The 144,179-nt window shown below is 40.7% G+C and overlaps 1 protein-coding gene across 1 annotated transcript; it reads right to left on the bottom strand.

The window, feature by feature from the left end:
• Positions 1–97,202: 97,202 nt before the first annotated feature.
• DIRAS2 (DIRAS family GTPase 2) lies at positions 97,203–122,822 on the bottom strand. Its single transcript, XM_075276713.1, has 2 exons — positions 122,521–122,822; positions 97,203–99,038 (listed from the first exon to the last, which is right to left on the bottom strand). Exon 2 carries the CDS (start codon positions 98,998–99,000, stop codon positions 98,401–98,403), a length of 600 nt encoding a protein of 199 aa, XP_075132814.1. The 5' UTR covers positions 99,001–99,038; positions 122,521–122,822; the 3' UTR covers positions 97,203–98,400.
• Positions 122,823–144,179: the final 21,357 nt, after the last annotated feature.

Below are 144,179 nucleotides of genomic sequence, written 5' to 3'. Positions count from 1 at the left end.
GAGCAGCATCGGATCTGTGCAGGTAAGTGGACTATTCTGTTTCTAGTGGACTATACTATTCTGTTTCCTCTCTGCTGTGCCATATACTGGACTCTGCTACATCTGCATTACAAGCTCTGCTACATCTGAGATGTAGCAGAGCCGAGTATACGACACAGCAGGGAGGAAACAGAAGAGTAGTGAATGAATGAACGCAGCCAGCGCGCAGGAGGTTAAGCGGCCGGACGCCGGCAAAGTCGTCATGCCAGCTGCATCCATTCATTCCTATAGAAGCGTACTATTTGAAACGGCAATTTTGAATAGTACTCGCTCATCTCTAGTAGCTAACATTGTTAGTTTTTCCCACAATGCTTGGCCAGTAGCAAAGCATTGTTGGAAATAACCTCCGAACTCGATCCCGCCTAAAAAGATCGGGATCGGAATTCCGATCGTGATCGTGAAAATTACTCAATCACTGATTGGAATCAGATCTTTTCTGATCCCGATCGCTCAACCCTAGTGACAAGTATTCATCAATGTAATACACAATACACAATGAAAGTTACATATGCAGGTCCAAATTAAATGAAATACTGTAAAACTGTGATGTTTAAAGTGGAAAAAAATAAGTCATTTTTGGCCTAAAATATGGACCAATTTGAGCAAACCATTTGCAACTTCTTGAAAATTTGTTGTGCAATAGAATACAAGTGGCATAAAAAAATTACCTTCATAATACATTCCTCCCAAGTTTACACTATCTATTAGATAGTAATAGAAAATCTGCCCCATATAACAAAACATGCGGAGAGAAAAGTCCTGCAAGCATTCTCTCCGCATGTTTTGTGCGGAAACCGCTCGGAAACCAAACGGACCCCATTACAGTCTATGGGGTCTACAAGTTTTCCCAGTTAACTGCTTTTCTATGCATATAGGTTTCCGTTCAGGGAGTCCCCAAGCAGACTCTCTGAATGGAAACCCAAATGCAGATGTGAATCGGGCCATAGTTGTTATAGTTGTAAGTGTCATAAATATTGTTGATGTCAAAATACAAATATAATAAATAGTGATAACTCTGCACAGGGATAGTAAAGATAATGATGTCATAGCACAGGAGTAATGTCCAATATAAAAAAATTTGCAATAATCAGAGTGATAACCCAATGCAATGATTATGGTGCATTCATTGAGTGAAAAAAGCTGGTAAAAAGTGACATTTTTGGTACACTCCAAATTTGTACCATAAATAGAGCATTTTAGTCATTTTTCACAACTCATGTCACTTTCTTAAGTGGTAGTGATGTGGATGGGCAGCTACCCAACACATTTATAAATACTTACACCAGAAAATGATCAAAGTACTTGAAGTCTACTCCAGCTTATCTAACTGACACATGGATCATACTAGATGCACACTAGAAACCTCTGCTCCTTAATAATTGTGTCACATCTGATAGCACCAAATTCACATTATAACCGGTATATAACACACTAGTCTTAATGAATAAACCCCATTATGTATGTGATATCACAAAATAATAATAATAATAACACATTGCATTTGTAATATTACAAAGTAGGAATAACAGAGGCAGTGATGTCACAGACTCACAGTACATAGATAGCAAACACTGACAAGACATAGTAAAGGGTTTCCTGTTCCTTGTTTTTGCCCAGGGTATGTGAACAGACCTTTAGAAAATGCACAATGACCATGTATTTCATGACTGCACAATCCTATGAATGACCACTATGTAATAATACATTTCCCTTGCAGAACAATGTGCCGTCATCTGCATCTTCATCCGGTGGGTGATAACAGTTGATCACCTATAGGTCACCATTTAGAATAGGTTTCAGTTACGCTGGGTTCACACCTGCGTTTGGGGTCTCCGTTCTATGGTTTCCGTCTTCTGCATGCCAGAAGATGGAAACCATAGACCGGGTCCGGCCGTGCGCGGCGGTGAGCGTTTTTTTATCCGGACACAGAGTACTGCATGTCCGACTCTGTGTCCGGATTATAAAACCCGGTTTCGCGGCGGAGAGCCTAAAACGCTCACCGCCGCGCACGGCCGGACATCTCTCTCACCCATTCAAATGAATGGGTGAGAGAGACTCCTGCAGGTTTCCGTCTCCTGCCTGTGTTTTAGGCAGGAAACGGAAACCTAAGTACGGAGTGCCGGGCCGCAGATGTGAACGAGCCCTTAGATGGCTTCAACCTTATCTTAGCTTCATTGAATTACGTAAAATATTATGTCAGTAATTGACACAAAGTTTTATTTTTTTTTTAAAGAAATAATGCAAAAACTATGAAACAGTGTTTAGATATATATCTAACTTTTCTGTACCACTCTATTCCATTGAAATAAATATCTCTTTTCTGCACAAAACCCAGCAAAAAAACAGCCCTGAAAATGGAAGAGATTAAATATCACAGCCTGCTGCCTCAGTTTTCATCATCATGAAATTGCCCTGCAGTCTAGAGGATTATTTAAAAACAGCTCTCACAGTCAGTAACCTATGACTAGATTCTGTGTATTTATTATATCTTCCAGCTGTTTACCTAGGGGAATCCCACAAATATCATCTTGCCACTAAGAAAGACGCCTGTAAGTATAACACTAACTGAAGCTGACTAAATAGATGTAATATACACTAAGCAAGTATAACATGGAAGGAATCCGCTTCCAGCTCTCTAAACACAAGTATCATTCTCTTAGGGAGCGTTCACACTATCGTCGGTGTCCGACAGCTAGTATCCGCTGCTAATGTCCGTGCAAAATCAATGCAAAATGTCACGGACACAGCTGGTGTCCGATGCTAATGTCCGCACAAGATTTTGCACGGACATTAGCAGCGGACACTAGCTGTCGGACACCGACGGTAGTGTGAATGCTCCCTTACACGTAGAAGTAGATCTTATGTTTCTGAACAAATATTCTTTTATTAATATCCAAGAAGAATTAGATGATCTGTTCCCATATGTTTTATTTTATTATCATACTACGGTTTGCTGTAAATTTAGTTTTGATAATATGTAGTTTTCATACAAGACTGTGTTGTATGATATCATGACTCGGGAGGGAGGGGGGGGGGGGGAGGAAAATACTTCCGCTCTGCCTCACTTACCATACCAACTTCTTTTTCCCAACCCCCTTTAACTTGACGTATCAAGAAAGACCAGGACTACTTCTAGATTTTAAATTGGACTATTCAGGATGATTTATTAAATATCATATAAAAACATTAACCACATAAATATAATAGAATATAAACATCTGCTATATAACGGGCAGTATATAAATACATAAATTACAGTAAACCACCATTTATCAAACTTCAACCATTTTGAAAGTGCAATATGAATGTAGATAACATGGGCAAGAGGCACCGGCCCCAATCTACCCAGGCACAAAACCTAGGTAGACCTTTCTCAACTAGAATGACCTCAGGCCAATTCCCCAAAGGGACCTTAGCCCAACTAGGGGACTCCCCAGGCCTTCACACTCACCACCAGGATCCCCATAACACATACAGGGCCAGTTTTAGACAAAATGGGGCCCTGGGCAAAATTAAAAGTGGGGCCCCACTTGTACATACAACATAGTCACATTCTGTTAATTGGATGTGCTGCAGTACCTCTCAGTGGTACGTACAGGGGTGTTCTTAATGGCTTTTAAGTAGTTGTTTGTAAATTTGTAAGTTTTTTTTGCCTAGGCAAACTAGTTGCTTCTATACCTCACACTAAAAAATATTTATATACACACATACAGAGTTATCAAATAGGACCAATATACCAGGAATAAATACTGTCACATCACCCGCTGACCTCTATACCAGGACTAAATACTGTCCCGTCAGCCACTGACCGCTATACTAGGACTACATACTGTCACATCAGCCACTGACAGCTATACCAGGACTACATACTGTCACATCACCCGCTGACCACTATACCAGGACTAAATACTGTCACATCAGCCACTGACCGCTATACCAGGACTAAATACTGTCACGTCACCCATTGACTGCTATACCAGGACTAAATACTGTCACGTCAGCCAAAGACTTCTATACCAGAACTAAATACTGTCACGTCACCGGCTGACCGCTACACCAGGACTAAATACTGTCACGTCACCCGCTGACTGCTACACCAGGACTAAATACTGTCACGTCACCTGCTGAATGCTATGCCAGGACTAAATATTGTCACATCACCTGCTGACCGCTATACTTGGACTAAATACTGTCACATCACCCGCTGACCGGTATACCAGGACTAAATACTATACTGTAACATCACCTGCTGACCACTATTTTCAGCGCTGAAAAAAAAGCCTCCCATTGACTTCAATGGGTGCCGCTAGCTTTTTTTCCCACTAGCAGAATTTTCCGCTAGCGGCAGGGTCCATCTTGTGTATAGGGTTAAGTCCCGCCTCCTGGGCCCTCCTCACCCTCTCATTGGTGGGCAGAGGGCAGCCAGAGAAGGAAGGTGGGCAGGAAGCATCCTGAGAGTGCTGAGTGGAGCTTCTTCGATACATACCTTGAGCTCCTGCACTGGCTGCTATGTATTAGCCACTGCAGCTACACTCAATGTCCTTGTGACATATACTTTCCCTATATCAATAGGGAAAGTATTCCATCGCCAGGGGGCCCATGCAAGGGCTGGGGCCCTGGGCAAATGCCCAGTTTTCCCCCCCTAACACCGGCCACATATGAAATCCTACAAAATTACCAATAAGCCTTTCAGCCCCCACCAACCCCCCAGCTAACCCACAGGTCCACATCCCCAACATTAAAAACAGGTTGGGCACGAGGGCCACTTTACTCTGCTTAAAGGGGTATTCCCATCTACATAATTATTTTTTAATGTGTAGATAATTAAAAGTTAAACATTTTTGCAAATATAAGTAATTAAAAATTCTGCAGAGTTTTAAAAAATTTCTCTAACTTTCTTAGTGGTGACAGTCTGTTATCTAGATCGGTTGCCATGGATACGACCACCAATGCAGACAGTTTCTAAGGTCAGAAAATCCCCCATGATGTCCTTATTGTGGCCGGGATATCTTCTGATACATGTAGTGTCCCTGTCTGATAACCCGGCTACAATAAGAAAATCATAGCTGGTTCCTGACAAGTCCTAGACCATAGAAAGTTTCTGCATTGGTGATCGTATCCACTGGCAACTGATCAAGACAACAGACTGTCACCACTAAGAAAGTTAGAGGAAATCTTTAAAACTCTGCAGAATTTTTAATTACTTATATTTGCAAAAATGTTTAACTTTTAATTATCTACAAATATAGATATGATAATGTACATGGGAATACCCCTTTAACTTCCTTGCTGACCTCAGTATCGCCCCTGCACTAGTCTTTAATAACTCTGACCCCACCCCCATTTTTCCCCTCTTTAACTCTCTTCCATTAACCCTTTCGTTACCTAATCCTCCCCCCATCATTCAGGCCCTATCTCCAAGTGACTAGGGCCTTTTCTACAGTGGTTGCTCAACTAAATTCTCAAATAAGTACAATCAATGGAATAAAATATTAAACAGACAAAAATATAGGAGGGACATGTATATGCGTTCATATGTGTCTGAAAGTCTAAGGTGTTTCTGTTGGATCTGAACCAGGAATATGTGCATTTACTTCATGTGGTTATTAGTAGAATATTCAGCCATACAGCTGTATGTGGCTTTATGTCTTCTGGGACTAAATGTTATGTCATCAGGATCATTTGTAGTATTTGAATTTTCCAAAATTACCCTTAAATTGCAGTTTTAAATTGCAAACTTAAAAGAGTGAATAAGCCCCTATGACATTGAGTGAACGAGTCCTGAAAGGAAGCAAGAAATGAAGTAGCCATAGGTCACATTCTGTGAATTCCACTTCTATCAATAATCCATCCAATTTGAAGAGGATGGCAAACCAGCCAGGGCTTGGGAATCAGTTCACATACCACCTGTGAGTTTAAAGCAGTGCTACACCAAAAATAAGCTTACACCTATTTCAGATGCCCAAAGGAAGAACTTTTATATTATAGCTGCAAAATCCTTACCAACCATACCTTAACTGAACCAAACATAGCCCACTGTAGAACCTTGAAGTGATATAGGATTCTTTCACTAGAGTATTGAATAATGGCATATTGAGGCAAATGCTTACATCTTTTTTGTTCTATTTGATAAATTAATAAAAACACTTAGCATTGTACTAATGCCGCACAAGGTTCCCCTTACTGATATGCCATATATACTCGAGTATAAGCTGAGTGTTTCAGCACAGTTTTTATGCTGAAAAAGCCCCCCTCGGCTTATACGCAAGCCAGGGTCCATGGAGCACAGAAAACTGCAAGGACCGGCATAAATTAAACAAAGGGGGAGGTCCTTTAGTGCTACATTAATGATATAGGACACTCCCCCTTCTCTAGCACTGTAGCACTAAAGGACCTCCCCCTTTGTTTAATTTATGCAGGTGCTTGTAGGTCTCTGTGCTCTATGGAGAGAGATGAAAGCCCGGAAGGCTCCTGCTGCTGCCCTGCATCAAGGAGTACAGTAAAGTAAATACACAGGTACCTACTGGAGTTACTATTTAATGTCAGGCATTTGGGGTTATTAATTTAGTTTCAGTAACTCCATGTGCCTCACATTAATAGCAGTTAACTCCATCATATCCCTCATATTAACCCCTGTGTACCCCATATAAGGGTTACTAATATGTGAGACACATGAGGGTACTAATAAAGGACATTAATTATGAAGATACCTAATTATTACCCCCATGTGTCCCACATATCAATAACTCTTATGTGAGGCACACAGGGGTTTAATATGAGGGACATGATGGGGTTAACTGCTATTACTATTACATGGAGTTACTAAGCTGTAATGCACATGACCAGACTTTTTATCTGCAATGGTGGATTTCCCCGACTTGGCTTAAACTCGAATCAATAAGTTTTCCCAGTTTTTTGTAGTAAAATTAGGAGCCTCAGCTTATATTTGGGACAGCTTATACTCGAGTATATACGGTATGTGTTGCACCCACATCGGCCTACAGTGAGGTTTTTAAACTACTGCCAGGGGTCAGAAGTCTTGTTTTTCGGCCTCCCCTCTTCACACGCCCATCTTGATCACATGATTGGCCCTGTTCTACATCTCCTTGAAGGAGAGTGTGGTTGATCATGTGATCAAGAATTGGTAAATCAGGAAGAGAGGCTGAAACTGAACATTTCCAGGCTCCAGCCACTTCTATAAGTGGAACCTTGTGCTGCATTTAATTCGATGCTAGATATTTTGCTCCCTGGATAACGCCTTTTAAAGTTTTATAAGAAGGTTGTCAATTGTTATGGCAAAGTAGTGCACATGCCATAATTTTCCTGTCACTAAACATTATGCTATCCTACCTATAGAAGTATTTGGGATTGTTGCCCTGCTGTGTAATGTGCCCTTATATGTTTAATTCTTTCCATTATATTTTTAATGGCACACCCTGTAGTGCCTTCTAAGTGCTTCTTAAATACTCTACTGAACACTTGGAACGCCTTATAATTATTAGCTCATTCTAACCTTGTAAGAACAACAATGTCTTCTATAAACCCTCTATGAACAACAATATCAAAAGTAAATTCGCTTTTAGTAAGAGACTTTTTGTTAAAGTAATATTTAGCAACTCAATACTTGGAAATAAAGGCATTCAACCAAGTAATATTGTTAGTAAATGAACACTTTCCTAGCATATTCATTAATTCAGGCTTTACGCTTTTGACAGTGCATTCATTGCAGATTTTCTCAACTGCTGAAATATATGTAGGTTTCTCACTAGAAGATGTATTCTCAAGGTGTAACAATTTACTTTTTCTCAGTTTGAAGGAAGAAAAAAAAGTGACTATTTAATTTAAAAAATAAATATTATTATTATTATTATTATTATGAGTAGTTGTAACATCCTCGTCTGTCCGGGCTTTGGCACCATCCTCTGGCCGCATGCTGTGGCACAGGAGGTGTACCCAGCTGTGATTCCTTCCATTGGGTTATTCTTGTATTGTGTGAACACTCTCCTATTACCTGACCTCTGTAATTGATTTTCCACCCCACCCATCTCCTTCACCGTGGTTTCTCTCTACTCCTCTAATAGTTACTCTGCTCCTTTAATAGTTAATTTTAGCCTTAACTTTCATTCACATCTGCATTTGGTATTCCGTTCAGGGAGTCTGTATGAGGACCCACAGAACAGAATACCGAACACAACTGCAAGCACTGTGCAGTAAAAGAACACGGACCCCATAGACTATAATGTGGTCTGTGTGCTCGCCGCGCGCTGCCCGCACGAATCATGTGGACAGGAAAGTAGATTGTAAACTACTTTCGTGTCCGCATGATCCCTGCTGAGATCTGGTGGCAAGAACATGGATCCCATTATAGTCTCTGGGGTCCATGTGCTTTCACTGGCAAACCTCTTGCAGTTGCGTTCGGTATTCCGTTCAGGGAAGGGGGGGGTCCTAATGCGGACTCCCCGGACGGAATACCAACGCAGATGTGGATGAGGCTTTACTGTGTGATTGACATCCTATCTTCCTATCAAGTCTGGGGCGGGTTCTTCCTTTCTATTTATTGTTTGCTCACATTCACATTGGTGCTAGCTATTGCCTTGTGCGTGCTGGCTATTTTCTCTTGCTGTTTTATTACCTGTATTCTTATTCCTGATCTCTGGCTTTACCTTTTGACTGTTATCTTGGATTCCTATTTTGTACTGCGTTGTTTGACTGTTACTGAACCCTTGGCTAGTTGACCGGCCTTTGTTGTTGTTTTTCTTGTCTCAGTTCTGTCATCACGTATATCTAAGAAGGGCTTTGCCACCCAATTGTCCTCTGCCGCCTAGGGCAGTGAAGTAATTAGGCAGGGACAGGGAAGGGGGGTGTTCAGCTCACTGTCTTGTCATGCCCCCCCCCCCCCGGGTTTACCAGCAGCTTCTGGGGAATTGTTCCTCTAACAATTCCCTTACAGTAGTAGTAGTAGTATGGGAAGAATATGCAAATCTGTCTCCCAAGATGTAAACAGGGAGACAGTGCCTCTGTTTGCTGCCCTCTATAGCAAGCAACCCTGAACAACATGCCCGACTTCCCAGAAGCCTTTGCTGCATGATGAGAGGTTATAACCAAATCAGTTTCTCAGCTACGGACGGCACCGTTTCTGTCTCTTTGGACGTCATCAGCGCAGCATAGAGAGAACTGATTTGGTTTAAGTGAGAGGCTGTGAGACCAGATTGTGGGGATAACGTCACTCCTTAGGGAGAGACTTCTACTTCTACTACTACTACTACTACTACTACTACTACTACTACTAATATTAATAATAAAAGTAGTAGTTGAAGAAGAATACAAAGGCATGACTTTAAACTCCTAGGTCCCAAAGCAAAATGAGTAATAGATGTCACAGTTACCATGTGCCATTTATATTACTGTTGTCCTCTTCTTTGAAGCATCAGATTATATTAACTTTGCACCTTTAAGGCTATGTCCTGGTACGATATGCCCATGGGCCAATTTAATCTTTATAAAACCATTAGTGAGCCCATCTTATTCATAGTTCTTAAGACTTCTCATGTTCACGATTACAATGATAGTATCCATCTATCTATTTCATAGGCGCGCCCTCTTCCTTATTTCAACTGTTCAAACCTAAATGAATGACCTGGTCAAATCTGAAGGTAACTGAACTATTATCAGATGTAGAAATTTATGGAAGTTGACTTTACAAGTAAACTGGAGTTTGAATGAAAAAACAGCATAGCATGACCTACTGATAGACAAGCTTAGCCAAGCTTAGTGCCAGCATTCTGTTTGTACAGATGTCTCTTATGTAATCCAACATATTTATACTTCTGATGAAATGTGGAGCATAATTGGAAGTCTTCCAGGGTTCAAATCAAATATTGCTGGACATATCTAAATATGTTTTAATTGAAAATGATACACTTTATTAATAGGCCTATTCTCCACATTCATTCCAATAACAGCAAATGTCTCAGCAAAACAGCATTTAACAGCAAAATAACTAATATAGACAGTGTTAAGCTCTAGTCAGATTGTGTTTTTTACATCCATTTAGCACATCCATTGCAAAAGCAGATGCAAATGGATCTGTTTCTGTCCTTTTTTCAGAATGACACAAAAGTATGGTATCCTACGCTTTTGTGTCTATCAAAAAAATAATCAAACGGAAACAGATCAATTTTTTTTACATTGATTTAAATTAGGAACCAATCAAAAAACAATACAATGCTTAAAGGGGCTCTATCAATGGGAAAAGTCATTTTTAGTCCTTGCATAGACTTTAGAAAGGCTATTTCACATGTACCTTTTGTATGTAAATCGCCTCAGAGCTCGTTCACATCTGCGCCCGGTCTCCATTCATGCAGGTTTCCGTTTCCTGCATAAAACTGAGCAGGAGACAGAAACCTGCAGGACTCTTTCATACCTATTCATTTGAATGGGTTTGAAAGATGTCCGGCCGTGAGCTCCGGTGAGCGTTTTATGCTCTCCGCCGCAAAACCGTTTTTTTAAATCGGACATGCAGTACTCTGTGTCCGCTTTAAAAAAAAACTATTTTGCGGTGGCTGGACCCGGCATGCAGAAGATGGAAAGCTCGGAACGGAGTGTGAACCTAGCGTCAGTAGATTTTTAATAAGTCCGTTTTTATTCATATGCTAATGAGCTTCCACCGTGCATCGGAAGTGTCTGTGATCACAGTCTGCTCTATGTGTATGCACAGCAGAGAAGAGTCATCAGCACAGCAGCCTCTGCTGTACATACACATAGAGCAGACAGTGCACAGTGACATTTCCAGTGCAAGGTGGAAGCGCATTAGCATATGAATAAGAACGGACTTATTCAAAATCTACTGAGGTGATTTACATACAAAAGATATGTGTGAAATAGATTTTCTAAAGGCTATGCAAGGATATGCTTATCTAAAAGTGACTTTGCCCAATGATAGAGCCCCTTTAAGGTATCCTCTTCTTCACTTCTGTGACGCCTGCACACACAGCAGCTGCAGTTATTTTTTTTAAATTCTCATTTTTATTGAGGTTTTGTAAATTTTTTACAGAGATTTACAAAGGTTCACCATTGAAAAACAATATAAAGAAATCGTATCTTTGTCGATGATTATGGTTCAAAACATTAAGGGAAAACAAACATTGTTTCAAAGATAATAACCAGTAAACAAACACCCAGATGAGTGAAAAATAATGTAACAACAATGCAATTTGTGAGTGTTCCGATTTTGAAATGTGTCTCAACTGTCTATGGATAGAGAGCGTAATGTTGAAAAAAAACATGAAAAATAGGATGGGGGGGGGAAGGGGGTGGAAAGGGGGAGGATGGGTGGGTAATAAGGGAAGTGAAGAGTAAGAGGGTTAAGTATGAAAACTATGTGACTAGTTTCAGGAGTGCAATATAGGATCCAATTTATTGGTATAAGAGTTCTATGAGCAGTACTTCCACCACGGGTCCCAAATTTTACTATATTCATCATGAGTCCTATCTTTCCAACTAATAAGTTCTTCGAACCGTGCTACCTGGTACACTTTTTCTTTCCACATCATAATGGTCGGTGGCGTCGTCTGGAGCCAAAAAAGTGGTATGATAGATTTAGCTACTTCTAATAAATGCGTTATTAAGTTCTTCTTAGATGGTGTGAAATTTGTGGAGGGTTTAGAAAGCAGTACCTCTGCTGGGCCGACTTTAGGAGTCGTGCCTATGATCAATCTAACCTGCTCTAGAATTTCTTTCCAATATTTTTGAATGCCTTCACATTCCCACCAAATGTGCAACATGTTGCCAGAAGCTTTTTTGCATCTCCAACAAGTGTCATTGGGGGACAATCCTCTGTGGAAAGACCATGATGGTGTCCTGTACCAGCGAGATAGGACTTTAAAATGCAATTCTTGCAGCCTTGTGCAAGTGGAGAAACCATGTGAATGAGAGAGTGAGAGAGAGTTTAAGTTCAGATTCCCAGGAATGTAGGTAGGTGGGTTTAGAAGAATGATCAGATTGTGTAAGGTAAGTTTTGCAAGCAGAGATCTTTCTATTAGCTGTAGAGGCGGAGGTCAAGCACATCTCAAAACGATACAGCTGTCTCTGAAGATTTGCTTTTTGGGCCAAATCAGCCATTACATGTTTGAAATTAGCATAATCCAGAAAGTTTATGCTGGTCAGTGATAGCTTTTGTTGTAATTCCTCTTGAGATAGAGGGACATTTCCATGAGACAAGTCCTTAATCCTGAAATTGCTTAGCCTCTGCCACCAGTTTGGGGGATTTGTGGAGTCAAAGGAGTTTAGATATGGGGCGAGATTTGCTGGTAAGAGGGGGGAGATCTTTTTGATCAACTTATCCTTATAGAGATGCCAGGTCTCTGCTGGTCCCCTCAGTAAAGCATCATATTCAGGACGCCTGAACAACTTGGGGTTAGGTAGCCAAAGCTGTTTTAGCATATTAGGCCCATGGTTAGTTTCCTCTAGGAAAGTTAATGATTGGGATTTTATTGGTGAGGTGTATGATATCCAGCGAGATAGTTGGATAGCTCTGTAGTAGAGGAGTAAATCCGGAATAGCTAGACCTCCTTCTCTTTTTGATTTAGTGAGAAAGGAGTAGGAGATTCTGGGTGTCTTTTGTCTCCACAAGTATCGGGAGAACAGTCTCCGCAGAGAAGAGAAGAACTCTATTGGGACATATACAGGTAGCATTTGTAGTGTATATAAAATTCTTGGGACTATATACATTTGTAATAAATTTCTTCTTCCTAGCCAGGAGATCAAAGGTAGGTCGTACTCCAACAGTAGTTTTTGAATAGTTTTAAGTAAAGGAAGGTGATTGTGTCTGTATATTTCTTTAAGATCTGCAGGAAGATGTATTCCTAGGTATTTAATGGTTGTAGATTTCCATATAAAGGGAGAGTCTTTTGCTAATCTAGATGCTTCTATCTTGGGGAGGGACACATTTAATATTTCAGATTTTGAAATGTTTATTTTATAGTTTGATAATTGTCCGTATTTGTGTAAGGAGTTTAGCAGTTCAGGTAGGCCAATATCTGGGTTAGATATGCAAAATAATATATCGTCAGCGAATGCAACGGCTTGCAGGGAAGCTTTCCCTCTCTGAAATCCATGGATTTTAGTGTTTTGCCTTATAGCCTGAAGCAACGTCTCCAGAGTGATCACAAATAAGGATGGGGATAATGGACATCCCTGGCGGGTACCATTTGAAATATTAAAGTAGTCTGACAAGGACCCATTAATGCGTAGTCTGGCGTGTGGTTGTTCGTATAGGGTGAGGATTGCTCTAACAAAGGGCTTTGGGAAGCCAAAAGCCAAAAGGGAGGCTTCCATAAATTTCCAGGACACTCTATCGAATGCCTTTTCGGCATCGACACTCAGTAAGATTAATGGTAGTTTTTCTTTCTTTGCTATTGTCATGGCATGTAGCAATCTGGTTGTGTTATCCTTGCCTTCTCTATTCTTAACAAAACCTGACTGTTCGTCACAGATAATCTCTGGTAGAAACGGTTTCATTCTCATAGCCAAGAGCTTTGACCATATTTTTAAATCTAAGTTTAATAGGGATATGGGTCTATAACTGCTACAATCTTGAGGGTCTTTGCCCTCTTTTGCAAGGAGAACTATGTGAGCTTCCTGAGTCTGCCTCAGCATCTTATTTCCTTGAAGAAAGGAGTTGCATGTGTCTACTAAATATGGAAGAAGTTGTCGTGTGAATTTTTTATAATATAAAAGCGGTAACCCGTCAGGTCCAGGGGTTTTCCCTAAGGGAAAAGAATTGATCACTTGTAGCAATTCTTCTGAGGTTACTGGTGACAAGAGGGTGTCATGAGCTGTATCTGATAGCTTAGGGAGAGAGATAGAAGTGAGAAAGTCTGTCGTGAGTTGGTCTTTGTCTGTCTCTGATGGGTTGGTATTAGGAGAGTCTAAATTATATAAATTTGTGTAGAATGTGTGAAAGGCATCAGCTATATCTTTAGTGTCTCTCTGTGGCACACCAGATTGATTTTTGACTGCCGCTATATGTGATTTTGCCCTTTCCTTCTTTATCATTGCTGACATTAGGCGACCGCCTTTATTGCCATGTGCATAAAAGCGAAGTTTGGAGTATAATAGACTTTTGACCGTATTGTTATTCAATAGTTGTTTTAGTTTTTCATGCAATTTTAAGAGTTCAGGTTGCACATTCCTAAGAGTTTGTTGTTTGTGTATCCTTTCGAAGGAAGTAATCTGTGCTAGTACAGAATCTATTTCTTTACGTTTAGCTTTTTTGACCATCGAAGCCTTTGCTATTAAAACTCCTCGGATGTAGCTTTTATGAGATTCCCATAGAAGAGACGGGCTAATTTCGGGGGAGCTATTTAATTTGAAAAACAATGAGAGTTCCTCTGTGATCTGTTTTGTCGTGTCCTGATTGTCTAACAGGGACTCGTTGAGTCGCCATGTCCATTGCTTCGCAGGGAGGTCTGGGAAGGTAAATGTGGTAGTGACCGGAGCGTGATCTGAGATGCTTATGCATCCTATGGTTGATTTAGTGATCTGTGAGATCATGGAGGTGGAGCAAAAAATGTGGTCTAGTCTCTGGTATGAGTTGTGAGGTGTTGAAAGGAAGGAGTAATCTTTAGCCGTGGGGTTATAAACTCTCCACGAGTCTGATAAATGTAGGTCTTGAAAAGCCACTTGAAGGCGGCCTAAAGCTTTTTGGGAAATGGCTGATTTCCCTATTGATGTGTCAACTAAGGGGTTCATTGCCACATTGAGATCTCCACCAAGGATAATGTCCCCTTCAGAGAAATGTGCAAGGTCTTGAAGCATATCTATTAACCACGAAACCTGTTTATTGTTAGGTGCATATGCCGTGGCAAGAGTGATTTTCCTGGTTGCTAAATAGCCTTTGACGAACAAGAATCTACCATCTGGGTCAGAGTGCTGCCCACATAATGAGAAAGGACAAGAGTTTTTAATCGCTATTGCGACTCCTTTGGAGTTGGATGAGAGACTGTTGGAGTAGTACCATTGCGTATAAATTGATTTGGGGGTTTTTGGGAGTTTGTCTTGGGTGTAATGAGTCTCCTGAAGCATTAAGACATCAGATGCTAACCTTTTGCATAAGTTCATCACCCAGTGTCTTTTCTGCGGAGAATGTAAACCTTTTACATTGAATGTGGTAATTGTGAAATGTGCGGGATCACTAGGTGTTCCTTTTGCACTGGTCATTTTGGAACTTTGGATTGAAGTACCAGCAGAAACCTGTATCATAACAAAATTTTAAAGATATGTACACTACTAAAAGTTTGCCACCTAAATTCTCGACTGATTATATAACCCTAAAGCAGGGAGGGGGGGGGGGAGGGGTAATAGGTAGGATAGTGAGGGTTGGGGGGGGGGAAGGATAGAATTGGATTTGTTGCGATCCCAAGTGGGTCCCACACGCAGGCCACCCCTGGGACAATAAAAGTAACCAGGTGGTGTACTACCAGGAACACCACCGGGATCACTGTTGAATGAGACACAGGGAAAGGTGAACAAGTCGGGGTGAGAAGATTAGTTCCTGATCGGTAGCGTGCCTTCACTACCTCGCCTAATACGTTTATCAGAAGTGAAAAAGCTTAAAAGAAAGTTGTCAACATGAATATAACATGAGCAAAAGTACAACAGTATAACAGGCCAACAGAAATGAATTTTGCTGGAATCAAGCTCAAATACAAGGTTAAACATAACATGAGGGATGCCTCGATAAGTAATAGCTTAAGACATATACTTAATCTTGGAGAACTCCCAGTCAGCAACATATATTAAACAGGAGAGTTTCAAGATGTCTCCTGCCTCAATTTAGACAAAGCTTTGCGCATTCTTGGAGATTTGCATTTCCCCCCGCCAGCCCAGTTTGTAAGCGGTGGTAGCTCCGGAACCGGGTCAATATCAGCCGATGGAAGCCACGATTGGATCGGAATTGGGTCTAAATCAAGGTGTCTCCATATGGCAGGTAAGTCCTCTGGCGTGTGAATGGCCAGCCTTTTTCCTCCTAGCATGACAGCGAGACCAAAAGGGTATAGCCACGCATATTGAATATTGCGTATTCTCAGGATCTCTAACAGTGGTTTTAGAAGCCTGCGTTTTGCCAAAATGGAGGGCGCCACATCTTGGTATATAGAGATCTCGTTTTCTCCATAAGTGATTTTTTCTCTGGATCTAGCTGCTGCTAGTATCTCTGCAGTGTCCACATATGATAGTAAGCCACAAATTACATCTCTTGGAGGCTCATTTTGTTTAGGTTTGGCTCTCAGAGCCCTATGAATTCTCTCAATGACTACAGTCTGAGCGCGGTCTTGTCCCAGTAAATCAGCAAAGAGACTCGCGGCCATTTTGGATAAGTCCTCAGGTAACACAGATTCTGGAAGGCCTTTCAGCCTAATGTTTTTGTGCCTAGAACGGTTTTCCTGATCCTCTACTAACATTAAGGATCTATCTATCAGGGATTTGTGCCTGTAAAACTGATCCGTCACAATGTCTGCATGGGATCTAACTGCCATATACGATTCCTCTAAAGCTTGAACACGTTGTCCCACAGATTGTATCTCTGATTTAATTTCAGCAACTGCTTTAGCCAAAGCTTTTTGTAAGAAATTCTTAGACATGTGAACCATATCGTTGCTACTGCCCTCCGCTCCATTAGCAACATCATCCTCGGAGTCATCCATATACTCACTCTCCGTCCCGCGCTCCGGCGCCATCTTGAGAGCGCTCCCCGGAGGGGTGAGGGCTTTTTTCCAGAGAAAACGTTGCATATCTCCTTGTTTGTTCAGCCTGGGTGTGCTGGGGGTTTCCAGGGATCTGTCTCTGTTGTTTTTGCCCATGTCGGTTCGCTGGGGATAAGCTATGCGAGGCAGGTGAAGGCACAGTGTGTCGGAGCTCTAGTGAGAGACGTCCGGCGCCATTCGCGGTCAGGCTCCGCCCCCCAAGCAGCTGCAGTTGTGACGTCACGTCGACAGGTCAGCGCCCTGTTGATGTGACACCACCAGTCCAGGCACTTTGTATACATACAGAATAGCAGAAGAGACAATTGGCTCAGCACAGGAACCGAGGGGAGGATGCAGATAAGTAGAAAAACTTTTCATTTTTAACACTTCTGCTGCCTGAATACATTTTTTAAAATTCCAAACAAACCATTTGATATAAGAGGGGCATTATGTAGAAAACAGAGAAACAGAAAACAGTTCATCAGATTTCATACTTCCCACCCCGTACGGCCCCTGTACCTGACCGATCTATCAGAGTTAATGGAACCACGCTTACCCCTGAACAATGGGTCTGCTGCCTCGGGATAACTCTGAACTCTGACCTCTCCTTCAAATCGCACATACGAACCCTCCTGCCTCCTCCAACTGAAGAACATCCATCAAATCCGCTCCTTCCTCACCCCTGAAACCACAAAGATGCTAGTTCATGCCCTCATCTCCCGCTTAGACTACTGCAACACCCTTCTCCATGACCTCCCTGCAAATACTCTCGCCCCTCTTCCAGTCCACCTTAAACTGTGCTGCTCGCTTAATACACCCCTCCCCCCCATCTTCATCGGCTGCTCCCCTTTGCTAATCTCTTCACTGGTTACTCATTGCCCAGCGAATAGAGTTCAAAATACTAACGCTAACATACAAAGCCATCCACAACCTGTCCCCTCCATATATCTCTGACCTATTCTTCCACTACCTGCCCACACGTAACCTCAGATACTCCAATGACCTCTACTCTGCTCTGCTCCAATCCGCTCTTCACACAACCGTCTCCAAGATTTCTCCCATGCATCCCCCATACTCTGGAACTCCTTACCAAGACACATAAGACTGACCCCCACAATCACAGGATTCAAGAAGGCCCTGAAGACTCACCTGTTCAGGAAGGCCTACAACCTCTAGTAACGCTACTACCACCACATCACCATCTGAACAGCCTTTGCCCTCACCTTCTGTCTCTATCCCTCTTCCCTCATAGACTGTAAACCCTTGCCGGCAGGGCCCTCTATCCCACTGTGCCAGTCAGTCATTGTTATATTTGTCGGTATATTCGGTGTACTGTATGTAAACCCCCAAATGTAAAGCACCATGGAATTAATGGTGCTATATATATAAATAAATAATAATAATTATGCATAGAGGCATCAGGTACATTATATAAGGGGGCATTAAGGGGTACTAAACACTGGGTAATTGTGCAGCTCTAATTGAAAGTGGCACATGTGGGCATTATTAATTAAAGGACATTATTCATTTAAATCATACAAGGGGTATTATTAATTGAGGGGGCACACTGGGGTTTCACTAATTTAACGGTGCCCACAGGAGGTATTATAAATTAAGGGGGCATAAGGAATTATTATTACTCTAAAGATGCACGGGGGTATTATTAATTTGTAGCAGATTTCCATATTATATATTTTATAATTGGGGGTAGTAGGTGAGCATAATGTGGGTCAGGTGTTTGTAAAGTTTACAGCACAGACATCTTTGGCTCACATTTTCAAAGACAAGTCACAGCTGGTAGAAGTGGGGCCAATATGGGACATTAGACTAAATGGAGGGAACACTATGGGACATTATATTGTATGAGGTCGTTCTGGGACATTATACTGTGTGGAGGGCTGATAAGGGACATTATTGTGTATCTTTGGCGCGAAGGGGGATATTGCAAACTTTCCGAACAGTCCAGGGTCCATGGTATCCTTAATCTGCTGCTGCCTACTAACCAATCACATTTTAGAATATGGGTTTAACATCTGGCCAAGAAAGGTAAATTTGCCTATAACTGTCCTCTTTCTTACATCATCTGTTTCACATGATCAGTTTTTATGGCTTGTTAAGTGTCTTGCATCAGTGAACTACAACTCCCAGCAATGAAGAATAGTGTGATTAAAACATTCACATTTCAGTATTGCTTAGTGGCCTCAATTTGCCACTGCACTTATGGTGTGAAGGCATTTACAAGCAGATAGATAGCTTTTCAATTTCATGGTATTTTACTAATGACTACATATTAAGAAAATGTTAAGCCAAAATGAATCCATTGGGTTTTGTCTGTCTAAGCTATCGACCAGATCATCTTAGTTTTTTTAATTACAACAATCTTTACAACATCATTAGTGTTTCCCTGAAATTGCACTGCTCATTTCCCTCTGTTGGTACATCATGGAGAGTTTATAATGAGAAATCTAAGCAGATACTGGAAGACTCACAAGTCATTTTTATTACACTCTTGGAACAGCTTTATAGCTTAACCCTATTCCTACTGCAAATAAGTCTTATGTCTTGAATTTATTGTGTTTAGGAGAGCTAGTTTAGGTGAATAAAGCGATTTGTTACTTTTACAATCAATGTTGTACACCAATTTTTTGGCATTAAAATGAGCAATTTTTTTGCAAGCCTTATTAGCATAATAATTGTAACTTTTAGCATGTTTTTTTTTTTTTTTTTTTTTTTTAAAAAAAAGAACTATTTAATTTATTGGAATTTTGCCTGTGACTGGCATTAATTACATTTCTAATGTACATCAACTTATAGCTATTCTTGTGTATGGACAGTCTAACTATATATGACTTATTAATTCATTATTTATTCATTTGTTGCATCTTACTCAACGCTCCTGTGATTTAGACACGTATATAAAACATCAATCATATAAAAAAGCACTTCCACAAAAAGTTTATTCTCTCGCCATAAGGTCTTTGGCAAAAGGGACTCAGCCTAACGCCTGGATTTATGAGCTCTGACATAGACACATTTCTCATCCCCATCAGACTGACTTCAGATCTCTTCACTCCTAAGCCCTATACTTCAGTTTTATTACTTACCTGAGGCCCCAGAAGAGCTGCCGGGTGTCCTTCTCCTTTTGACTGCGGGCGCTGATGACATGTCACTGTGCCTGCGCTGGAGCAGAAGTCACACTGTGCAGTCAATAGGAAAATGTTTCTTTTTGTACCGGGTTAGCCAGTGGTTATGAAATATAAAAAAACAAAAAACTCCAGTTATACATAAATATGCAGCCTGCAGAAAGTGTTTTTAGCTATATCTGAAGAAGAAGCCAGGAAGCTTCGAAACATCATATTCTGTCATCATTATGAGTTAGCCATTAAAAAAGGTATCATCTACTGAAGACTTGCAAGTTTTTTGTTTTTTTATATTACTCTGCAGTCAGTGTAGGTCGCATTCCGCTGAAAGCAGCAATCGCTCACTAACTGGGAATCCTGTACCGGTGCCATAGGCTCCCCATCACGGTACTATTCCCTTTACTACAACTTACCTCATGTTCCTTTTCAGCAAGCCAGAGTGCCACTTTAATACATTTGCTTCTTTTGGCTGTGGCCTCATGTTGCAGAAACGCAGCTTTTTTTTTTTTTTTTTTTTTTAAAGCCAAAGCCAGGAATGGATTGAGCAGAAGGTAGAAGTATAAGAACTTCCTATATATTTCACATTCTCTTTATGGCCATTCTTGGCTTTGGCTCAAAAAACCACCACAAAATCTGCAAAAAAAAAATGCAGCGTTTCCGCAACGTGGAGCCTTAGACTTTGTCTGTTTTTCAAAACTGAACATTCTGTATTGGATTTGCAATTTCTGCATTAGTCAATTACATACAGTATTACAAAATGTGCTGCTCCATAGCTGTATGTGTGGTTTATTATTAAGCATTTCTACTTAAAGATGTGCCATAGAAATACCCCTACCATTAACCATACCATCATTTTGGAACAGATTGTGCACTAAAATGGTGTGCTGATGTTCTGATCTTTTTTATAGTACTAATAATATTTTTGTTTTCATTTTACAATAGCCATAAAACAGATAACTGTATTTAAGCGCAACATGGTGGCTCAGTGGTTAGCACTGAAGCCTTGCAGTGCTGGAGTCCTGGGTTCAAATCCTGCCAGGAACAACATCTGTAAGGAGTTTTTATGTTCTCCCCTTGTATGCATGGATTTCATCCCATACTCCAAAGACATACTGATAGGGGACTCACCAAATCTACCTTTTTTCCAGACCTGGAGTGTATACTTCGGTGAATGTAACTGGGGCAGTATACTGTATTTCAATTGGTTTTTACATAATAAAATAAAAAAAGTTGTAAACATATTTCAAATGTATTGTGAAGAAATGTAAACCAAAACTAAAAAATGTCATTACATCACTCTGCATAGCATAACATATTAATTATTATATATAGTTCTATATTCATCCACAATTCCCTCTGCAGTTCATGAAATAAAACTTATGTGATATATACTGAACTTTTAGTGAACTCCAGATTTTGTGTCATCTCATCATATGAAATATAATATAGTGTTCTATCAAGGCCTACATCCTACTGTATGGTCCCTAGAATAAGTCAATTTACAAAAAATACTATTTAAATGTTTAACATATTTACATATTGCACCAAAAAAATCATAAGGAAACACCAAGTATCAAGAGACTGATCCCCACAATCACAGGATTCAAGAAGGCCCTGAAGACTCACCTATTCAGGAAGGCCTACAACCTCCAATAACACTATCACCGCACCGCCGTCTATACAGTCTCCCCCTCTCCTTCTGTCTCTTCCCCCCTTCCCTCATAGATTGTAGGCCCTCGCGGGCAGGGCCCTCTACCCCACTGTGCCAGTCGGTCATTGTTAGTATTATATCTACCTGTATATTCTGTGTATTGTATGTAAACCCCCAAATGTAAAGCACCATGGAATTAATGGTGCTATATAAATAAATAATAATAATAATAATAATAATAATAATAATAATAATAATAATAATGGCTTTGACTTTGGTTACAACAAATAGAAACACATTACTACCGATGGCGGTTTGTTTTTTACTTACATCACAGAAGATATGAGCACATTATCTGTACTATATAATATGTTAATATTACATGTATTCATTGCATTGTTGGTATTTTCATGTTGTAAGGCGTCTTCCATTCTTGTTTCTCAGTTCTGGGCGAGCATTTGCACTTGGAAATTACAGTGATCAGGGAGGCATCGTGATTACAGGTTACAGCCATGGGAGGCGATTGCTTAGTAATTTCATTACTTCAGAGTTTTTAGTAATAAACTAATTAAGTCAATTATTGTGATTGTAAATGCCTGGGCTTCTTTATATTAGAAAGCAGTTATTTTACTTTATTATACACAGCTATAGACTGAGCTATAGACTCAAACACAAGGTTTAGAGGAATAGTATAGCTTTATGAATTTATTAGATTGCATTTTTTCATTTTTTTGTCACATTTGTAACACTGCAGCATTTTTTGGAGAGATTTGAATTAAATCATGACAATAAAAAAAGGAACAAAATCAGCATGTGTAAACATAACCTAAATATATTTAAAGATACATGAAAAAGTTTTAATTAAATTGAAGCAACAATTTTGTCTGGGTTATTTATCATCTGCCCCTTTTTTGGCCATATTTTTCGCAGGTGTCCCATTTTTTAGACTAGTATGACGTTGATGCCTATTTATGATGTAGGCGCGCCTCCTTGTTAAATGTTGTGCCCATGTTAGTTTAGATATGCCTTTATAAGCTATGTGAATTTTGTCCCTTTTTTTGTTCAAAAAGGCACAATTGCCCCTTTTTGCAAAAAAATTGTGCAATTGCATCTTTTTTTAATGCTTTCTGAGCTGACGGGCTCTTTGATGGTGCCCCTGTATTGGAGTACATTTCTGCCTTTCTAAAAAGTCGTAAATACAGCGTGAAAAGAATCTATGTTTAGGCCATGCCCCTTTCTTTGACAAAAAGCAATAGGGGTGAGGGCAGTATAACATCTGGAAAAAAATGGCTCAAAAGCTTCATAGATTAAGCACTGAGCAGAAAATGACCACAATTTATGGTGAAAAAGACACAAGTAGTTTAATAAATGTGCCCCATTGTATTAGAAAAGTATTGGTGATTTTTCTGAAATACGCATCTATGCTCTTGGCAACTTTGCTCTGTGACATTCAGCGGTCTGCCAGTTTGTGGTTGAGCTGCTGTGGTTCCTGAATGTTTACATTTTTGTATAATGCAACTATCAGTTGAAATAAAATAACTGGATGGGAAGAAATTTCACAATCTGACTTATTTCAACGATGGCATCCTATTATACTGGAAGTGCCAGATGTAATGCCGCAGGCACTGGTCCTGTGTCTGTGGCATTACAGTGCTATATATTGTGGAACTGAGCGTTAACTATACCCTCAGTGTGACATAATAGTACAGCCCAGATTGGGAATGGGTTAAAGAATACCAAAAATTATCGCTTTGTAGAAGATGCAACAGCTGCGTAGTATTGGAGGTGAAGGAGTGAAAATTTCAGAAACACATGGCACACTGTCGTTGTGTCTAGTCTGCCAGTTGAAAAGTGAAGAATTTGTATAAAGCCACCAAAAAGTATCCCTTTATGAGAGCAAAAGCCACAGTATCATGATGTTGGAGGAATGAATGAATTACGGAAGTGAATAATTTACTAAAAATCAGATGGTGGTAGGCAGTGATATGGAAAAGGTGGAATATCTTCTGAAATGGATAAAATCCTCTAATGAGGACAATACTTGGGAGCCAGAAGAAAATCTGAACCGATGCTCCACCATGTACAACTTCATGTGTGCTTCACCTTACAACCATGAAACAGGGTATATAGAGTGGAAGCAACAGCTTATCCAGATAAAATTGGGAGTGGGAAGTAATCCAATGAGGAGTAACTGAAACAGATGAATGGGCTCTACTTGTTATTAGAACTGGACATACACAAGGGGGTGATGTCAGTGCTAGCACCTGGTCTTGCAGCAAACATTGACCCATTGGGACATGAAAGCCTTGTATTGCTCCAGCATATCCAGGAAGAGGCCTACATGATGATATCAAGCTGAGACAGCTTTCCTAGAAAAATAATGTTTGTTAGGTACACTCTTTTTTTTTAGAGGCACAATTTAGATCGTGAGCCCCATATAGGGCTCACAATGTACATTTTTTGACTATCAGTATGTCTTTGGAGTATGGGAGGAAATCCATGCAAAGACAGTGAGAACATACAAACTCCTTGCAGATGTTGTCTTTGGCAGGATTCAAAGCCAGGACTCCAGCTCTGCAAGGCTCCAGTGCTAACCACTGTGCCACCGGGTTGCCCCGGTGGTTAGGTATACTCCATCAATCCTGAACACTTGCCATCCGTTGGCGAAACAATGACACTACACTGACTGCTTTGTCTGCAAAATGGCCAATTGGGAATTAAGATGCAGAGCCACCAATTTGCACATTTTGCAGTTTCTAGACACATATTCCTTTATGGATGACTTACATGGATATGGCGAAGGAGGAGAAGCAGACTGAGGAAATGATGATAACAACAACCATGTGGTAGGTGTGGATGTGGCCTGCCAACAAAGACGATTACATGAAAAAGAGATGGAATGGCCTTGATCACTTTGCCTGCCCATGCCACTGTCAGTTCTGTTTTTCCAAATGAGCTGTGAACACCATTCCTTGTAAGTAGGACAAGTCCTAATTCCTACATTTATGCCTTTATTGCCATGGCTTACTTAGGAATTCCTCTTCTTTTTCCATTGCTGGCATTTTCACCACGGACTATCCATGATGGGATACTAGTGCAGTGCCTCGGCATTCCATTGCAGCATCCGGATGAATGGGCCTAAGCAGCAGGGAGTTTCAAATCCACAGCAATATCAAGCAGGAAGCTTATTTTTTCTGTGTCCTGTTGCGATCTCTGTCTCCCATTGAATATAATGGGTAGCGGATTCTGGGAGGAGTCTGCTGCACATTTAGGGTGAAATTCCTCCCTGTGACCACAGCCTTACTGTTTCCAACCACATTCTTATTGTTAGTACTTGCAGTGGAGGATGGTATGACAGTACTATGAGTGTTTCCTTTTCCTCCTTTATCCTGTCCCTTGTCCTGTTTTTGAAATCATTTAACTACTCTTTTTATTTAATAGTGATTAATGATAATTCTGACAGTGACAATTTTTTTAGACACATATTTTTCAAGAAAACAAGGAAATAAATTATATGGCCAGTGAAAATTAGGAAAGAACATACTCTATTCAGTTTGCACCATTGAAGTGACTATGGTAGATTTTCCTGTATTTTATTTAACAAAATAACACTATTGAAAAAAATACTTCACAATAAGATGACAATTGCCACTTAAATGGTGACCTGAATAGTGAATATTAGAGTAGAACAGGCCACATAACATTGAGATAGGATTTTTGGAGTGACAATGGCAGCCTTTTTGTATTTTTTTTTTTTAATAAAAAAAAACAAAACACTTTCACAAAAATACTTAACAAGAAGATGAGATACTGTAGGAGAAATGACCAGCAAAAATTACAATAACACACTAAGATATAGTTAGACTAGATTTTTTGAGTGAAAATGGCAGTTTTTCTGTATTTTGCTATGAAAAAATCTAATGCAAAAAAAATAATAAAAATTTTGCTCTCAAAGGCTTGGCTTGTTAAAATAGATAGAGAAAGGGTTTCTTAGTATACCTCCAGTGAGTGACCTGAAGAGAAGATTTGAAAATAATTTGAAGAAAGCAATTTCATTGCATTTATATTTGGCTACTTTGGGAGAATACTACAAATAAAAGAGAATTCCCAGGGGTAGCAGATCACGTTTACATCCTATTGTGTTTACAAATATCCAACAAATATCAAATAAATATTTTACTTTGATCCCAAGATTTTGATAAGTTTAATACAAAGTTAACATTTTTCTTATCTAAGTTCAATAGTTACTTTGATGACGCTAAACAGAAGAAATGGGCTAGGGACAGGAAGGTCTATGCTTATTTAAGGCTGAGTTCACATGGGGTATTTTGGTCAGGATTTTGAGGCCGAATCTGCCTCAAAATCCTGACCAAAAAAACGGCTTCCATTGAAATCAGTTCTTTTTTCCGGGAGCTGATTGTTCCGGCTACCGGAAAAAAAGAAGCAATATGCTCATTCTTCAGTGGATTCGCCTCACCTGCAGACACTCCCTCCTCTCGACTAGGCCCATTCATTTGGGCCTAATCTGGAGTGCTGCGACTGGATGCTGGTTTGCACTGTATTTTGTAGTGGAACCTGAGGTGACGTCCGCGTCAAATTCCGGTCCAAAATACCCCATCTGAACCCGGCCTAACAAGCTACAACTGGCAGATGGATAATTCCAAGATAGGTGTTCAGTCAAAATGAAAGAATTAGAGATGCTGAAAGCCTTTTAGAGGACGTCAATGATCTATGGATAATTCTTCTAGGGAACCCAGGAAGCAGTACTCAAAAAGAGAACTTAGTGGTAAATATTCCATCTAAATGTTTGTCTGTATTAAACAAGGGTTTAGGCTTCGGTTCTAAATCAAAAGTTAATTGGTTTCTATTGGAAGTAGATTTACCTCAGATGTTTAGGAATATAGGGTTGAAAGCCTGGTTCATGGAACATGAGAGGACATCTGTTAATAAGCATACTGCATGAATATTGGCTACTGAACGATACTGGGTGACATACATGAGGAAGCACTGCAAAGACTCACCTGGATGGATACTGGCTCTTGTTCTTGTTTATATATTTGATGAATATATTTATTTATTTTTTATTACTTTATACATAATAATATTTTTATATTCATTTTTTTTTTTACTTTTTATCACTTTTGTTTTATCTGAATAAGGAGGATCGAGGTTGCATGTCCCTCATATAGCTGTTATGTACACATTTCTATGATATGGTAGTTTTGTACCCTGTAGTTTGGTACTATTGGGAAGCTGAATTTGCTCCTGTTCACACTGTGTGTTCAGAGTGTGGCTTGGTTCCTTTGCTTAGACTGAGACCCCCTCTGGGGGGGGGGGGAGGGGGGAAGGGAGCCTTGGCCATATACAAATACCTGGATTCTGTCAGTAATTCATTTATTAAGCAAAAAAAACTTGAGCACTCTGTTTTCAAGTGAGGTGAGATTTTGAAATATTAAACCACACACATGATTAATAGTGAAATGATTAATTTAATTCTGAATTTGTATGGGGTATGAATCATTATCACTTTGTAAGAAGTTATATCACGGTTATATAAAAATGAATGGATTTTTAGCACTTGTAAATTCTTGTGTGTATTATATATTTATATATTTGGATATGACTGGTAAGTATTGGGATGTCACAATATGGCTGATCAGTCAGCGCGCTCACTTAAGTTAGGCAACAATAGACCGCCAAATTACGCGTTTTTTTTCTCCTTTAAAAAGACGCTGGATTGCGTGCAGGGATCACTGCATGCCATTCAGCGATAAATACAAAGGTAATAACTTTTTTATATCATTTTTTGGGCTTATTATGCTATCTGGAAGATTGATGGATTTTTTAATGATGCTTTTAAAAAAAGGCTTTAAATAGCTAAGTTAGAAATTTGAAGAGTCTGAATTGGGTTTAAACAAACTATATCTAACTATGTACCAATTTTATTGTTTATACTGTATGTGAATTACATGATGATTAGAAGTAATTAGACCATGTAGAAAGATATGCATGTTCACATTTATAACTCTATGTTTTTATCTATATAGTCATTATGGCATTTTTTTGCATGTCTTTTAGATCTGATGAAGGGGTAGAGTTTTCAGTGTGGCTCTATACCCCGAAACGTGTCATCTATTCCTAATAAAATAATCAAAATTCTTGAATTGAGAATTACTGACTATTGTTGCCTAACCTGAGTGAGCTGACTGATCAGCCATATTGGGACATCCCAATACTTACCAGTTTAACCAGTCGACTTGGAGTCGTCATTGGTCAATGCTGCCATCCATGCTCTCCATATTCTGTTGCAATTATATACACCTGTGTCACTCACCAATTTATCAAATGCTAAACAATATCTAGGAGAAACGCGGTCACCCTTGCCTATACTATATTTTATCACTCTGATATTTGACTAAGTCTTTTTTAATTGGCACTAATTATGTAATTTCCACATTCTTGGAGATGATAGATAGATAGATAGATAGATAGATAGATAGATAGATAGATAGAAAAATATAACAACACAGTGATACGTATTTGGGTGTCTCAAAACAAAACAATGCTCTCTGTAGAAAATATGGCATCATCTTTTTTTTAGTTTTACTTTGGAGTGTTGGCGTCCCCCTGTCTGACCACTTTACATGCTATAGTCACTATTTATCTGACCTGTATTTGTAGTTACAGCAGGTGCACTGGCTTTGTGACCACTATGACAAATATATTCTTCATAAAGCTTTAAATGCCCAATGCATTTAACAATGTAATACAATATGTATAGGGATTGGGGAACCAGGCTTTCCTGGACTGCTATCATGGTGGTCTTGGGCCCCAGCCATCTCCTGCTGGTGCTCCGTCTGTGACCACGACCATTATACCCTGGGCTGCTCTGTCCTCAGTCCTAAATAAATTTGTTGAAAACTGACCACAGTAATTTACAAATGGAAGCAGGAGGTCTGATAGGGAGAGTCAGGAATCGAGGTCTATTGACACTAAAGATGAAATTAGTCAACTGGTTTCTAACTGTTGCAAAGTAGAGATCCAACAATTTAACAGTTAGCAATAGGCAGTTAGGTCCATGACCTGATGGTGATGGAACAGAGTTAACTATGGGTTACTCATAGTATACTCAACATCTGGGTGGTCTTAGGTTGATGGCGGTTTGTTATCTTGGTGTGTCTGCTGGGTTCCTTTTGAGCTTTGAGCAGCTTTTCCGTGAGACTTTCTTTATGTTGGTACCGATATATGTAGCAAATTATGCCTCAAGGTCTCTCAGAATCAGGTGAGCATCAGCCAAGGTTATGTGGGCCCATTCTTGTTCAAGGTGAGTCAAATGGGACATTCAGGACAACATTGAAGATGCCCTGCAAATCAGCAGACAGCTGGTGGAGCTCCACTGACTCATGTAGGCCATGAAATCTCACAATATTCTGACACCCTCTGTTCTCAGCGTCAATGATAATGTCGAAGATCTGTGAAATAAGGCACAAATGGGCCTCCAGAAGGTCCATATGCTTATCCACCATGCCTCTCAGATTCTCTACGGTTGGTAGGTTAGAAGATATGCCATAAATATCCCATAATGAAGTGGGGGCTTTGTATGGTGAAGACAAGGGCCTGAGACTGTATTGGCTGCCAGTCTGTCCGTCTTTACTGCAACATAGAGGCTCCTGAGGTGTTTATAGAGCTATACTGAGTAGCAAGTATCTTTGGAGCGCAGAAATGAGGTATCATGGAGGCCAGCAGAGGAGAAGAGGGTGGGCTGTAGAGCATAAGAGCTTCCAGTGTTCCATAATGATGAATATATTGCTTTCCCATTGTGTTGGCATAATTGTTGACACCGGCTTTTCAGTTGCTATATTACCGACTCTCAGTGATAGCTATAGAGAAAGGGGAGGCACCACAGATATACATTGCTGGCCCTATACATCTTCCATTTTGATTGCCAACATTGCAGCAGTTATGCAGGTTTTCAGTTCCCATTACATTGGGAACAAGACTAACCTGAAGTAGGACCTATATGCTCTATATGATATATAGACATATCCTGCATTATCCTGAGTGGTTGGATATGGCAATTCAAGCTACAAACAAATCTGCCTGCTTACTAAACCTCGTATATTGTATTTGTATGCTGAATAGTGTGTCTTGTATAGAATGGAATTGGCAAAACTGTCATATGTACATGTCCTTGGACAATGTCATGACCACCAAACTGACCGTCTATTTATTTTCAGAGAACTAGAACACAGTACACAATAGTGTTAGATAGATTCTTTAAGAACCAGTAGTTACTGAGTAGATGAGATAGTTGATGAGGTTGACAAGTAATTTAAGATCGTTTTACAATCATGGAAAACAACAAAATATATATGTGGGTGGATACCTTGAGAAAACAAAATAAGAAAAAAACAAGGAAGTGTGATTATACAAAAATAGGTATCTTAAAACTACAAAATTATTATTGATATAATCGTCTAGGAAATTTTCAAGGAAATTTGTATTTATGATCTGGGATTTTTTTTAGATGATTATATCAATAAAGATTTTGTAGTTTTAAGATAGCTAATTTTTAGAGATGAGCGAGTAGTATTCGATTGAATATTGAATCCTATTATAGTCTATGGGAAAAAACAGGAATGTTGTTCCGGTATCCATGGAAACCAAAGTTCGACACATTGGATCCTCCAAGTTCCAGAAGTAGCAGGACGAGGAGCACAAGGAGATTTTGCATTGAATTCAATGGAATTTTCCCGCGTGGTATTTGACCGATACAAGTATTCGATCGAATAGTCGTATTCGATCGAATACTACTCCCTCATCTCTACTAATTTTAGATGATCACACGTCCTTTGTTTTTTTCCAATTTACAATCCTACAGTATCAATCCAGAGATCCATATCTAAAGACAATGTAGGACGATTTACTTCTGAAGTAAGCATGGTCATCAGAATACATCACTGGATCAATGACCAATATTCATTATTAGTATCATAAATGGAATTTGTTCAAGCATAGTATTTGGACATTTTATTAAAAGAAGTTATATTATGTAATTGTACAGCGAATATAACATGGTCGCCTTACATTGACATTATTATACAACAAAATCTTCTTAAAAGATTTGCATCAAATATGAAAAGTAAAAAGCAGTTAACGCTTTCCCATTTTTCACTATAGTACATTATAAATACTTTGGGACAGATTATCTTAAAAAGTTGAAACTGTAAATCTGAAGTCATGTGGATTGGGTTAATGCATCCGTTCATTACGTGTTTGACTGGAGGCCTTATGTATAGAACATTAAATTAAGGGCTCTTTTTATTACTGGATTTGTGCCACGTAAGCTGATGATATATAAGCCATCGAAAATTATGAGCTTAAAATTTGTGAGATGAGGAAATTTCCAGGAATTGATGTAATATTTACAACCTTCCTGGAGCATCCCCGGTAGCCAGTATTATCATTATAGCAAGGTCACTTCAGGCACATAGATATTTCTAGAAAACATCTGATTTTACTTGCTGCAATGCGTTTCTCCAAAATTAAAAGGTCAAACCCCAGTAGGCAAATGACTGCATAGTGAGATGCACTTGTATAACATTGATTTGCTTTAAATTCTGTATTATCAGAAAAGATGCAGATTGTATCACACGCTGGAAGAGGTTTAGGGTAAAGTCATATCTAAAACATGTTTTTAAAAAAAAGTTACCAAAAAAACAAAAAAATGCAGCAAAAATCTTTTCACTGGTTTACCACCGCATCCCCCCATAACACATGGGACTGTCTACACAGCCAATTTTAAGCCATCTGAGTCATACAGAAAAGATTTCCCCATTTTCTCTTGTGGAAAACTCCTTTTAGCTAAGGCTCCACGTTGTGGAAAACAAGCATTAACTAAAACTCCAGATTCTGAACATAATCTGTATTTAACCCCTTCCCGACATGCGCCGTAATAGTACGGCGCGTGTCGGGTCTGTAACTATGGCGACCGCCCGGGAGCCGGGCAGCCGTCATAGCCGCCGGGTGTCTACTGCTTTAAGCAGTAGACAACCGGCTCTAATGCCTCCGATCTGTCCCCGGACCGATCGGAGGCATTAACCCCTCCGGCGCTGCTGTCAAAGGCGCCGGAGGCGCCATTTTCCCGGCGGCGCATGGGCACCGCCATTTTGGCAAGGATCGCCGGCTCCTGTAGCATGCTCCAGGGCCGACGTCATGTTGCAGTGACAGCCGGGAGCCTTGTTAAAGGCTCCCAGCCGGTCTGCAAATTCTCTCTTTTGCAGGCTGGTGTATACAGCCTGCAAAAGAGATGATGCTTTTTTGCAATGCATTGCAATGGATTAGCATTGTAATGCATTGCATTAGTGATCAGACCCCCTGGGGTTCAACACCCCTAGGGGGTCTAATAAATGCAAAAAAAAAATAAAAAAAAAAGTAAAAAAAAATATAAAAAAATATAAAAAGTATTAAAAGTTTAAATCACCCCCCTTTCCCTAGAACAAATATAAAAGTAGTTAAAAACTGTGAAACACATACATGTTAGGTATCCCCGCGTCCGAAATCGCCCACTCTACAAATCTATAAAAATATTTTTCCTGTTTGGTAAACACCGTAGCAGGAAAAATAGTCAAAAGTGCCAAACCGCCGTTTTTTCACTGTTTTAATTCTGATAAAAATTTGAATAAAAAGTGATCAAAGCAATAACATTTCCCGAAAATGGTAGAACTAAAAAGTACACCCGGCCCCGCAAAAAAAGACGCCCTATGCATCCCCGTACACCTATGTATAAAAAAGTTACGGCCGTCGGAATATGGCGACTTTTAGAAAGAAATTTTTTTAACACCGTTTTGGAATTTTTTTTAGGGGTCAAAATGTAAATAAAACCATATAAATTTGGTATCCCTGGAACCGTACCGAAACACAGAATATAGGGAACATGTCATTTTGGCTGCACAGTGAACGCCGTAAAACCAAAGCCCGTAAGAAAATCGCAGAAATGCATTTTTTCTTCAAATCCACCCCATTCTGAATTTTTTTCCTGCTTCCCAGTACATTATATAGAATAATTAATGGTGGCATCATGAAGAAAAAATTGTCCCGCAAAAATTAAGACCTCATATGACTCTGGGAGCGGAGAAATAAAAAGTTATGGGGTTTAGAAGGAGGGGAGTCAAAAACGAAAAACGAAAATCAAAAAATGCCATCGGCGGGAAGGGGTTAAACACATTAGCAAAAGATGCTTCGGTTAAGAAATACTCAATTTATAAATGGTGTTTCTCTACTTTAACCCAATCTGCAACCACCTTAGTAAATGTGCTGTGGAGGATAAGAATTCTGCTCACTCTCTGCCCAGCTTAGGTGCAAGCTTTGTCCAGTGCCCTGTACCCCATCCTTGCAGCATATTGTTGATAGTGGCATTTAAGGGTGCTGCAGGAGTATCCCAGAGACTTGAAAAGGATACAGCTATAGTACTCACAACTGCTGTTCAGAATATGGTGAGTGTATGTGTGTGATCTGGGAAACAGCTGATTTGCAGGGATCCCAACAGCTGAAGCACCACCAATCTAAAATTAATGGCCTAGTTTCTAAAGGGTGGATAAACAAAATAAATAATGGTAGATCCTGAAGTGGCTGGAAGGACAGCTGCTGCATTACCTGGGAACCAAGCAACCAGGGATTGTTGGTAGAATGAGTACAGAAAAAAAAGAAATTGGGGGAATAAAATAATATAAATAAAATTGGGGGAATAAAAAATGCACTGCTGTAATTTTCAATTCTTTATTAGATCAATGGCAACGTGTTTCGACACCTAGTCTGGTGTCTTCATCAGACCAACCTGACAGTGTTAGTGGTTAATGACGGTCGTTACCCACTAACACTGCCAGGTTGGCCTGATGAAGACACCAGACTAGGTGTCAAAACGCGTTGCCATTGATCCAATAAAGAATGGAAAATTACAGCAGCGCATTTTTTATTCCCGGAATTTTTGTTGTTGTTTTCTGTACATTTTCTAAAGGGTTATTCCAGTTCCTTTGTATTGATGACCCATCCTCAGGTTTGTTCATCAATCAGAGATCAGTGGGGGTTCAACACTTGGAAACCCTGCTGATCATCTCTGTGAAGGGACTGTGGCACATGTGTGAGCACCATGACCCCTTCACTATGTACATCACGTGCAATCTGCTTTATAGCAATGTAACTATAAAATAGATGGCATGCAAAGTAAATAGTGAAGGGCTCATGGGACTTGCACAAATGCAGGTATTGGAACCTTCATTGAACTCTTCTTAATAACCTATCCTAGGTCATCAATAGCAGGTAACTGGCATAGCCTTTTAGAGGGGTTAACACTGAGAGGCCCACCTGAAGCTTCATGACAATGGTTTGGGAAAGTCTGATACCTCAACCACTGTCTCAGATGCCTGTAAAATTAGGTATGGTGACCTCCACAAGCAGAAGAGATGAGTGCCGATCTGAGGTGTATTAGCTATATATAGGAGACAGAGGATGGGAGTAGTAGTGGCAGATGCTGTACCACCAGATAAGCTGAGTGCCTTCAATCACTCTTCCCAGCTCAGCTCCTAGGCTGGACACCGATGAGGGGGGTCTACTGTGCTAGCTGATGATGGTGGCAGTAGTTCCCCTGGGGCACTTCCAGTTGGAGAGGAGACATCTCTACTCTGAGTCGATGTGAAGGTGTTTAGAAGAACCCTCATGCTAATCCAGGAACGACTCAGGAAGACAGTTGAACAGTTGAAACAGGCTTAACTTTTACTCAGCAAATGAATTGTGAAACAAACAGCTTCCAAATAGGGGTTGTAGTCTCCTTGCCTTGTTCTTGAGGGAATATCCAGGTATGTTTAGGCTTTAGTACCGTACTCCACTCCAAGACTAACTCCACACTGTAGCCTCCTTGAGCAGCAGATACTAGAGGCTATACTCCAATGTAGTCCTAGCAAAGGTCTGGTTACCTTTTAGCATGTCCTGTATAACGCCTCCTGGCACAACATCCAAATAACAGCTATGTTCCCTGTCTCAGGGATGTCTTAGGGGGCATTCACACGGAGTAACAGCGGCGTTTACGAGCGCTCCCATTGAAGTGAATGGGAAGTGTTCGGCAGTCTGCCGTAACGCCGGCGTGTACGGCTGTGAAACACGCCCGGCGTTACTCCGTGTGAATGCCCCCTTGAGTTGAGATTTATATTCCTCCTCAGGGGCTGTGTTGGAAACCATTAGGCCTCAAACCACAGTACTGACTTGCACTGACTCCAACTACACACTACTCCAGCCCAAAAGTCTCCTTAGACCCCACCCAATGGGCAGTAATAAGACAGGTATGTACCAAGTGTAGAGGGTGAACAACAGGGAAATGTACAAGGAAGAAATTGACATGTAACATATAACATATAGACAAGATGTAGAAACATACCCAGAGTCACAAAGACAAACACAATATAAGCAGGAGCACTCTAGGATGGTGCAATTGTCTGAGATTATGTTGAGTAAGCACCATAACTGTCTCCTCATCTAACACAGAGATAAAAAAAAAAAAAAAAATTGTGCTGGGGATTGTGCTGGGGATTAGCAGCAGATCGGAAGTATTCTGTTAGCAGAGACTTCTAGGAAGTACAGAGAGAGGTGGTATGGAACTATGCCCATCCAACTACACCAAATGAGGCTAGAAGCAGTCAGCCTCGTAATAATTTAAAATGTAATAATTTCAGAAAATATGAAAAAAGTTGATGTAAAAGTTTTTTTTAATTGATAAGCAGCATTAAATTCCCCAGTATGTGGATAGACAGATAGATAGACAGATGGATAGTATACAGATACTGCAAGATACCACACCAGTGATTGTGCATTTCTGGGCTTATGCAGAGGTCCTGGTAAATTCTGTAGTTAATAAAATATTATCATCTGTGCCTGTAAAGGGGCAACCATATATTATTCACCACAGTCAAATGTGATCTCAGTTTTTCTGCACATACCATTAAATATGAACAGCTGCATAAAAGCAAGCACACAAATCCATCAGCCATGATTCATCACCCAAGGCAATCCTTTTCAAGCTGGAATCTGCACCAACATTGTTCATTTCAGAATTCAGGGGATGCAGAACGCTTACAAAAAGAAACATAATAATTAAAAAGCAAAATGAGATATTCATTATTAATGTGTCTGAGATTTATGTCTGAGCCACAGAAATATTTCAGTGCAGGGCGAACACTGCTGTAGTTTATATTAAAGGACTTGTTCTTTTATGTGTATTGTTTTCAAATATATAGAACCAAGATGAATTTTGTGACTATGTTTGCCACACTGTTTCCTATGAAAGGTGCTATTATAATGGGTGTACACTAGAATTCTGTTTTGGATTACATACTGGAAAGATGATTTGCTATACTACTTTAAATCATACCTCCCAACTGTCCCAGATTCTGTGGGACATTCCCGGATTCGGTGTCTTGTCCCACAGTCCAGGTCAGCAGGAGGTATATCCCAGTCTCAAATAGTTGAGTTGAATACATAGGAAAGTAAAGCAGGAGCTGTTAGAGCTCAGCTCCTGCTTTACTGCTGCAATCTGGCTCCTGGACGTGTAGGCGTGATGTGATGACGTCACTCACATCGCCTACAACTTTGTGAGAAGACTGCGGAGAGTGCTGCAGGGGAGCAAGGGAAAGGTGAGAATCAGTGTTTTTTTTTTGTGCTAAACTTTGAGGGGGAACATAATGAAGAGGGCCCATGAAACTAGGGACAGATAAGGGGGGGGGGGGGGGAAATGACATGAAACTGGGGGCAGAGATGGAGGGGGAGGGACATGAAACTGGGGGTAGAGATGGAGGGGACATGAAACTGGGGGCAGAGATGGAGGGGGTCATGAAACTGGGGGAAGAGATGGAAGGAGGAGGGACATTAAACTGGGGACAGAGGTGGAGGGGGAGGGACATGAAACTGGGGGTAGAGATGGAGGGGGACATGAAACTGGGGGCAGAGATGGAGGGAGACATGAAACTTGGGGCAGGTGAAGGGGGTATATGAAACTGGGGGAGAGATGGAGGGGGGACATATAATTTACTGGTGACTACAGGAGGATTATACTGTGTGGGGGCACATGAAAGATGAATGGGAATGGGTGGAGTCAACATAAAAGTGGGAGGAGCCAAAATTGCTGCGGCGCGCCACACATTTTGTCCTTCATTACCAAGTGACTGATTTCCTATTCAAGATTCTATATTACTCCTAAAACTTAACTTTTATTAATCACAATTATAATAAAACCATGAGCTGATTAACCCCTTAAGGACCAGGCCATTTTTTGGTTTCGCGTTTTCGTTTTTCCCTCCTCACATTTCAAGAGCCATAACTTTTTCATTTTTCAGTTCACAGAGTCACATGATGGCTTATTGTTTGCGGGACAAATTGTACTTTGTAATGGCACCATTCAATATGCTGTGCAATGTACTGGGAAGCTGGAAAAAATTTCAGAATGAGGCGCAATTGGAGAAAAAATGCATTTGCGCCATTTTCTTATGGGTTTAATTTTTACAGCGTTCACTGTTTGGTACAAATGACATGTTACCTGTGTTCTACGTGTCAGTACGAACGCGGTGATACCAAATTTATATAGTATTTGAAATGTTTTGATACTTTTAAAAAAAATGATAAACTTTGCAAAATAGAAAAAAAAAATTGTGTCATCATGTTCTAACACCTGTAACTTTTTCATATTTCCATGTATGGAGCTGGTTGTGGTGTCTTTTTATGCGGGACAAGATGAAGTTTCTATTGATAACATTTGGGGAAAGATCTGATGGTTTGATCACTTTTTATTCAATTTTTTATAGGAGGCAAAGTGTTGAAAAAAACGCTTTTTGACTGTTTTTATTTTTTTTGCCGCTACGCCGTTCGCAGTACGGGATAAATATTTTAATATTCTAATATTTCGGGCATTTTGGAGCGCGGGGATACCTAATATGTTTATGTTTAATGTTCTTTAATTACTTTTATAGCTAATCTAGGGAAAGGGGGGTGATTTGAACTTTTATATATATATATTTTTTTTAATACTTTTAAAAACTTTTTTTTTCTTCTGTTACATTTATGATCAGACCCCTTAGGTACCTTGAAACCTAGGGAGTCTGATCGCTCATACTATTCACTGCAATACTACAGTATTGCAGTGAATAGGAAAATCGCAGCACTTCTATTAGACGATGCCTCTGGCATCGTCTAATAGATCTCGTGCAGAGACAAGCCTGGAAGCCTTCAATAGGCTTCCAGCTGTCATAGCAACCGATCACCGCCCTCATGTGACGTTCAGGAGGGCGGCGATCGGCGAAACATGGCGGCGCCCATGCCGCCTGCGCCGTTTACACACTGCGGTCACGTTTGACCGCAGTGTGTAAAGAGTTAACAGCAGCGATCGGCTCGGGCACCGACCGCTGCTGTTATTGGCAGGTCCTGGCTGTATTATACAGCCGGCATCTGCCGTGTATGGAGCGAGCTCAGCGTGTGAGCTCGCTCCATACATCCCCATGCGACCCATGACGTACAGTTACGTCAAGGGTCGCTAAGGGGTTAAAAATCTCAGCCTGTGTCTACAATAGGGAATGTATGATATTGGGCAAATTTCCAGATACATATTTGAGTAATGGAAGATTACTAAGGAAGGCCAACCTCATTGTCATTATCATTATTAGGCCTGGTTCACACAATGTCTTTTGCCACGTAATGTGACACGTAGACGCCGCGGGAGCTTTTACAGGCCGTATACGCTCCCATTGATTTCAATGGGAGCTGGGACCGTATACGTGGCGCTATTTTGCGGCCGCCACAAAATCACGGCTGCAAAATAGCGCCACGTATACGATCCACTCTCCCATTGAAATCAATGGGAGCGTATACGGCCCGCAAAAGCTCCCGCGGCGTCTACGTGCCACATTACGTCCCAAAAGACATCGTGTGAACTCGGCCTTATAACGTCTTTAAAAACTTCACAAAAGTAGGGATAAATATCATAAATTCCCTAAATAAATTACAATATATAGGAGAAGATCCTTATCTCCAGGCCTCATATGTTGCAAAACCTATCATCAGCCTCTATTTCATGCTATCTGACCTGACGGGCTCTTTTACACCGCTCATGTACTAGAGGGCATTTGTGCCCTTTTTGTCCCTTTTAAAATAGGGACAAGCCATGAGTATTGCATAAGGATTAGGCCTCACGTGGCGTCCTGCAGCAAAAAGTGATCTGGGAAAAATTGCGGCGGCTTTGCACAGAACGTTCACAGCGGTTTTCTCTGCGGACTTTCTGCTTCAATTATTTCTATAGGGAAATTGCCGGTGTTTCCATAGATATAATTGACATGATGCGATTTTCAAAACTGCAATGTTTTTGGAAATCACTGTGTGTTCGCACCACATATTTTCCCGCAAAGTGGAAACGGGATTCGCTATAATCCCATCCACTTTTCTATGACTGTAAAGCACCATGGTCTTTTCTGCAGCGTTTACGCCACACGCGGCCCTAGCCTGAAAATAATTTCTATTTAGGCCACAGTTCTCAACAAAAAGTAAAAGTGAGCAGCATAACATCTGGAAAAAAAAAGGCGCAAATGTTTGATAAATGAACTGCAAGGCACAAGTGTGTTAGTAAATGTGTCCCATTGTGAAAACCCAACCTTATGGATACACACTCTTTTGCAATAATGTGTATGTGATATGGCCCTAACTTTTAGATTTTTTGGGCTACCATAAATGTCTTTGCTGCATTTTTTGGACACATAGGAATACTTAATAATAACTTATTTTTATTAATATTTATTTTATTTCATTTATGTAAACTGTACGAAAAGTAAAACATATTATATTTTTATTCCATTTTTAGCCATTAAATTTTGCAAATGAATTCCAAAATAAATGAATAGGTCTCCTATTTGGTGCCTTTGCATAAGATCTGCTTTTATTTTCTTCTTTATTTGTATTTTATTTCAAAATATATTTTTTAGGTGTATATATCTATATATGTGACAACTTGGGGTTTAGCTCAGGTAAAGAGTATTCTCAGTGCGGCTTTCTGGTAAAACTATTCTCAGCAGCTTTATATCCTCAAGCAGTGAGTTCACAAACAGAAAGAAGCTTTACTTTTTCTACAGGAAACAAAAATAAGCCTTTCAGGCTGCACCAACAAAGCTAATTTATAGTCGATTTAGCTGATATCCATGCAAAGTCCAATATATCAGAGAGTTATCTCTGACCCCAATGTATGATCCAGAGTTCTGGGACCATCTTTCAGATTCAGCAGATTTTCCACCCAAACTGCTGCTCCAGACACTTCAGTATTCACCATATAGCACTCATTGTGCACTATGTAGTCTGGACAGGAGAAAACAGAATTAGTTATAAACCACTTCTGTCTTCTCCTCAAGGTAGGTTTAAAGCCAGAACCAAACATTGTATATTTACAGCATTTGGTCCTTTTCAGGTTAAAGCAAAAATCTTACCCAACTTCATGGTTTGATCGCCTTCTTCTACTGGTCTCAATGCAATTGCTGTGGATGACTCTATAGCTATTCCCATGGTTTCTAAAGGTGTCCTTGTCCATGATAACAAACCCAAAAACCTACTTTTTTTGTGCCTGCCAGTTCAGTAGGTGGACCTATTTTCATACTCAATGGCATTTAGGTCTTTGACTGGCCCATTCCATTACATGAATATTCTTTAATCTAAAGCATTCCACTGTAGCTCTGGCTGTATGTTTAGGGTCATTGTCTTGCTGGAAGATGAATCTTCTTCACAGTCTCAAGTCTTTTGCAGCCTCCAACAGGTTTTCATGCTTCACAGTGGGGCTGGTGTGTTCATGGTGATGAGCTGTGTTACTTTTCTGCCACACTTAACACTTTACATTTAGGCCAAAATGCTCAACTTTGGTCTCATCTGACCAGAGCACCTTCTTCCACATGTCTACTGTGTCCCCTATATGGCTTGTGGAAAATGCAAATGGAACCTCTTACATCTTTCTTTCAACAATGGTTTTCTTCTTGCCATTCTTCCATAAAGGCCAGATTTGTTTTCATAATTGTTCTGTGTACAGTTTCTCCCACCTGAGCTGTGGATTTCTACAGCTCCTCCAGAGTGACCATCAGCCTCTTGGCTGCTTCTCTGACCAGTACTCTCCATGCTCGATCTGTTAGCTTAGGTGGACGGCAATGTCTTGGTAGTTTTGCAGTTGTAGAATACTTTTTCCATTTTTGGATTATGGATTGAACAGTCCAAGTTTGGAATATGTTTTTATAACCTAACCATGCTTTAAATTTGTTCACAACTTTATCTCTGGCCTGTCTGGTGAGTTCCTTGGTCTTCATGATGCTGTTTGTTCACTAGTGTTCTCTAACAAACCATGGAGGCCTTCACAGAACAAGTGTATTTATACTGAGACTAAATTGCACACAGCTGGACTCTATTAACTAATTAAGTGACTTCTGAAGGCAATTGTGTCCACTGGATTTTAGTTAGGGGTGTCTGAGTACAGGGGGCTGAAAACTTTTGCACGTCACACTTTTCAGATTTTTATTTGATTAAACTTTTGAAAACCATGTATCATTTTCATTCCACCTCACAATTATCTGCTACTTTGTGTTGGTTTATCCCTTATAATCCCAATAGAATATATTTAAGTTTGTGGTTGTAAGTTGTAACGTGTGAAAAAGTTCAAGGGGTATGAATACTTTTCCAAGGCACTGTAGCTTAACCTATTTTTTTTTCTGTTACACATGCACTTATAGTACAATTTGTAATTACATTGTAAACCACAGGAATGAAACTTCAGTTTGTGACCTCCTTTATAACTGTATCTCATAAAAGATATTTGTGCTATAAAATATGTTCCTACAGCTTTAGGGATAATGCTTAGGAGTCTTAACAAGTCGATAAATCAGAGTAAGTCTGCCTGATGAATAACTAGCCATTTGGGGGAAAAGTGTGATGAGATTTCTGCTTAAAATACAAAAAGTGTCTTTGTCTACAGAATTCATATTCGTATCAAATGCACTATGGTGCTGTACAGTAAGATGTGGAGGTTCCAATGTTTCATATATATATATATATATATATATATATATATATATATATATATATATTATATATACAGTCCTATGAAAAAGTTTGGGCACCCCTATTAATCTTAATCATTTGTAGTTCTAAATATTTTGGTATTTGCAGCAGCCATTTCAGTTTGATATATCTAATAACTGATGGACACAGTAATATTTCAGGATTGAAATGAGGTTTATTGTACTAACAGAAAATGTGCAATATGCATTAAACCAAAATTTGACCGGTGCAAAAGTATGGGCACCTCAACAGAAAAGTGACATTAATATTTAGTAGATCCTCCTTTTGCCTCTAGTCACATCCTGTAGCTTTTAATCAGTTCCTGGATCCTGGATGAAGGTATTTTGGACCATTCCTCTTTACAAAACAATTCAAGTTCAGCTTAAGTTTGATGGTGGCCGAGCATGGACAGCCCGCTTCCAATCATCCCACAGATGTTCAATGATATTCAGGTCTGGGGACTGGGATGGCCATTCCAGAACATTGTCATTGTTCCTCTGCATGAATGCCTGAGTCAATTTGGAGCGGTGTTTTGGATCATTGTCTTGCTGAAATATCCATCCCCGGCGTAACTTCAACTTTGTCACTGATTCTTGAACATTATTCTCAAGAATCTGCTGATACTGAGTGAAATCCATGCGACCCTCAACTTTAACAAGATTCCCGCTGCCGGCATTGACCACCCAGCCCCAAAGCATGATGGAACCTCCACCAAATTTTACAGTGGGTAGCAAGTGTTTTTCTTGGAATGCTGTTTTTTTTGGACGCCATGCACAACACCTTTTTGTATGACCAAACAACTCAATCTTTGTTTCATCAGTCCACAGGACCTTCTTCCAAAATGAAGTTGGCTTGTCCAAATGTGCTTTTGCATACCTCAGGCGACTCTGTTGGTGGCGTGCTTGCAGAAACGGCTTCTTTCTCATCACTCTCCCATACAGCTTCTCCTTGTGCAAAGTGCGCTGTATTGTTGACCGATGCACAATGACACCATCTGCAGCAAGATGATGCTGCAGCTCTTTGTAGGTGGTCGGTGGATTGTCCTTGACTGTTCTCACCATTCTTCTTCTCTGCCTTTCTGATATTTTTCTTGGCCTGCCACTTCTGGGCTTAACAAGAACTGTCCCTGTAGTCTTCCATTTCCTTACTATGTTCCTCACAGTGGAAACTGACAGGTTAAATCTCTGAGACAACTTTTTGTATCCTTCCCCTGAACAACTATGTTGAACAATCTTTGTTTTCAGATCATTTGAGAGCACGCTGTCCATGTTCGGCGACCATCAAACTTAACTGAACTTGAATTGTTTTGTAAAGAGGAATGGTCCAAAATCCCTTCATCCAGGATCCAGGAACTTATTAAAAGCTACAGGAAGCGACTAGAGGCAAAAGGAGGATCTACTATATATTAATGTCACTTTTCTGTTGAGGTGCCCATACTTTTGCACCGGTCAAATTTTGGTTTAATGCATATTGCACATTTTCTGTTAGTACAATAAACCTAATTTCAATCCTGAAATATTACTGTATCCATCAGTTATTAGATATATCAGACTGAAATGGCTGTTGCAAACACCAAAATATTTAGAACTAAAAATGATTAAGATTAATAGGGGTGCCCAAACTTTTTCATAGGACTGTATATAATATATATATATATATATATATATATATATATATATATATATATATGTTGTGAGAGAGTGAAGGGTGTTGTCTGGGAAGACAGGTATGTCCCAGCCGTGCAGCTAAAGGGTGTTTGGTAAAGATTCACACCAGGGAGGTCAGCTGACTAATCAGGCCCTAATAACAGTCTGAGTGTGAAGACTAGCAGTGTGGCATTACTCAGACAGAGTTGAACTGTCCAGACCGGACCTATAAAGTAGGTACTGTGCCATCCGTTGTTATTGCCAAGATGGGAGACTGGTAGCCAGTCTCCTGTATAGTCAGGGAAAAGTTTCCTTACGTTTAAGTTAGTTTCTCTGCCGAGAAGGTATTTGCTTTGGTTATCCTGTGGCTTTGCAAAAGCAGTGTATGCGTTACATGTGAATACAGCCTGAACCTGTGTGCAATCCAGTGTCTGTGTCCCTGTTTCTTGCACTGCTACAAGCGTATACCTGAGCGGTTCCCCAAAATATATATATGTGTGTGTGTGTGTATCCTGCTAATATTATAAATGTGAAAGTTTGTGTGTTTGGATGTTTGTGGGTTTGGACGTTTGGATGTTTGTTCCCTAATTAAGCCTAAACTACCGAATGGATATGCGTGAAATTTTGCATATACTTACCTTGGGTCCCGGAATGAAACATAGGCTACTTTGTAGATCCCTACACGGCTGGTCTTCACGCCAAATTACGCCAATGTTCGCTTCGGTATCTGCTTGAGGACCTGAGATGACATCATCCAACGCCCTTGCGAAATAACCACATTGGCTCGCGCTGCAGTGTGGGTCTAAGGAAGATGGCGGCGCTTATTCGCTGGGGAGAGGACCGCGCATACAGCCTCAGTTTCCAGCCGTGTGCCCAGTGTATCGACTATGGATTTCCACTCAGTACGCCGGGACATTGCCATGTTCACCTGCACTAGGGCCAGGAGGTTCCGCAGGAGGTTGGTGCCGAGGAAGGATGGGTAGAGAGGGGGCTGTGGAAACTGTGTGAGGGGAGGCCGAGAGAGGAAGCAGGGGGAACCGCGGGAGGGGATACCGTGGTAGGAGGAGGAGTGGGGAGGGGGTGGAAAGGGGAAAATGGGGGACAAGAAAGAGAGGGCCAGGGAGTGCCGGGGACAGGGGGCCGGGGAAGTGGGGGTAGAAAGGGAGAGCCACGTGAGCAGGAGGGTTGGTAACGGAGGCCGACGCGGGGTTTGGGGGGTTCCGTGGGAGGGGGCCCCTGAGGTAGGTATGTGCACTGCCACAGGAAAGGAGGCGGGATAGGGAGGGGGGTGCCACGTGAGAGGGTGGAAGTCAGAGGTGGGTGTTGAGGCCGAGGGGGGAAGGGGGTTTCCGTGGGAGGGGGGCCTGGTAGTGGGTGCGGGGGCCACCATGGGAGGGGAGGTGGTGGGGGAGAAGGGGGTGCTGAGGGGGCTGGGTATGGTGGGAGGGGAGGTGGCCTAGGGCCGGCGTACCATAACCAGCACCAATTGGCTACATGTATGTAGCTCAATGCCAATGCTGACCCGTGGACGAAGTCGCTATAATGCTATAATGTGTGCCTATACCCAAGAAAGTCACAGACGAGAAAAAGACGTGATATTTTGGTTCGTTATTGGGTACTGGATTGGGAAAAACAAGTAATATCATTTTCAGTGTTCCTACTTATATAGAAGTCACAATATGGTATGTCTAAAGAACTCTACAGAATATATCTAAACTCAAGTGTGAATGGCCATAATTTACTTCCACTTGGCTATGAAAATTTTGTCCTAGTGATAATCTCCTGAAGTACTTTTTCTTGTTGGGGATTTAACAGAACAGAATAAATGGCTTCTGCAGAGCACAATGAGTTCCTCTTTACTGGGCTTATGAGATGAGACATTATTGACACTATTTTTATATTTAGACACTTCAGTGCCCTCCATGTTATTAAAGTTAATATCTAACAGGAGGCAGAGCTTGGTCGCTGACTGTAATGTTGAATTCTGAAATGGAGACTCTGAAATAACTCGGTCTGCATACCCTGAAACACATTCTTTTTTGGGACCTCCAAGAGACCCAGCTTTCTATTATACTGGAATAAGTCATCATTTGGAATATACCACAGTGGTTTTGTGCCTCTCATCGCTGGTTTAGAATTTATCTAATTTCTCTTCATTTCTATCATTCAGATTCAAGGGCTACAGACCCGGTGGTCACCACGTCTTAGCTTCAACCACCCATGAGTGGCATCAATCTTATGGGTTATCTACACAAGGCATGTCTTATCGCCCTGTGAGAACTTGTTTTCTTTTCCATATTTACCAGAAGTGGATGTCCCAGCAAATTCACCCAATGGATAGAACAAACAATGAGCATAGAAATTGCAAATAACCCTAAGAGCAATATCTAAGATTCTACAGGCCTCAAGCATGCTAAATGTTTAAACTCAATAATTACAAAAAAAACTGAACAAACATGGCTTTCTTGGAACTTTTGGCAGGAGAAAGTCTCTTCTTTCTAAAAAGAACATCACAGCACACCTCAGGTTTTCAAAGCTCCATGTTAACAAACCAATAGACTTCTGGAACAATGTCCTTTGGCCAACTGTCAAGCATGGTGGCCATCTAGCCAATAGTTAAAGCTTGGCTGAAACTGGTTCATGCAACAAGACAATGATCCCAAGCACACCAACAAATCTGCAACAAAATGGCGGAAAATCTAAAGAATCCAGGTGTTTCAATGGCCAAAAGTTCAAACCTTTACTCACTTGTACAAGTAGGACTTTTCTTTCTGCCAATTTCAGGCGAAAACCAGGTGGAATCCCAACAGAATTATAGTCTAAGGGTTTTTGGATGCCATGACACTTTTGCAATGACACTTTTGAAAGTCAGTAAAGTGACATCCACTGACACCTGACCTCATTTTGGAAACTACACCCCTGAAGCAATTTATCCAGGGGTACGGTGAACATTTATAACCCCCAAGTGTTGCATTAATTTATTTTCCAGGCATGAATGTGCAGTTGATGGTGAAAATGGCAAATGTTCCAAGAATACGTCATTTCATATATGAAATATAATGTGCCCAGCTTGTATCAGAGATGAACGCTCCAAAAGCTGTTGTGCCTGAGATACCTGCTTAAGATTTTCAGTGTTTATCTCTGCTGACACAAGCTGGGCACAACATATTGGGCACTGACATGGCATATCTATGGGAAAATTGCAATTTTCTCCATCAGCTGTGCATTCATTTAGAAATTAAATCAATGTAACATTCAAGGGTTAAAAATGCTCGCTGCACTGCTTAATAAATCCCTTGAGGGGTGTAGTTTCCAAAATGTGGTCACGTGTCTGTGGATTCCAGTTTACTGCAAATTCAGCGGCTCTGCAAAAGTGGTATGACGTCCAAAAACCAAACTGTGTTCCAAAAACCAAAATAGCGCTCCTTCCCTTATGTGCCCAAACAGAAGTTTATACCCACATATGGGGTATTTTATGTTTAGTAGAAATTGTGTAACACATTATTAGGTGCTTTGTCTCCTTGATCTTCTTGTGAAAATGAAAAATTTGGGGCTAAATTGCTGGCTTTTGGCAAAAAAGTAATTTTTAATTTCCATGTCCCAAAGTTAATAAAATCTGTAAAACAGCTGTTGGGTCAAAATATGCACTATACCCCTTTATAAAATCCATGAGGGATGTAGTTTACAAAATGGAGTCACATTGGACGGTTTCCATTATATTTGTATTCTATGGGCTCTGCAAAAGTGACATAGTACATGAAAACTATTGCAGAAAAATCTGCCCTCCAAAAGCTAAATAGCACTAATAAACTGTGGCTCTTTTCTCCTTTATTTATTATGCATACTTGTACCCTTTGTGAACATGAAAATGTTGGGGATAAAGTGATGTTTTAGTAATTTTTCATTTACTGATCCCATTTGTGAAACGACTGTGGTCACTATAACCCTTTGATAAATTCCTTGAAGGATGTTGTTTCCAAAATGGGATCATTTTTGTAGGGTGTCCATTGTACTGGTACTTTAGGGGCTCTGCAAATAAGACATGGCACCTGAAATCTATTCCAGCAAAATCTGCTTTTCAAATGCCAAGTGTCACTCCTTCCCTTCCCTGTTCTGCCATGTGCAGAACACCGGCATAGTTGAGCTAAGCACACACATTCAGCTCTACTTCGTCGGGTTAATAGAATGCATTGGCCAGCGCTGATTGGCCAGAGTATGGAATTCGACCAATCAGCGCTGTCTCTGCTGGAGGAGGCGGAGTCTAAGATCTCTCCACACCAGTCTCCATTCAGGTCCGACCTTAGACTCCGCCTCCTCTGGCAGAGCCAGCGCTGATTGGCCGAAGGCTGGCCAATGCATTCCTATGGGTATGCAAAGACTCAGCAGTGTTGAGCCAGTTCTGCTCAACTACACCGTGTGCCGGTCAGCCCATCAGATGTAGCAGAGCCGAGGGTGCACTAGAATCCTTATGCACACTCGGCTCTGCTACATCAGATGTAGCAGAGCCGAGTGTGCACAAGGGTTCTAGTGCACCCTCGGCTCTGCTACATCTGATGTAGCAGAGCCGAGTGTGCATAAGGGTTCTAGTGCATCCTCGGCTCTGCTACATCTGATGTAGCAGAGCCGAGTGTGCATAAGGGTTCTAGTGCACCCTCGGCTCTGCTACATCTGATGTAGCAGAGCCGAGTGTGCATAAGGGTTCTAGTGCACCCTCAGCTCTGCTACATCTGATGGGCTGACCGGCACACGGTGTAGTTGAGCAAAACTGGCTCAACACTGCTAAGTCTCTGCATTCCCATAGGAATGCATTGGCCAGCCTTCGGCCAATCAGCGCTGACTCTGCCGGAGGAGGCGGAGTCTAAGGTCGGACCTGAATGGAGACTGGTGTGGAGCGATCTTAGACTCCGCCTCCTCCAGCAGAGCCAGCGCTGATTGGTCGAATTCCGTACTCTGGCCAATCAGCGCTGGCCAATGCATTCTATTAGCCTGTTGAAGTAGAGCTGAATGTGTGGGCTTAGCTCAACTACGCCGGTGGAGTAGTTGAGCTAAGCACACACATTCAGCTCTGCTTCATCAGGCTAATAGAATGCATTGGCCAATCAGCGCTGGCCAATGCATTCTATTAGCGTGAGCTGAGTGTGCACAGGGGTTCCAGTGCACCCTCGGCTCTGCTACATCTGATGTAGCAGAGCCGAGTGTGCATAAGGGTTCTAGTGCACCCTCGGCTCTGCTACATCTGATGGGCTGACCGGCACACGGTGTAGTTGAGCAGAACTGGCTCAACACTGCCAAGTCTCTGCATTCCCATAGAAATGCATTGGCCAGCCTTCAGCCAATCAGCGCTGGCTCTGCTGGAGGAGGCGGAGTCTAAGGTCGGACCTGAATGGAGACTGGTGTGGAGCGATCTTAGACTCCACCCCCTCCAGCAGAGCCAGTGCTGATTGGTCGAATTCCGTACTCTGGCCAATCAGCGCTGTCCAATGCATTCCTATGGGAAAAAGTTTATCTCACAAAAATCACAATTACACACCCGATAGAGCCCCAAAAAGTTATTTTTAATAACATTCCTACCTAAATAAAGGTTATCCCTAGCTATCCTAGCTATCCCTGTCTCATAGTCACAAAGTTCACATTCTCATATGACCCGGATTTGAAATCCACTATTCGTCTAAAATGGAGGTCACCTGATTTCGGCAGCCAATGACTTTTTCCGATTTTTTTCAATGCCTCCGGTGTCGTAGTTCCTGTCCCACCTCCCCTGCGCTGTTATTGGTGCAAAAAAAGCGCCAGGGAAGGTGGGAGGGGAATCAAATTTATTTGGAGTTTGCCACGTGATGTTCGATTCGAATCGAACACATCAAACAGCCTGATATCCGATCGAACATGTGTTCGATAGAACACTGTTCGCTCATCTCTAGTTATTATAACTCTATCCCTGAGAAGAAGAATAGTTGCCTATTGTCAAATCAGAATAATTGTCACATATGGATTTTCCATTTTGGCTTAATTTGTATTAAATAAATAATGACATTGTGTAATTTGTCATGTGGTGTTGTTCATGTGAGGTTGTATATGACTAATTTTAAGACCTTCTAGATTTTTTTTATTACGTTTTAATATGTAAAATGATAGAATTCAAGTAGGGTGTACTTTGTTTTTCTCATGACTGCCCATGTTTTTCATGAAAAAAGTGAAAAGATCATTTCAGTGTTCACCAAGAGAAAAGATACTTGTCTTTCATGGACCAAACATACTCTATGAACGCACCACTTGCATATAGTACTAGTAAATTATGTTTCATTGAACTTAGACCAGTAGATATATGGGGAAGATAAAGTGGGGAACCTGTAGATAGTGGGGAACAGAATAAGTGGTTTTCTCTACTTTTGAAGACGCCACATTCATTGTCATCAAACTAAGTATACAATGTATGACAATGTGTTGTGTCAACTACACAATTTTAAGATTTGTATATGTTTAATTTCTTAAAAACCTTCTTAAAAACTTATTGAAACTCAATAAGAAGATGTCCAAAAAATAAATTACTCGCCAAACTTCTGTATGCATGACTGATATCCTGAAGCTTGTATTCCCTGTACTAAAGTTTAATTATAGGTTTGTGTAACTATTATCCAGAATTGACTTTCCAGACTTCACCTGATAGTTCTCTGCAAGATGTATTCATATGTGTTAATGAGAGAGTGTTTTACAGTATAAATAAGCTCTTATGGGATAACTGATAATATACTTGTGACTGCATATCACACATACTGTGAGCATTCAGCACAATGATTTGCACAAGTCAGCACTTTTTATTACTATGTCATATAGGCATTTTTAATGAATGGTTCTCATATTTTTTTCAGTTTAACTTCGCCAGATAAATGCTCGAATTGACTTAAAATGAAATAACTTTTTCTCTCTGCTAAAAATTTATCTGAATATCAGGATAAGCAGGTTGTGGACCCACTATACTACCAAATTGCTTTGACTTTGGGTTACCTCTACAGGCACTGTCTAAGGACCATTCCCAGTGTACACCTTATAAACCATGTAAAGAGATCTGGATTTTGTTGCAGGGACACTGTTGGGTCACTACCTTCTTGGGTCATCCTGGTATTGCTAGCAGTTGACTCAGCAGACCAAAGGATACCAATCTGCAGCAACCCATTGGAGAAAGCCCAGAAGCAACACTACTGGATTGGTGCAATGCTGACGGGCTCTGTAGTGTACCTGATTGTGGTAGCAGTCTTTTTCCCAGGGGACATCCTAGCTGACAGCCCTTCTGAGCTTCATGGGAGTTGGAGTGCCTATGATAGTTGTGCAGGAATAAGTCTCAAGAGATATTTAGGAACAGGCAAACTAGCAATATCATTTGAAATACAACATAGTAGAACAGCTTGCACAAATAGAGATACACTTTTTGCAATTTTACCAGTGTGTGTGGCAGCTGAATTAGCCATTGATAGACCTGGGTGGCAGTCTGCACTCTCCTTGCTAAGGTTTATTTTACTATCCTGTGTGCCAGTTTCTCTTTCACAGAAGAAGTTCCATGAAGTCTATACAAATACCCTGAATGGGTTAAAGGTGAACAGGTTGCCTAGTCTGTTTAGTAGAACAGGCGGGATCATCTCCCTGATGCCCATATAACTTTTATCCTCAAATTCTAGACTGATGATCCAGTGGTGTTCTGTTTCCACAATTTCAGGAAACAAAGCATCCCCAGTACTCGCTTCCATCCTATCCCTGTCATACTTACCTATCTTCAGTCTTCTGGCATGAAGCTTCATTTCCTCCACTTCTGCCAGGGCCTGCATAATAGAGCTTTATTGTCCACTCACCGGCATGCGCAAAAAGTCCACAGAAGAAGATGCCGGCAAGACCTAAGAAACTGATCTCCAGGACACAGAAAACATGTAAATATGATTGGGGGATTGTGTTTTGCCCAGGAAACCCCTTTAAGTTTCTTGTTATTTATGTAATTGAAGAATATTTTTGAGATTATTTTTACTTTCCCAAGCTATGAACCTCTCTGTCTCAATCTTTGAAGACTTTAGCTGTTTTTTTTTCATGTCTTGTTTTTATTATTATAATTATTTAAAAGGAAAATGTTCGTTGTTGTACTGTGTTAGCCAGTGGGTTGGAAATATAAAAAAAAAAAAAAACGAAAACTTGGTGATCTTCAGTAGTTGATACCTTTTTAATGGCTAACTCATAATGATGACAAATGGCTAACGTTTCAGAACGCAAAGGCTCCTTTGTCAAAGCAAATTTAAAAACATTACTGAAGGATGTATATATATATATATATATATATATATATATATATATATACAGAACAGGCACAAGGGGTGTTAGATTTCAGGAGGAGGGGGGGGTTGTTAGTAATTGGTGAGACAATGTAAGCACTTGATAGAGACATTAGGTAGAGACAATGTGGTAATTGGTAGAGACAATGTAAACACTTACAGGTCCTTATCAGTTCACACGCTACTGTAAAAAGACATGAAACCCTGTGATGCATTAAGTCCACACTCTAGTGTCTGAAGCAGTGTCATGAACTTATACTCATGTATACGCCGTTCTCTCTTTGATCTGAAATTCCCTCTCAAAACCAGAATTTTCATGTCATTGGTGATGTTGTGATCCCCCCTGCAAAAATGTTTTGGCACGGGAAGGTCAATTCTTTGTTCTTTAATAGTATGGCGATGTGAGTTCATACGCAGTCTAAGCTGCTGTCCGGTCTCTCCAACATACAGATTATCAGTGGAACATTTGGTACACATAATTAAATACACTACATTGGATGTGCTGCAGGTGAATGTACCTGGAATGTTATATTCCTTGTTCGAGTTTGGTATCTCTATCCTGTTAGTGGTCAGTATGTGGGGGCAGGTTTTGCACCTCTTATTTCCACATGGAAATGTTCCTGTGTTGGTTGGGGATGATAATGAGCTACTGACCACCATATTCCTGAGGTTTGGTGGCTGTCTGTAGCACAGGAGAGGGGGGTCCGGAAATATGGATGTTAGACGGTTGTCTTTTTGTAGTAGTGGATGTAATTTGCGTGTGATACCTCTCAGCGTCTCCAGGTGGGGGTTATATGTGACAACCAGGGGCACTCGGTTGTTCTCCTGTTTGGTATTGTATCTTAATAACTCCGATCTTGATATCCTGGTGGCCCTGGTGATTTGGTTATCAATTGTTCTTGGATGGTAACCCTGCCTCAAGAATGTGTCTCTGAGGACTCCGAGGTGTTCTTCTCTATCTGCAGGGCTAGAACATATGCGATGGTATCTGATGGCCTCGCTGTACACAATAGAGTTCTTTATGTGTTTCGGATGAAAGCTATCCCATCCTAGGTAGGTTGGTCGGTCAATCGGCTTCCGATACAGCGATGTCTCAATTTTGTTGTCCTGTATCTTGATGACTGTGTCTAGGAAGTTTATTTCCGAGAAGGACCACCAGGCCTCTGGCCTACTACCGATTCATTGACGATATCCTAATTATTTGGACTGGGTCTGAACAACAGCTGAAAACCTTCCATGAACTATTCAAACAATTCCATCCCACCATCAACCTGACGCTCAATCACTCCTTCTCGGAAATAAACTTCCTAGACACAGTCATCAAGATAAGTGTGGACTTAATGCATCACAGGGTTTCATGTCTTTTTACAGTAGAGTGTGAACTGATAAGGACCTGTAAGTGTTTACATTGTCTCTACCAATTACCACATTGTCTCTACCTAATGTCTCTATCAAGTGCTTACATTGTCTCACCAATTACTAACAACCCCCCCTCCTCCCGAAATCTAACACCCCTTGTGCCTGCTCTGTATATATATATATATATATATATATATATATATATATATATATATATACAGTCCTATGAAAAAGTTTGGGCACCCCTATTAATCTTAATCATTTTTAGTTCTAAATATTTTGGTGTTTGCAACAGCCATTTCAGTTTGATATATCTAATAACTGATGGACACAGTAATATTTCAGGATTGAAATGAGGTTTATTGTACTAACAGAAAATGCGCAATATGCATTAAACCAAAATTTGATCGGTGCAAAAATATGGGCACCTCAACAGAAAAGTGACATTAATATTTAGTACATCCTCCTTTTGCAAAGATAACAGCCTCTAGTCGCTTCCTGTAGTTTTTAATCAGTTCCTGGATCCTGGATGAAGGTATTTTGGACCATTTCTTTCTACAAAACAATTCAAGTTCAGTTAAGTTAGATGGTCGCCGAACATGGACAGCCCGCTCTCAAATGATCTGAAAACAAAGATTGTTCAACATAGTTGTTCAGGGGAAGGATACAAAACGTTGTCTCAGAGATTTAACCTGTCAGTTTCCACTGTGAGGAACATAGTAAGGAAATGGAAGACCACAGGGACAGTTCTTGTTAAGCCCAGAAGTGGCAGGCCAAGAAAAATATCAGAAAGGCAGAGAAGAAGAATGGTGAGAACAGTCAAGGACAATCCACAGACCACCTCCAAAGAGCTGCAGTATCATCTTGCTGCAGATGGTGTCACTGTGCATCGGTCAACTATACAGCGCACTTTGCACAAATAGAAGCTGTATGGGAGAGTGATGAGAAAGAAGCCGTTTCTGCACGTAAGCCACAAATAGAGTTGCCTGAGGTATGAAAAAGCACATTTGGACAAGGCAGCTTCATTTTGGAAACAAAAATTGAGTTGTTTGGTTATAAAAAAAAGGCGTTATGCATGGCGTCCAAAAAGAAACAGCATTCCAAGAAAAACACATGCTACTCACTGTAAAATTTGGTGGAGGTTCCATCATGCTTTGGGGCTGTGTGGCCAATGCCGGCATCGGGAATCTTGTTAAAGTTGAGGGTCGCATGGATTCCACTCAGTATCAGCAGATTCTTGAGAATAATGTTCAAGAATCAGTGACGAAGTTGAAGTTACGCCGGGGATGGATATTTCAGCAAGACAATGATCCAAAACACTGCTCCAAATCCTCAGGCATTCATGCAGAGGAACAATTACAATGTTCTGGAATGGCCATCCCAGTCCCCAGACCTGAATATCATTGAACATCTGTGGGATGATTTGAAGCGGGCTGTCCATGCTCGGCGACCATCAAACTTAACTGAACTTGAATTGTTTGTCCAAAATACCTTTATCCAGGATCCAGGAACTGATTAAAAGCTACAGGAAGCGACTAGAGGCTGTTATCTTTGCAAAAGGAGGATCTACTAAATATTAATGTCACTTTTCTGTTGAGGTGCCCATACTTTTGCACCGGTCAAATTTTGGTTTAATGCATATTGCACATTTTCTGTTAGTACAATAAACCTCATTTCAATCCTGAAATATTACTGTGTCCATCAGTTATTAGATATATCAAACTGAAATGGCTGCTGCAAACACCAAAATATTTAGAACTAAAAATGATTAAGATTAATAGGGGTGCCCAAACTTTTTCATAGGACTGTATATATATATATATATATATATATATATATATATATATATATATATATATATATGCATCCTTCAGTAATGTTTTTAAATTTGCTTTGACAAAGGAGCCTTTGCGTTCCGAAACGTTAGCCATTTGTCATCATTATGAGTTAGCCATTAAAAAGGTATCAACTACTGAAGATCACCAAGTTTTAGTTTTTTTTTATATATATAATTATTTAATGTTTCTTTACCTCCATCCTGCTTATGCGCTGTCTTTTTATCATTTATTAAGTCCCTCACAATTTTGTTTAACTGCAGTGATTTCCTTTTATTCATACCTTGTTTATTTCCATATGGTAGATATTATTTCAGATATCTTTTAAGCTGCTTTTAAAAATGTCCCATTTAGCTTTGTGTGCTTTTGAGGACATTGTCCAAGTTTATGACCTTAAAGGGATCCTATCAGTCAGTCAATTTTTTCTAGGTAACACGTCAGAATAGCCTTAAGAAAGGCTATTCTTCTCCTACCTTTCATCGCCTTTCTCTCATACCCACAGGCCACGAGAAAATGGCCCCTTGCACAGTATTGTAAGCGGTCATTTTCTTGTGGCCTTTGGGCATGCGCAGTCTGCTGTGCTCAAGGCCCGAGGCCTGGAAGTTACAAGCCACCGCCGGAAGAAGAGGATGAAGATGACGCTGCTGAAGAAGATGGAGGCGGCGCTGGAGAGAGTTCCCGAGAGAGAGAGCTAATTTGCATACCAACAAGAACTGTGATTGTAGGCGAACGGCGGCGCGGAGAAGACGATGAAAGGTAGGAAAAGAATAGCCTTTCTTAAGGCTATTCCAACATGGTACCTAGAAAAAATTGTGTCTGATAGGATCCCTTTAAGGTCATCCCTTAGCCAATTATAGTTGGCCTTCCTGAAGTTTAGTGTTTTTGTAGCTCTTTATTAAACATCTTACTAAAGGTGTGAGAAGGTGACAGGCAGGGTGCTGGAATCTTGCTATATCTTCCCCAGGTTTTTAACTTATGTGTGGTCCAGTGCGGGTCTTGAGTAGGCCTCAGATCCAGGTGTGAGTCCTTGACTCATTACTAGGCCAGAAAAAGGCTGCAGATTCTGCACTCCCAGGCAGAGCCATGGAGGGGAAAGGAGGTGTTTGGTTCTGTCCTGTAACCTGAGTATGGTGAGATAAAGTTGTGCTTGTTTAGTTTGTGTGGGTTGTAGTAAGCCACACATATAGTTAGGTTAACATTACTGTTTAGTTAGTCGCTCAGACGAGCAGGATTTTATTTTGTTTTTGCCTGAAGTTAAGGCTTTATTTTGTTTTGCTCATTTTGTCTCTGAAGTCAAGGTTTGTTTATTTTCTAGTTTTTTTCCAAAATAAACCTGTTTGTTGCACATTTTGTGTCCCTGTCTTGACTGTTTGGGTCCACACCACTGCTTCTACTGAGCTACCTTCCACACAAAGGATGCTTAAAATGTATTATGCTGTGATCACTATTACCCAGGTGACCCCCTACCTCCACGTTTGATATTAGGTTTAGCAGTGCCCCCTCTTGTGTGGGTCCTGCAGTAGTTGGGAAAGGCAATTGTCTTTAATTATTGCCAAAAATCTGTTACCTTTGTTAGACCCGCACGTTTCTGTTTCTCAGGCTAGTTGAAGTCCTTCACAAAATTACCTTTTTTTTTTCAGTTGACTCCTCTATTTGTTCCATTATTAATTATTTGATTTAGTTTGCTTACTTATATAGTAACCAACCCCTACCTCCACTATACTTTGGGACTTATATTTCTGGAAGTATTATCCTGATTGTATTAAACCACACTTTGCTACTCAGAACAGATTTCATGAAAGATTAATTTTAACCTGGCATTATTTTTCCAGCACATTATGTAATATAAATAGTAGAAGATGAGAGTTTGTGAATCAGTTGTTATGTAACTGCCATTTGTAACATTTCTATGAATTCAGCTGCTGATGGATTTGTTTAAGAAACGGCTGATTAGATTTTTACGCTTTAGCTTTGTGATTGAGATTAGCAGATTGGAATATTATACGTGTTGTTGAAAAGCTAATGGATGAATCATTGTCAAAGCAGATTAACAGACTTCCAGTGCCCTTCACGCAGTTCTATAAACAATGTATTCTCTTACTTATTCACTTTTATTGCTGCATGATTTATTTTTTCATGGCTATAAAAATGAAAGCATGGCCTAGTGTTTGAAAACCTGAGAATTTTTTTCCCCCTGGAAAAATTAAGTTCAGGAAGCTAAAATGTCTGCCTTAAGATGAGTCCATGTTAAGAAAGCCTTATTTGTATTTTTTTTTTTTTTAGAATGTTAATGCATGAATGGAATATTGCTTGCTACAATCTGCAGTCAATGGGGTATTGAGGCACTCTTGCACTTTATTATACTGTATTTTAGCAGCCCAAACTATTGCTAGTGTTCTACCTTGCGTGAACATACTGACCAATCATATATTATGAGGAAGAATAACAGAGGAATAGCACAATCCTAAGTTCTATAATAAAATGCTCCAGCATTATTACATGAAAACAGCCATGCTAAGAGGGCAGAGACAGTATTATAGATCGCTTGTGCTACTCTAACTGACAGCTACATTAAATAAAGAAGAAAAGATGAAACAGATATAAAAAGATGCCCCAGACATATCTGATGTTGACAGTTGCTCGGACTCTGCAGACATGGACGGTGGGTCTAATCGAAGCCTTATAAAGATCCTTCCTTAAATGAGCCCCCTCTCAGGTTATAGCCTGCACTGAAGGATATCTCATATTTGCAGTCTGACATCAGATACACGCTACAGGGTGGAAGCACTTGAACAGCAACAATCCATCAAAGTGACATTTGCTGCCAAGTTGGAGCAAGTTTATGTTGCACAACTGGAAATTCTTATCTTAAACTTTACCTTGCTAGAGGACTATAAAACAGGGGACATTGAAAAAACATCAAGCTTAAAGGTATCCCTGAGTCCATACCACATGCAGAGTTCCTTAATGCTGCTCAGCAAATCTTTACTACTCTGCTGGCCTCCGACTGCTCTAAAGGCATTGTGAACGCATTCATTGCTCTCTCCATCCAAGTCCTTGTTTGTGGCTTACACTGTTACACAGATACAGTGTAAATCCTAAAAGCTTTCAGATGCTATAAGGACTTATTCTCCAATGGAGACCCAATACCCTCTACCCTGGTCTGGCAGTCAGCACCCTCTCTAATTGAGATGCATTACGATTACTAACACAACATTTGCCATAGCATTAAGGCAACATACAAGTGGCTTTATCTTTTCAGCCTCACTTTTCAACTTCAAAGAAAGCTTTGCACTATTTGGAAGCTCGGTGACTTTCAACAAGCATGTTGCTTATTAGATATCTCTTGAGATCACATCATGGCTATTGGTCCCAAATCAGTTCAGAGACCTTCCTCCTTTACTGCTCTCTGAGATGTTGTGCAAAGTATAGAAAGCCAAATCTCTGAAGGTGAAGAAACCACCTACCTGAGACTGTCAATTAGTCATCATTGACCAAGATTTCTTACAGGTGATGGACTTATAAACCTGCATGCTTTATTCTTACTGTCATATGTTGTTGTGCATATTCTCTGGTCCTATATGTGTCATATATTAGTTCCCTAGTCCTTTACAACTTGTCTTGGTTTCAAACATGTGATCCAAGTCTCTTAACAGTATTTTGCTTTTCACCAGGAGCACTTAATTCTGTTCCCTTATTGATTTAGACAGGATAGGTCAGCCGATCAGGCTTTTGAGTTTTCTTCCATCTATCTATTCATTTCCCCCTTTCACCCTTCCCCTCACCTTAGTGCCATCTCCGTATATGCCTTAAGGTGCAGAACACCATGTTCTGTTGTTACAAATTCATTCTTGTTATGTTGTTGCACTGTAACCAATGGTCCAACCATTTGTCATTTCTACTTCATTGATTTATAAATTATGGCTAAGGTCCACCATTACCTCTTTTAATACTAGAAGTCTTAACACCCCGCATACATGATCACAAGTCACTTCCCTTTTCCTTATGCATAAAACTTATATAGGTTTCCTCTAGGACATGAATTTTAAGAAAGACTGCATACCCATTCTTCCCATAAGATTTTTCAATCACTGGCATCATAGTAGCCATGAGAGAGCTTCGAAACGTGTAAGCATAGTTATTGCCAGACATCTCCCTTTTGAACACCTACTCACTAATCTGTATCCCCGCTTTTTAGCTGTAAAGGGAAAAATGGGTTCAGTTTTGAAATTTCTGGCAAATCTATATGCTCCCAATTCAGGTCAGGCCACTTGGCTTTCAACTAAATTACAGAAATGTAATGATTTTGCAGACATCAGGTGGAGACAACAACCTAGTCCTGAAACTTTTAATATATTCTTCCATGAGTTTCTCAACTATTTCCAAGAAAACTTTGAGTAAGGCCCATAAAGCAATTAAAAATGCTTCCATGGTCGACACTTGGAGACTGTAAAGCTGGGTTCACACAGGGTTTTCTGGTAAGGCTCAAAAAATGGCTCTCATTGAATTCATTGGGTTCCTCTTGCGACCACCCCGGGAGAACCGTGCAGGAGGCTGGACTGTCATGGTGACCTTATAGGCACCAGAACTCCCAGGAGAGGTGCACAGGGTAATAGGCAGAGTCAGTTAGTTGTGACGCCAGTTGGAGTATTGAGACACCCGCTGGTCCCTGGGCTGGAGATGGTGATGTGGGTGCCAGTGCTCTACTCCAACAAAGAGCATTTGCCCAGGGCTTAGCTACAAGGAAGGCAATGTCCAGGCCAGGATCAGTAGAAATGCTCACTGCTTTATTGTAACAGGCACCTTCTGGTCACTTGTCCTGTAGCAGTGAGCTGTGGCACAGGGGTTTGTAGCTGGATGACACCTTCCCATGTATTAGCAGAGAATCTAAGGTGTCTGCAGATCCAGCTTCTGGTATACTGCAGGAGTTCAGTTACCTTGTAGAGGTCGGTGCAGGCTGCCGGATTATAGCTCTGCTTAGCCTGATATAAGCCTGTCCTCTTACTGATAGTGATGGGGGCGCTGTCACAGCTTCTCTGCCCTGCTACTGCTGCTATGGCAATCCTCACAACACAGTGTCTGAAACACAAGATGGCCACTGCCACACTTCTCCTTGCTTCTCCTTCCCTGGCTGCTTACAGAATACTACTTCCTCTCTCTGCTATGACTATTTCCTGTTCCAGCTACAGATCCACTCACCATAGTATGTGTTGCTATGGCGACCACAGCTCACTAGGACAAGTGAAACCAGAGAACAACAGCTTAACAACATTACACAAATGAATACTGAATAAACATGACAACACATACAAACTATCATAACATGTAAGGCACTTCTATGGCCAAATAACCATTAGTAACTCCTGTGAGGGGGTTACACTCTTTCAACAAGTGGCTTGTTCCAGCTCGCAGTAAAAATAAGCGGCATGACCTTTCTTGAGGCAGATTCCACGGCGTGACATCTCCCTCCCTCCCGACTAGGCCCATTCATTTGTGCCTAATCTGAAGCGGAATGACGCGACTGGATGCCGGCGCACTGTATGCACTGCACCAGTATCCAGTGTTCGGTCTGAACTTGTTCAGATAGAATCGGACGTAAAAATTATTAATTTATTAGACTCAGCATCCCTGGCCTCTTTCGACACAGATCACTAGACGCCATGAGGAGGTGAAGGAAGAGGTGAGGGAAGGTGAGTACAAATGTTTTTTTATTGTTTACACCTACCTTGGGCCTATACCTATTTACCACAAATCATTTTGCAATGGCCATTTTAGTTCCTCCGAGATGAATCCCAAATTATTGGGTTTTGTTAAAAATGGAACAATTTGGTTTATTCAGGTCAAATACTGCTTGTTGTGAACCAATTCACCCAACACTTTCTCTAAGCACAACCTCGACATCTGTATATACAAGACAATGAAAAGCAAACTTAGGTAGAACTTTCAGTTCCGCAGAGATTCGGTCTATTCATCTTAGATAGCATGGTTTCTCACAATGCATACTAATCCAAGAAAACTTTTTAATGACAAGATGGTATAAATCCCTGTCTTCAATAGTTTGAATGGGCTTAGCTACACCTCCCAACCATCCTGAATTCTGTGGAACATTTCCGTATTCTGGGTCCCGTGGTCCCAGTCGGTGGGAGGTATGTCCTGGATTTAAATCATCTGCGTTTGGAGAGGATGCAGATGAGTTGAATACAGTGGTGAAACAGGAGCAGACAGCTGTTCTCCTCTCTATGCTCCAGCTCCAGGATCTATAGGCACGATGTTTAAACTGGGGCACGAGGAGAGGGACTTCATACTGTAGGGCAATAGGAGGGAACATTATAATATTGGGTCATATGATGTTAGGGTGACTGTAGGAGCATTATTATGTTATGTTATGCTATGTATTTTGGTTTTGTCCCTGTATATATCTGTTCTGGAGACAAATTGAATCTTATATGAACAATATTTTGCTCTTCAGCAATTACTGACCCCTGAGACTGTTTTCCTCTTGCTTGCTCTTAAGACATGGACGTCAACCTCACACAATCTAACCACCCAGCTGATACAGGAAGCTAAACTTGAATTTGTCACTGTGGCTAACAACTGAAATCCCCACAACTGCCCAATGGTTTGATATGATTGAACAAATCTACAGACTGGAAGAATCTGTGAGTTGGGAAGAAAGATCACATTCTAAATTTATCAAACTGTGAAAACAAATTGTCCCAATGAGATGATTGACACTGGGCCGCTTGGAGCCCATATGGCTAACTACTTATATGTTAAAGCAATTATACCTCAATTCTATGTCACCTTACTCATCTATTTATTTATTTTCTCTTGTTTTCTGTTTCATTACTCTTTAAACAGTGTCCTTGGACTGCCCTTGGACATAATCCTATATCAATTTACTGTTTCTAGCAATATCTGTTTGTATTATCTGTTATTTCTTCTCCTCGTCCCCTCTCCCAGACCTTTTCCTCCCTGTATTAAATGCAGCTAGGGTATGATGAGACATGTCAGTGATATTACCTTTATATCATTTTATGTTTTTTTTCTTATGGTTTTTGTTATGGCTGTACTTGCAATTGTTCATTGTGTTTGCACACTGAAAACCAAATAAACAGATAATCTTCAATAAAAATGTTTGACGTCAGGCAATAATTCCAGTGGGTCTGAACATGCATGCGGCTCATCTGATGTGATCTACAGTACCAGCATAGTATAGTAAATGAGCATTAACGAATCTCAACCACATGCTTCAACTAAAAATGCTTGAACATGGTGGGCCTTCAGAGAAACCTGTGAGCAAGCCTCAGTTAAAACCACCTGATTATAGTTGGTCTTTGCGGCTTTGGATTGCAGAGGGTCAGGCTTGCAGGGGCCTAATAGTAATCTTGATTCTTGCTCTATTTGTATACAAAAGTAGCGAGTGCAGTAAAAATGGCAAAAAGATGTATTTTTGTGTGCAAAAAATGGTGTCCCCAAAAAATTATAACTTTTGTCATGCCCTGGTGTTTTGGGTGGTTGGCAGGGTTTCTTTTTTTTTTTTTTTTTTTTTTAGCCCAAAACAGTAATGGATCCAATGGAAAGAAATGGTATAAATTCTTTCTTTATCGTTCACTTTCCTTTTGAATACACTTCTGTCTGTGGCTTAAAAGGTTGTATCATTTGTTATGTGTGAAACAATCATAAATGCTGCAAGTTCTCCCTTCCTTACACAAAGAGGTTGACAGCTTTTTTATATATGAAGAGAGATAGGGAAAGGCATCAATCAGCCAGTGGGACAGACGGAAGCAGAATTGTGGGAAGGGGTCCCCAGTGTCCTGAATGTAGAAACCACGCTGCAGATCAAGACAAATGTCCTGCTAGTGCTCTTAAAATAGTTTTTAGGACTTGGGATTACTTTGAATGTGAGGAGCAGAACAAGCACCAGAGTTATTGGATTGAATTTTTACCGGTTTAGTAGAATTACTAAAACGTACAGCTGCAGAGAAAGCACATCTCCTAGAGAAAAATAATGGAAAAGGGTGGACACACATGGAGTTGCATGATGCTGAATAAAATGTGTTTAGTTGTCGAGTCTTTTGCTGGTAAATACATATCTTTGCTCTTTTATCTGAAGCTATTAAAGGAACCCTATCATTGGATACCCTTTTTTCTGACTAACATGTAGGAATAGCCTTAAAGAGGACCTTTCACCATATTGCCCATAGGCAGTTCTATATACTGCCGGAAAGCATACAGTTCAGCGCACTGTCGGCTTTCCCGATCTGGGCCCAGTGTGAAGAGCTTACGGTCCCGGTACCATAGCTCTTCATAGTCAGAAGGGCGTTTCTGACACTCAGTCAGAGACGTCCTTCTTCACAGCACAGCCAATCGCGCTGTGCTGCGAGAGCCGGGAGGAACGCCCCCTCCATCTGCTCGCAGTACTCGTCCATAGACGAGCATTATCAGGGAGGGAGGGGGGCGTTCCTCCCAGCTCTTACAGCACAGCGCGATTGGCTGTGCTGTGAAGAAGGACATCTCTGACTGAGTGTCAGAAACGCCCTTCTGACCATAGAAGAGCTATGGTACCGGGACCGTAAGCTCTTCATACTGGGCCCAGATCGGGAAAGCCGACAGTGCTCTGAACTCAGCTTTCCGGCAGTATATAGAACTGCCTGTGGGCAAAATGGTGAAAGGTCCTCTTTAAGAAAGGCTATTCTTCTACCTTTAGAAGTCTTCTCCGTGCCACCGTTCGTTAGATATCCCAGTTTTCTTTGGTATGCAAATGAGTTCTCTCGCAGCACTGGGGGCGGTTCCCAATGCTGTGAGAGAACTCTCCAGCGACGCCTCTATCTTCTTCTGGAACGCCCTCTCCCTGTTTCTTTCATCCTGGATTTCAATCTGCTAGGCATGCGCAGCCATTTTCTTGTGGCTGCTTACACAGTAAGTTGGTGTAAGCGGCCATTTTCTTGTGGCCATGGGCATGCACAGTCGGCTCTGCCTGAGGCCTGATTGTAAAGCCAACTGCGCATGCCTTGACGGAAGAAACAGGGAGAGAGCGTTCCAGTAGAAGATAGAGGCATCGCTGGAGAGTTCTCTTGCAGTATTGGGGACCACCCCAGTACTGTTTGAGCGCTGAGGACCAACCCCAGTGCTGCGAGACAACTAATTTGCATACCAAAGAAAACCGGGATATCTAACGAACAGCGGCACGGAGAAGACTTCTAAAGGTATAAGAATAGCCTTTCTTAAGGCTATTCCTACATGTTAGTCATAAAAAAAGGGTATCCAATTATAGGATCCCTTTAATGGAATAACCTGAACTTGATAATCGTTATTGTATATTCAGTAAACAATACACAGTCTGCATATAAAGCACATATACTCATATACATACCACCCATATACACAAGGTCAAATATACAATCTCTAGGTGTGGGGGAAAAAAGTCAAATGTATAACTTCCAAAACAATCAACTAATAATGAACCACCAGTCTAAATGTAGATTTCTTAGCAAGTCTCCTGTCCTACTATTTCTTTGCTTTCTACTTTTCTGTATAATGTTCAATACAAATCAAAAACTTGGATTTCTACTAAAGCCTGATTAAAGAATCCTGAAATCTGACAATTCGCCAACTTCCAGCACACAATGCACTTTGCTGCCTGCACCCCATCATCACTGTACCCTACCATACAATTGTATCTGCCACCAGTTTTGAAGAACACATTGTTAGAATATATAACATATATTATTTATATTTGTCTTTTATATTTTTCTATCCTACAGCAGTGAGTCGCAAAAAGTTACTTTCAGTAAGTCTGTTTGTGTGACATGAGCAAATTCTGAACCACTTTTAATAGCAGTTTATTGCTTCCCCGGGAATGTCCTTTACTTCAATTTACAGATAATACAGTTGCCTTGTATGAGAAAGCTACAAAGAGAAGGAACACTTTAAGCCTCTTCTGGTAGGTTTATTATAGCCGGGAATGGACATTTAGAAAATTGCCATTCAATAGATGTTTTAGCATGGATTTAACATTTTCTATATCTCTTTAATCTGCACTTTTATGTCAAGCAAATGTTTATATGAATCCCTATTTTTAAGGCATGAGTCTAACTGCACTTATACATTTGATATAGTGCCCGGGGGATGATGGGCCCTCACTGATACAGTCATAGTCAACTCTGAAACTGCTTGTTCTGCAGGACTACCAACAGCTCCTCCAGCTGAGTGTCTTACCCCATGCCACCATAAACTTTTCTCTGCATTGAATTAATTCTCAAATCCATTTTTCTTTAATGGTATAGCATCCATTGCAGATACAAACACTTTTATTGTAGGTCACTTCATGGTCAGCAGCAAAAGGCACCAGATTAGGGTTGAGCGATTGGGAGCAGAAAAGATCGGATTCCGATCGGCAATCAAGTAAATTTCACGATCGTGATCGGAATTCCGATCCCGATCTTTTCCAGCGGGATCGAGGTCAGAGGTTATCAAAAGATCATGTATATATCCTTAGTAGGGTTGAGCGATCGGGAAAGATTGGATCCCAATCGGCGATCGAGCAAATTTCACGATCGAGATCAATTGGAAAATGATAGGAAATCAGATTTTAAAATCGATCCTGAAATCTCAAGATCGGCTCAACTCAACACCAGATCCCAGCCATGACTGCTATCTCTGCACCCCTTTAGCTATGTACCTGGACAGCAGTATATTTGGTGCTTTACATCTCTCTATTATAAACCTTGATGGGATCTTTAAAAGTATTTCATCATAGAATTTTTTTAAGTTCCTAATTAATTAATGAATATATTTAAAAAAAAAAACAAGAGAGTGATATCAGCAGTGACTAATCCATACCACACAGCACTGCAATATGAAAATGTGTTGTTTGTGATAGGTAGCACACACTAAAACATCAAGAGTGATTTTTCTTATTTACTTCAATCAGAAAACACAGATGACAAATGTTATTATAGGATGGAATTACATTAGTATTCTAATTGAATGCACAACAGCTCTGATATTTACTGAATGCATCACACACCTACTGTTACAATGAATTATTCATTATACAAAAAAGAAACTCAAAGGAATCTGGAGAAACAATGAGTAACCTTTAAGTGAGAGGTAGGAGGTTTTAATCACTCGAAATTGTTCCTTTTAGGAAAACAAGTATTTTACCCCTGGAAGTCTCTGTGAGCCCTGCAGATCCATTGGCAAACAATGTTAAAGCAGCTTGAGTGCCTGTAATTTCCTGAACAATTGACATGTGGGCTACTTCTTTTACTATGACAACTTTCTTTATATTTCCTGTCTAGTATAGAATGTTCTCTTACTTGGTATGCGAATGTGATTGGTCATAGGTAAACAAAGATACTGAATAAAAGCATTATATTACATAGTAAAGCATCCACCCACCTTTCTAAAACCTTTTCAGAAATCTATTTAAACAATTGGTTAGAACCCCAACAATGTCAATTGAAATATACTTACACGTTCATTTCGCTTTTAAGAATAAGACGTCATATATGTAGATGAGATGTAACACAAGGCCTGGTTCACATTTTGTTCGGTATTCCATTCAGGGAGGTCCCCAAGTGGGCCGCTGGCAAAGTCTGCCTGCCGCCGCTTTCAATAACATATAATGCGCACCGGACTGCGGCTTATAGTCCGGTGCGCCTTATATATGAAATGAGACGGACTATAAGGCGCTCATGGGCAATGCGGCTTATAGGCTAGTGCGCCTTATAGTCCGTAAAATACGGTAGTTGCTGCATTACCCCCCCCCCCCCCCCCCCGGCTTATAAATAAGTTTTCCCAGTTTTTTTGTGTTAAAATTAGGGGCCTCGGCTTATATTCGGGTCGGCTTGTACTCAAGTAGATACGGTACTGTCAACCATTTAGGAAAATTAGACAAAAAAATAATTTACATAATAATTTACAGATTACAGAGAGGAAAAAAAAATGTCTGATATATCAGAATCATCCTTGAGTAAAGCAAAAGATCCATCTAAGGGTGAAAAGCATGTTACAATGTTACATAATCTGACAAAATGGATATAGAAACTCTGGTTCAGAGAGATGCAAGCCATTGTCATATAAGAATATAGGTACACATATAAGAAACAGAGAATTACTCTAACACTAATGTGTATGTGGTTTACCTTCTTTATATACTTTTATATATGTTCTATGGAAAGGGGGATGGTTTAAATTTTTATTTTTTCAACTTTTTTTTAAACTGTAATTTTCAGGATTAGAGATGAGCGAACACTAAAATGTTCGAGTTTCGAAATTCGATTCGAACAGCCGCTCAATGTTCGTGTGTTCGAACGGGTTTCGAACCCCATTATAGTCTATGGGGAACAGATACTCGTTAAGGGGGAAACCCAAATCCGTGTCTGGAGGGTCACCAAGTCCACTATGACACCCCAGGAAATGATGCCAACACCTCTGGAATGACACTGGGACAGCAGGGGAAGCATGTCTGGGGGCATCTAACACACCAAAGACCCTCTATTACCCCAACATCACAGCCTAACAACTACACACTTTACACACTCAATACCACCTCTCTGACAGTAGGAAAACACCTTGAAACATGTGTATTTGGCACTTGCAGTGAGGAGAGCTTGTCACCAGCAGTGAATTTGGCCCTTGTAGTAAGTTGAGGTTGGCACCAACATTTGTTTTGAAAATCAGGGTGGATTGAGCCTCTAACCAGCAGAGTTCGGGCAAATTCATGGTGGAGGGAGCCTCTAAAAACCCCAGTTTGGACCAATTCATGGTGGAGGAAGCCTCTAAAAACCCCAGTTTGGACCAATTCATGGTGGAGGGAGCCTCTAACCAGCCCAGTTTGGGCAAATTCATGGTGGAGGGAGCCTCTAAAAAACCCAGTTTGGACCAATTCATGGTGGAGGGAGCCTCTAACCAGCCCAGTTTGGACCAATTCATGGTGGAGGGAGCCTCTAAAAACCCCAGTTTGGACCAATTCATGATGGAGGGAGCCTCTAAACAGCCCAGTTTGGGCAAATTCATGGTGGAGGGAGCCTCTAAAAACCCCCAGTTTGGACCAATTCATGGTGGAGGGAGCCTCTAAAAACCCCAGTTTGGACCAATTCATGGTGGAGGGAGCCTCTAAACAGCCCAGTTTGGGCAAATTCATGGTGGAGGGAGCCTCTAAACAGCCCAGTTTGGGCAAATTCATGGTGGAGGGAGCCTCTAAAAACCCCAGTTTGGACCAATTCATGGTGGAGGGAGCCTCTAAAAACCCCAGTTTGGACCAATTCATGGTGGAGGGAGCCTCTAAAAAGCCCAGTTTGGACCAATTCATGATGGAGGGAGCCTCTAAACAGCCCAGTTTGGGCAAATTCATGGTGGAGGGAGCCTCTAAAAACCCCCAGTTTGGACCAATTCATGGTGGAGGGAGCCTCTAAAAACCCCAGTTTGGACCAATTCATGGTGGAGGGAGCCTCTAAAAACCCCAGTTTGGACCAATTCATGGTGGAGGGAGCCTCTAAACAGCTCAGTTTGGGCAAATTCATGGTGGAGGGAGCCTCTAAACAGCCCAGTTTGGGCAAATTCATGGTGGAGGGAGCCTCTAAAAACCCCAGTTTGGACCAATTCATGGTGGAGGGAGCCTCTAAAAACCCCAGTTTGGACCAATTAATGGTGGAGGGAGCCTCTAAACAGCCCAGTTTGGACCAATTCATGGTGGAGGGAGCCTCTAAACAGCCCAGTTTGGACCAATTCATGGTGGAGGGAGCCTCTAAACAGCCCAGTTTGGGCAAATTCATGGTGGAGGGAGCCTCTAAACAGCCCAGTTTGGGCAAATTCATGGTGGAGAGAGCCTCTAACCAGCCCAGTTTGGACCAATTCATGGTGGAGGGAGCCTCTAAAAACCCCAGTTTGGACCAATTCATGTTGGAGGGAGCCTATAAACAGCCCAGTTTGGACCAATTCATGGTGGAGGGAGCCTCTAAAAACCCCAGTTTGGACCAATTCATGGTGGAGGGAGCCTCTAAACAGCCCAGTTTGGGCAAATTCATGGTGGAGGGAGCCTCTAAACAGCCCAGTTTGGGCAAATTCATGGTGGAGGGAGCCTCTAACCAGCCCAGTTTGGACCAATTCATGGTGGAGGGAGCCTCTAAAAACCCCAGTTTGGACCAATTCATGGTGGAGGGAGCCTCTAAACAGCCCAGTTTGGGCAAATTCATGGTGGAGGGAGCCTCTAAACAGCCCAGTTTGGGCAAATTCATGGTGGAGGGAGCCTCTAAAAACCCCAGTTTGGACCAATTCATGATGGAGGGAGCCTCTAAAAACCCCAGTTTGGACCAATTCATGATGGAGGGAGCCTCTAAACAGCCCAGTTTGGACCAATTCATGGTGGAGGGAGCCTCTAAAAACCCCAGTTTGGACCAATTCATGGTGGAGGGAGCCTCTAAACAGCCCAGTTTGGGCAAATTCATGGTGGAGGGAGCCTCTAAAAACCCCAGTTTGGACCAATTCATGGTGGAGGGAGCCTCTAAAAACCCCAGTTTGGACCAATTCATGGTGGAGGGAGCCTCTAAAAACCCCAGTTTGGACCAATTCATGGTGGAGGGAGCCTCTAAACAGCCCAGTTTGGGCAAATTCATGGTGGAGGGAGCCTCTAAACAGCCCAGTTTGGGCAAATTCATGGTGGAGAGAGCCTCTAACCAGCCCAGTTTGGACCAATTCATGGTGGAGGGAGCCTCTAAATACCCCAGTTTGGACCAATTCATGTTGGAGGGAGCCTATAAACAGCCCAGTTTGGACCAATTCATGGTGGAGGGAGCCTCTAAAAACCCCAGTTTGGACCAATTCATGGTGGAGGGAGCCTCTAAACAGCCCAGTTTGGGCAAATTCATGGTGGAGGGAGCCTCTAACCAGCCCAGTTTGGACCAATTCATGGTGGAGGGAGCCTCTAAAAAGCCCAGTTTGGACCAATTCATGGTGGAGGGAGCCTCTAAACAGCCCAGTTTGGGCCAATTCATGGTGGAGGGAGCCTCTAAACAGCCCAGTTTGGGCAAATTCATGGTGGAGGGAGCCTCTAAAAACCCCAGTTTGGACCAATTCATGATGGAGGGAGCCTCTAAAAACCCCAGTTTGGACCAATTCATGATGGAGGGAGCCTCTAAACAGCCCAGTTTGGGCAAATTCATGGTGGAGGGAGCCTCTAAAAACCCCCAGTTTGGACCAATTCATGGTGGAGGGAGCCTCTAAAAACCCCAGTTTGGACCAATTCATGGTGGAGGGAGCCTCTAAACAGCCCAGTTTGGGCAAATTCATGGTGGAGGGAGCCTCTAAAAACCCCAGTTTGGACCAATTCATGGTGGAGGGAGCCTCTAAAAACCCCAGTTTGGACCAATTCATGGTGGAGGGAGCCTCTAAAAACCCCAGTTTGGACCAATTCATGATGGAGGGAGCCTCTAAACAGCCCAGTTTGGGCAAATTCATGGTGGAGGGAGCCTCTAAAAACCCCCAATTTGGACCAATTCATGGTGGAGGGAGCCTCTAAAAACCCCAGTTTGGACCAATTCATGGTGGAGGGAGCCTCTAAACAGCTCAGTTTGGGCAAATTCATGGTGGAGGGAGCCACTAGACAAACCAGTTTGGGCAAATTCATGGTGGAGGGAGCCTCTAAAAACCCCAGTTTGGACCAATTCATGGTGGAGGGAGCCTCTAAAAACCCCAGTTTGGACCAATTCATGGTGGAGGGAGCCTATAAACAGCCCAGTTTGGACCAATTCATGGTGGAGGGAGCCTCTAAAAACCCCAGTTTGGACCAATTCATGGTGGAGGGAGCCTCTAAACAGCCCAGTTTGGGCAAATTCATGGTGGAGGGAGCCTCTAAACAGCCCAGTTTGGGCAAATTCATGGTGGAGGGAGCCTCTAACCAGCCCAGTTTGGACCAATTCATGGTGGAGGGAGCCTCTAAAAAGCCCAGTTTGGACCAATTCATGGTGGAGGGAGCCTCTAAACAGCCCAGTTTGGACCAATTCATGGTGGAGGGAGCCTCTAAAAACCCCAGTTTGGACCAATTCATGGTGGAGGGAGCCTATAAACAGCCCAGTTTGGGCAAATTCATGGTGGAGGGAGCCTCTAAACAGCCCAGTTGGGCAAATTCGTGGTGGAGGGAGCCTCTAACCAGCCAAGTTTGGACCAATTCATGGTGGAGGGAGCCTCTAAAAACCCCAGTTTGGACCAATTCATGGTGGAGGGAGCCTCTAAACAGCCCAGTTTGGACCAATTCATGGTGGAGGGAGCCTCTAAAAACCCCAGTTTGGACCAATTCATGGTGGAGGGAGCCTCTAAACAGCCCAGTTTGGACCAATTCATGGTGGAGGGAGCCTCTAACCAGCAGAGTTGGTGGAAATCAGGGTGGAGGGAGCCTCTAACCAGCAGAGTTGGGGGAAATCAGGGTGGAGGGAGCCTAGTATTAGCAGAATTGTGCAACGCTTATGGTGGATGAGTATGAGGATGCGGAGGAATTGGAGAGGTTGAGTACAGACATGGAGTTTCATGTTGGGGTGCTTTACACAGGTGGGCACAAAAATGAAGGCTCTATCCAGTGGTGGTTCATTTTTATCAAAGTGAGCCGGTCGGCACTCTCAGCTGACAGACGGGTGCGCTTGTCAGTGATGATGCCACCGGCTGCACTGAACACCCTCTCAGATAGGACGCTGGCGGCAGGACAGGACAGCACCTCCAAGGCATATAGGGCAAGTTCAAGCCACAGGTCCAACTTCGACACCCAATACGTGTAGGGCGCAGAGGGGTCGGAGAGGACAGGGCTGTGGTCGGAAAGGTATTCCCGCAACATGCGCCTATACTTCTCACGCCTGGTGACACTAGGACCCTCCGTGGCGGCACTTTGGCGAGGGGGTGCCATCAAGGTGTCCCAGACCTTAGACAGTGTGCCCCTCGTTTGTGTGGACCGGTGAGAACTTGGTTGCCTACTGGAGGAATTGCCCTCCCTGCCGCCAACGTCACATGCTGGAAACATCTCCATCATATTCTGCACCAATTGCCTGTGGCAAGCATTGATGCGATTGGCCCTCCCCTCTACCGGAATAAAAGACGAGATGTTGTTTTTATACCGGGGGTCAAGGATAGCAAAGATCCAGTACTGGTTGTCCTCCATGATTTTGACAATACGCTTGTCAGTTGTAAAGCACCCCAACATGAACTCAGCCATGTCTGCCACAGTGTTAGTTGGCATGACTCCTCTGGCCCCACCGGAAAGTTCAATCTCCATTTCCTCCTCATCCTCCATGTCTACCCATCCGCGCTGCAACAATGGGACGATTCGAAGTTGCCCGGAAGCCTCCTGTATCACCATCACATCATCGGACAACTCTTCTTCCTCCTCCTCCTCCTCCTCCTCCTCCATTAAACGCAGTGAAGCGGACAGATGTGTGGACCTACTCTCCAGCTGTGACGGATCGGATGCTATCCCTAACTCCTCTGTGTGATCTGAGTTATCCCTGATGTCAATCAGGGATTCTCTCAGAACACACAAGAGCGGGATTGTAAGGCTCACCATCGCATCCTCAGAGCTCACCCTCCTTGTGGACTCCTCAAACACCCGTAGGATGTCACAAAGGTCTCTCATCCATGGCCACTCATGGATGAGAAACTGAGGCAGCTGACTTTGTGGCACCCTAGGGTTTTGTAGCTGGTATTCCATCAAAGGTCTCTGCTGCTCAACCACTCTATTCAACATCTGAAACGTTGAGTTCCAGCGTGTGGGGACGTCGCACAAAAGCCGGTGTTGTGGCACATGCAGGCGTTGCTGGAGAGATTTTAAGCTAGCAGCGGCTACTGTCGACTTGCGAAAGTGGGCGCACATGCGCCGCACTTTCACCAGTAGCTCTGGAACATTGGGGTAGCTCTTTAGGAAACGTTGCACCACTAGGTTGAAGACGTGGGCCAGGCATGGAACATGTTGGAGTCCGGCAAGCTCCAGAGCTGCTACCAGGTTCCGGCCGTTATCACAAACGACCATGCCTGGGCCCAGGTGCAGCGGCTCAAACCATATTGCCGTCTCATCGAGGAGGGCATCCCTCACCTCGGAGGCAGTGTGCTGTCTGTCCCCCAAGCTGATCAGCTTCAGCACAGCCTGCTGACGTCTACCAACGCCAGTGCTGCAACGTTTCCAACTCGTAGCTGGGGTCAATCTAACAGCGGAGGAGGAGGCGGTGGCGGAGGAGGAGGCGGTGGCGGAGGAGGAGGCGGTAGAGGAGGAGGAGGAGGGGGGTGTTCTTCTCGTGTCCCTGCCAGGAATGTTAGGCGGGGAGACGAGGTACACCGGGCCAGTTTGGGAAGCAGTCCCAGCCTCAACTACATTCACCCAGTGTGCCGTCAGTGAAATGTAGCGTCCCTGTCCGCATGCACTTGTCCACGCGTCGGTGGTCAAGTGGACCTTTGTGCAAAGCGCGGAACTAAGGGCCCGCCTGATGTTGAGTGACACGTGCTGATGCAAGGTGGGGACGGCACACCGGGAGAAGTAGTGACGGCTAGGGACGGCATAGCGAGGTGCCGCAGTTGCCATCAGTTCCAGGAAGGCGGGAGTTTCAACAAGCCGGAACGCCAACATCTCCTGGGCCAGCAGTTTAGCGATGTTGGCGTTCAAGGCTTGCGCGTGTGGGTGGTTAGCAGTGTATTTCTGCCGCCGCTCTAATGTCTGAGAGATGGTGGGTTGTTGTAAAGAAGCGCCTGATGGTGCCTTTGATGGTGCAGGAGAAGGAGATAAGACAGGAACAGGGGAGGATGAGGGAGAAGTCAACAAAGTGGCGGAGGCAGATGAAGTGGTGTCCTGGCTCGTCCTCTGGAGTGCATCGCCAGCACAGTCAGCAGTGGCAGTGGCAGAGGCAGAGGCAGTGGCAGAGGCAGTGGCAGTGGCGTGAACGGCAGGCGGCCTTTGTCCTGCCGTTGCTGCCTGCCACTGATTCCAGTGCTTGGATTCCAAATGACGGCGCATTGAAGTGGTGGACAGGTTGCTCTTCTCAGAGCCCCTAATCAATTTCAAGAGGCAAATTGTGCAGACAACACTATATCTATCCTCGGCGCATTCCTTGAAAAAACTCCACACCTTCGAGAAACGTGCCCTCGAGGTGGGAGTTTTTCGGGGCTGGGTACGAACTGGAACATCTTGGGAGATTCCGGGTGTGGCCTGGCTTCGCCTAAGCTGCTGACCTCTGCCTTTGCCTCTACCTACCCTTTTTGGTGCTGCACCTGCCTCAACATCCACACTATTTTCCCCGCTTGACATCCCCCCTGTCCAGGTCGGGTCAGTGTCCTCATCATCCACCACTTCCTCTTCCAACTCCTGTCTCATCTCCTCCTCCCGCACAATGCGCCGGTCAACTGGATGCCCTGACGGCAACTGCGTCACATCATCGTCGATGAGGGTGGGTTGCTGGTCATCCACCACCAAATCGAACGGAGATGGAGGAGACTCTAGTGTTTGAGCATCTGGACACAGATGCTCCTCTGTTAGGTTCGTGGAATCGTGACGTGGAGAGGCAGGTTGAGGGACAATGAAAGGAGCGGAGAACAGCTCTGGGGAGCAGGGACAGTTGGGGTTATTGTTCTGTGAAGCTTGGGAATTTTGGGAGGAAGGAGGACAAGACTGTTGGGTAATAGGAGGAGAGGAGGCAGAGTCTGACTGGCTGCTGGACAATGTGCTGTAAGCGTTCTCTGACAGCCATTGCAAGACCTGTTCCTGGTTCTCGGGCCTACTAAGGTTTGTACCCTGCAGTTTAGTTAATGTGGCAAGCAACCCTGGCACTGTGGAGTGGTGCAATGCTTGCTGCCCCACAGGAGTAGGCACGGGACGCCCTGTGGCTTCACTGCTACCTTGCTCCCCAGAACCATTCCCCCGACCTCGCCCACGGCCTCGTCCACGTCCCTTTCCGGGAGCCTTGCGCATTTTGAATTCCCAGTTAGAAATTGGCACTATATACCAGTAGCAAAAATTGTGGGTGCACGTAACCCCAATATATTCTTTGAATTCCCAGTCAGACAATGGCACTATATACCAGTAGCAAGAAATGAGGGTATTTATAACCCCAATATATTCTTTGAATTCCCAGTCAGACAATGGCACTATATACCAGTAGCAAGAAATGAGGGTATTTATAACCCCAATATATTCTTTGAATTACCAGTCAGAAACTGGCACTATATGGCAGTAGCAAGAAATGAGGGTATTTATAACCCCAATATATTCTTTGAATTCCCAGTCAGAAAGTGGCACTATATACCAGTAGCAAGAAATGAGGGTATTTATAACCCCAATATATTCTTTGAATTCCCAGTCAGACAATGGCACTATATACCAGTAGCAAGAAATGAGGGTATTTATAACCCCAATATATTCTTTGAATTCCCAGTCAGACAATGGCACTATATACCAGTAGCAAAAATTGTGGGTGCACGTAACCCCAACATATTCTTTGAATTACCAGACAGAAACTGGCACTACATGGCAGTAGCAAGAAATGAGGGTATTTATAACCCCAATATATTCTTTGAATTCCCAGTCAGACAATGGCACTATATACCAGTAGCAAGAAATGAGGGTATTTATAACCCCAATATATTCTTTGAATTCCCAGTCAGACAATGGCACTATATACCAGTAGCAAGAAATGAGGGTATTTATAACCCCAATATATTCTTTGAATTCCCAGTCAGACAATGGCACTATATACCAGTAGCAAGAAATGAGGGTATTTATAACCCCAATATATTCTTTGAATTACCAGTCAGAAACTGGCACTATATGGCAGTAGCAAGAAATGAGGGTATTTATAACCCCAATATATTCTTTGAATTACCAGTCAGAAACTGGCACTATATGGCAGTAGCAAGAAATGAGGGTATTTATAACCCCAATATATTCCTTGAATTCCCAGTCAGACAATGGCACTATATACCAGTAGCAAGAAATTAGGGTATTTATAACCCCAATATATTCTTTGAATTCCCAGTCAGACAATGGCACTATATACCAGTAGCAAGAAATGAGGGTATTTATAACCCCAATATATTCTTTGAATTCCCAGTCAGACAATGGCACTATATACCAGTAGCAAAAATTGTGGGTGCACGTAACCCCAATATATTCTTTGAATTCCCAGTCAGACAATGGCACTATATACCAGTAGCAAAAATTGTGGGTGCACGTAACCCCAATATATTCTTTGAATTACCAGTCAGACAATGGCACTATATACCAGTAGCAAGAAATGAGGGTATTTGTAACCCCAATATATTCTTTGAATTCCCAATCAGACAATGGCACTATATACCAGTAGCAAGAAATGAGGGTATTTGTAACCCCAATATATTCTTTGAATTCCCAGTCAGACAATGGCACTATATACCAGTAGCAAAAATTGTGGGTGCACGTAACCCCAATATATTCTTTGAATTACCAGTCAGAAACTGGCACTATATGGCAGTAGCAAGAAATGAGGGTATTTGTAACCCCAATATATTCTTTGAATTCCCAGTCAGACAATGGCACTATATACCAGTAGCAAGAAATGAGGGTATTTATAACCCCAATATATTCTTTGAATTCCCAGTCAGACAATGGCACTATATACCAGTAGCAAGAAATGAGGGTATTTATAACCCCAATATATTCTTTGAATTACCAGTCAGAAACTGGCACTATATGGCAGTAGCAAGAAATGAGGGTATTTGTAACCCCAATATATTCTTTGAATTCCCAGTCAGACAATGGCACTATATACCAGTAGCAAGAAATGAGGGTATTTGTAACCCCAGTATATTCTTTGAATTCCCAGTCAGACAATGGCACTATATACCAGTAGCAAAAATTGTGGGTGCACGTAACCCCAATATATTCTTTGAATTACCAGTCAGAAACTGGCACTATATGGCAGTAGCAAGAAATGAGGGTATTTGTAACCCCAATATATTCTTTGAATTCCCAGTCAGACAATGGCACTATATACCAGTAGCAAGAAATGAGGGTATTTATAACCCCAATATATTCTTTGAATTCTCCGTCTGACAATGGTACTATATACCAGTAGCAAGAAATGAGGGTATTTATAACCCCAATATATTCTTTGAATTACCAGTCAGACAATGGCACTATATGGCAGTAGCAAGAAATGAGGGTATTTATAACCCCAATATATTCTTTGAATTACCAGTCAGAAACTGGCACTATATGGCAGTAGCAAGAAATGAGGGTATTTATAACCCCAATATATTCTTTGAATTCCCAGTCAGACAATGGCACTATATACCAGTAGCAAGAAATGAGGGTATTTGTAACCCCAATATATTCTTTGAATTCCCAGTCAGACAATGGTAATATATACCAGTAGCAAGAAATGAGGGTATTTGTAACCCAAATATATTCTTTGAATTCCCAGTCAGACAATGGCACTATATACCAGTAGCAAAAATTGTGGGTGCACGTAACCCCAATATATTCTTCGAATTACCAGTCAGAAACTGGCACTATATGGCAGTAGCAAGAAATGAGGGTATTTGTAACCCCAATATATTCTTTGAATTCCCAGTCAGACAATGGCACTATATACCAGTAGCAGGAAATGAGGGTATTTATAACCCCAATATATTCTTTGAATTCCCAGTCAGACAATGGCACTATATACCAGTAGCAAAAATTGTGGGTGCACGTAACCCCAACATATTCTTTGAATTACCAGACAGAAACTGGCACTATATGGCAGTAGCAAGAAATGAGGGTATTTATAACCCCAATATATTCTTTGAATTCCCAGTCAGACAATGGCACTATATACCAGTAGCAAGAAATGAGGGTATTTATAACCCCAATATATTCTTTGAATTCCCAGTCAGACAATGGCACTATATACCAGTAGCAAGAAATGAGGGTATTTATAACCCCAATATATTCTTTGAATTCCCAGTCAGACAATGGCACTATATACCAGTAGCAAGAAATGAGGGTATTTATAACCCCAATATATTCTTTGAATTACCAGTCAGAAACTGGCACTATATGGCAGTAGCAAGAAATGAGGGTATTTATAACCCCAATATATTCTTTGAATTACCAGTCAGAAACTGGCACTATATGGCAGTAGCAAGAAATGAGGGTATTTATAACCCCAATATATTCCTTGAATTCCCAGTCAGACAATGGCACTATATACCAGTAGCAAGAAATGAGGGTATTTATAACCCCAATATATTCTTTGAATTCCCAGTCAGACAATGGCACTATATACCAGTAGCAAGAAATGAGGGTATTTATAACCCCAATATATTCTTTGAATTCCCAGTCAGACAATGGCACTATATACCAGTAGCAAAAATTGTGGGTGCACGTAACCCCAATATATTCTTTGAATTCCCAGTCAGACAATGGCACTATATACCAGTAGCAAAAATTGTGGGTGCACGTAACCCCAATATATTCTTTGAATTACCAGTCAGACAATGGCACTATATACCAGTAGCAAGAAATGAGGGTATTTGTAACCCCAATATATTCTTTGAATTCCCAATCAGACAATGGCACTATATACCAGTAGCAAGAAATGAGGGTATTTGTAACCCCAATATATTCTTTGAATTCCCAGTCAGACAATGGCACTATATACCAGTAGCAAAAATTGTGGGTGCACGTAACCCCAATATATTCTTTGAATTACCAGTCAGAAACTGGCACTATATGGCAGTAGCAAGAAATGAGGGTATTTGTAACCCCAATATATTCTTTGAATTCCCAGTCAGACAATGGCACTATATACCAGTAGCAAGAAATGAGGGTATTTATAACCCCAATATATTCTTTGAATTCCCAGTCAGACAATGGCACTATATACCAGTAGCAAGAAATGAGGGTATTTATAACCCCAATATATTCTTTGAATTACCAGTCAGAAACTGGCACTATATGGCAGTAGCAAGAAATGAGGGTATTTGTAACCCCAATATATTCTTTGAATTCCCAGTCAGACAATGGCACTATATACCAGTAGCAAGAAATGAGGGTATTTGTAACCCCAATATATTCTTTGAATTCCCAGTCAGACAATGGCACTATATACCAGTAGCAAAAATTGTGGGTGCACGTAACCCCAATATATTCTTTGAATTACCAGTCAGAAACTGGCACTATATGGCAGTAGCAAGAAATGAGGGTATTTGTAACCCCAATATATTCTTTGAATTCCCAGTCAGACAATGGCACTATATACCAGTAGCAAGAAATGAGGGTATTTATAACCCCAATATATTCTTTGAATTCTCCGTCTGACAATGGTACTATATACCAGTAGCAAGAAATGAGGGTATTTATAACCCCAATATATTCTTTGAATTACCAGTCAGACAATGGCACTATATGGCAGTAGCAAGAAATGAGGGTATTTATAACCCCAATATATTCTTTGAATTACCAGTCAGAAACTGGCACTATATGGCAGTAGCAAGAAATGAGGGTATTTATAACCCCAATATATTCTTTGAATTCCCAGTCAGACAATGGCACTATATACCAGTAGCAAGAAATGAGGGTATTTGTAACCCCAATATATTCTTTGAATTCCCAGTCAGACAATGGTAATATATACCAGTAGCAAGAAATGAGGGTATTTGTAACCCAAATATATTCTTTGAATTCCCAGTCAGACAATGGCACTATATACCAGTAGCAAAAATTGTGGGTGCACGTAACCCCAATATATTCTTCGAATTACCAGTCAGAAACTGGCACTATATGGCAGTAGCAAGAAATGAGGGTATTTGTAACCCCAATATATTCTTTGAATTCCCAGTCAGACAATGGCACTATATACCAGTAGCAAGAAATGAGGGTAGTTATAACCCCAATATATTCTTTGAATTACCAGTCAGAAACTGGCACTATATGGCAGTAGCAAGAAATGAGGGTATTTGTAACCCCAATATATTCTTTGAATTCCCAGTCAGACAATGGCACTATATACCAGTAGCAAGAAATGAGGGTATTTATAACCCCAATATATTCTTTGAATTCCCAGTCAGACAATGGCACTATATACCAGTAGCAAGAAATGAGGGTATTTATAACCCCAATATATTCTTTGAATTACCAGTCAGAAACTGGCACTATATGGCAGTAGCAAGAAATGAGGGTATTTGTAACCCCAATATATTCTTTGAATTCCCAGTCAGACAATGGCACTATATACCAGTAGCATGAAATGAGGGTATTTATAACCCCAATATATTCTTTGAATTCCCAGTCAGACAATGGCACTATATACCAGTAGCAAAAATTGTGGGTGCACGTAACCCCAATATATTCTTTGAATTCCCAGTCAGACAATGGCACTATATACCAGTAGCAAAAATTGTGGGTGCACGTAACCCCAATATATTCTTTGAATTCCCAGTCAGACAATGGCACTATATACCAGTAGCATGAAATGAGGGTATTTGTAACCCCAATATATTCTTTGAATTCCCAGTCAGACAATGGCACTATATACCAGTAGCAAGAAATGAGGGTATTTATAACCCCAATATATTCTTTGAATTCCCAGTCAGACAATGGCACTATATACCAGTAGCAAGAAATGAGGGTATTTATAACCCCAATATATTCTTTGAATTACCAGTCAGAAACTGGCACTATATGGCAGTAGCAAGAAATGAGGGTATTTATAACCCCAATATATTCTTTGAATTCCCAGTCAGACAATGGCACTATATACCAGTAGCAAGAAATGAGGGTATTTGTAACCCCAATATATTCTTTGAATTCCCAGTCAGACAATGGCACTATATACCAGTAGCAAGAAATGAGGGTATTTGTAACCCCAATATATTCTTTGAATTCCCAGTCAGATAATGGCACTATATACCAGTAGCAAGAAATGAGGGTATTTGTAACCCCAATATATTCTTTGAATTCCCAGTCAGACAATGGCACTATATACCAGTAGCAAAAATTGTGGGTGCACGTAACCCCAATATATTCTTTGAATTACCAGTCAGAAACTGGCACTATATGGCAGTAGCAAGAAATGAGGGTATTTATAACCCCAATATATTCTTTGAATTCCCAGTCAGACAATGGCACTATATACCAGTAGCAAGAAATGAGGGTATTTATAACCCCAATATATTCTTTGAATTACCAGTCAGACAATGGCACTATATGGCAGTAGCAAGAAATGAGGGTATTTATAACCCCAATATATTCTTTGAATTACCAGTCAGAAACTGGCACTATATGGCAGTAGCAAGAAATGAGGGTATTTGTAACCCCAATATATTCTTTGAATTCCCAGTCAGACAATGGCACTATATACCAGTAGCAAGAAATGAGGGTATTTGTAACCCCAATATATTCTTTGAATTCCCAGTCAGACAATGGCACTATATACCAGTAGCAAAAATTGTGGGTGCACGTAACCCCAATATATTCTTTGAATTACCAGTCAGAAACTGGCACTATATGGCAGTAGCAAGAAATGAGGGTATTTGTAACCCCAATATATTCTTTGAATTCCCAGTCAGACAATGGCACTATATGGCAGTAGCAAGAAATGAGGGTATTTATAACCCAAATATATTCTTTGAATTACCAGTCAGAAACTGGCACTATATGGCAGTAGCAAGAAATGAGGGTATTTATAACCCCAATATATTCTTTGAATTCCCAGTCAGACAATGGCACTATATACCAGTTGCAAGAAATGAGGGTATTTGTAACCCCAATATATTCTTTGAATTCCCAGTCAGACAATGGCACTATATACCAGTAGCAAAACTTGTGGGTGCACGTAACCCCAATATATTCTTTGAATTACCAGTCAGAAACTGGCACTATATGGCAGTAGCAAGAAATGAGGGTATTTGTGACCCCAATATATTCTTTGAATTCCCAGTCAGACAATGGCACTATATACCAGTAGCAAGAAATGAGGGTATTTATAACCCCAATATATTCTTTGAATTACCAGTCAGAAACTGGCACTATATGGCAGTAGCAAGAAATGAGGGTATTTGTAACCCCAATATATACTTTGAATTCCCAGTCAGACAATGGCACTATATACCAGTAGCAAGAAATGAGGGTATTTATAACCCCAATATATTCTTTGAATTCCCAGTCAGACAATGGCACTATATACCAGTAGCAAAAATTGTGGGTGCACGTAACCCCAATATATTCTTTGAATTCCCAGTCAGACAATGGCACTATATGGCAGTAGCAAAAATAGTGGGTGTATATAGCCCCAATTCTATTGCTAGGGGACTTGCAGTGTATTTCTGGGGTGAAGGTGGGGGGGCACACCGTTGGAACGGGTATCGGGGGTATATATCGGGTATACGGGAATACACTGTCAGTGTATTCCATTCAGGATCCTGGGAAAGCTGGGTTGCGGCGATTGAGCCCGTTAGTGCCACGTTACACTGACAAGCTTCTCCCTGGAATTTAGCTCTTACAAGAGCTGTTGGTTGTCTTCTCCTTCCTATCCTAGCCTGTCCCTGCCTACCCAGAATCTAAGCCCTAGCTAGCTGGACGGAAACCTCCGTCCTCGGTGAATTGCAAGCTCAGAATGACGCGAACCTGGGCGGCGCTGTTCTTTTAAATTAGAGGTCACATGTTTTCGGCAGCCAATGGGTTTTGCCTACTTTTTTCAACGTCACCGGTGTCGTAGTTCCTGTCCCACCTACCCTGCGCTGTTATTGGAGCAAAAAAGGCGCCAGGGAAGGTGGGAGGGGAATCGAGTAATGGCGCACTTTACCACGCGGTGTTCGATTCGATTCGAACATGCCGAACAGCCTAATATCCGATCGAACATGAGTTCGATAGAACACTGTTCGCTCATCTCTATTCAGGATCCCTTCCCCAGCTATTGCCCTGGAACACTAAAGATCAGCTTTGCAGTTCTCTTCACACTGGTTGCTGATTTGACTATATATATATATATATATATATATATATATATATATTATATATATATATATATATATATCTGTGTTGCTTGCATAATATTTCAGCTTTTGGGGCCTCAGTTTTAATTTTGCCTGGGACCACACTTTGTCTAAAACCAGCCCAGAATGTATGACCATTTGTCTGCTCTTTACCATTCCTATAGCAGGACCTATGCACTCCTGGTTCCTGACATCCTATTTGTAGGCCATTGATTGGAGTATGATACAGTGCTGGATTCTGAGGATTCAAATCAAATCAAATAAAAAAAAGCTTTATTGGCACGTCCGAATAGATATTTGGCATTGCCAAAGCTAGTAGAGTGTGTGTGTGTGTGGGGGGGTTTGGATTCGGGTGGGTGAGAGTTGGGTATGGGGTGGGGGGGGGGTTTTGGGGTATAACAGTCCATGGAGTCTCGTCTTCTTCTTAGTTGGTGACCGCTATGTGGGGAGATGGGGTGGGGCGGGGCGGTTGGTTTGGGGTATAATAGTCCATGGAGTCTCATCTTCCTCTTCGTTGGTGACCGCTATATGGGGGGGGGGGATGGGGCGGGTATATGGGGGGGGGGATGGGGCGGGTGGATTGGGATAAATATAACAGTCCGTGGAGTCTCATCTTCCTCTGGTTTGGTGACAGCTGGACACGTATTGGGCAGCGATCTCCACAGTGGCCTCTTCTTCTCCCAGTAGGATGTAGAGTTTCCTCTTCTTGTCTGCAGATATGAAGTCTGGGATGTGGGCAGAGAGTCTTTGGTAGTAGATGGATTTAAGTAATTAATTTAACATCAAATAAGTAACATTTTCAGATACATTCCTCAGAATCTGGATGTGCAACCTTGGCTTTTGCCATGGACCTCTCTCTGAATTTAATCACAAATTAGATGTCAAATTAGAAGGGAGAGGGGAGGAGCAGCGAGCTGTTGCAGAGAGACAGATGCAGAGAGACACCCTGATGCTGTTGCTTCTAGTAAGTGTTCTACTATCTTGCTCCAGTGCTGGATTCATGGATACACTTCTCATTACTACTATGTGATGTCCTGCAGGCCGCTGCTGCTTTTGTGTGAGTGAGAGCAAACGAGAAGCAGGATTTCCTCCTTTCTATATTAGTAGTGATTGGGACACATCATAGCAGGTAGTTTCTAGCTGAAATTAGGGAAAAGGTACATGAGGATGTAGCTTGGAAAAGGGGAAAAGTAGTGAACAATGCAAGAAGTGACAGATGCTGTATTCACTGCTCATCACTACCGTATGACGCCTGGCTTTCTAAAGCTTACGTTCTGTCAAAGCACTGGCTTTCATCTACAATTTTTTCAATCTGGCATTCATCTGTTTCTTATACACATCTGCGATTTATGCCTCCATCTACATGATAGCTTTCTCATGCCTTTCTTTTTCATGTGGCAACAGTCATTTTATGGTGTACAGCTGACTGACCAGCATATTATAGTAATCTGACTGTATTTCCAGTAAACTGCAACCACAAGTACCACAAGAGGGATTCATTTACTTATCTCAGTCTATAATTGACTGTAATTGACAGTTTAATCTAATCAATGTCAAGTTATTGTACGTCTCTGATAAAGCCACTGGACCAAATAACAATAAATAGCTCAAGGTTATGAGTACATAGATAAAATGTAACAATTCCCTAAAATAACGCCGTGTCGCAAATGAATATTAGATATGTTGTGGCTTAGATTTATTTGTATATTTAACTTAATGTCATTCAAAGGCATTCAAGGTTATAAAATAAAGGACAGTACAAAAGTATAATCTCACATATGAAAAAAAAAAATGTTTCCTTACATGTGACCATCTGTCAAACCAGATGTGAAAGCCACTCTAAAATTCTTCACATGTTGGCATATTGCATGCTCTGTAACTTGATGCTTACATAAAAATAGAGACAACTCCTACATACTGTATTTACATTTCTTTATTCCAAATCTATCTAGCTATCTATCTACACAAACACACACAAAAAGTAAGTATATTATAAATCTGAACTGTGACGCTGCTCATAGAGGGAAAGCCAAATTCTACTACTGGTGATGAGAATTCTGTTTTGCGCTTTTTAAGGGGGAACCGTTGGCTGTCATGATTTGTGGTGAGAAACTGGATGGCACTATTTAATGGGTAAGATTTCTCCTCCGCTGTTCATAGAGGGACTGATGGCCTGGATGTCACTGTTTAATGGATAAGGATTGTCCTCTAGTGTTCATAGAGGGGCTGATGGCCTGGATGGCACTGTTTAATGGATAAGGATTGTCCTCTAGTGTTCATAGAGGGGCTGATGGCCTGGATGGCACTGTTTAATGGATAAGGAATGTCCTCTGCTATTCTTAGAGGGACTGATGGCCTGGATGGCATTTTTTGGAGTATAAGACTGCCTGTTAATAAAGGGAGTTTGGCACACACAATTTTCCAAACAACATATAACTTTGTGATAGCATATTACCTTGTGATATAATATCACTGATGGATGCTAACCTTTTGTCACACATACTCTATATTCAGCCAAAGAGACAAAGAAAGGACCCACCTTGTATATTTCCACTATTACCTTTCTGCGCACTTTGTGAACAACTCCTATTACTCATATAAAATCAATACAGTCTTGCAAAGACATATATAGCAAACAGAATAACACAATCCTTTTCCTATTTTTTCTTCAAAGCTAGTAATTTTGCACCAATGTTTGCAGAATATCTGGATCCATCTGTGGATAAATAAAATTATTTCATATAATAAAGAAAGGTCAGTGGAAACAATAGCATCCATGCATTTGCAAAAACATTAAGCCTACCATTCATTACCAATGCTTATATTCACTACATGACATTAATGCAAATTACACAACATGGCAGATTCTCCCCTTTGTTGTTCCAGCAGTGTTTGAGGGAAAACAAATAGTACATCCATTATGTTATGAAACAAATCTGAATTTAATAGGATGACTGCAGTCGTCTCATTTTTTTCTGACTGCCAGTGAAAGAGATAGCAGAGACCTGAAAGGTAATCCTGGGCCAGACGCACATTATTTCTTCTTTGCTGATGATGAATCCAAGCATAGAAAATAGAATGAGTCACAGACTTTCCTGCCCACAGTATTATCTCTATGGAAACCACTGTTGCCAGGTGAGGAATTTTGTCATAGTTCATTACAATCACGTTGTCCAATTTAAGCCAACAAATTGAAAACTGTATATCAATCAGCTAGACGCTATATATTGTCTTAATATATCACATGTGACGCGATCTTATATTACTTAAGAAACATGCAAACTGGGAATCTCAAAGCCTCTCTGTACAGTAGTGGAGGTAATATTGTAAAGAAGATTAGATAAAGACAGGTCCATCGAGTCCAAACTATAAACTTACCAAGATGATTGAGTGAAAGCCAAAAAAAATCCATCCCAAAAATGTCCTGTTCTATAACCTGTTAGATTTTTACCTCCAAGAAAGCCATCCAGGTCCCTCTTGAACATGTCTAAGTTATGAGCCATCTCAACATCCGGTGGCAGTGAGTTCCATATATGCATAATGACCTGATAAATGACCTCTCAGGACATCTCAACTCATTGAATGGACAGGAGTGCAATACTATGCCTTTGTAATTTGGTTCTAGAATTTGTTGAATATTGCAGTCATGGGTGTAACCACTAGGATACAAAGCAATGAGGCCCAACGCCCAATTTTTACTATTTCACCCCATAGCTGCTCCTGTTGTGTGTATTATCTATTTTCTACATCATTGTACTTGTTTCATTGCATCATTGCATTACCATTGTGCTGGAACATTATAATGACTGCATATGACATCAATATATGTTTTTATATAAGGCTGAATATGTTACAATGTATTATACATGGTGTCCTTTCTTCTGTATTACCCTGTGCTATGATATCAAAGTATGCATTCTCCCTGTACTGTGACATCACTTTATGCATTATCCCTGTTCTGTGACATTACTGTGTGCATTCACCCTATACTGTCATATTATACCTGTGCAGTAACTTGACTGCAGGCTATATCCTACTGCTGTAACATCACAGAGGATGACGGAGCAAGCCTTCTAGAAATGGGGCATTGTGTAATGGATGCAGTTAATGACAGCCTCTAAAATGCAAGGGAAGGGGCACACGATAGGCTCCAGTTGGGGTTCAGGTGGCTCAAACCCCTTTCAGGATGCTGCTGAAGGGTCCAAGCATTGTGGCTCGTCAGGTATCTTCAGGAAACGAGTCTGTTGGCTCTCTAACAAGTGGAGCCTTTGGAGTATTCGTCCCTGACACAAGCTGAGCATAGCATATTGAGCACTGAAATTATATATTCCTGAAAAAATGGTGCTTATTATGGTGCATTCATTTCTGAGAAATAATTTAATGCAATACTTGGGGGGTGGGGGGTAAAAATTCTCACTGTAGTTTCCAAAACAGGGTCATGTGTCAGGGGATTAACCTTTACTGGCATTTCAGGAACTCTGCAAAATTGGCATGGCATCTAAAAACCAAACCATGTCCAAAACTCAAATAACGCTGCTTCTCTTCTGCACCCTGCATTGTGCCTAAACAGCAATTTATATCCAAATATGATAGTTAAGTTGGGTATCACAGGAATATCATATGTGGGCATAAACTGCTGTTTTGGCACACAGCAGGGCACTGAAGTGAAGTGGCTCTGCTTGGCTTTCATAGCACAGATGCAGATGTTTTGGTTTTTGGACACCATGTCATTTTGCAGAGTCTATGAGGTGCCAGTAAAGAAGAATACACCAGAAAGTGACCCCAATTTGAAAACTGCATCCATCAAATTTATCTAAGGATGCCTTCTACATTGACTATTGCATCCCAATGGGCTGTTCCATCCATTCAGCACATGTTTGAAGTGGATCATTCAGGACATGACCTTTGCATGTTCCAGTTGTAGACAATAATGTTGCAGATCTCCTCATCACCTGGATCAATTCTAGAATTTGGCCCCAGGAGCAGAACGAGTGCCAGTGCCTTGTCCAAAATACCTATGAAGACTAGGGTCAGTAAATTCCTAATTTGGGTGAGGTAGATGCTTAGTCCTGAGATGCTTATACTCATGACTGAATGCATTGTTTTCTGTTGGAGGATTTGTGCTGAGAGGTAGATATGTTGTTGTAGAATGGTGCCAGGATTATTTGCTTCTTGTCTTCACTCTGAGGGTGGAACTTAGGCAACGTTGGTCAATAGAGTAATAGCGACTTTTCCAGTTGTTCGTTGTGGAGTATGTTACCCGACGTTATTTTGTTTGGCAAGCTTTTAGGGATTTCCAACGAGGTCGATTGTTCAGGGATCATAGGCACCCAATGTCCTTTGACCTTCAGGAGTGTTTGTTAGAGGTAGTTTGAGGATCCACACATGATGTTTGCTTGTTCCGGTTTGCTTTTTCACTGGCCTTTTATGAAACTTTTCGGACTGGGAATTAGTGTGGGTAGGAAGGTTCAAGGGGGTATTCAGTGCTACAATGTGTCACTGTCAGAGGGGAGGGGCGTGTGCTTTGAATTGTGCTGTGGAATTCTAAAACAGATAGGTCAGGCAAGGGTTTTTTGGATTCAGTTGGCGAGATTGGAGGGTGGTCATTACCAGTCGATCATTGAATTTCCTAATACAGATGTTCACACACGTGAGACGATATAGGCTGATATGCTATATTACAGGTAAAGACTGATATGCTATATTACAGATTACTATTTCAGCCTTCATTGTTCACTGTTTATGTGGAAAATGCGGTTCTGTAATAGTAAATCTTGCAAACAGAATTAGGAGCAAGGATAACAATTTGCACTCTGCTATCATATAAGGCCAAAGATTTTCTAATCTGAAAATGAGATGTTATGCAAATTCAGTAACATACAAAGACACAAGTATGAAGCTATATGATAATCTATATTAATAAAACATTTATTATATCATAAAATATATATATATATATATATATATATAATTTCATATAATGAATTTAATTTCTTTCAATATGTTTTAATATAGGTATATAAGTCTGAGAGCACTAAATTGAAATCCAAGTGCATTTGTAGTATTTACGCAATAGTATATTGTAAAACTCCATGGTTTAATGTTTAAAATGCACAAAAATGTTACATTTCAATATAAAAAATGAATCAGTGAAAGATCTACAAGTGCATGTGATTAATGCTAATATTGACACAGCAGATCAGAATCAGTAGAGTAGAGGATTCTTATGTCTGCCCGGGAGCTTTGGGTCCTATGGATAAGCATGTTGAAATACCTTGAGTCAAGAGAAGATTGCATAACAATCCTATTTGTGAGATGCATCCTATACACTAAATTAGATTTTCTTAGTAAAAACACATATGAAAAATAATGCAATAACATCAACCATAGAAATGCCTCTTAGGATACAGAGAAGGATACAACAAAATCCTTTAAAAAAAATCACTATGTTCAGTATTCTGAAGATGGTCAGATAGTGTATTGATAGCTAGGAGGTATCATAATGGTAAGGGGAAGAGACAGTTTTGATTTTAATTATGATAGTAAGGAAACATTGGCCATAGGTAACATGATGATCAGTTATAGTGCTTGTCAGGGTAGACACTGGAATAGCAGATGATGCAATAGAAAGGGCACTAAAGGACATGCATCCATCTGTAGATCTGAAGGACAATACTCATCCATACAGATGTATTCAAGAGATAAGATAAGATAATCCTTTAATAGTCCCACCATGAGGAAATTGAGTGTGTTACAGCAGCATAGATAATAAAGTAATATATTACAAGAAAGAATACATACAAGCTCATAGCAGATAGAAAAAAGATACTAGGAGTAATAGCAACTAAGAAGAAAAGAAAAACTCAGGATCATTTAGTTCTCTGTGCGGACTGATCTCCGTTTGGCCTGATGTTGATTATACAGCCTGATCACGGTTGGGAGGAAGGATCTACAATAGTGCTCCTTCTCACAATTTGGGTGAAGCAGTCGGTCACTGACAGTACTGCCCAGTGTTATCATGGTCTCATACATGGGATGGGAGTTATCCTCCAGCATGGAGCTCACCACAGACAGTGTTACCAACCACCTGACCTGGATCCAGGGGAGTCCCCAGAGCTGGCCCTTCTGATCAGCCTGTTAAGTCTATTTCTGTCCTTGGCTAGTATGCTACTCTGCCAGCAGGCTACTCCGAAGAAGATGGCTGCTGCTACCACAGAGTTGAAAAAGACCCTAAAAAGTGCCCTCTGGACTCAAAAGACCCTCAGCCTCCTGAGCAGGTAGAGTCTGCTGAGACCCTTTCTGTGCAGCGCCTCCATGTGATCAGCCCAGTCCAGCTTATTAATGAGGAGCACACCCAAGTACTTATAGGTAATATAACTAAAGGAAAAGTAGACCTTTTTATGCTTACCAAAGATTGTTGAACATGTCAGCAAGGGAAATGTTAAGGATGTGATCTAGCATGTGAAATATTCATGGAGGAAACATGTAAATAGACACTGAGGCAGATTTACTCATACTGTCTAAGTGTAACTTAGACAAGACAGTCTCAAAATGTGCGGATATATAACAGTAGCAAAGACTGTCTAGTTTAAGTTTATACCACCTATTAATTAGATTGGATTAGTGCCAAAAAAAAAAAAAATTGCCCCACCTGTCCCAAAAAGGGTTAATGAAAGTGGTGTAAGTCATGTACGCCATTTTTTTTCTTGCACAAACTTCTGATACTAGTTCATTAGTAATCCAATCCCAGTATTCTTTGTACCTATATTTTTTATAACTAGTGACCATAGAAGTGGTTAATAGTCTAACAGTGATATTTTTTATAGTATATACCAAGACAACCTGCCATGCCCGTATCACATAACACATGACACATGACTGTTGAATCCTACTTTGTCAGTGTAGTCAAGTTTATAATTTAGTTTGATAGCAATTTCTTCTTTGGGTGCACATGGTTCTTCCATTCTTGTAGGATCTACACCCAGGAGGCTTACAATGCATCTGACAATGAACTGTTTTATATCTCTTCTATATTACAGTTCTGTTAGTTCTCCAACTATCTGCTGCATACATGTGTTCTTGATTCATGTCCTATTTACTTATTACTGAACTGACTTGCCTTGGCCTCATTTTTATCATGTAACTACTTCAACATCTTTGTATTGACCCCTGTGTGACCAAACTCCTACCTAGATCTCCTGTTTGTCAAAGTGCTATTCTGTCTGCTGATTCTTCTGAATATCTGTCAGCAGTGGCTATTCTGAAACTTGGGGAATCATGGTGAGAAAAGACTGGATAGTCAAAACCAAGAGTAACCCAGCAGGCCACCTCTTTATTTGTTATGTGCACATACACACTGCTTGCATTTCATGAGCGACAATATTGAGGAAAGTGTATGTGACGCATCACATTACTAAATCCTGCAATAAGACATATGGACTTCAGTTTTGCAAATGGTAACTTAAAACATAGATTGATACAGGGTTTGGAATGATAGATGATGGATATGATAGTTATTGGAATTTAATGTAAATATGTCACGTGCATACCTAATTTTTAATAATATTCTCCAAACAATACTTCATACTTAAAACTTTATTTCCTTATGATTCTGTATATTCATAACAGCACTGGAAACATAGAAACATGTAGGCACAAATGATTTCTGTATCTGTACATTGAGTAAAGTAGATGACGGTTCTACAATAATACAGCCTGAATGCTACACTGTGTCATATAATAAATCTCATGCTGTTGTGTTAGAATTAGCCACTCATCATACATGTTCAATATATCCAATGATTTATGTACATATCAAAGCATTTGTGTCCATTTGCATACATTCAAAAAAGGAAACAAAATGTATTAAAGCTGTATATTATTTTATATATTCTACAATTTTTTTTACTACTAAAATAAGCATTTTGTACCAATTATAGCATAACAATCATTGTAACCAGCAAACTCTATGCAAAAGGTACTGAAAACCTACAATAACCGTATAAGGGTAAAAAATTGGAAAGAAACTACTGGTTTATCTAATATTGCTTACAGGCCTTGCCTAAATCCATGCAAGACTCTACATACATCATGGCTTTACCATTAGTAGATTATATAATGAATAAAAAATGTAAAAAGAAGTCTTAAGAGTTTCTTTAAAGGGTATTAAAATTATTAAACAATAAATAAAATGTATAAAAATATATAGAACATCATTATGAGGAAACAATGTTTTTGCTATTACACTCTGATGGGTTTTTTTGCTTTTGAAGTTCCATTCTTCATCCGTTTTATTCTTTATTTATATACTCAATGCTTTCAAGCACTGAAGCTATGCTGATAATACATACATTAGATCATGTATATGGAATCAATACTACCAGTAAACGCACAGCAAATGCTAATAGATTTCCATCAAAACACAAAAATACCACAATAAATAGAAAATATATTTTCATGCCTGCCTATTATTAAATAACGTCAAGATAAATATAGTGTAACCATTATGTTCTGTAACAGTTATAGGTTCTGGGAACAGTTTATTAAAATCATAAAAGTAGAACTGAAAATTGGCAACAAGTATTTACAATCCAGTTCCAGGGCTCCACACAACACATGGCTTTGAATTGTTACCAAACTGTGAAGAGCTATCTAGATATTGGCATCGAAATAAACCTATTATTATACGCCAAGGCTGTCAAACTGGTGGCCTACGAATCTAGTCTTAAAGATTAAACTTCTAGAAATAATCATTGAGCCTCGGATTTGTATGTATGCTATAACTATAGCCTACATTATGGATAAAAAAAAATCTATAAAATTGTAGTTTTCTTTGAGAATAAGTGCTGAAGTTGATACTTTTATACTAGTTTTTACTAGCGATTACACAGAAAATGTAGTAGCTAAGTAACACCTGAAAGCTATACATAATACAATGTATAGGTTCAGACCTTGAAACCACATTTTGTGCTTTAACAGACAGTGCTACAGTCAAGTGTTATGTAAAACCATATTATCAAGAAGTAAACAGTGGCTATGGTATATAGATATGAAACACAGTCAAAAAGTGACATGGTTGTATCATGTATCCCAAGTGTGCTTAGTTTATGTTAGTCTCTGCTTTGCTTGTATATTGTGCCTATAGTAACACCAGTATCATCATGATCATGTTCAGGAAGAAGGAATTAGTTTCATGGCACTTCCCCACAAATTTAGCTCAGTGGGCCACTATTTCTGCTGGATGGTGGTCCAGTTTATGCCAAGTCAAGAAAGAATATATGCACCTTATTATGTACGCCAGTGCAACCAGTGTGGCTGCTAAGCCATTGCCCTTTAAAAAGGAAAGAGTTAATGAAAAGTGCAAATCAAGAGTAACAAGCCACATAAAACCTATAGTCATCTACAGGATTTGGAAATGTTAGCACTCTCATTTCCAAAGCATAACAGGTAAGAGTAATAATGTATATGTCCCACCAGACCATCTCCCTAGCTACAACCTGTGGTCATGTTCATATAGCAAACATTTCAGCTCAAGAAACAGAGAACTGGTAACTAAGGCCTGGTTCACATCTGCGTTCGGTATTCCGTTCCACTTGGGGACCCTCCGAACAGAATATCGAACACACTAAAAGCAGTGAGGAATGAAACCACAGACTCCATAGACTATAATGGGGTCCGAGTGTTTTCCGCGTGGTGTCCGCATGAATCATGCGGAGACAAAATTACTTCAAGCAGCACTTGCTCACCGCTTTTTAATGTGCTCAGTATTCCATTTGGGGGGTCCCTAAATGGAACGCAGATGTGAACCAGGCCTAGTGCTAAATATCAGTTCCTAATGCGGAGTTCAATATTATGTCACTTGCTGTCATAGAGAAACAGTCAATTAAAAAACAATTTGTCCTAAATATCTTCCAGTTTAGAGTCTCATCTAAAGTTTAATTGTAAATAAATCTAAATTAATATCTTAATCTCATCCAGCATATAATCTGAGCAATTAATTTAATGGATCTGATATGTGATTTAAGGCTAATAGTATGACTGCTGAAGGAAAATAAGTTCTTCCATTTCTAGCAAGTAGTAACTAATATAAGAGTAACTAATATCAAATAAATGTGTCCAATAAAACCACAAGCTCTTATAGTCCTGTAAATCCAGCTTCTGCCTTCAGACGATATCTGAAATGTAGTAATGAATTTGCAGTAACATGCGGTCAGCAACTTTCAGCTAGTCTGCCACCTTGGTCTACTCTGTCCTTACCTGAAATACTGATTGAAGGGTTTGGCCACTTCCACACCAATATTGAGAAACAAAGGTTATTGATCTGAAAGTGGCTAACCCCTTTAAACATATACACTTCTGTGTCCTAAGTTTCATGCTACACACATACACAAGCATTGTCTCATATGATGAGCTATCAATTTCATTTTGTTACACAGGGCATTAAGCAGTACATGTTGGCCATTGGCTTTATACTGAATTTGTAGTCTCCAAAATGGCTTAGGGCCAAAATATATGTCCATGATATTTCATAATAGGTCACTAAATGGTGTAGATTTCATATTCACAAGGGTATATGATGATACCTTTATTTTATTGTTATGGGCATGGCAGTGTCATTGTCTACTTGGTACAGGATCAGTGGGACAAATGTTTTTAGACTGGCGCATTGTACACAGTTGAAAAGGGTTTTTATCCTGAAATGCGTTGTGTGTTGAATAAAAGAAATTGACTTGGACCAGCGTGCCTCCTGCCTCCTTCTTTGCTTGCCCTTCGGATTAATAAAGGCCTCAACTGGTGCAGGGAGCAAGAGATTTATGAAGAGACTGCAACCTCGTCAAAAAGTAGTTGGATGTCCCTGTGCCAGAATGGAAATCTACGTCAATTAGGAACTGGCGTAGATTTCCATTATAACTCAAGGCAGTGCCCCAGTCTGCTCCACCCACAAATCTGGCATTTTCTGGCAAGGAGAAATTGATAAATCTGCCACTGACAGGAGAAAGATGGGGTACATGATGGAGTTATTGTGGGTGAAAGAACTGTAGCTAAGTACATACAGGCAAAATATGGGCTTCCTCACCTAAGAGAGCACTTTCTGGATGATATGTCAAAGATAAACTCTTCTACAAGCAAACCATTATCCCCATCTCTACACACATAGCAAAATGTAAGTGTTTTTATGGTAGTCCCTGCATTGATTTTGTGACTCACGGATTTCGCATTATCCAAACCCTTTCCCCTATTGGATGCAGAATCTGCAAATGCAATATTAGTAATACAGAGAGAAAATGCATACAGCACTTGAGAAAAATGGGGGAAGACCCACCAGCTCCACAAAGGTTAGTTGTGTAAATCAGCAAAAAGAGGTGAACCCCATGTCCCTTTTTACTATGGACTCCCCTTCACAGGAATTGTCACTTGTATGCTACTCATATTCCTTTCACTGTTACAGGTTGGAAAATCAGTCTAATCTGCTGGCAGCATGTTATAAAGCAGAAGGAGTTTAGTAGATTGATATAGAGTAATTTGGGGGAAAAAAAATCTGAATATCATTAATTTCAACCTCTATTAATAATCTATTCATTTCAATCTCTGCACATTCTAGATTAAGGAATCCAGTGGGCAGTCTCTCTGCATGAGTGACAACCTTCCTTCTATGTGCGGGCATACCATAATAGGAGTCAGTGGGTGATCCTACAGCAAAGTCCAGTGAAACTCTTCCCATAAAACCATATATCATACTACTCAACATCCTCTGCTCTATAACATGCTACAGACTGCTCTACAATTTGAACAGGACAGGATTCTATTTAAGTTTTTGTGCATGTACTGCGTGCACACCTCTCCCTATAAATGTGTTATATAATAATAAGATTTACTCTATCTACGGTTGCTGATGTTTTCCATTTTGGATTTTTATGTTGTGTACTGTATCATATAATAAACCTGTATTACATATAAATATAAAGCGATACATAAATGATTCTTTTAATTGTAATGCTTTGTATTATTTCTTGAAATAAAGCTTCTGTTATGATGGCTTCATGTCCTGCAATATTGCAAATGTAATAGAAGGATTTCTTATACTGCAGAGTTTACTGGAACCTAATGGCTGATACATATAATCATATTATTGATATATAGCGTTAGAAGATGACTGCTAATGGCCTTTGTGTGCAGTAATAGGCAGTATTATTCTGGAAGGAAGCCATCTACTTAGCTCAGATATCTTATTTGGCACCATATAGTTTCTCTCCATACTTAAGCTGCCAAACTAGATGCTAAGATTAATGTTTGGGTCCCAGGACTGAACTGTTGGTGGGCTTTAGTTTTGGCTTTACTTGTGTCAATGTATATTTGACTTGTGTGCCCACCAACCCATTACATTCCATCTAATGTTCATTTCAACTCATTTTTGATGATATTTCGGTTCACCTTTGAAAACCATATAACAGTTTTATATGTAATTTTAAGTCACTTCAGAACTACTTTGCTTTACCTATCCTTATAGATCTTGAGTTAAGGCATGTCTTATAATCCATTCTGCTACACAGCTGCCAACACCATTTTGATGTTTTATTCTTAAGGTGCCCATACACATTAGGCTAATATCAACCAAACCCACTTATTCTGACAGGGTCGACCAACTAAGATTGGGCACCTTGAATTGTCTTACGCCACTTCCTCCACTAAATGTTTGGACAACAGCTACTGTATTAGGCTGGGTTCACATCTACGTCTGGTATCTGTCCACTTGCAAACCGTTTTAAGAGAAAAGCGGTTTGGTACAAAAAGGATTCCAAACAGTTACACAGCAGATACCCAAATCCATTTTTTTTAGATGGATTAGTCAATGGGTGTCCATTCAAAAAAATTGACCATTTGTGTCAGTTTGTGTCCTTTACAGTAATCCTTTTTTGTGTCCATTTTTGCCCAATCTGTTTTTTCCCCCTTCTTCATTCTGGCATGCACAGGAGGAAAAACGGATTGCAAAACGGACACAAACTGATTGCTATCCATTACAATGTGTTTTCCATAGACGTCAATGTTAAAAAAAACGGAGAGACAAAGTCCTGCAAGTTCTACTTTTCTCTCTAGCTTTCACGGAAATGGCACCAACTGATACATACGGGTTACTTTTAAAATCCATTGAAATCAAGGGGATATAATCCGCACCTTTCAAAATCAGTTTTTAAGGATTTCAAATACTGATTTCAAACGCATTTGCAGAACGCAGATGTGAAACGGGCCTTATAGATTTATAGCAATGTTTTGTTGAATATATATGTTCTACTGGGCTAATGTCACAAGACTAATAAAATTTTCCTTACCAAAGTTTTCTAAGTCTTAGTTAAGCATTCCTGTGAAGATTCTCACAGTCTATTAAAATGAGAATCAGACCAACATGAACTTGGCCCTCATTCTCCAGGGGACGCATAGCAGCGACATGGACTGTCCTTGAATAAGACATTATTTAGCACAAAAATACAGTCTCAGATTAGCTATTGAACGCTAGATTTTAAGGACACGTTGATCCAGGGTTTTATACTGACTGCCAGATTGGAGTTGGGAAGGAATTTTTTCCTGTGAAATGGGTCAATTGGCATAATCCTCAGGGTTTTTTTTGCCTTCATCTGGATCAACACTGTAGGGGATTGTAGGGTTATAGGTTGGACTTGATGGACTAATGTCTTCATCCAACCTCATCTACTATGTAACTATGTAATTAAGAAAGTGGCATTCAACAAAATACTGATACCTACAGTTTTCCAATTACAACCAGCAGAACTTCACATGCAGCTCAATATGAGAATAACTCAACTCAAGATCATATCAAAATAACTAAAGCAATAGTGTCCAGATAAGTATTAAGACTCATAATCAGTATCATGATCTCCATAGGTGAATATACACTTAGCACAGATCATTGTGAAATGCATTGATGTAAATGCTGGCTGTATATCAGTCCAATCCCTCTAAAAAAGTAATTGGAAAGAGAAGAATTGTGTTAAGGCAATCAACATTAAGAAAAAAAAATACACAATTAAAACATATCTGGCTAGGTGTTATATATTTTATAAAATATGCTCTGAATACAGCTGTAGTATGGACATGTCCTGTCATGCATGAAAGGTACATAGGTACATACATTTGCGCTTAATATTTCCTCAGGTAATAAACCTCAAATATTACAAGATGACCTGCGCTATAGGACACAGGAACGTCTAATCTTATGTTAATCTTATCATTATTTGTATATGCATGGTTATCACATGCAATTTCATATTTTCAGTCTCTATATATAAATAAATAAATAAAAATTCTAAATTTTTCACATAAGCATTTCTAGCAAGTTGCATGCTGGAAATGGCAATTTAGTCCTATTAAATAATAGTGAACGAGATGAAATTGACGCTAAATTATTTTCAAGTCTAATCATTTCTACCTCAAAGGTTTCTTGAGGTAAAACTGGTAAGTTATGTGCCATTTATTTCCAGGTGATAAAATAGTGCATTGCCAAGTGTTGTGCATGCAGATTCCCTATCATCTCCAGCGCTGCAAGGTTAGAGGAGCACTAAATGAACTTTTACATGACAACACATTTGCCTTTCAGTTTTTCTTTCCTTTTCTGCTGCTTGCTCTTCTTGCCATCTATCTGAAGACTCACAGTCCTGCGTTTCTCAAGGTTTAGAAGCTCTTGAAATAGCTCCTTCACATTGTGGTTCATCTTGGCAGAAGTTTCCATGAAGGCACATTTCCATTTTTTTGCTATTGCTTCTCCATCTGAGCTGTCCACTTCTCTGTTTTGGTTTTCATCACTTTTATTTCCAACTAACATAATAGGAATGCTCTCTACATCCCCTTTAATCTGGCAAATCTGTTCATAGATCGGCTTCAGTTCTTCCAGGGATTGCCTGCTGGTGACGGAGTAAACCAAAATGAAGGCATGTCCCTTGGATATAGACAGGCGCTGCATAGCTGGAAATTGGTGACTTCCAGTGGTGTCGGTAATTTGCAAAGTACATATACTTTTGTCACAGCTGATCACTTGCCTGTAGGTGTCCTCAATAGTAGGTATGTAGCTTTCTCGAAATGTACCTTTTACAAAGCGTAGAACCAGGGAGCTTTTACCGACACCTCCGGCTCCAAATACGACTACTCTGTAATCATTACTTTGCTCAGGCATTTTCACAAGTAGATCAGATGCTTTTCTTGAGTAAATACCTAAGGAAGATAAGTAAAGAATATTTGCTTTAAGGTATTAGAATCAACAGAATCATTAAAACCATTATCTCTATTTTTAGATAAAAATAACAATGACGCTAAATATATTGTAAAAGAAAAGAGCAGAACAGAATAAAGGCAATAACGCGAAGCTAATGCACATTACCATGAGATCATCATCTCCAAACATCAAATATACACTACCGTAAGTCTGAGTTCACTACAAAAAATATTTACTCTATAAAAAAGAAAGAGTTAGGTAAAGTATTAGTAGTTTATCTAGCTGAAAAATATGTTTTAGGCCCACGTAGCAGGCAATAGTGAAAAAGCGTTATGAAAAAAACCACGGCGGAAACGCATTGCTGTTTTTCCCACAGTGCTTTTCGGAGAAAGCCCACAGAGGTTTCTTCTTCGGACTTTCTGCCTCCATTATACCTATAGAGAAACTGCCAGCGTTTCCATAGGTATAATTGACATGCTTCAATTTCCAAAACTACAACAGATTTCCATTCACTTTGCAGGAACTGTGAAATACATTTCTGCCACATGGAGTCCCAGCCTAAATGTGCTTTAAATATGAAGATATATGACTTTATAAAGGGGATCGATTAGCAAAGGTGGGTGCCTTAGAGTAAGTTCACACAGGTAATTTGTCGCAGATTTCTGGAATTCCTTTTCATTGTCCACCGCATGATCTTAAGCTGGTCTCAAGTCCCGCATCAACACAGGATAGTGGTCAGACGGCTCAGATCCTTTTGTACCCCATTCTGAATGGAATAGTGGTCAGACAGAACATGCACCGCTCTAGTAATACTAATAGGAGTACCAAAGATAGCTGAAGTAAGTGCAGCTGATCAATGTTATCCTTTATGCTATGGATAGGGGATACAGACAGTTCTTTGGTGGGAAAACCCCTTTAAACAAGCCCTTCTCTGTCCCTGTATTAGCTGTAACAGAGGGACTAGTTTAGCTGGTCACCAGTTCCTTTCGCATGAAGTACTACTGATGGGACTGCACAGGAAATGCTATACCGTGCACTGGATAGGATTGAAAGCTGTCACCAGCGCATATGGTCACCTTCACAGATTCATTTGAATGGGTTTTAAAAGCAAACCGCCATTGTCCATGTGCAGCCTCTCCGGACATGCAGAACTTTGTGTGCGGCCAAAAAAAGCAACGGCTTCCTTGCGGAGAGGCTGCATATGGCTGCATTTGCTTTAAATGAATGGGTTTTAAAACTGACCGGCCTCAAGCTCCTTGTAAAATCTGTAGGCAGTATTTTCTCAAATTCTATTATTTAGTGCTATATGCCAGGTCCTACCTATCTCTCACCCTATCCAGTAAGTGTTGACAATGTCAGTCTGTGAGGGGACACACCTCTTTGTCAAGGGATATTGTAACACTGAAGATATCAATCTATTTATACCTTTCTAGGAGGAATAAAAGAGGAAAATCACAATGCAGAGTTAAACGTAAAAGTGCTGTAGAATAGTTTTTTTCAACCTATCTGACCATATTTGACAGTTGCGACAATTCCTTAAGAAATGACAGTAACGTTATCATCTGTATCCCCAATAACAGCAGTTTGTTGACTGTGTACCTGGACTAATCCATATAACACCCGCCACTATACTATATGAGCGTTACTATAAATATGACATAATGGTCACATACCTAGTTTTAGTTTTAGCATACAATAAATGTTGTGGCTTCCAGTAAAGTCTTGCACTGCTACACAGGAATTATTGCCATTCTCAGTAGTCAAACATAAAAGAAACTGCTATGAGTGAAAAGATACTTAAAGTTTGTTGGATGAAATAAAGTGATCTGCGTTACAGGCAAAATTGTAGTCAATGATAAAAGGGTTCAAGAGGGGAATCAAACATCCAGTATGACTATGTGGCCAGTATGAAAGGAAAGTATAAATGTTAATGCAATATAATGCAACATATGTAACAATTATGTACACAGCCTATATCCAGTATACAGCAGTAATACACTGTTCTTTATATTTTAGGTAGAAATGCACTTTATTGAGCAATATGGAGTTTACTGAGAAAACACCACTAGGGCATATATTACATTTATTTCTAGTGACTGAGCAGCTGGACTGATAAAGAGAACTCTAATGACTTAAATATGTATGGCTACATTCATCTGTCACAGTGTCAGATGGAAAATTGGTGCAGGAAAAAGTCCAGTTTTAGTTTTAAAATGATGGACACCTAATGGACCCAATTACAGTCAGTGTGGTCTATTGGACTCCATGTGTAACTATTATTTTAGCGGTCCGCCACTCTGTTGTACTTGTCCTCCAATACACAAGGCAACGCTAGTAACATGTAAATGGAGGTGAAGAGGGGAGTCAGTTGTTCCAGACCCTCATCTATTAACCAGAATAGAGGACAACAAAAAAGTCTACTTTTTAGAGATACACCCAATGCGTAACACTCAGTTGTAAATGTATTAATATATTTCAAAGTGCAATAACAAAGGAATTTAGTTTACAAGGGTTATATTGCTTACAAGCATTACACACATTAGATAGCATTATACTGTGGGGTGCACAAATCTACAGCATGCACGGTAAGATACAATACAATCCTCAAAGCTTTAACTGCGCCATATGTTACAAACTTCCTAATTATACAGTAAGAAAATGTAGCCATCTGGATTAAAAAAGCATCTGTCACCTAAATAAATGTTTTCCATTAATTCTTTTTAGAAATATATATGATATAAAATTTGTCGTATTTGAAAAACACATTGGGGAGATCTATGAAGACTGGCATTATTAATGGCAGCCTTTATAACCCCTAAGACAGTGGAGGGCGCTCCTTATATTTGACAAGGTGCATGCCACCTCATAAATTAGGCACAGCCTCTGCTCATCACTGGTCTAGATTTACACTAGATGTTTGATGCAAATGATAATAAAACTGATGGGGACAATGTACCTTCGTCACACACACTGCAAGGACAGTGCTAAAAACAAAAACTTGCTAATGTTTTGGGCAAACCCCCAATTTCCCATAAAAAAATTCAACTTTTTCTGCTTTGTACATGAGAAGACTGGCGAACAAGGCACATTAAACCTGCTCTTTTGTTCCAATAAATTATATGAGCATCCTGCTAGTGTGAACCCATCCTTACCTATCCCCAGTGCTCTGGTGTCTGCCGTCACTGTCTGTCCAGGCACATGCCATACAGTATGTGACTGTTGAGGCCATTAGTGGCCTCAGCCTTGGCAGGAAAGGACCCAGTGATGTATATAAGTGACATCACCGAGTCCTTTCCAGGGACTCCTGAGGCCATTCACGTGCAGGGAAGCTGCGTGCGTGTGCCCGAAGACAGACAACAGCAGAGGGCTGCAGACATTGGTAGCCCAGGGACAAGTGAGTATTTTTTTCTATGTTTCACCTTCCCCGCCTTCTCCAATTTGACCAAAGCAATCCTTACCAGTAAACTTTATTATTCTCTTGAATTTATATCCTCTTTTATTAAAGCCCCCTATAACCCCTCATATTAGTTTTGGCCACTTATCTTGCTAACCCCCATATGACCTCATATCCGTATTACCCCCCTCCCCAATTAAAATGCCCAAAGCGAGTGAAAAAAAAAAAAGTTGATACTCACCTACCCCCAATCCCCCTGCTGCTGGCACTGCAGTAGCTTACTGGAAAGCAGCAGGACTTCTGCGTACTGGTGCAGACAGCTCAGGACAGTGAAGTCATCGTAAAGACATCTGTGCCAGGATGCAGGGCAGCTCGTACGCCACAGACTTGAATTGACTTGTGGCTTATGGGCTACTTACTACCATAGAAGGAAGCTATGCCTCTGGTTCAGTGTTATTAGTTACAAGGACAGGGGGGCAGTTCCATTGCTCCCTTGCTGACAATGGCTGGCTGGTTCCTGCATGATGAGAAGAGTCGCAGTGCAGTTCCACTTCTAAACCCCCTTCTCTACCGCAGCCGCCACTTAGCTACTCCTGAAGCAGTAGAGTAGAAGGGCTGATCTCCCATAAGAGCCACTGCTCTCATGTATCAGGCAGCAGAGATTTGGAAGGAGAGATAGCAATTCAATGAAACTGTGGAGGAGCTGTTTTGTCATTTCTATAGACCCTGTGGCTTTCTCCACTGTGGGAAACCCGGGTTACACCCCTGACTTATAGTAGGCTCTGGCTCTCTAGCTGTTGACCAGGTATTATTATTGTGCATCATTGGCACCAGGGATGTCTTAGTATTACTTTGCTCTAGGGTCATTTGACAAATGGTCAACACTGGTAAGCTAAGAGACAGATGGACAGATGGATACTGGGAGAACTAGGCATCTAGGCTCTGAGAATTCTTCCTTTTTTAATCAAATTAAATTATTACTAAGGCTTAGTTTACAACAGATGCCTATACCTTGATGCCAAGTCACTACCTCCCTGTTATCGCAGTCGCTGGTAGCTTTTTATAGCTATATACATGCCTTTGTGTGAGGAAGGAAGCTGTAAATATACTGTCGTCACAAATCAAGTGCAACATATGTTCAACATGTTATAGCCAAGAGCTCATTTGCACGGTAACTAAGCAGCGAGACTGTAATTGACCACAACTGCGGGTCACGCATTGTGTGTGGGTATATGGCATTATTGAATATGTAGCTAAAAGGAAATAAACAAAGCTTCTTTATTGACATGTGGCTCACAGAAGGTATAGCAGGTTTAAGAGGACATTAGCGATCAGAACACAATGCAGTCTGTATACTATCAACAAATGTCATAGCCCTGATCACTTCTAATGCTGCTTTTGTAGCATTTGGCGAGTAAAGCACGAAATAATAAGCATGGTTAAACAAATTCACAACAACCGTGGCCCATTATTTTCTGATAAAAATCCTTTATCTCTATACAAAACATGAGATTTTATTGAGAAAATGAGGACTGTTAATAGTGTGAACTGAATACTTCATCCAACACTATTATTAAAGGGCAATGATGCTTTTAAAGTGGTTCTTCTAAAACACTATGGGAAGATGGCTCTGGGTGCTGATCTGGTTTTTGAGACTGTTCACTCCCAGATTTCCATAAATCAGGCACTGTGGGGGAGATTTATATATCCCCTATGCCAGTTTTCTGGCATGGAGGGATTATATTGTGCCACACATTTGGCACAAGGCCCTTAAGTCAGGTTACCAATAACAGATTTAGGGGGGGTGGGGGTCCAATCAATGTGGTCCCTTTTAGCAACTGATGAAGAGAAGGACTGAATGCTGGACCCCCCATTAAACTCTTACTTATGACCTATCCTGAGCACAGATCATCAACAGGTAACTGGAATAACCCTTTAGAGGGGTTATTCTTGAGAGGTCCTCATTTCAGCTTCCCGATAACAGTCAGGGAAAGGCTGATACCCCATCTAGTGTCTTCTGTGCATGAAGCGGATAAACCTGTGGAAGCATCTCTCCTGCCAGAAGTGTATTAACTTTACATAATAGACAGCCATTGGAGATTCAGACTTTCCCTACCACTGTCATGATGCTGCAGGGCCCTGGCCATCTCCGACTGGCACCAGACCCCCATCCCCTCAATGCCCAGTCACAGTGGCACCTCCTGTGAATGCATTCATCTCTGTTATGTCCTAAGTACAAGCACTGCTTTGTGACCACGGAGAGCCATTTTTCTGATTTTGCTATGGATTCCCAAGATTATGGTTCCCCTTTGATAGCATTTCAGATAATAGCACCAAGCATATCAAGGTGTTACTATATATGGCATGCTTCTTTGTCCTCAGATGCATTACATTATTAGGACTGCTACCTATTTTTATATTTCTTGTTCTTCCATGACAGACTTTTGGTTACCTTACATTTCTATTTTCATCTCTTGCAATAGGGAGACAATATTCAGAACTTACAAAATGTATTATCTCCTTGTAGCAGTCCTATTGAAGCATTGTAACCAGAGCCCAGCAATCTTTGGGGGATTTCCTTTCAGGGCTACAGCTCTGTTCTTTTTGACATAATTTGCCTTCAGTAACCCAAGTGAATCTACAAATGTAATGTGCATTAGAGCTTAGGAAATATATACAGTATACAGTAGCATGTAGAAATAGTTTTCCTAATGGTCCCATGACAAAAGGTTTTAGTGTTTTGTTCTTAGGGTCTGTTAACCCCTAATGCGCCAAGTTCAGTTGTTACAATAGCATCTAAAGCTTGGTTGTGCATGGCTCCATATTGGATCAGATCAGATATCCGGAACATTATTAATGGGAGAAATCTGTTGTTGTGAAAGTCAGAAGCCTATAGAAGGCTCCCAGGCCTGTCAATAGAGTATGTCTATTAGAAGAGCTGTAATTTTATAATATTTTGCAACACAGTAGTCCTGGAGTATATTACATGTGCGATCAGTGTTCTTAGGGTTCACATCCCTTAAGGAGGTGTCTAAAAATAAAAGTGGAACAAAAAAATGTAAAGTTTTTAAAAATTAAAAAATTCATATCAACTAATTTTTTCAGATAAGTAAATCTGAAAGAAAATGACAAAATTGCGTTTTTTGTTTTTGTTTTTTTTTCAATTACACTCCATTTTGAATTTTGTTTACAGCTAATTTATCCAAAGCAGAATGGACAAGTTTCTTAAGCTGACTTTCAATATAACCTGTCTACCAATAAGTATTTGGACATTCAATAGTTGGTAGAACCCAGCAGATGCTTCCTTATGGATGGTATTGATCGTCACAATACTCCCGGATACCTGTTGAAACTCCTGGTGTATTTGAGCCATCAGTTGGGTGTGGTTTCTCTGGCCAGCACCCGTCGGCCTCTATCTCCCAGTTTCGGGGGTTTGCCGACTCAGGACACATTCCGACAGTCACCGGTCACCTTCCACTTTGTAATCACATAGGCCACTGTTGATTTTGGGTAATTTATTTTGCTTGCTATGTCCCTTAAGGGTCGACCATTTCTGTGGTACCCCACAATTACACCTTTCTCGTAATCGGAACTCTGCACTTCGTGGCATCTTGCATGCGATCAATTCCAATGCTGTTTCCTATTTAACAGTGGAAGGTGTGACGTATATCACAACCGCAGATATCTTCATTTACATGGGTGTCCAAATACTTATTGGTAGTGTTATATAGTAGTGCATTGTCTGTTTACAGTACATCAACATATATAATGTGCATTCAGAGTGACAGCATTGCTTAGACTCTTCTCCATCTATTTTCCTGTCAGTCATGATATAAGAGAGCAAACACATACAATCATTGATATATTTTATCTAGTACAGCCATGCAGCTTGATATTAGTCCTTACATGGAGCACCGTCACCTAATGGCTCTTTCCCATTGCTGCCTGTGGATATGTTGGAGCAGAAGCTTATAATTTCCTTCCCCCCACAAATCCAGGACATAGGCTAATCTGTTTTTTTTTGCTTTTAAGTAGACAAAGTCTAATTGTGTTAGAGACACCAGCTGCTATTTTGTCTTGTGTGCAAATCAGATTCATTATGTCATGGCAGGGGCTATCCTGCATACCTGACCACATTAAGGAAGCTGTCAATTGCAACTGTTGTTAACCTGAATTTACATGCAGATACTGTGCAATCCTTTTATCACTTTATAACACATGAGAGCTCAAAACGTAAGACACCAGAGGGTGCAACAATGCTCTGTCTATAAACACCTTGATTTTACTTGTTGTGCTTGCAATGACATGACTGACATAAAGGATAACAGTATGGCACATGCCATTCATCTAAGAAAAGTAAAGGTCAACCTAATATTTTCTGAGTAGCAATAGGTCTGCTTTCATCACTGTGTAGAATTACAATCAAACTTGACCACCAGCAAATGCTACAAATAGTTAAAAATAAAATCATTGGGAAATGGAAATATGACTTTAAATAAATGTGTGATATTAAAGGGGTTGTCCAAGACTTAGATATTAATGGCTTCTCCTTAAAGGGAGTCTGTCAGCAGTAACTTGGTTATAAACCTAGTACCTTGTGCATTTTCCAAATATGCCTCTGTATTTCAGCTGTGGAGCCCCATTTAGTGTAAATTACTGTTTTAATGCGGATGAGGGGAAAGTTAATATCAGATCGAGCTGAACGTGCACCAGAAAGTGTATGTATGTAGCTGTGTGCTCCCGACTCTATACACGGTGCAGATACAGCAACTGAATGGTGAGTGTGCTAGGTGTTGGACTACCAGTGATCTGATATTGATGGCTTACTCTAAATATAGGCAATAAAGATCTTAGTCCCGGACAATCCCTTTGACTAAACTTTCATGTCCTTCTTTGGTTTTTCTTTATATAATAAGTTATTTTGACCTAGGTTAAAAGTTAAGGATCCTAATTTTATAATTGTGTCAGAATTTTACTATGATTTGATATGATAGATTTGTACAAATTACTGTACAATTAGAACACCCGGTTGTATACCTTGAAATAATGGTATATATATTATTTCTTACAGCTGAATGGCACCATTATTTTTAATTGCAGCTCTTAACTTAATACTGTATGTACCATCTATTGTTTGACATAGCAGGTGACACAAAAATATATTGTTGAGTGACAAGAGTGCATGCGCAACCTGCTGCTCCATTTGGTGGACGCCTGATCTCACAATCAATAAGGGAACCAACATATTAACCCCTATCCATAACATAACATTAGTACTTGGGCGGATTCCTTTAAGATAACTAAGAAGATATTAGTAACATTACTATTAGAAATGAGCGAACAGTGAAATATTCGAGATTCGATATTCGTTTCGAGTAGAGCCTCAATATTAGACTACTCGATAGAATATCGAATCCCATTATGGTTTATGGGAAAAAATGCTTGTTTCAGGGGAAACCACTATTCGACTAAAGGAGAGTAACCAAGTCCACGAGTAGCAGGAGGAGAGTGTTTAGGAGGAGCGCTGTGCAGTTAAAGCGCACGGACCCCATTATAGTCTATGCTCTCTCGTAACCGCAAGCTGCCAACTCTCCCAACTAGCAAAGATGAGCCTGCAGCAAATCAAGGCTAGTTCTGCAGCAGGCTCGTCCTTGCTAGTCAGGAGAGATGGCAGCTTGCTCGTACAAGGGAGCTGACTTTTTTGTCATAGGAATGCATTGACCAGTGTTGAATGACCAGTGTACAGCATTCGGCCAATCAATGCTGGTTCTGCCAGAGGCTCGTCTGTGAGGAGGCGGAGTCTAAGATCGGACCACAATGGAGACTGCTGTGGTCCGATCTTAGACTCCGCCTCCTCACAGATGAGCCTCCGGCAGAACCAGCATTGATTGGCCGAATGCTGTACACTGGCCAATCAATGCTGGTCAATGCATTCCTATGAGAAAAAGTCCACTCCCTCATAACAGCAAGCTGCCAGCTCTCCCAACTAGCAAGGACGAGCCTGCTGCAGAACCAGCCAACGCTGGTTCTGAATCGAATATTTACTGCGAATAGCTAGTAGTATTCGATCGAGTACGAATATTTCGAATACCTACTCGTATCAAATACTACTCGCTCATCTCTAATTGCTAGATGTTCCTTAATGTTAAATTGCATAGAAGTGTAAACTGTACAGTAATTTATTCTAAAATTTTCAGCAAAATTTACAAATTGCAATTATGCATATGAAAGAGATGAATCTGAACAGAATGTTACATATTTGACACACAACCCATACTTGTCTGTCGCACAGTAGGTAAAGGAATGCCATTGCAAGGTGTAATTTATGGCAAAAAAACTGTCTAACATGATGTGCGTCACAATTATGAAGCCTTTTAGATACTTCTATGACAAAAGGGAGGTTGAATGGGGGTGTGGCTTTACAAAGGGGTGTGGTCTATGTTGTGATGCCATTGCACATAAATGCACCAAAATTTTGTTACATTTTTATGGCATAAACTGAGCCAACTAATATGTGAACATTACATTCCACAGTCTAAAATATGACAGATTTATCAAAAACATCAGACATTTTGCTAAATATATCACAGTTGAGGACTGTCTGGTTTACGTTTGCACTAAATTTTAGATAGTATTGATACATTTCCCCCATTGTATGCTGCACAAATACTAGATTGTGAGGGCTACATTCAGTTAGAATAGTAAAAAAAAAAATGCATTTTTCAATTGTTCATTATCAAAAGTTGCTCTTTGCAGAGTTTTCATTTATCAAGCGCAAAGATCAAAGTGCTTTGTCACTGGAATGCTGGTAACATTTGTTTTATATAGTAGACAATGTCATTATAGAGGATTGTGCCGTTATTGTACAGACCCTTATAATAAATTGAATGTACACACAGTACAGTCAAGTGTTTTATGTACCTTTTTATTACATTTTTTTTTTTTTTTTTTTACATTTTCTACATTGTAGATTGATAATGGAGACATGAAAATATGGAATGGAGTAGTAAACAAAAAGGTGTAAAAAACCCCCCAGAATTTGTTATATATTAGATTATTCATAGTATCTTTCTTTAGCTCTGTTGACAGCTTTAGACACTCTTAGCATTCTCTCAGATAGCTCTATGAGGTAGTCACCTGGAATGGTTTTCATTTAACAGGAGTTGCCAAGAGTAAGTCCCCTTGCACACCACCATATGAATGGTCAGTGTGCTACCTGTGTTTTTCCCAGATAGCACCATATCCATTCATTTCTATGGGCTCTGTACACATGACTGTTAAAAGTCATTGAATGAAAGGGCGACAACACATCTGTGTGTCACCCGTGCGTTGCCTGTGACGCTCATTAACGGTCGACAGCAAGCTCACGGTCGGTTTAATCTATTTGAAACTATAATCTGTTTGAGGCTACGTTATGGCAAGAACCACTCAACTAAGTAAAGAGAATTGCTTGGGCCAATAATCCTAAAGAATAGCCGTTAGAACAGTATAAATCTGTACTTTAAAACATAAGATCTTTAGTTCTTTATCCTTGTGAGAAGCAGAAAAAGTATGTGGGTTTCTACAGGTGTGGCTCCCACCAGGAAGCATATGAATGGATTTGTGATTGTGTGAGAGTGCTTGTTGGTGACTTCAAGGCACACTTAACCAACTACTATGGCTACCATCTCATTGGGTTTGCACTTTGTTTTTCCATGGGGTAGTGTTTCCAAACATACCTCTATGCTATACAAGTAAGTATAACTAAGAAAAAAGTGATGAAGTACTGTGTCAGATGACATGGCCTCTACAGTCACCTGACTGAAATCCAGTAGAGAAGGTTTGGAATAAGTTGGACCACAAAGTGATGAAAAGGAAAAAGAACACCTTCAGTGCTGTTGGAAAATTCCATTTACCATTCCAGGTGACTACTTCATCAAGCCGATTGAGAGAATGCAAAGAGTGTGAAAACCTGTCGTCATCAAAGCAAAGGTGGATACATTGAAGAATCTAAAATATAATACATTTTCTATACGGTTTACCACTTTTTGTTTACTAATTAATTCTATATGTGCTCATTCATAATTTTAATTTCTTTAATAGGAATCTGCAATCTAGAGAATAAAAAAAATAAATAAATGAAAATATATGTCCGAAGTTTTGACTGGTACTGTATATTAAACCAAATAGTCTATGGCATACTAACTAGTTCATATCCTAAAAATAAACTGATTGGAGTCTGATAGATAGGACCTATACCGTTCCCAAGAACTAGCATGCTTATTCACTCCTTCTGGTGGAAAAACATCAGAGCTGACATTTATGAGATATTCATAAGTCAATAAAATTTTATGTGAAATATGAAGATATTTGAATTTTATGTTTAAGATAACTTTTATAAAGCATTGACAGATTGCTCCGTCTCATAAACATTGTAATTCTGATTAATAAAGGAAAGCTATTTTAATAATTCACAAATAAACAGGTGCAAGTGTGCCTAAGGTAAAGGTACGATTTTAATGTAAGACTTCATTTATTATTCTGTACAATGTACTGGGAAGCTAAAAAAAATTCACAATGGGGTGAAATTGGTGAAAAAGTGAATTTGTTTGACTTTCTTACAGACTTCGTTTTTACGGCGTTTACTCTGCATGTCACTTGTATTCTATATTTTGGTACGATTTGGGGGCATACTATTTATTTACCTTTATTTACATTTTAGCCCCTTAACAAAAATCCCCAAAATTTTTTCTTAACGTCACCATATTTTGTAACTTTTTTATATTTCTGTGTACAGACTATAAACCCACTACACACCGCGGCATTTATGCCACACGGGGCCACAGCCTAGATAATGCATTTAGCTGGAGTATTTTATGCATAGGAAATTAAAGCAGACAGATGACACAGAAGGATTTTTATATTATGACTGGGTGCATTGTTGTATTATTACATAGGAAAATGATATGTCCATCCAGGTCATCTTCTCATTGCTAGGAATAAAACATGATTATTGGCGTGGCGGGTGTGTCTGTGGGCAGGGCTGAGTGGATCGTGAGCGCAGGAGACAGCGGTGTTCTGTGGCTGCCCAGGGATCCCCGCTGTCTGCTTCTTCACAGCGCAGGCTGAGAGTTATCTCTGGACACACTGGCAGGCTGGGGCTTCGGCAGCCCCGCCTGCCAGTGTCAGGAGATGACTCTCAGCCTGCACTGTGAACAAACAGACACCTGAGATCCCTGCATCACGCGATCGACCCATGCGTCCTTTGCGATCTACCAGTAGATCGCGATCGACGTATTGGGCACCCCTGCTGTAAAGGTATACACACCAGAATGGTTTACGCATAACATGCTCTGTATTGCCTTGGAACAAATATATATAATTTACTTTGCCTAAATTTCTTAGCTGAAATACACTTTGGAACTTACAAAGGACCTGATACAGTTCTCAAAATCCTAATGACATACAGTATCTCAACTGGATAGGGCATACTAGCCAAGTGGGCGGTAACACTGAAATCTCTGGGGGCGGAGTCTCTGTGTACTCTATACCATGCAGTGCTACTGCCCATTTGACTAGTATACCCTAATTTGCATCAACACTGAAAGGGCTCAGTTTACATCTGCGCACAGGTCTCCATCATTTGGATCAACCCAAAAGATGAAGAGCCGGACAACTAAAATAGCAGTTACCTGTGGACACCAGTGCACCCCATAGACTATAATAGGGTCTACCGGTTGTCTGCTGACAGACACCAGTCTGTTTTTATACTGAAACCAGCAGAGACAAAAGTCCTCCATGCAGGACTTTTCGTTCTGAAAATTTCTGATGGTTTCTGCGACAGAGTCTCCAGCTTAGCCTTATATCTTTTTGGAATAGCTGAACAGATTTGGATAAGGAAAACACTGAAATGATCGGGATGACAGCACCTACAAGATGATTTATGTCAATACTTTTTAGACCAGGTTCTCTACAATCACACCATCAGAAGACAAATATTGCAAATTTTGCATAGATTGTTGCAATCTTCGATACCATTGTCCAATGTTTATAGGAATAATGCATGAAATAAAAGAGTATGTGGGCCGATATTCCATAAATTATAATTTTATCATTTTATGCAGTTCTTTAACTGAACTAAAACTAAAAAGGGACACTGGACATTTAAAGATATTGCTCACTTTTACTTTTTCTCTGTTTGATTTCATTATTGATTTACCAAGAGTATGCCAAGTTTTGGAGTGAAAAGCCATGCTATTTAACACTGCAGTATCTGTAGAAAGAATACAGTCAGCACCTTAGTACAGTTGAAATGAAACACAATGTAGGTTCTTAAACGGACATTTTTTTTTTTTTTTGTCGTTACATAATGTTTTAAGAAGAAAATGCTTCAAAGACAACGCTGGTTAGTCTTCTGTACAGACAGCAGTGTATTGTAGAATATTGTAGGCTGTACTGACAACCACAACTTGCCCCTTTTCTGTTTCACTAGCATGTCTATGCTGGGAATGAGAACACTTGTCTCCCAGTCAAGGCACAGTGGCACTAGTAGGACAGGAACAGTGGCAGGCAACTGGTTATATTCTGTCTAAGCCAGTGGTTCTTAACCTTGTTTGAGGTACCAAACCCACCAGTTTCATATGCACATTCACCGAACCCTTCTTTAGTGATAAATCACATGTTTTTTTTTTTTTACTGGAACACAAAATGAACTTTTGCATAGGGCCTAGGGTTCGAATGAACCCCGGTTAAGAACCACTGATCTAAGCATTTGTATCTAGAGAGTGAGGCAGTAATAGACATGGAGGCAGCTCTAAGCAAGGTCTAGATCAAGTATATATTCCATATCCCTGATGGTCTAGAGTGGACAAGGTTCTTATGCCTTATACCACTAGTGTTCTAAGGGACAATTCTAGTATTTTTGGTAGTCTTCGGCAGTAAACTGGTTAAGGATTCATATTGGCCAATAAAAGAACAGGTAAATGTCAGTATAGATGGTGATTTAGGACAGTGAAGTAGGCTAATTCCAGTGTCCTTGGTGGTATTGGGCAGTAAAAGGGTTTATAAGTATCCATAGTGAATTAGAGCAGTGCAGGGGTTATTTTCAGTATTTCTATTGGCAGTAAATGGGTTAATGTTAGGATTTCTGGTGGCGCAGGGCAGTGAAAGGGTTAATTTAATGATTCATGGTGTTTCAGAGTAGTCAGATGGTTACTTCTAAGATGTATGATGGAGTTAAGGGGAAGGGTTAATGCTACATGTACAGGTGTAGCAACTGTTGACTCGAAATGTAATGGGTTACGTATCAATGAACTGAATTGTATGTAACAAGTTAATAGTCAAGTTAATACTTGCTACATCTGTACCCAGACAAAGTCATTGGTTGGCGAAACGCGCGTCGGGGCGCATCTGTTCATGGTATGTCTTTCTTATGATTTGATACTCACAGTCTTTCCATGTACTGGGTTTGTTTGTACTTTCATCATTGCTACATGTCTTGGCTACATTTCTTGTTGCTTTTATGCACTTTATATACCTATATAGGCTTTGATGTTGCCACTATGTTTACTCTTTGTAATCTCAGTCCTGCTTGAATGTCCAACATAATTATTGCTGTGTGATTTTTACATACCATTTTGGAAGTATTGGTTCCTCCTGCTTTACTTGTTGCATGTTTATGTTTAAGTCATGTTTTTTATTGTATTTCTTTAATAAAGTTTGTATTATTTTTATGGCAATTCTGTCTTTGGACATTGAATTTTGTATTTTGGGGTGAATTTGCCATTACTATGCCTTAGGTTGCAGTTTGTATATTTATCTGTACCCAGGGACCAATGGCTATCCTGTCCAGTCTGTAACAGGACGATGAACACTTATTGTTCAACTTTCTGTCTCTTCCCTCCTCAGTTCATTGATGAGTGAATAGTGAGAAATGTGCAGCTGTACAATAGTTCCCTCTATGATCTAGCAGAGCAATATAGGAACACTCTGCCTGGTTATTAAAGGGAAAGTTCATGGAATCTGCAGGGATGCACATTTTTACTCAGTTAGGCTAAGGACCCACATAGTGGGCTGCAGCAAAAAGAGCAAAACGTAATATAGTTTTTCCCACATCGCTTTTCACAGAAAATCTGCACAGGTTTCCTCTGCAGATATTCTGCTTCAATTATATCTATAGGGAAACTTCCGGTGTTTCTGTAGGTATAATTGACATGCTGCAATTTCCAAAACCACAACGGTTTTGGAAATCACAGTATTTCTGCTGCATGTATTTTTCTGCAATGTGTGGATGGGGTTTGCTAGAATCACATCCACTTTGCCGGGACTGTAAAACACCTACAGCCCTGACCTTAAGGCTTGCTTTTAACCATGAAACAACTCTCTTGCATATGCATTGGGTATGTGGTTTCCATTATTCCACTGAATTTAAAGGTGACCTTAAGCCTCAATAAGTTTACTGCAGTTTGTAACCTGCAATGCCTTCAATTTCTGCATAAGTTCAAGGTTTTCCACTAGCAACTTTTCTTTTTATTATATTTGGTAGCATCTGGTCTCACATCTCTGTAGATGGTGGAGGACCTGAGTACCTTTGTTTCTTACGGTGTGGTACTATGTAAGCAGAATAGAGTTGTAATTCCATTGAGCCTTGAGTGAAGAAGGGAAAGGGGGACTTAAATATGTTAAATAGAGATGAGTGAACACTAAAATGTCCAATGTTCGAAATCCAATTCAAACAGCCGCACACTGTTCGACTGTTCAAATGGATTTCGAACCCCATTATAGTCTATGGGGGGAAATGCTCGTTTCAGGTGTACGCAAAATTCGATAAAATTATACTTACCAAGTCCACGAGTGACGGTCGGGCTGGATTCTCCTTGAAGTCTTCTCCCGGCGCAGCGTCCTCGCATCTTCTTCTGGCTGGAATTCACTCTGCCAAGACATCGGGGCCTAGGCAGAGCCGACTGCGCATGCGAGGGCATGCCCGCGCATGCGCAGTCGGCTCTGCCTAGGCCGGATGCCTAGGCAGAGTGAATTCCAGCCGGAAGACGCCACAGGGACACTGCGCAGAGAAGACTTCTAAAGATAAGAGAAGAACCAGCGTTGATTGGCAGAATGTATAGCATTCTGCCAATCAACGCTGGTTCTGCATCGAACCTTAAACTCTCCAACAGCTAGTAGTGTTCAATCGAGTACGAGTATTTCGAATACCGTAGTATTCGATCGAACACCTACTCGATCGAACACTACTCGCTCATCTCTAATGTTAAAGGTATAACTAAGGTTCAAGAGGGAAGGGATTTTAATGAAACAACTAAACGCAAGAACAGGAGGCACAATCTGAGATGAGCTGAGGGGGTTCAGAAGCAACAGCAAAATAAATATTATTTTACTGAAAGAATAGTTTAGACTTGGAGCAAATTTCCAGAAGATGTGGTTGGGAAATCTCCAGTAGGTGAATTTAAGCATGTTGAGATAAAAGCGTAAAAATTCAATGCAGAACCAGCGTTGATTGGCCGAATGATATACATTCTGCCAATCAACGCAGGTTCTTCTCCTACCTTTAGAAGTCTTCTCCGTGCAGCGTCCCCGCGGCATCTTCCAGCTCTGAATTCACTCTGTCAGGCATCGAGCCTGGGCAGAGACGACTGCGCATGCCCGTGCTACAAGAAAATGGCCGCTTTGACTGTAAGCAGTCATTTTCTTGTAGTGCGGGCATGTGCAGTCGGCTCTGCCCAGGCCCGATGCCTGGCAGAGTGAATTCAGAGCCGGAAGATGCTGCAGGGACGCTGCACGGAGAAGACTTCTCGGAGGATCCAGCCCGACCCTCACTCGTGGGCTTGGTAAGTTCAATTTGATCGAATGTTGCCTACCCTTGAAACGAGCATTTTTCCCCTATAGAGCATAATAGGATTCGATATTTGATTCGAGTAGTCAAATATTGAGGGGCTACTCGAAACAAATATCGAATATTGAGTATTACAACTACTCGCTCATCTCTATTTATAACTATTTAGTGACAAATATCATATTGTGACGTTAGAAACTGACTTTGTAGCCTTTTGTGGCTTTCAGCTCTATCCATTTAGATTGCTGGTCTGTTGAGTCATCTCAGAGAACAAGCCACAGTGACAAATCACTAAACATTATAATACAGTGTACTCTGAAGTGACCTGAGGTTTCTGTCATTTTCATTTATCTTAACCAAAAAGGAAAATAATTACAAGACATCAAGGTTTCATCATTTGAGCTATATATTTTGTTGAAGAAACACAGAACTACAGTACTATTAAACACTAAAATAAAACAATGAAATTCTAGAGAGTATATGTGTTTCTTTAGGATAAGCCATCAATATTAGATCTGCGGGGTCCTGGGTGTCAGATCACCGGTATCGAGGCAAATTGTAGCTGTGAGTGTAGGTAGCGCAGAGTGTAAGCAGCGCAGCACTGCCTCATTGGAGTCTATGTGACCTGCAGATCTAATACTGATGGCTTAACCTAAAGATAAGACATCAGTATTAGTAAACAATCTAAAGATAGTCCATCAATCATAAAAAATGGATAATTCCTTGCCTACCAGATCAAAGCCATTTTCAACATAACCTGTTATCCTCTACCTCAGCAGACCATGAGAACGCAATAGTGATGTTATAAGATAACATAAAAATATAACTATTAACTGTTTGCACAAGAATAACTAAAGAACTTGTGATGGGGTAGTCCTTATATTCACGCCTTACAAAAAAAGTGAATGTTTCACTTTAAAATGTAATGTTTGACAAGTTAGGTTCTTTCTGTGACCCCAACCCTTACAGAGGTAGCAAACTTTAACTTGTCTACTTTCACAGTGGTGCCCACCTTACAAACCAAGGGTGCAAGGTATTTTATTATTAGATTAGACGATTTACAAATTGAATTTTGTGTACTAAACAATAAAGCATCTTTGTTTCTTCGGTATTCCATTTTTGTTGTATCTATTAATCCAATAGTTGTTATTTAGCCATGTAACAATAGAACTACCTAGCTCTGGTAAGTATAACACTACCAACCATGCATATGCCTCATAAGAATATCATAACTCAAGATATGGCAGAATCACTTTAACAGGTTGTGAATGCACAGGGAATGAGAGTGATTTGCAATTTAAAGAGTATATAGAATAAATAATCCATTTCTAACTAAGGCCTATATCAACTAAGTTCACATCTGCGTTCAGCTCATTTTGTTCCCCACTGCAAGTGTGAAGGTTATAATCATTTAATGTATGAAAAACATTGTTATCCTTAAAAGCTGAATGCTAGATTTAGATGCTTTTGCATGAAATGTTTTATGTTAAGATGGTGTCTGCATCCAGGATGGGTGCAAGAAAAACAAATGCTTGGCTTGCAGCCAGAAGAACGCTCCCCAAGGATACCGCGCAGGACCAGGAGTAGCTGGCTATATATGGAACAGCTTAAACTTTTTCTGTTTTATTGAGATGTACTATACCAATCAGGAATGAATACGAAAACTTACGTTGTTGTTATCGCTCTTCATTTCTCTGCTACTATTTAACCCCATGTTGTTTTAATAAAAGTGTGTCAGTATTTCCTCATTGGTTGAAAGAGGAACTAATACCAACATTGTGTGTCTGGTGTCATTTCCTTACTGCTGGCACTCAGCCTAATTAATTAGGACGACGATAGTTACCCAGGATTATTGGCCAATTAGTCATAAACACGGCTTTGATCTTATCACAAGCAGCACTTTTCTCTCTGCATTTTTCATGCAGAAACTGAGCAGAAACCACATGGACCCCATTACAGTCTATAAGATACACAAGTTTCCTAAGGTAACCACTTTTTTTCCAGATAAGGTTTCCTTTCAGGGGGTCCCCAAGCCGATCCCCAAACAGAAACCCATGCACAGATGTGAACCGGGCCTTACTTTATAAATCATGATTTTCATTGTGTAATCCAGTGGTGGAGAAACAGCATATCTATGAGTGGCTTCTACATTGTGCTGTTGGGTCACGAGGATAGTCAAGTACATATGAGGACACTTGAATCTTTTTGATATACAACACTATTCTGTTTTTGATATAGAGTTAAGCTCTCTTGCCACATAGACAGTTAGGGTTACATAGTAATAGATTGCCTATAGTGTTTGATTAATGTTATTGTTATTTGCTTGATGAAGAATATAACATAGAAATAATATAGAAGAAATTTATTGTTATAACTTGAGAACTGGAAGTTCCATTTCTACATTGTTAATATTGTTAAATGGGTTTTTCAAGAGTTCATTATTGATGACCTTTTTATTAGGACAAGTCTTGATATCTGATTGGTGGGATCTAACCCCCACAGTTAGCTATTTGCAAAGATGGCAGTGTTCGTGTGGGCTCTGCTGCCTCTTCACTGAATACCAAGTACACTGCCATATATCCAGTAGCAACAAAATAATCTCAGGTTATCTAGTGATGGACATATGCTACATAACATCATGTAGTGATATGCCTTGATTTACGAATTTTGATGTCATGAAACATTCATAAAAAACTCTGGCATTTCTACATTACCAATCCCTTTAACCATGGCAATATGTGAGAAATGTCACAACTCCCAGCAAAAAAAGTGGCTTTTCCTATCATTTATGTTTTTCTTATCTGAAACATTTATACAAATACTGTTTTTGTGTTGCTTCTTTTGATTTTAGGTACAAAAAAGTCACATTTTTTAACAGAAAAAAACAGCTATTAGGCTAAGGCCCCACAATGCGGAAACGCAGCTTTTTATGTTACAGATTTTGTTGCGTTTTTTGAGCCAAAGCCATCAATGGCTACAAAAGGAACGGGAAATATATAGAAAGTTCTTATACTTCTAACCTCTGCTCAGTCTAGTTCTGACTTTGGCTACAAAAACTACAACTACTAAAAAGCTGCGTTTCTGCAACATGGGGCCTTAGCCTAAAAGTGCTATCACTAGGGTGAAGCATTAAGTTAGGTATTAAGATAGGCCAGGCTCACCTGAATATAATGCCTTTTCCCTTCATGCCCCTTCATGATCATTTTTACATATTTATTGCTAAAACGCTGAACATAATAGAATATGATAAATAGTCTTAGACGACTTTTAGCAGGTTAATGTAATGGATTTAGTGACTGATTTTATCAGTTATAGGACAAGGTTCCACCACTGTACTTTTAGACATCAACTTTTTAATATGTATATTATTATGATTTTAATAATGTGCATATATTTTATAAATATAGCAAACATTAGATTGGATTAAATTATTTTCTATTATTTATATGGCCATAACACATTCAGCATTGCTATACAGGGAACATATTCACCCACATCAGCCAGTCTTCTCAGTGTAATCTCTTTATATAAGGCAAGTCCAGCCTAAGGCCAATGTAATAGCAACCAAAACTTTCTGATCCATGACATATAAAATACAGGACCTGGTACCTAGTATATAAAATGAGTTCATTTCTGCGTGGTGCAGCTTCTGCATGCCGACATGTTCTGCAGTAATTACATTATTGTATAGAGTAGATGAAATTGAATTACATAGTGGGATTTATGGGTTGCTGCATATTTGCACTCAGTCAAGTTTTACTGTGCCCAGTTTTTCTTTAGTCAATGTTATTGATGGTCTATTTCGCCATTTATGTCATACAAGTCAGGTAGGTAGTCTGTGCAGAGTACTCTACGATATGTATTAGTATGTCAGTTATAATAAAATTGATTTCCTTCTACAATTAAGTATAAATACAAGAAGAGATTTTGACTCTCCAAACTAGTTGTAATGAAGTTGTAATGTAGTCTCCAATCCCATCTAGCAGCAGTGACAGGGCTCCATTGTGACATCACCACTTAGGGCAGGGATTGGCAGCTACGGTCACATTGTAGGTGATAAACCTTACCGTCTGATGGCAAGCTATAGCTGAGTATTCAGCACTAAGGAAGCCTCTAGTAAAGGCACTAGACTGCCTTCCTGTATAAAATCTATTAGGGTGACTGTGAACGGTACCTTGGTTCTGCAGATGCTGTGTGACAACCATATATTTTAGCCAATACAGTGTTTGTAGGAACTGTGAACCACTTTTTAAGAAAACCTAAAAGTAGATTTATATTTCTTAACAATTTAAACATACTGTATGTGCCATTTAGAGCCTAATGAACAAGGGTGACAGCACCTATGGCAATGTAATGGTGGTGGACCTCAAAGACTATAATGAAACAAGGGTGACAGAACCTATGGTAATGTAATGCTGGAGGACCTCAAAGACTATAATGAAACAAGGGTGACAGCACCTATGGCAATGTAATTGTGGAGGACCTCAAAGACTAATGAAACAAGGGTGACAGCACCTATGGCAATGTAATGCTGGAGGACCTCAAAGACTATAATGAAACAAGGGTGACAGCACCTATGGCAATGTAATGGTGGAGGACCGCAAAGACTATTTAAGAGAATTGGAATTATAAGGTCTCAAAAATGATGCATAAGGGGTCTGCTCAGAAACTTATATTTCATCTTTTTTAAGCGCAAATCTGTTATTTATATATGCCGTGCCTTCTTATTTTATCCAAAAGGGATATGCCAGAACAGTGTATGTATATATATATATATATATATATATATATATATATATATATATATATATATATATAATGTATATATCTGATGTATAAATCTGATTATATATCTAGCTTTTCTTTTTTATCATTATGTAATATTTCATTATCGAAACACTCATTACCCTTGAGTTATGTAATCTAATACCTATGGAAACTGATCGACTATGCATTATAGTATATATCTAACTTTACAAGGCAGCCAAAGCGACAAGATATGGAAGGGTAAATTTAGAGTAAGGTACAGTATACCTACTGGAAATCAGCAGCAAGAAAATATATGAATATTTTACAGAGGTAGCAGGCTGAATATGAGCTCTTTATGAATATTTCACACTTTGAGCAAAGATAATGGAGTGAGTTTCCAAAATCCATACTATACCTAAGCCCTAAATAACACGCTAAATAAAATGCCAAAAAAACGTCACCTCTGAAGACACATCACAGTGATTTTTTTTCATTTGTTATCTAACATTATGATACTTTGTATGTAGAAATCATTTTTATATATCTAGCTAGGGAATAATCGACTGGTAGAAAAAAGAAGTGCTAATTTGGGGGAAAAAAGTTCTAATTTAATAAACACATCCCTCAACAAACCATTATGTTGATAAATAAATAAAGCATTGTTACACTGTCTGACATGTCTAAAATTTGTTCCCGTGATGTCAATAAAATAAAAGATCACTAAAACATGTAACGTTGCATTATAATGTTACATAAATTGGGGCAGGAAACCCTGCTGACCCCTGCATTTAATCTGTGTTTTTTCGGCGAACATTCCCTGCCTTTTGCTGAGATTGAAGAAGCTAAGCTGATTTAAAGGCTGTAGTGTTCCAGTATCTCTTTTCTGAATCATTGGGGGTAAGAAAATCAATGGTTATGTTTAACAAGAGTCCCATCATCAAAGGCCAGATTTCCTCCCCTTAACATCCCGCAGCAGCTATACTGCTATTCTTTAAAGTTGAGGAAACAGAACGGGGATGTGTAATTGCTTCCCTTGTGCAAGCTATTGATTCTAAATCAGGATTACAGTACATTAACTGAAAATATCCTTCACACAACTGAGATGGATTTGCCTTTTAATGTTGCTGCCCTGCCGAGCATATACATAGTCAGAGCTCCAAAGCACAGATATAACAAGAAAATCTATATTATCCCACCCTTTGTGGAAGTCTATAGGCATCAGGAGAACATTATATTCAGTAAAAAGAAGACCATATAGGCTGGACATTAAGAAGGTTAATGTGATGTGCACATCTAGGCTATCATGCATGTCACGCTCATATTATATTATGTTATTATATTCTACTGTAGCCAAGATGTGCAGACTCACAACAGTGAATTGTTCAGGTGAAGTGGATGCTGCTGCTGACCTGGATTCTAGCATCCAGCAATGCACAATGTATGTAGCCTCAGCAGCAGTGTAGAAGGATCCTTAGACATTGTATATACTGTAGGTAAATAGGAGAATAAATACCTGATAATGAAGAAATCGACAAGGGAGATGTTCAGAGTTTTGCGGTCATAATATTAAGAGAGCTGATGGGAGAGAAGGAGCTGTTCCTTCTGGAAGTGCTCAGTCTGCTGCACTGTGATTGTTGCCTTGTGCTGCTTGGATTTGCTGCGTGCTCCTTGCTGTACTCCCTGGTTGTGTCTCCCTCCCCCCTTTTGTCTCTTTCTGCCTTGGCCTGGGCTGTTGCTTTTGCCTCAGTACCTTGGCTACAGTGCCTTGTGCTCAGGGATGGACTGGCTCCAGTCTCTGCTCCTACTCTTCCTTGTCTAATGGCGACTGCAAATTCAAAGAAGCCTTTTAAGTGCCACCTACTGAATGTTCATGTGAACACTCCTTTTTCTGATATACTGTATATTTCTAGGTATCAGGTCTATACAAATACAACTACTGACAAATGTGCTGAGTGTTTAATGTGTGTGCTGGAATGGATAGTAAATCATTTATGACAATACGCTATTATTATAAATAAGAAATAGGTGTTACCTGCTAAACTGAACAACACGTTAGGGTTATTGTCGTATTAATCATATTAATGTGTTGTAGTACAGATATAAGGCACAAATACAGATGAAAATGAAGGACATAATACATGCCTCATGTCTCTACTAACCTAGTGTACGACTGTCTACATAGAAGTACGAGGATCGCCTAGCAAGGACATAATACATACCATATGTATCTACTAACCTATTCTACGACTGTCTATATAGATGTGTGAGGCTCGCCTAGCGAGAGACTTAATACATACCTCATGTATCTACTAACCTATTCTACAACTGTCTACATAGAAGTATGAGGCTCGCCTAGCGAGGGACATAATACATACCATATGAAGAGCTCAACGGAAAAATGGCCTAAGTCCACATTTTGTCATATTTCAAATTATTACCTAGAAAGCTTCTTTGTACCTCGTTCTATGCATTGGGTTTACAAGGTACCTAGGATTAATGACCTAAGTCCATATATTTCAATGCAGAAGAATTTACATTCAATGGAATAATGGCCTAAGTCCAATACAAACTTACTTCACTCTCGTTGGTCATTTTTTCATTGAAATCGTGACTTCCGGTCTGTTGTTTATATTAGTGTAAAAACTTTGTCTTATTGTTTAAAAGGCTCTAAATCGACTTTTGCACATATTTAGCGCCGAAAAGGGAGGCAGGTAATTATTATTCTTCATCGTTTAATAATAGTAGTAATTAATTAATAATATTAAATAAATAATATTTATACATGAAGCTGCAATTTTTTTAATAAATAATACAATTTATGATTAGGATTAACGGTGTTCATTAGCTGATTACATTGGATAGATATATTCCACAATAATGCCCGTTTGCTTTAGGCTAAAACTTTAAATTTCGTTTTTCTCACAATATTGATTTTTGGACTTAGGCCATTTTTCCGTTGAGCTCTTCATATGTATCTACTAACCTATTCTATGACTGTCTACATAGAAGTGTGAGGTAATTACATAAAAGGTGATTTTTTTCTTATTATACTTCATTATGGAGACTTTCAAGACTTGATGAAGGTCGGACGAGGTGGTAACTGTTAAAAAAGCCATACACTAAATATTTTGGTAGCTAGTAGCTACCACCAATGTCTGGAGGATGCACCAACAATCTTTCTTGAATGGGGGTAGCCTGGATCAGGCATATCATTGTCATTGCCATATTTTATCATGAGAAAATAAATATGTAAATTAATTCTCCTTAAAGGGGTCGTCCCATTATGGACACTTATCCCCTATCCACTGGCCTTATCACCAGGTCTATTAGTGATCAGGAAGATGTGGGACCAAATGTGAACCCTCTCCAGCCAACTATCGTCCCATCTCACTGCTCCCGTACGCCTCAAAACTGCTTGAGCAACACGTCCACTCCAAAATATCCTCCTATCTCTCGTCCAACCTGCTCTTTGACAGACTACAGTCAGGCTTCAGACCCTGTCACTCCACTGAAACTGCCCTAACAAAAGTCACTAATGACCTTCTAACGGCCAAAGCTAAGCGCCATTACTCTGTCCTTCTCCTCCTTGACCTCTCCTTTGCCTTTGACACAGTTGACCACTCCCTCCTGTTAGAAATTCTCCCATCCCTTGGTATCTCAGACCTGGCCCTTTCCTGGATCTCCTCATACCTCACTGTCCGCACATTCAGTGTCTCCCACTCGCACACCACCTCCTCACCACGCCCTCTCTCTGTAGGTGTCCCCCAAGGCTCCGTCCTAGGACCCCTCCTGTTCTCCATCTATACCCTTTACCTGGGCCATCTCATAGAATCTCATCGTTTTCAATACCACTGCTATGCTGATGACACCCAAATATACATCTCTGGACCAGACATTATCACCATGCTGGTCAGAGTTCCAGATTTTTTAGCAGCTGTAGCCTCCTTCCTCTCCTCCCGCTTTCTCAAACTCAACATGGAGAAAAGAGAGTTCATCATCTTCAGCCCACCCCGTATGCCCCCCCCCCTTTCCCATCTATCAAAGTTAACGGAACCACAATTACCCCTGTCCCACAGGTCCGATGCCTTGGGGTAATCCTGGACTCCGACCTATCCTTCAAGTCACACGTTCAAACCCTCAACACTTCCTGCCACCTCCAACTCAAGAACATCCATCGAATCCGCTCCTTCCTCACCCCTGAAACCACTAAGATGCTCGTCCAGGCCCTCATAATCTCCCGCTTTGACTACTGCAACACCCTTCTCCATGGACTCCCAGCAAACACCCTCGCCCTTCTCCAGTCCACCTTAAACTGTGCTGCTCGTTTAAGTCACCTCTCTCCCCGATCTTCATCGGTTGCTCCCCTCTGCCAGTCCCTCCACTGGTTACCCATAGCCCAGCGAATTGAGTTCAAGCTACTAACGCTAACATTCAAAGTGATCCACAACCTGCCCCCTCCATATATCTCTAAACTAATCTCCTGCTACCTGCCCACACGTAACCTCAGATACTCCAATGACCTCCTACTCCGCTCTGCTCTCATACGCTCCTCACACAACCGTCTCCAAGATTTGTGCATCCCCCATACTCTAGAACTCCTTACCAAGACACATAAGACTGACCCCCACAATCATAGGCTTCAAGAAGACCCTGAAGACTCACCTATTCAGGAAGGCCTACAACCTCCAATAACACTATCACCACACCACCATCTGAACTGTCTCCCCCTTCTCCTTCTGTCTCTATCCCTCTTCCCTCATAGATTGTAAGCCCTCGCGGGCAGGGCCCTCTACCCCACTGTGCCAGTCGGTCATTGTTAGTATTATATCTACCTGCATATTTTGTGTATTGTATGTAACCCCCAAATGTGAAGCACCATGGAATTAATGGTGCTATATAAATAAACAATAATAATAATAATAATAATAACCCTAAGGCCTCCTTGTGAATGTAGCACTTTTAGTCCGCCTTCCTCCTGATCACTGGGGGATCCCCCGATCAGGTCCCCAGCAATAAGACACTTATTGCCTATCATAGGGAAAATGGAAAACTTGTTCTAGGGCCACCTTTTGGAAGGTAGCTTCTTATAGATCAGGGGTAGGGAACGTACGGCTCTCCAGCTGTTGCAAAACTACAACTCCCAGCATGCATACTTGCTCTGCTGTTCTTGGAACTCCCATGGAAGTGAATGGAGCATGATGGGAGTTGTAGTTTCACAGCAGCTGGAGAGCCGAAGGTTCCCTACCCCTGCTATAGATTAATGCCTAGTTCTCAAGAGACAATCAGGAAGGAGAGCCACCTGCAGACAGCGGTTTTGGGGTTATTGTCCCCCATCAGTGTGAAGCAGGGTACTGGCTGGCTAGGTGAGAGACTATAAACATATGTCAGAATGGATACTATAGCTTCTTAAGGGGACTGCCTTTTCAGACCACCTCTAGGTATGCAGAGTCTTAAAGACAATGCATGCTCTGTTAAAAAATCTGTGATGAGGAGTAATGGCTTTAAAACAAATGCATGTTAAAGAGACTCTCTTCCTTTTGAAGGAGATATTTTGGCTTGGCTTTAATCCCACGTCATGTCATCTAGGTTTCTTTAAAAACAGCCATTAATATATAGAGAACTGCATTTGAAAAAGTGGGGCCAGAGCAAATTTTAATGTTTCCACCATGGAGAATTTATTATCATATTTTTACCCCAGAATTAATAGCGGAGTTTCTGATCCTGTACCTTCCCCTATCTCCCGCTTTGTTTTTCCCTCTTGTCCTTCTCCCTTTTCCTTCTACTTAGCCTTCGGGTTTTGATTGTGTGATTACATTTCATTTTTGCTTGGGGTTGTATGTATTCACCCTTCCCCACCTGTTTCCACATCTCTATTTTTGTATTTTATATTGAAAATATGTTTAACAAAAATGACAGTTCAAAAAAAAAGTGGTCTGTGGTCTTTGCAATTACAGTGATATTAAATTTATATTGTTTTTTAATAACTATTTTTCCAATTTTTTTGGAGATGAAACAAGGAAAAAAAACAATGATCCAGCCATTTTCATTTTTTTTTCCACCATGCAATTCATTATATAGGATAAATAGTTTGAGCAGGACTCTGGGATGCTTAACCTTTTTATATTTATTTTTGTTTATTTATGAAATCTAGGGAAAGGGGAGAGATTTGAATTTTTTTTATTTTTGCCTTTTATTAACCTTCAGAGGGGACTTGAACCTGCAATCTTTATATTGCTTGTATCATAGACTGCAAAACAACTATGTTGAGTCTAAGGCATATTTCTTAAGAAACTATTGAAGCCTGCCACAATTATATTACTACGGCAAGTCTGAGAGCCTTCACAAGGCTCTAGGCTGCCATGATAACAGAAAGGTTCCAGCAATCTGCCCATGGGAGAGCCCTTCTGTTACCAATTGGGAAATAAAAAGTTTGACCACGGCATCTGAATGGTTTAATGCCTGTCATCATATACATATCTAATCATGGGCAATGTTATTGGGTCACTGGTGTGTAAAACTGCAGAAACCCGGCAGCTATGGAGTCCACTCAGTGTTCATGTTCCCAGCAATCAGACACTTATACCCTGTCGTGTGGTTAGACGATAGATGTCCAGAACGGCATAACCTCTTTAATTAAACACAGAAGGAGAATAGAAGATGCACTACCTTAATGATCTGTAAGTATAGCATAATTATAGATCGGGGGGAGGGACGCCTGTAACACTCAGGGACTCTGTCATCTGCCACTTGAGGCGAGGTGCTCATCTTGCCTAATGTCAGATGCAGTTCTGATTATTTTGTGGATTTTCTGCATGCAAATCCACGCAGAGAATCCGCACCCAATAAGCATATGCATCCATCTTTAACTTCTTCCTGCTGGGCACACTTTTCGATTTTGACTCCCAGCCATAACTTTTTCCATTTACAGAGCCATATGAGGACTTAATGTTTGTGAGACAAATTGTTCTTCATAATGGTACCATTTATTATTCTGTACAATGTACTGGGAAGCTGGAAAAAATTCAGAATGGGGAATTGGAGAAAAATTGCATTTATGCGAATTTCTTGTGGGCTTAGTCTTTACTTAGTTAATTGTGCAACCAAAATGTAACCTGTATTCTATGTTTCGATATGATTACAGTGATACCCAATTTATATAGTTTTATGTACATTTTATCCCCTTAACAAATATCTAAAACTTTGCAAAATATATATATTTTTTTTTTATTAAAGTCACTATATTCTGACACCTGTAAATTTTTATATTTTCATGCACCGGGATTCAAAGGATTTCCTCTTTTTTTGCAGGACCAGGTGTACTTTTTAGTCTACCATTTTGGGGAATGTCTATTGCTTTGATCACTTTTTATCAGAGGCAAAAAAAGGAGGAAAAAATGGCAGTTCGGCACTTTTGATTATTTTTTTATATTCACCTTCCATTACCTCTCTTGGGCAACCTTGCGGTGCCCAGCACTCTTCTGTGACGTCATCGGACCAGGCCCAGTACTGAGGCCTGTGATTTGGGCCAGTGACGTCACAAAAGAGCACTGGACGCCGGGAGGAAGAGAAAGAGAGGTAACAGAGGTGAGTATGAATGGTTTTTTTAAAATTTTTTACACCTCCTCTAGGCTTCCCCTTATTATACTTTGGGGTCTGCAGAGAGTATAATATAATAATGTCACTTTTCACTTTGACATAGTTTTTAGATCTCTATGGTTTAAGTCAATTTGATGTGTGATTCATACCAAACTTGTTTGTCCCGAAACAAATGGGGACCCGAGCCATTGAACCCAAACGCAAAATGAATCTTGAGTGGTTTGCTCATCAATCTACTCTTCTTCAATTTCAACATTAAAAAAGGTCATTTTGTTGTCTAAATGTCTGGTGACCATTTTGTGTACAGCAGCTATAGCCATTAAAGTCCTGAATGTGATCTGCTTGGCAGCTAGAGAAAAGTTAATCATTAGAGATGAGCGAGTAGTACTCAATCGAGTAGGTATTCGATTGAATACTACGGTATTCGAAATACTCGTACTCGATCGAGTACCACTCGCTGTTCGAATGTAAAAGTTCGATGCAGAAGCAGCATTGATTGGCCGAATGCTATACAGTCGGCCAATCAACGCTGGTTCTTCTCCTACCTTTAGAAGTCTTCTCCGTGCAGCTTCCCCGCGGCGTCTTCCGGCTCTTCATTCACTCTGCCAGGCATCGGGCCTGGGCAGAGCCGACTGCGCATGTCCGCTTGTAGTGCGGGCATGCGCAGTCGGCTCTGCCCAGGCCCGATGCCTGGCAGAGTGAATGAAGAGCCGCAAGACGCCGCGGGGACGCTGCAAGGAGAAGACTGCACGGAGGATCCAGTTCGACTCGCGGACTTGGTAAGTATAATTTGATCGAACGTTGCCTACCTCTGAAACGAGCATTTTCCCCCCATAGACTATAATAGGGTTCGAAATTCGATTCGAGTAGTCGAATATTGAAGTTCTACTCAAAACGAATATCGAATCTCGAACATTTTACTGTTCGCTCATCTCTATTAATCATCATTATATTTTTGTAACTATCCATTTGTGACCAATCTTGCTTAAAATCTGTGAGCTTTACCTTCAGAATCATACTTGGTCTTGAAAGTCCATTTACATTTGATTGCTTTCTTGCTGTACTGTATGATAGCTTGGTAAGTTTCTATGTTTGGAGTTAGTGATGGGATTGAATTTCCTTATCAGCTGTTTAGTCCATTTCTGTTTTTCATGTATTCTATTTACTGTGATTTTAACTCTGAAAACATCTTAACCGTGTAAGATAAGCACTGAACTGAGATGTTTGCTTTTGTTGATCTTCTGACTTGAGGTTGATCTGGTTCTTGATATGGCACTTCTGTTGTTTCTTCAATAATTGAAGACTCTTGTATTTTCTGTTCAGTTATCTTAAGATTGTAACTGAAGTTCTTGATTAGGCAGTACACTTGTGTAATAGGCCACATGAAAATGGCCAACTGGATATGCAGCTCTGTCCAACGCAAAGTGGCAGAACCAACTGAGCATGCGCGGGATTTGGATACAGAGGACCCCATAAACTATAATGGTGGCCGTTGGGTTTCAACTTGGTTTCTGCCCAAAATCAAATTTCTGCTCGAAGGACTTTTGTTTTGCCATATTTTAAGTGGAAAGAGGGACAAACAGTTCCAGTCCCCGATAGTCACCCAACGGAGGTGTTACCGCAGCCTTAAGCATAGGAGAATTATAGCACAGTTTAGTCAGATTTAATCAATTACAGGCAGATTACTGATAGAAAGACAGATAACCTCTTCATTGCCAATAATCTAATTCTGTCTAAATCCATTGCACTAATACCACAGTTTTCACCAGTGCCACTGCTCAGACAGACATGTCCTGCCACCTGGTCCATCACATTACCTAGTATTCCACACTATCAAAACCATTTTGATTTCACATTTGCTCCTATAAATGGATAATTTTTGGTGGCGTCCTTTTTTTCTTTTTTTTTTTCTTTTTTTTTTACAAAAGAAACCTATTATTCAACCACTTTTCAACTATGTTTACAGCTACAAACTTGTATCCCACTCAGCAAAAAGTCTGTAGTCCTTACAAGCCAAGCTATGTTCTAATCTTAGAGGAAAAAGTCCTCCTTAGGTTTCTGTTTTCAATCTATGGACACCCGACAGCCCACATATCAGTCAATGCGGATTGTTGGACTCTGTGTTCTACCACTATTTTAGCGGTTCACCTGTCCTATCCTCCGACGGACCAGAACAACTGAGAGATAATGTGAATAGTGTGAACCTAGCGTCATCAACATAAGTAACTTTTCTATAAATCCAACTAAAACTAAAAAAACACTTGCAAGCACCTTTCCCCCCAAAAGGCTATTTTTTGGAATGTTTTAAATATTAAAATGTATTTGCATCTACAGTGCTTACCATTGATTTTCTATAGATATACATGTCACTTTCGCTTTGACATAACTTCTGCTGTTTGCCTTAGTCAGACCCTTATTTCTAATATTCTATAATGAATGGGGCTTTTCCAAAGGTATGACATAGGAAAAGTGGTGCCAGGATTGGAAAAAAAAATGGGTTAAAAAGTGAGTTTAACCCTCCCCCTTCAAAGGAATATATAACTTTAGCTCAGTGTTTATAAGGTTTATGAGAACTCAATCCTGTTAAAAAAATCTGATCAGGTTCTATGAGAAGGTAAATTCTCTAGGGGACTTAGGGAAGGCTATGGATGTCAGCTATCTTGATTTTTTGCTAATTCATTAGCTTGATGCATAAAATGAGCATGCTCAGATTGATCTCAGATTGATCTCAGATGATGTCCTCCGCAGGTTCTGTACATAAGCAGTAACAAGACCAAATCTATGCAGGTCCTGAAGTCAAAGACAAAGGAGGAACAGAAAGGGGTGTCACCTCCATAAATTGACTGTCTGGGGCAGCTCCGCACCTCCCATGAGGCGACCTGAAGCGAGCGCTTCAGGCGGCGCTATGTCAGGACCCCAGGGAAGGCAGCATTTTTGATTACCTAAGCCAGTCCAGGACAAGCTGTCCTGGACTGGCTTAGCACCGGGCGGTGGTTTAGGGAGAACACTGGAGCAGCGCTGCTCCAGCAGCCTCCCCTCACGCTCATCTCCGTGCCTGCTCTCTGCCTGTGAACGGCGCTAAGCCCCGCCCCTTAGCTCCACCCCCCTTCACTCGACCACGCCCACTCGCTCCGCCCCCTCCTCCGGGGGGGGGCGGCTTTCTGTAGTTCGCCTCGGGCAGCAAAAGGGGTAGGTTCACCCCTGGAGCCGGCATACGAGCGCTCCCCATTGAAATGAATGGGCTGCTTTTTTCACTACGAGCGCTCCCATTGAAGTGAATGGGAAGTGCTCATGTGTACGGCTCGGCATGAGCAGAGCTAGCCATACACGCCAGCACTTTCCATTCACTTCAATGGGAGTGCTCGTAGTGAAAAAACCAGCCCATTCATTTCAATGGGGAGCGCTCGTATGCTGGCTCCCATTGAAATGAATGGGAACTGCTTTATACGCCGCAGATTCTGAACGTGTTTTACGTTCAGAATATGCTGGCGTATACTCAGTGTAAACTCACCCCTAAAGGTTTTTACCATCACAACACTTATAGCCTATTCTGTAGATAGAGGATACAGGTCTGATCAATCTGGGCTCTGAGATCCCTGTGTGAATGAATTGCTAGTGCACATTACAATGTCCATTCTACCACCACCACCACACAATTATTTGGTTCTGAAACACCATCTGCTAATATTGTTTCTATAGATTCTATATATTTAGAGTACATGATAAAAGATGGCAAAAAAAGTTGTAACTATTAAAGTTCTGTTTCTTCCTGTGGTTTTCACTCCTACGTTGTTCTACATGAAACACCTTAGCAAAAAAATGTGTTTTCTTTCAGATGTCGTGAGAAGAAAAACAGAAATTGCAGAGGAGGTCTTTGGACAACTATCTGGAAAATTAATTAGGATAATTGGAGCTGGATCGGTAGTAAAACCTCTATAAAGTGTCTGCCAACTATGCGGTAATTTGTTTGTTCTTCGATATTTATTCACTTGCGGTTGATTTCAGACTTTTCTAATAAGATGAAAATGAAAGCAATGAGCATTTACATACTGGATATTACATACAAATATTTTAACATGTACTTTATGGATGCAATCATATTTAATTCATATTTTCAGCATTTAAAGTTCAACTCATATAGCTAAAAACTAACATTTTAATTTTAATAAATGTAAAAAAGCAATCTTGCTGCTGCGATAAATCTAATTTTATTCCACACGGTGAATGAAGTTCTGGTACTATTAGAGCCATATTTAATATTTTGTGTGACTTCCATGAGCTTGAAGGACGGCATCCATGCGTTTCGACAATGATTCATACAATTTATCGATGAAGTCATCAGGAATAGTAAAGAAAGCAGTCTTACATACCTCCCAGAGTTCATCAAGGCTCTGGTTTTGTCTGCCAAGCTTCCTCTTTCATCCTACCCCAAACCTGCTCAATGATGTTCATGTCTGGTGACTGGGCTGGCCAGTCCTAGAGCACCTTTATCTTCTTTGCATTGAGAAACTTTAATGTAGAGATGGATGTATGAGGTGGAGCACCATCCTGCGGCAAAATTTGACCCCTTTTATGATTGGGAATGTAAGAGGAAGATAATACTTCATGATATTTTAGGCTAATGATATTGCCTTCCACATTGCAAATGTTTTGCACACCCCATACTGAACGTAACCCCAGACCATGATCTTTCCACCACCAAACTTAACTGTTTTCTGGGTGTATCTTGGATCCATATGGGCTCCAGTAGGTCTCCTTCAGTATTTGCGGCGGCTGTGATGTAATTCAACTGAAGATTCATCTGAGAAATCCACCTTCTACCACTTTTCCAGCGTCCATCCGTTTAGCAGGCTATGGGCCTTTAATTGCCTTTTGTTTAGTGCTGGCTTCTGGGCACTGATTCCACCATGGAGGCCATTTTGAGACAGAATCCTACAAACTGTTCTAGTTGACACAGGGACTTGAGGTGACCAGGCCTGTTGGAGCTCTGCTGCAGTGGAAGAGGGGCTGGCTTTTGATTTTCTAACCAACAAACGTTCCTCCTGAGCCGTTGTCTTGAGGAGTCTGCCGGACCTGGGCTTGTCAAAAACATCTCCAGTCTGTACAAATCTTTTTTTTTTAATTCTTTGTACTTGACGCTGAGACACATTAAAGGTGCCAGCCACCTCTGCAGTGGATCTGGTCTTCAGCTTCTTGATAATCAAGGCTTTGGTCGTAGGGTTGATTTTTGGCATGTTGTCAGAGGTGAAGTTGCAGTTCAAGTGGACAGTCTGGGGTGCTAGAGTTCTTCTTATACACACCCACTAATTAACCTATCAATTAGTGAGCACAGGGGAGGCTGTACACTAGGATTGGGGGCATCACATGACAAGGCGACAAAACTTTTGTCTTGCCAAAATCTGACCTTTCTGTGTTCATTAAATAATCAATATTTCGCCAGTGAAGCCAATTTATTTTCTTAATAAAAAGAACATTTGGGAGGGTTTCAGCTTTCATATGAGTCATTTTGTAAACCAATGGATGAATTTAAAGTCAGTTTGTAAGCTTTTGATTCCACAACATGGATAAGCGACAGAACTTTTGTCAGGCACTGTATTTCATGGTCTCAAAAGACCCTAGAGTATAATGATAGCAGTGTGTGGGTCTCACTTACTGATCCCCGCTCCTGCTCACAGCCTCCTCCGCAGAAGAGGAAGCACAGGCGGCCGTGAGCAGGAGCGAGGATAGGTAAGTAAAAAGGGCCCCTTACCTGCTGGTGTTACACCAGCAGGTAATGGCCTATTTAAAAAAAAAGACTTCAGGAGCTTGCCAGGCGCCCTAATGTCCCAGGTCCAGTGGCAGCTGTTACTGCTTCTACTCTGGTAGCTACATCCCTGGCAGGTACACTGAGCTCTTGCTCTTTCCATGTCTGCATGAAGTCAAATCCACATACTGTATTAAGTATCCTTAAGTATCTATGCAAGTACAGTGAAATCTCTTTGAGTCAACCACTAAAATTTTCGCAGAAAAAAAAAGTTCTACTATAGGGGTTGTCCTCTCAAAGAAAGAGTGTGCGGAATGCAGGTTAAAGTGTTTAATGGAGTCGGTAAGTATGTATAGCTCCAAACCCTTAAATAAAGATGAAAGAGCCCAAAGTTGTGTTGTGTTTCTCAGCATGGTTCTCTCTCTCATTCGTGGTTCCTAACATGGTTCACACTTTCATTTCTAGACCTACAGATGCTTTCCTTTCACTGTTAACCTCGCCCACATTTTCTGACATTTTATAGATTACAACATTATCCTATAAATGAACATTAAACTATATATGACATTAAAGCCTGCCTGGGAACACCCCAAGAAGGCCAATTTTGGGATGGGGTTTACAAAAAAAACTGTCCCTTTTGTGGCCCAGTTCCCCGGATTGTCCCAGAAAAATTGACACTTGGCATATAAGCTTGGGCAGCTTAGTGGCAATATGCAGTCTTTATTGTTCAGTTATGGTGAACTGAGCATTATATGGGCTATTTACTCCAGGGTAGTGGTGGCCAATTTTCTTCACTGATATTCCTACAAGACTCTTGTTTGCAGTCTAGTGATATGGAACGGTACAGAGCATGGGGTACTGAGTAAAGTCCAAACTAGTCTCACAGTGTAATGTGCCATCTGCTTATAGAGAGGTAGCTTTCATAGAGTATAATGGTAGGAAAATCACACATTGAAAAATTCATTCTATAAGGGAGACTCTTCTTGTCCTCTGGAGAGGTTTCACTGTATTGTGTATCTACCTCATATCTATTTATTCATCCAGCAATATCCTGTCTATTATCTCCTGGCTGGTTATCTTTCCATCTCAATTTCACATGCTGCAGATTTGTCACGGATTTGTCATGAGCAGGTGCAATACGCTCCTGTAGTTCTATGGAGTTCTTACTGAGCATGCTCGCGTAAGCGGCCACAAAAAAATGGCCGCCTGCATGTGAAGTCGGATCTTCTGAGGCCCGCTGGCAGAACCGACTTGCACGTGTGTTGAATTTTGACCCACTGCACGCCTGAAGAAGAAGATGAAGAGGCCGTTGCTGACGAAGATGGAGGCGGTGCTGGAGAGAGTTAGCAGGGTTAATTAGGGATTACCTTTATTTAGGTGGGAATGTCACTCACCCAGCTCTTTGGGGCTCTATCCGGTCGGGATCCCTGTCAGCTTGCGATATGTGCGAGATGACTTTTTCCCATAGGAATGCAATGACCAGTGTTGATTGGCCGAATGCCATACAGAGTACAGCATTCAGCCAATCAACGTTGTTTCTGCTGGAGGCTCGTCTGTGAGGAGGTGGAGTCTAAGATCGGACCAGAATGGAGACTGCTGTGGACCAATCTTAGACTCTGCCTCCTCCGGCAGAACCAGCGTTGATTGGCCGAATGCTGTACTCTGTATGGCATTCGGCCAATCAACTCTGGTCAATGCATTCCTATCCCAAGATGTAGCAGTGCTGGCTGTGCGCTCAGCACGGCTACACCGGAGATGCAGCCAAGCTGAGCGTACAGCCAGCACTGCTGGCGTTGATTGGCCGAATGCTGTACTCTGTGTGGCATTGGGCCAATCAACGCTGGTCAATGCATTCCTATGGGAAAAAGTCAGCTCCCGCATATCGTAAGCTGACAGGGATCCCGACATAATACAGTGACTTGGGCATGTTAGATGCCCCCAGGCATGCTTCCCCTGCTGTCCCAGTTGCATTCCAGGGTGTTGGCATCATTTCCTGGTGTGTCATAGTGAACTTGGTGACCCTCCTGAGTCAAATAGTGGTTTCCCCCTTAACGAGTATTTTTTCCCCATAGACTATAATGGGGTTCGATATTCGATCGAACAGTCGAGTATTGAGCGACTGCTCGAATTGAATTTCGAACTTCGAACATTTCACTGTTCGCTCATCTCTAATAATTTAGATTTGTGGCAAAATATTTTGCTCCTATTTAGATAATTCCAAAAGAGGTTTGCCGCCAAAACAACCCATTCAAATTAATTGAATTGATTTTTAGTTTTAGAATTTCCACAAAAAATCTGCATTATATGAATTCACTTTTATGATCATCCTTCATCAAAAATTGCACTATTTATTACTGCTGTATATTTAATTGCAAATGTTTCATTGTGGGATCTGCCATAATTCACAAACATTTGTTTATTTTCATCCCACATAAGTGGACCAAGGCACTGTCAAATGCCAGGGCTGAATCTCAGTACCAATACAGCTTTGCCAATGGAATGTGGCAGAAAGGTGGCAAGTAGCAGAGAGGCATAAAGTAGATGACTAAAAAGTGGCCAGAGTGAGAGCCTGAGCCAGGTACTAAGGAGTCCATGAGCTGGATTCCCATGTTTGGAGCACAATGGAAATGTGACCCCTGTTACTAGTCAGAAGGGGACTATGCGGTTACTAGCGGCTGGTCAGGGAGTCAGGCGCTGCTCTATATCCTGTATAATGGTGGAACGTGAGGGACCAGAGAGTTTACAGCTCGAGGTGTATATATGAAATAGTGTTTAATCAATTATCTTCTGGGTCCTTCGAACAACATCTTGTGATAAAGACAACTGCATTGCACAACAAGGGTTAATAACCATCTACAGTCACCTACCTAAATTTGTCAAACTAGAGAGGTTACCTTTTACCCCTCTACAATTATACGCAAGGAATGTTGGCATAACTGGTTTGCAAAATATGTATACTATAGAAAAGTATCACTAATAATCTTAGTTTGTTAATAAGATTACATATATTAGTCTCAGACTATCACATTCACATTTGTCTATTGAAGCCCTTCTATCTAGCTAACGTCTTATATATTTACTTATTATATGTAGTATAGAATGCATTGAGTATTATGGAAAGTTGCCTTTGGCTAGTGAAGCAGTAGAAGCCAGATAAACATTGAATAAGCGATTGCAGAATTGCAGTGTCACACAGGGGAAGCTACAGTACATATCTATCTCCAGGCATCCCTGAGGAATGTTCCTCCGCATTTGGAAATGTCAAGATTCTGGCACTAGTATACATTAATTAATTTCCCATTACTGAATATCGTTGCAGTGTTGGTGTATGTAGCTTCATCAAACCATGATGTCAGAGCACATTACACCACTCAGATCTGTGCTTTTCTATAATATGATTTTTATTTAGTGATTTTTATTAATAATGACCTTTCTTATGTGTGCACAGGTAAACATCTACAGGTTCTTTATTTTTTATAAAGCTCTGCATAACATAACCTATAAATACCATGTAACACTTATACGCTAACATGTCGATCACTAACCAAAATAATAATGTGTAGCCATAATTATTATTTCTTTAACGCTTCTTTTGAGTTAAACAGGTTTTCTACTTACAGTAAATTTAATACAGAAATAACAGTAACTTGCCAAAACTAATCGTCCCTTTTTTGCCTTCAGTTTAGTGCCAGTTCTACCAGACCTTAATAGTGAAACAGATTGGGTGCTAGGGCTGTGCATTCTCATTGTTAGTTTGTCTGCCCCTATCCACCAAATTGTTATTCAATTATTGGGCGTGCTGGATTTTTTATCATCGTTTTTTCAATTGGATTCCATTCTAATGGTCGGATGTTCCGTGCACCCCGCGCCATATGATACCATCTGAACAACGTACAAGGTAGAGCGATTTCCGTATTTTTGTACATACCAAATTGTTATACATGAATCTATTCAAAGCCACATTATAGAAGTATTCTACTTTTTAATCTATGCTATAGCAAATCCTACAGTATAGTGTACACAAATTATAACTACCGCTCACATACCTTTTTTTTTAATAGAAGTATGCAACCCCTGTCCCTGAATAGTTGGATTTTTTTCTCTAGTCCCACCATTCCTTAGCAATTGGTGCTGTTAGCTTTGGCACACAATATGCTATTTAGGCTCTCAACTATCAAATGAACAGTCAATGTCTAGCTGTCCAGCCTAAAACTGCCTACCTGATAGGAAAGAATCTAATTAACATATGTGGATGTTGAAACTAATAAATGAATGCTCCGAAACAGTGGGAGCTAGAGAAAATTCCTACTATATCAGAATAAGCAGAGCCTCTGGACATGTTTGGCACAATTTTAGTAAGAAAGTAGCCACATTTTTCCAATCATCTACAACCCTATTAACATAAAACCTTGATACAAAGGGATTGTTTCTTCATAGAGATCTATGCCCTATCCACAGGGGATACATATCTGATTGCTGGGGGTTGGAAGTAGTGTGGTTACAACTCAGTTCCAAGTCATTTCCATCACTTCCATGGAACTTTTAGGTCAACAAACCCAGGCAGTCCCACAGAAGTGAATGGGCCGACAGCCACGCATGCACACCATTGCTCCATTCATATGAGGACATGGTCTATATACTGTATAGAGAGTATGATTAGGTATCCGGATACAAAATCCACAAAAAATGTGTTTGCTATATCTAAATATAACACCTGTTTTTTTCACTGTTAAAATTTTACATGCATTGTTGTTCAGAAAATCAGTATTTCTTTTCAAGTGGAAAACATTCTTACTGAAGCCCATTCTTACTTAAGCTGCTTTATATGATAAATGTTAATTATTAGACATATGGTATTATAATATCCTACTAATATTTTTGGATGTTTGTGGGTTTGAGTGTTCGTATGTTTGTATGTTTGTTCTTCAATCATTCTGAAACGGCCAAATGGATTATAGCGAGATTTGCCACATACAGTCCTATGAAAAAGTTTGGGCACCCCTATTAATCTTAATCATTTTTAGTTCTAAATATTTTGGTGTTTATAACAGCCATTTCAGTTTGATATATCTAATAACTGATGGACACAGTAATATTTCAGGATTGAAATGAGGTTTATTGTACTAACAGAAAATGTGCAATATGCATTAAACCAAAATTTGACCGGTGCAAAAGTATGGGCACCTCAACAGAAAAGTGACATTAATATTTAGTAGATCCTCCTTTTACAAAGATAACAGCCTCTAGTCGCTTCCTGTAGCTTTTAATCAGTTCCTGGATCCTGGATGAAGGTATTTTGGACCATTCCTCTTTACAAAACAATTCAAGTTCAGTTCAGTGTGATGGTGGCCGAGCATGGACAGCCCGCTTCAGATCATCCCACAGATGTTCAATGATATTCAGGTCTGGGGACTGGGATGGCCATTCCAGAACATTGTAATTGTTCCTCTGCATGAATGCCTGAGTCGATTTGGAGCGGTGTTTTGGATCATTGTCTTGCTGAAATATCCATCCCCGGCGTAACTTCAACTTCGTCACTGATTCTTGAACATTATTCTCAAGAATCTGCGGATGCTGAGTGGAATCCATGCGACCCTCAACTTTAACAAGATTCCCGGTGCCAGCATTGGCCACACAGCCCCAAAGCATGATGGAACCTCCACCAAATTTTACAGTGGGTAGCAAGTGTTTTTCTTGGAATGCTGTTTTTTTGGACGCCATGCATAACGCCTTTTTGTATGACCAAACAACTCAATCTTTGTTTCATCAGTCCACAGGACCTTCATCCAAAATGAAGCTGGCTTGTCCAAATGTGCTTTTGCATACCTCAGGCGACTCTGTTTGTGGCGTGCTTGCAGAAACGGCTTCTTTCTCATCACTCTCCCATACAGCTTCTCCTTGTGCAAAGTGCGCTGTATAGTTGACCGATGCACAGTGACACCATCTGCAGCAAGATGATCCTACAGCTCTTTGGAGGTCATCTGTGGATTGTCCTTGACTGTTCTCACCATTCTTCTTCTCTGCCTTTCTGATATTTTTCTTGGCCTGCCACTTCTGGGCTTAACAAGAACTGTCCCTGTGGTCTTCCATTTCCTTACTATGTTCCTCACAGTGGAAACTGACAGGTTAAATCTCTGAGACAACTTTTTGTATCCTTCCCCTGAACAACTATGTTGAACAATCTTTGTTTTCAGATCATTTGAGAGTTGTTTTGAGTAGCCCATGATGCCACTCTTCAGAGGAGATTCAAATAGGAGATCAACTTGCAATTGGCCACCTTAAATACCTTTTCTTATGATTGGATACATCTGGCTATGAAGTTCAAAGCTCACTGAGGTTACAAAACCAATTTTGTGCTTCAGTAAGTCAGTAAAAAGTAGTTAGGGGAATTCAAATCAATAAAATGATAAGGGTGCCCATACTTTTGCACCGGTCAAATTTTGGTTTAATGCATATTGCACATTTTCTGTTAGTACAATAAACCTCATTTCAATCCTGAAATATTACTGTGTCCATCAGTTATTAGATATATCAAACTGAAATGGCTGTTGCAAACACCAAAATATTTAGAACAAAAAATGATTAAGATTAATAGGGGTGCCCAAACTTTTTCATAGGATTGTACCTAGAATGGTTCCCGGAAGGAAAGATAGGCGCCTTTAGATCCCCGTAGGTTGCCGGCTTTCTCCGCCACAAGCACCGAAATCCTGCTCAGCGAGGGCTGAAGGACCTGCGCTGTCGTCATGAAAGTCCTTTGCGCTGAGCTCCCATTGGAGCAAGCAATGTACGGGGCAGAGCTGTGCAGACTGAAGCCGGCTACACAGCCTTCCTGCTGTTCTCAGATTGGACCTGCCGATACAGAGCTAGAGCGACTGAAGCCGCCCGCCGAGCGACAGAAAAAAAATGGCGGCAAAGTCCCAAATGTGCCAGCATCGGTGGAGCCCAGCACGCAGCGTAGATGGGTGAGTCTGCTGGGGCCCCAGGGGTTGGAAAGTGGAGGAGGAATCCAGTGATAAATACACTAAACAGCCGTCTACCCGTCCAGTGGCATGCATGCCTGCAGCTGGTGTGCAGCACAGTCTGCAGGCCCTATGCACGCCGGGACACTAGGTGGATGGGAGTCCCCTGATGGGTGTTAGATGCCGTTGCCCTGGGGGGGGGCTGAATTTGCTGGTGCAGGAGGTCCGGGAGGGGGTGGGGGTTGAATTGGCCGGTGGTGTTGGTGGAGGTGCAGTGGGGGGGCCAGGGTCGCGGGGGGGAGGGGGAGAAGGTCACATGGGGGGGGCGGGGACGCAGCGGAAGCTGCTGTTGGAAGCCGTGGTCGCTGTGGGGTGGGGTTGATGCCGGGGTCTCGGGATGGGGGGTGTTGGCAGGGAGTGAGGGGGGTTTAGGCCAGGGGATGGGAGGGCCAGGGTTGCAGGGCGAGGGAACACCCAGAAGGGAGGGCAGGGTCCCTTTGCAGGGGGGCGCCTGGGTCACGCGTGGAAGTAGAGGGGAGACCGATGTCAAGGCAGCGGCGATCTGGGGCTGCGCTGCAGGTCTGTCGCGCACAGGGGAACGCGGCCGCGGACGGAGTTGCGGGTATTGTTAGTATTATAATATGGTTAATTATTAACTCAAATTTTTTTGTAAACTTCTTATTTAAAAAATAAATAAAGTCAATACAAAACATAACCAAAATTTGCCACCAACATAAAGTTTTTTGCATCACAATCAAATAGTCTCAGAAGCACTTGAGCAGGTAAATGACTTATGAAGTTATTCTTGCATAAAGTAATGTGTCAGATTTGAAAAATAAGGAATGGATCTTAACGTTGAGGCCCCACGTTGTAAAAGTGCCTCCTTATACATTACCTGCAAAGTAGATGGAATTCTGGCCAATACAATCCACACACTGCAGAAAAATATCCGCAAGGCATTTCTACCACAATCTTTTAGCAGCGTATTCACTGTGTGGGGCCTTAGCTTAAAGAAGTTTTCCCATATTTCTTTAGCAGCAGTTAGCCTCCTGTCTCTTTTTCTTACTTTCTATATTTTTCCACAAGCTGGTGGGCAGGCTTTCGTTGTTTGATGGACAGGACACTATGAAGTAACTCAGTAGATATAAACTACATATAGATATATTGCCTTTACCATGCGAGATTATTATGATTACTAGTAATCTATAATAATGCAGATCAAATAATATACAGTACATATTAAATGTATATTACATTACAGAGATTTGGAGAGAAAAAATGTATATATGCTCCTAGGACTGACAATGATAGCGAGATATTCGACACTGTTCAAGCCTTTATCAGCAAACTGCAATTAGCTGACCTGATTGTCCAGACTACAGAAAAAAAAAATAACAGGTCTGAAATTAATTCCAAAGAACTGAACTCCCCTCCCCTACAGAAAGCAGTGACTTATATCATCTGTCCTGGATAAGATAGCCCGATCGCCTTGACAATGATGTGTAAATAATGGAAGAAATCATTTCACAGAACAGGCAAATGAAGCAGAATGACTAAAGCAATATACTCAGTGGTGTAACTAGCACAGACTGGGCCCCCCAGCAAATTTTTGACTTGGGGACGCCCACGGCATAGCGCCCCCTTTCCTGGCCCCACAAAGTATAACGCCCCATTTAAAAACACTATAATGTCCCAAAGTGGCCTCCAGACAGTATAATGTCTCATAATGGCCTGTCCATGCAGTATAATGTCCCACAGTGACCCTAGAGTATAATAATCGGAGATCTGGGGATGCGACAAACATAAAAACAATGTTACTTACCTCTCCTGGGCTCCAGCACACCAGGGACCTTTGCAGCCTCTAAGGTCCCGTACCCCGTGGCAGCTGCTACCGTTGCTAACCCAGTATTTAGACCACTAAGAAAACTCTTGAATTTACTCAAGCTAGCAGTATACCCTTTAATGTCCAAACTAACCTCATCTTTAAGAAGTTATCTTGTCAACTTCCAACCTCTAAGCTGAAAATGAAATTATATTGTGGGGCATTTCTGGCCAATTGTACTTGACACTCCCCCCTCATACAAGAAGAGCAAGGGGTAATCCATCATTACCCATAAATGCTATCCTGGACTTTCCTTCACCTTTCTGGAACCCCACACTTCAACCACTACTCCCAGGTCTTACCATAGGCAGACCAAGTTGACTAAACCACTGAATTCCAAGAAAAAGCAATGATTTCCCTGTTGTCTCTGGTCTTAAACCAAATATTAGGTTTATAAAGCAGCAAAGTCTACAAGTAAAAGGAGACTGAGGGGAACTATCAGAGGTTAGCACTGGATCACCAGGATGTTGTGTCTTTGCAGCTTGTTTTAAAGGGGTAGTTCTAGTTTTCACAATCTGGACAACACCTATTATCTTCTTGTCAGAGCATGAAACCCATAACCATGCCAGACAACCAGGGATGCTAGCATTAAACCTTTGACCACTTGAGGTCATATTAAAAGAAATATAGCAAGAGCATGTCAATACACATTTGGTTAATATTTTTCCCCATGGGCAGAAGCTCTATGGTTGTTTTTAGATAATCCTGTATCAATCAGAGAAATATCAGACCAAAACTGTTTCCGCTAATACAGGTCTTCGTAAAGGACTAGTAGGCAATGGAATACAATATTTTACATTCAGCTGCTTAGCAGAGAACACTCTTGAACCATTAAACTACATCAAGTATGTATCAGAAGCAGTGGTCTATGGCAGTCCAGGTAAGTCAAATAAATAGAATAAATTAAATTATTTTGGTATACATGAAGGTCTTGGGCTCCAGTGGAAAATCTGTACAGGGCCCCCAACTATCAAGCATTATTATAGATACTG

Source organism: Leptodactylus fuscus, chromosome 1 (assembly GCF_031893055.1).
Source record: "Leptodactylus fuscus isolate aLepFus1 chromosome 1, aLepFus1.hap2, whole genome shotgun sequence".
NCBI classification, from domain to species: Eukaryota; Metazoa; Chordata; class Amphibia; order Anura; family Leptodactylidae; genus Leptodactylus; species Leptodactylus fuscus.
Note: the sequence above shows the minus strand (reverse complement) of the source record. Positions and strands in the feature narration are given on the sequence as shown.

What these genes read in the sequence shown, in the direction of transcription:
- DIRAS2 (XM_075276713.1), bottom strand. Translation starts at nt 99,000, where the DNA reads ATGCCTGAGCAAAGTAATGATTACAGAGTAGTCGTATTTGGAGCCGGA.